Genomic DNA, 144,179 nt, shown 5'->3' on the forward strand with positions numbered 1-144,179 from the left:
GCGCAAAGCGGCAGGACCAATGAGACAATGAGACATCAGAGAAAATCACAAAATATTTGTAGATAAAATAAAGTTGCTGTGATGCTAAATGAACCCAGGTCTAAATCCAGGCCTCAGCATTATTACATTTGTTTGGGTTTACTTGGATAAGCAGGAACAGCAACCAACATGCTGCAACTTCTAATGGTGTTTTTACACCAGTGCTTTATTAATTTAGATTAAATTGTTAGTTTGTGAATTTTTTGTGGACTTAAACAAATGCAGGGAGACCTTGGGGGGAGGTGGTCTTAGACCAGTACCAAGCAAACTCTGCAGCGGTTCATTTGTGGTTAGAATGTGATCTGACCTTGACCTGACCAAACTCTCAGGTGTACTCTGCAGGTGTGCCAGGTGTATAACCTGGTATATTGCCCAAGATAATTACTACAGCTCTGAACAAACTCTGAACAATCTCTGTTGTTGCTCTATGTTAAAATGAACAGAAATATGCACTAATCCAAAACATCCGACCTTCATCCTGCTTTTCCTTTCTTGCTCTTGCCTTAGACAGGTCTAACCAATAGGAGAAGAGAGCATTCCCACACATTTTGATGTGTGTGTATTTTTCTCAGTGTAAAAACAATCCCAATCCATACCAATGGAAAAATGCTCACGTCTTAAATATGACGTTCAGTTCCTCTCATATCGGCTTCCTCTGTCAGATTTCTGCTACTCTTCAGCCTCATGTACCTGAGGGGAATGAAAAGAATCTATCCTTTGACAAGACCATGTCCCGCACAGTGTCTGTTCCCTGTACCCCTCTGTCCCCCTGCCAGCTTTGTTGCTTTTTAACAAGAAAGAGCTTTTTGTCATGCTAATCCCTCCCCTTCACTGTCTGTCTGAAAATCGCAGCTATTTTCTGACGCTAGTATGTGGCCCGCGATGGATTTCAGCCCCTCTCACGCTGACAGACTCTCTGCTGCCTGTAGAAAGTGAGCTGCGTGTGAATTATGGCTGGGTTGCGCTGAGGGGAAATCTATCCATAGGCGAGGAGCGGGCTATAGCAGAGCTGGAGAGGGTTTTAATAGTGGAATTATGCATGGAGAGAGCTTCATTCTCTGGTGCTGGCTTTCATCTTGGCCTTTAATCTCATTTCTAGGCAGCAGCTGCTGTTCAGGTTGAGCTCTCGCTCTGCCAAGAGCATGGAAACTCCACTCAGACGTATTGAAGCATAAGTTCCAGAGAGTTGTTCTGTGCTGCTTCGCAGAAAGAAGAGAGACACCAAGTTCTTCTCGGTTTCAGCTGGTTTAAATTCTGTATATTGTGTGGGATGGTGGGTTAAAGGGATGTCAGTAGGGATGCTTTGATATGGGGTATTCCTTTACAATATTGATACTGATACCTATCTTTACAGCTGCTAATCGATACCAAGTCTACTTCTACCAAAAGTGTTTTTTTTCTGTGACATTACTCAAAGAGCTGATGGTAGGACCATTGTTTTGGTACCTAATACATTTTGACAGGTACATACAAGACATTTTTCTGCTTTTCATAAAACAAGCATGGTTTTAGTGTTTTCTATTGCCAACACAAATACAATATTAGTTTTGGCTAGTGCCAGTGTTCTTACTGATACAAGTTTAGTTTTAGACTAACACTAGAGTTGTCACAGCACAAAAATGTTGATATCAACATTCCTGAACAAAAAGGGGTGGTTTCCTGGATGGCAATATAATGTTTTTTTAGGACTAAGGGTGCTTCGCACTTTGGGCCTTTCAGTTTGGTTAAAACCAAAATAGAAGTATATTTACTGTAACTGTAGATTAACTCTTATTTATGAAGAGATATAAAAGGAATCTGAGGGAAATCTGGTACTCTCATTTCTCTGGGTGGTGTGCATTCTCTTGAAGTGAGTCAGACTCTGGCAGGAAGGTGGAATTGGGCACAACACCTAAATAAAGGAAACTAACCACACTGATACCATGCTGCTCAATGCGTGCTCCTCTACAAACTAAGCATTGTAGTCGAGTATAGGGAGACGCAGCCCACATCAGGATCTAGCAAAGTTCCTTAGTCTGTGTGTCAGTGTGAAACCAAAACTAACACACCGAAATACAGCTCTGGAAAAAAATGAGAAACTCACTAATGAGTGTCTTTGACTTTACCAAATTGAAAACCTCTGGAATATAATCATAAGGAGATGGATGATCACAAGCCATCAAACCACGCTGAACTGCTTGAATTTTTGCACCAGGAGTAAAGGCATAAAGTTATCCAAAAGCAGTGTGTAAGACTGGTGGAGGAGAACATGCCAAAATGCATGAAAACTGTGATTAAAAACAATGATTATTCCACAATTGATTTCTGAACTCATAAAACTTTATATAACACTCATTTTCTGCAAACAAATGCTCTAAGAAAGCTCTAAATGCTGTAAACAGATTTAGACACTGAAATTGTTTCTTATTTTTTTCCAGAACTGTATATGCAGTGATTTTGGTCAAATTAGTTTGTTTTATTTTATTATTGACCGTTTGGTTCTGGTTCCAGTTCTTAATCTTGGTTCTCCATTGTTTTATATGGTAACTCCTCCATCTTGAATTAGTATTGAATTGTTTGCCAAATTGCAGCATGGAAGAATAACTGAAACTGATGCAACTGTGTTTGAATCATTGTGACATTGAATGTTAGCCAGAGTAGCTTTACAGATCACTTGAGGGGGTTCATCTATGGCTTTATTCATAGCTAACCTCCTTTATGTGATCTCTAGGCAATACATCAGCATCAGGTGACAGGAAATGCAAATAGATATATTTGCATACATTTCCTGTCTGTCTCAGCATGTGTGCACAGCTCAGGCTCATGACTATTGTGCAGTTTTTTTTTTTTTGTGTGACAGTACTGGGTGTGTTAACGTTCAGTTGAGTTGTTTTTCTTCCTCTCGCTCTCTATCGATGCCTTTCTTCCACACTGCAGAGCCTGGCATGTTTTTTATTATCCGGCAAATTTTCATGACTTTCCTCTTGAGTTTCCACTTGCAGACAGGCGTTACATCATCACAGGGCCTAGGCCTCTCCCCATGACCTGGGCTTCAAAGCAGGCCTAAACCCAGCACCCCATGCACATAAAGAGTCCTTTGTCTCACCATTAATCTACTCCCTGCACAGGCCAACTGTAACTTCACCCTGCTTATACACACAGACACGCACAGACAACACACACACATACATGAGTACACCTATACATATAGAGTTTTACTATTAACTTTTCTGTATGCATCAATCTTCTTCACAAGCATGTGAGTGTGGATTTGGAACAGGGCCTGATGGTGATTTTAGTATGCATGCTTCTCTGCAGTGGCTGAATGCATGAAATATGATCTGTAGTTGTAGTGGAAGAATGTCCACTGAGAACACACACAGACCATGGTATAATCAGGAATGTGTAGCACTACGGTAATATAGATTATTTAAGCCGTTTTAACATATGAACTCATGTACGCCCTTTCACACATGCAGCGTATAGGCGGAAATGTTTTGTGTCAGACATGATCTCGTTTAGACAATGGGTGTTACCTTTGCCACATTTGTAAAGACATGGCAAGATGCAAAAGGTTGGCGATGCGATGTGTATCACGATATATACATACTTTATTTTTCAGATATAATAGCAAAGTGAAATAAAATAAATTTATGTTTGTCAAAGTTATTTTCTCTTTTAATTTTTCTTTTCAAAAACTCCAGCTATTGACTGAGAATAAGCATCTGTTGAAATTCGTAAACAGCAGAATGCCTGTGTCTGATATATTAAGCTATAAGTCTGTGTACCGAACATAAATATAAATCCTTATAACTGACAGAAATACATATGACTAATAATAATTTATAGTTACTGTGCAGATTTTTGGGAAAACAGGTCGTGACGTTAAGAAATCGGCCCGCAAAACAGCTCACACTGTGAGACAAGCGACCAAAATTTCTGGCATGTCAGAAATCCCTGGTCGCGTCCGACTGCTCATTCGCAGCTCATATGGGCAATTAATCGGCCATCGCTTCCCCTCTCACACTGCACGACAAACGACGCACGATCAAGCTAAAATCCGGCCCGATCATGAAATTCAGTCGCATCTGACCAGATCGGGCTTAAAATCGGGCTAAAATCGCACAGTGTCTGCCTGGCTTAACCGTATCAAAAATGTACGTACCGAACCATGGGGCTTATATAGGTGTAAACCGAACTGTAAATTATCTTTACCGTTACACCCCTAGTAATGTGGTATAAGTTTGATTTGATTAAAAAACCTTGTCAGTTTCTCCTAATGAGGCCGCAATTTTATTGTATCAAATTTTGGTACACATCGTCCAAAGCTAAAACACCCTCCTGTATAGTGTGCACACTAGGGCTGAAACGATTAGTCGATATAATCGACACTGTTGATTATTTTAATTTGTCGACTACAAATTTCATTGTCGACTAATCATTACAAAGTGCTGGGAACAGAAGTGCAGAAACACAGTTCACTCTCCACTAAATAAAAAATAAATATCAGTATTTTTCATGTTTAAACAACATGTAGACATTTAAATGGCTTTTAAATCTCATAATTAGCTGTTTCTATCGTGGAGGTCATGGAGGTCATGGCACAAATAATCACTGACTAATCGACTTATCAAAAAAAAAGTCGACTACCAAAATAATCATTAGTTGCAGCCCTAGTGCACACACCTGCTCTTTTTTTTTAATACTAAATGGTGCCTGATCAGATCAGGTCTATGGAATATTCTATCATTTTTGATGTTCACGTTGGTTGCACATGTTCCTGCAGCGGCTGAAAGTACACATTTTGGTCGGCAGCCCAAAAAGTGCACAGAGCCCAGATAGAGGGTCACTTCACAAAGCACGGCACAGCTGCAAACCCCCTGCCCATAAAACAAGCGACAGCCATTTCTGCGTGCGTGTCCGAGAGCGAGCGGTATGAGGGCATGTATGTCACCCTGTCTCCTGTCAGTCGGGATTCTGGCATGCCTAGAAGCCAGATGCTGCCCCCCTGCTCTGTGCAGTGTGTGTCGCTGTGCAGTCTCCACAGCTGCTGAACAGAGCGGCGTTGTGCGCTAGCCCGGGCAGCCGCACTGGAAACCTTAAACTGGTGGGAAGAAGGAAGTGAGGGCTGGCACGAGGCCTGAGCTCCCAAAGCCCTGAGAGGCGGTCAGGAGCACACTGGACCAGCGCTAGACCCCCAGATACAACAGAGCCAGTCATAGACCCTCACTGCTGCAGAGCGGCTATGCTGAAAGAGGAGTCCACTGAAGCATGCGCACACGCACACACACACACACACACACACACACACACACACATCATATATATATATGCAAGTAGCACAGCAGTATTCATAGAGAAGTGGACAGGGGGTGTTTATTAGCATATATCATCAGCAGTCCACTGTGTGAGCAGACAGGCATGTCCTGGACATGCCCTGAACCCTCACTAGCTGCAGAGTGTGAGTGCAGGGTGCAGGTTGAGTAGAGGACGAGAGAAAGAAGGATAGAGTGGAGTGAGCTTTAGTAGAATTATCCATAGCTTTTTATTACTACTTTTGAGCAAGGCCTGTACACTGAAATTCCAAAAGTCATGGGATAGCAGTATCCCTTTTTACCTCAGGGGATGACCTCGAACTTGAACTTTTTCATATTTTGTCACATTGCAACCACAAACATAAATATTTTTCATTGGAATTAAATGTGAAAGACCAACACAAAGTGGTATACAATTGTGAAGTGAAAAGAAAATTTTGCTGCAATTACAGCTGCAAGTATTTTAGGGTTTGTCTTCACCAGCTTTGCACATCTAGTGACTGAAATTTGTGCCCATTCTTCTTTGCAAAACAGCTTAAGCTCAGTCAGATTAGATGAAAAGTGTTTGTGAACTGCAGTTTTCAGATCTTACAATAAGTTCTCGATTGTTTTGTTTTAAAACATTCCATTGTAGCCCTGGCTTTATGTTTAGGGTCATTGTCTTGCTGGAAGGTGAACCTCTGCCACAGTCTCAGGTCTTCTGCAGACTTCAACAGGTTTTCTTCCAAGATTGCCCTATATTGGGCTCCATCCATCTTCCCATCAACTCTGACCAGTTTTCCTGTCTCTGCTGAAGAGAAGAGCATGCCCCAGAGCATGATGCTGCCACCACCAGGTTTGACAGTGTGGATGGTGTGTTCAGGGTGATGTGCAGTGTTCATTCTCCGCCACACATAGCGCTCTGCATTTTGGTCAAAATGTTCAATTTTGGTCTCATCTGACCAAAGTGGACAACCCAGTGTGCGGTAATGATCGTGACCTTCGGCTTCTGGCTACAAGTGTCTGTGCAATAATCACATCCATGTTCAATCCCCCAGGTCAGAGCAGTGCCCTTTAATTTTAGTGAAAGTCATGGCACATGATCATTAATTCCTGTCTAATGACCTTTGCTATGTCAGTGTGTATATATTACACACACAAAAAAAGTTATTGACTATTAACAGTAGTGTAATAATGTTTATTCTGTGTAGAACCATTAGCAAATAGTTGTACACCATAGCCTATAGAACTATTTAACCAGACAAAGAACCAATTAAAGAGGCAATAAACCCCCTGATTTTTTGCTGACTTCACCCATTTGGACGGGGCACTGGGTGATGTATGGGTTTAGAGGCAGAGCAGGAGGGACAGCTCATTGGTTGAGCTGCAGCAGCAGCAGTTTGCCTATGATGAGACGCAGATGGTTGGACGTCACAAAGGGGGCGGAATTATTGATAGACTGATTTGCATATTGTGATGTGTCTGCATACCAAATTGCACATACCAAAGTGTGGGGCACTCAGAGGCAGAAATTACCATAATAAAAGTAAGAAATGTTTATAAAAGTTTTAAGCAAGACTGATATGTTTCATTACTTCAGCTATTAATGGAAAAATATGGTTTAGGGTTAATTACTTTTTAAGCTTCTGGTAAGTTTTTTTATTTATTTATTTAAAGTTAAAACTATACTGTGACTGTGACTATATGCTGTACTGTACACTAAGATGGCACTCTCATGCACGTGTAAATGGTATGTCCAAACTTCTGAATGGTACTGTACGTCACTCACACTGAAAGCATGTTTGTGTATGAAGAAGTTCTGTGCACTGTCAAACTACCAGTTATATGGCAAACAACTTTTGCAAGTAGTGGCCTGTTCTTCTAACTGCGACTACAATGAGACAGTCACTTATAAGGATGACATGTACTGGACTGAACAAATATCAGGTGTTTGCAGACAATGCATTTCACAGTGACAGGTAAGCCATTCTAAATGACTTTGACAACCCCCTGTACTTACATGCGTACTTACAGGTTGTCTTGTGTAAAATGGCCTCTACAAAATGGGCAGAACATAGAAACCTACTAGACATTTCACTAAAAAAGTGAGATGGACAGTAACAATGAATATCAGAGAAATGAGTTTTCTATTTTTCCATTAAAACACACCATAAAATAAGTATAGTCTTATGTCATAAATCCACTTCACCTGTATCTGTCTCTAGCCTAGGTTGCACCTTGGTTGTCAAATGGTTTTAATGAGGTTTGTCCATAAATTTTAACAAGTACCACTTGTAACGAGGAAACGGCCTGACCCTTAAAGCCTCTGCAGTCTGGAACCTGTGTTTATTTAGCCATACGTCGCGGGGCTGCATGGTGTGAGTGAATAGGGGAAGCGAGTAAGGCCTTCAGTTTCTTAGGGTTGCAACGAGGCCAACATGTACAGGTCACCGCACTAGGTCACAGTGCTTGCAAAAACAAAAAACACTCCAGTTACAACATAAATGTTTTGTTCCCATTGACTTGTATATTACTGTGGCTAAATTCTGCTTTAGTGCACGCACCACAACCCAAACCACCAGTACCCAGCTGTCAGTAACTAATAAGAAATCATTAGGCTCTTTTATTTGATCGCTGAAAGATGTATTTGGGAGGGAAATGCATCTGTCACCATCGTTCATCAGAAGTTTTTCTTCATAAACGCTGTTGAAATGTCCTTACAGTTTCAGATTTTTCATGTTATTCTGTCTAGTTTGTGCATTTGGTCCCCACAAAGAGAGCTAAACATAGTACACACACAAGTCATACACACAGGAAGAGGGTTAAACAGCTCTCGCAGTCAGAGGAAGTCCACAGGGAGTAAGACGAAGCGGTTGGAAGGCGAATGCGGGAAAACAGATCTGGGATTGAGAAAATATGAACAGGGAGGTGGTGGTATATATATCAGAAATTAAAAGGGTCCTCACGCTAAAATCCACTTTTTTTTTGTCTTTGGGAAATACAATAGGGCTCTCTCAGTGGTATATATGAGTTCTGCACATGAAACTATTTTGAAACTAAACCCTGGGGTGGATTTTTACTTGGACCTGGACTACCCACCTCTGACAGTGTTTTTGCATAGGTTTAGATAGGATCTCCGGTGGATTTCGGGTTTAACAGAGACTCTTAGACTAGGTCTTGGTTGAACTGCATTTCGCTGAGCATTACACATGTTGTGAAGTAACATATGACATTGCAAACGTTTTCCTAACTGTTGTCCGTCTCGCTGCGTTGCAGTGCTGTTAGCCAATCAGTGGCAATATGTTTGCATATATAAATATTCATGAGCAAGAGCTGAAATCCTGTCGTTCCTCTCCCCTCTCCTCCACCAGACTAAAGCAGTATTATACCAGATCAGATTTATTCTAAAGACCAGCTACACATTTTAAAATAAAAATGCGGTTATATGCAAACAAGAGGGTCATATAATACAGAAATAAATGCATGCAGAATTATAGATGATACTGAATTATACATATGACAATTTAGAAATTTTACTGTAATGTAGTAAAGTATATGCCAGTTTTCGACCACATCCCTGTTCAACCACATTATTATAACCAGCTTGAGACTTTTGCTTCTGGCATGGTTGAATCATCATATTGAAAGTAGCCGTTAGAAGGAGGGGAAAGGTGGGGCCATGAAGGGACACACATGGTCAGCAGCAAGACTCAAATAAGCTGTGACATTCATGCAGTGATTGGTGTTAACCGATCTACTCAGCGCAACTTCTGCTAGGAAAACCTTCCTCTCATTAAAAAAAAACAACCTCCATTGGATTGAACTGTTGAAGTGGATTCATGCTTTTTTACCATTTGTGTGCCTCAGCAAAAATCAAGGCTCATCAGACCAGGATATGTCTTCAATTGTCTTGTTTTAATGAGCTTGTGTCCACTGCCATCTCAGCTTTTTGTTCATGGAAGGCAAAACATGGCCTTGACATAACTGACATGGTTTTCTCTGCAGTTGCAGTCCATCCACCTAAAGGTTGGAGGTGTTCGGCATTCTGAGGTCCTTGCTATGGTAGCCTTTCTGTCAACTTGAACCAGTGTGAACATTCTTACTTGAGTTCTTTCCTCAATAAAGCATTTCTGTCTGTAAAACTGATACTGACTGAATGGCACCATTTTGATGCCACACGACTGGCTGATTGGATCACATTGTATATGTGTGTTGTTGTAGTCAGCTGATGCTGTGAACGAACTCAAGTAGCGAGTGTGTACAGACACATCTAGGCTTGTCTTAAGGCGTTTGTTGAGAAACAGAACCAGCAGCTCTGAGGATAGGACAAGACTCTCTGCATGTTTGTCATGATTTGTAACAGCCAAGGCCGAAAGAAAAGTGTGTCAACACGTCTCGCTGATGAATTAGTGCGCTGTCGGGTTAGGGTTTCATAGGTGTGGGTGTGTTACAGCCGTAGACAATGTGTGTGTAACGCGCAGCGTGTGGGAAAATGTGTCTCAGCTCGTGGTGAGTTAGTACTGGCTTTGCACGGGCTGTTGAGAAAAGCTATTAATGTATGACGTGTGTCGGAGAACGCGTGGGCGTACGAGTTGTTTAGTGGCAGCTCTTTCCTCTGGGCCTGCAGGGCTTGGAGCTCTGTCTGTTCCTCTAGTAAAAAGGGCTTTTGATTGGGTGTGTTTCTCCAATGGAGCTCTGTGCTGCTTCCAGCCAGCTTCCAGCTGTTCCAGCTGTTGAGGAGCGCTGCGGGGCCTGAGCCTGGGCCTGTTCCATTCCATGTACTTTTACTACTGCACTGCAGGCGCTGATTCGCACCTTCATGAAAGAGCAGTGTGTGTCTCTGCATATCCATGTGCATGTGGGGGTTGGGGTATGTCAGAAAGAATGTGAAACAGAAAGAAAAAAAAAAATCCCTTTTTTAAAATTAACCAGTGATCTAATTGTGAAAGTCATATTAGAATTTTTATTTTATTCACACTACACTAAATCTATGCATTTATAGATTGAACTTTGTAATCCAAATAGTCAAACAAGCAATAGTCAAATAGCATAACCATAGATTAGTCCTACACTAAAGCCCTATCCGGACGGGATTAGTTTCTCAGAGGGACATCTGTGAAAATTATTTCTCACTTCTACTTAGTGATAAAACTCTTGCATCCGGACTGCAATTAAAAAAAACAGGAGGACCAGTGAGTTTTTTTTTTTTTTTTTTTTTTTTTTTTTTTTTTTTTTGCTTTCTCGGTCACATGACATCATGTTCAGTAGCTCCGCCATTTCCACTCGCTGATGTGCTTACATGGATCTCTATGGAAACGCTCGCCCAAAGTGGACAGATTATTTATTAAACAGGCTATTTTATTAAACGTGAGGTGATGAAACTCAGATATGTGTGTCCAGATGAGACTAAAATTACAGGAAAACCTACTAGACATTTAGAGTTCAGCGAAAAACAGTAGGCAATTTAGCCTGTAATTTTTTTCCTCAGAGGACGTCTGAGAAAAACACATACATGGTCGTTCCAGACAGTAAAAAAATCACAGAGGACCCCCCTCCATTAAAGAGAAAAAGACCACAGGACCCCCTGAGAAACTAATCCTGTCTGGATAGGGCTTTAGAGAGCTACAAACCTGAATTGTAGTAAAGACACAGTGCAATATAATAGGAAACATTTTAAATATGCTGTAAAATGCATGTATTAAGTACATCTGATGTATAAATAATAGGTATGTTTGTTTGCCTCAGAATTAAACTCCTTTTATATACTTTGAGCAAATGCTCAGCTCGAGCTTAGCCATTGTCATACAGTTCCAAAATGTTTCATTATGTTCACTTGAACTTCATGATTTTATTGCTCTTTATTATATCATTAACATTGTTAATTATTATAGTTACAGTGTGTTTTATACCACATTTCACAGCAGGCATTCTACATACCAGAGCTTTGGATTAGTTTGGCTGTTGAGTTTCAAAGGGATGCCAAAACTGATGACCCCACCCTACATGATTATTATTGTACTGTCCAAGAAATTCATACTGGTATGTCTTTTTTTTTTTTTTTTTTTTTTTTTTTACAGTGTAGAGCAACAGCTGGCTGTTTAGAGCAGCTATCCTCTCTGCATCCTTTAATACTCTCCATATTTTGGCTGGGATATGAGTGGAATGTCCTGTGGGACCGCTGTATGGGCATGTCTAGCCGGGCGCTTATCACACTGTACGCACCACAGCAGGGTGCAGAGGGTTTGGTGTGTGTGTGTGTGTGTGTGTGTGTGAGATCCAGGATGGATTGTGGGTGCTTTGCTGTGTAAACCCACGGGGCTGCAGCTCAGGTGATCACTGCCGTTAAAACGCTCCGCTGGGGTATCTGCCAAACTCACAGCTGTAGTTTGTGGAGGGGTAAGAGCAGAACATTAAATCTTTCAAAGAGGTGTGTGTGTGTGTGTTTGTGTGGGCAAGAGAGAAAGCGAGAAGAGTAGCAGCATTTCTGCCATATTCAGTGGAAAACAAGGCTTCAGTTTGCTATTTCTTGTTTCTCTGCAGCGATGCAAGATTCTGATTGAGGAAAGATGTTTGGGTGTAGCCTACATAAATACAAATTCCTTACTGGAACATGTCCTGCTACACAGTTTAGATTTACAGAAAGATCTGCAGTTTCTCAGCATGTGTGTCTGTGTGTGTGTGTGTGTGTGTGTGTGAGTGTGAGCATGCATCTTTACACACATTCAAGAAATATTGCAGGCATCTAATTTTTCATGTTTCTTCCAAAATCAAGAGAATTAATTGAAAGTCTGTTTGGTCTTTGCTGTGGTAATGTCACTAATCTTCCAGGAAAGCATTGCACAATGTCTTGGAATTATATTTTCTATGGGGATTTGATTTTATTTAGCCACAAAAGCACTGGATCATTCATAAACATAAACAGTTCACTGTTCTGCTTGCACTGCTTGTATAATTATCTATGAGGATCTAACTGTCCTCATAATCTGAAAACATGCATGAATGAAGTAATCTTTCCGAAAACTGTGTAAGTGGCTTTTGAGAAGAGAATTGTCATGGGATAGCACTAGCACTTTGTACATTTAGCATCACGTGTTGTAAGGGGTTATCTCACAACTTAGAGTGAGGTTGAGCACTGGTCAGTGTGCTCACGCCAAGGTGACATGAATTATCGTGCACCCTATTTTTAAAATCCTTTAATTTTTCTAAAATTCGTCGGTCTTATGTATGTATGAGTTCTACCAGTCAGATGTTAAGGAGCAGTAAAGCCACTCAACGGAAGTACAGCGTTAAAAGAGTGAGTTTTCAGAGAACTTTTCTGAAGAAGTTTTCTTTTTTGAAGAAGTTTCTCCAAAACTAAGGCTGGGTGCAGCAGCATTAGCATTAGCTGCTAACCGCACTGCTAGATCTTTTGTCGTTCAGAAGCGAGTGTATTACACTGCATTCTTTGGGACGTGGGACGAACCACTAGCTGATAGCACCCTGGGTTACCGGAGGACACAGAGTTCCTCAGTCTAGCGCGATCAGGTGGCATTTATGTCCTGCTAGAGCTGCAGTTAGCAGCTAATGCTAATTCTGCTGCACCCAGCCTTAGTGCTGGAGAAACTTCACTGAAAACTCACCCTTAGACAAAATATTGGAAATCAAAGCTTACTGAACATAAACAATAGTGCTTTACTCAACCACAGCTTTCTCTCTGGAGAGAAAGCTGTGTAGATTAATATCCATCATGCGTCCGACTTTAAAAGAAAAGGGTTTCTTTAAGAATTACGGTTTTGTTTACTTAGGTGCTTCCCTCAGCTTCCCCATTAGAAGGCAGAAACATGGCGACACCCTTGCTCACTTCACTGTAAGCATCTTACTTACAAGAGTCGCTTAATATGCCTTATAATCAAGTGCGCCTTATAGTCCGAAAAATACAAGGCCTGATAGTGGGAACCAAATGGGTGGAAAAATCCATGTATCATTACTCAATCCACAGTGTCACATGTTCTGAGAGCACCTCATCGAAGGCATTGCTGCCTACAGTGGACAGCACTAAGTAGTGAGTAATAATGAAGCATGGCTATTATGCAAGCTGTGTTTGCTTACTCAGTAACTGCAGAGGTTCACCTGCTGTTAGAGCTGCAAAGCCAAATGAAGACCAACTCCTTATTATTGCCAGTAGATGCCATAAACGCTCCTGTAGGTGTAATATGTAGGTGTCCCAATAGACTTGTTCATATTGTGTACAGTGTGTGGCTTTAAATATAGGTGAGAAGTCCTGATATGTTTGTCAAGGCTGTAAATTCTGCAGGCTCTAGTGTGTTGTGTGTTTTTCACTCTTTGGCCTCCTTATCTTCATGTGCTTGGGGGTGAACTCCCAGGCTCTCTTCAACACAATTGTGTGTGTGTGTGTGCATGTGTGTGTTTGTGTGGCAGCTGCCTTTGTGCGTCTGCATTTGCTGCACTACTCATTATCTTGTGGAGGAATGTGGTTTTAGTGTAAAATCGGGGTATATAGTGTGTTAAACTGATCTATTATGTGCATGGGGGTGGAAGGCTGGTTCTACAGGCCCAGGCTGGTTGTCAGTGTTCCCTTTGGTTTATTGTTTGAGGTGAAAATGTCACGCCTCCCTGCTTTGGTCGTGCTCTGCCCTAAGATTTTGGACAATAAACTGTATGGCAAAGCTGTGTGTGTGTGTGTGTGTTTGCAAAGTTTTGCTCAGTGGCTTTACATAGCCTTTGCTGTGACTCTTTTAGCAGTTTCAGTGAAGGCAGCAGTGCTGTATAGAGGTGGTACAATATATTGTTAGCGTGATATATTGTTTAGTTTTGACCATATTGTACCATATTAATACCTGCCTTAGATTTCACACTATAAGACGCACCTTAAAACCTTTATTTTTGCCAAAAATTGTCAGTGTTCCTTTTAATCCAGTGTGCCTTATGCATAAATTCTTCCAGTCAGGTTGTAAGGAGCAGTAAAACCTCTCCGTTAAAGTACAGCATTATTTATACAGGAGTTTCAGTTTAGCTCTCCATAACTGAGACCCGAGACTGGAGCCATATTAGCATTAGCCGCTAACCGTGATAAACCCTAGCCCTTTTGCGTGAGGTGAGTATTATCGGCCTGTAGCCTGCTGCTAACCCTGGCTAGCACTGCTGGAGTAGTATTAGCATTACCCGCTAATCATGCTAAGAACTAGCTCTTTCACTATTCAGAGGTGAGTATAATCGACCTGTAGCCTGCTGCTAACACAGGCTAACACTACTGGAGCAGCATTAGCATTACTTGATAACCATGCTAAGAGCTAGCTCTTTCGCCATTCAGAGTTGAGTATTATCGGTCTGTAGCCACCGAGTGACAGAAACCTGCTGAATCAGAAAGAAAACGTGGCAAAACCTCAATACTTACTAATTTTGCATAATGCACCTAATAATCCAAAATAGACCAGAAAATATACGTTTATTAATAGTGCGCCTTATAATCCGGTGCGCCATAAAGTGCAAAAATATGCTAATGCTAATATGCTCAAATATGCTAATAGTGCCAGCTCAGTAGCTAAATGCTTACTCGAAGAGGTGTCCACAAACATGTACATATTATGTATATTTTCAGACATACAACTAAGGTGTGTTTGTGTGTTTTCACTCACTCTCTCACATTATCTGTCTCTCTCTCTTGTGCTCTCTCTCATTCACTCTGTCATTCACCAACTGTCTCTCGCACATTCCAGTGTCTCTTACTCTCACTTTTCACACAATTTGCCATTCTTAACCCCTTCTTACAACAACAGCAACAACAACAGTAGCAGAGAAATAGAAGAGAAAAGTTACTAAATCTCTTTCTCTCTGTCTTTCTTTTTTTCTGTTTCTCAGACCCCCAGTGCGTGGCTGGATGAAAGCGAGGAGAAGAGGCGGAGCTGTCACCAGCGCTCGGCATCCTGGGGCAGCACTGACCAGCTTAAAGAGGTCAGGATGCTGCTCTCCTTCCCCTGCTCCCTGTCTCTCTCTCTCTGTCTCTCTCTTTCTCTCTCTCTCCAGGCTGGGGTTTCCTCTCAGCGTTTGGGGTGAACACAGCGTCCTGGGGGGGGGGGGGAGGCCGTATCTCACCATTAGAATACTGGGGGTCTTCAGTGAACCGCAACCAGCCCAGTGTCACCTCACATTATAACCCCCAGTCTTCCTCTGTGTGTGTGTGTGTGTGTGTGTGTGTGCTCCCTGCTCTTCTCCTGTCACACCCTCTAGCAGCTTTATAAACTGCTCTGTCCATTCAGCCCCCCAGTCTTTCAGCCCCTTTCAGCCCTGACACTGACTCCCCTTAACACTGGGGCAACATCGGGAGCTCTATACAGAAACACTTCTATAGAGACTCCAACTACATCAACTACACACGAGTTTGCTCATCACTCTGAGACAGTAACTGTTACACTACAGATAATCCGATTATATCTGTCCAGTATCATTTATTTAACTTTAATTCTGAATATATGGAGATATTTGGAGTGCATTATTATTAGTATCATGACATTCTGGATCATTGACTTTGTTACATTTGTTACATTGTTACAAATCTAATAAAATTCTTGTAATTTTTTAATATCTCAGTTAGGGGTGTGCCATATTATATCGCATGCACTAATAAAATTTAGTTTTCATTTTGTTGCAGTAGTGTATCCTTGAAATAATTTTTTATTCATTTTTTTTTGTTTTTATTTTCAGTGTCATTATCGCAAAAAAAAAAACAAAAAAACATGAAATATCGTGATATTATTTTAGGGCCATATCGCCAAACCCCTGTCCTGAAAAATCTGTACTGTATTTAAAGATTCCTGATTCACAAATAGCACAGTTTGGACAAAAGTGTTGGTACACCTGTTCATCTCATGACCTTGCCATGAGCACACTAATTTAAGGTAACAAGGTAATGCCTTCACTACTTATAATACTGGACTAAGCATGTCCAAGCTGTTTCCTGAGGTAAACTTTAATGCAGTTTACAATTTACACACTTGTCCCATGACTTTTGGCATGCCAGTTTGTTACAGAGTACATTCTGTTCAGTTTTAGATTTCTGAGTTCAGTTGAAACAGCTATTTATTTCCTTTTTTTCTTTTCTTTTTTAATCCGCTCTGGATTGACCATTGGAATATTTGGCTGGGCTATGACCTTGTTCTTCATCTTTTTTAGTATCATTGCCTGTGTGTGTGTGTGTGTGTGTGTGTGTGTGTGTGTGTGTGTGTGTGTGTGTGTTTGTGTGTGTGTGTTAATGAGTTAATCATTCTGCTCCCAGTCACCGGGTCAGATGTGTGCTCTCACACACTGTAGTGAAATCGGATGAAGGCCAGGTCTCTCTCTCTTTCTTTCTTTTTCTCTCTCTCTCTCTCTTTCTCTCTCTCCCTCTTTCCCTTTCTCTCTCTCTCTCTCTCTGTCTCTCTCTCTCTCACTCACTCATGCACACACACAACAAGCTAATCTCATCCCAATAGAGTAGGGCAAATAAATAACCCAACTGTATGAACCTTTTGGCACCATGCCTAAGTCCAGGCATAGGCTAGAGAGCTATGAAGCTTCCCATGATAGATAGAGCTCTATCCAGTCCTTTTGGGATGAGTTGGGGAGATTGAGATGAAGTGGGGATCATCCAACATTCTGATCTTATTAAATCTCTCGTCTCTGAATGCAATAAAATCTTCACATCAATGATCCAATTTCTAGTAGAAAGATGACTGCTTTCAGAAGATACCGTAATTAAGCAGGTGTCCCAATGCCTTTTTCCATATAGTGCATGTAAGAAGAACTTGTAGAGCTCATACTAATACTAACCTCAGTATTTAGATTTTTTTTTGCTTATTTAGTTAAAGTAACAGTGCACACACACAGAGAAAGAGAAAGAGAGAGAGAGAGCCCACACAGCCTTATTGAGGCCTGCTGCTCTGGGAATGTGTCTTTGAGCGTTAGTGATTCTGCAGACTGCAGGCCATTGTGCTGCATCTGAAGGAGAGATTACACTAACGTGTCATTAGCTCCTCCACTCCCTGACATTACTCATTTATTGATTAAAGCAGCCGGCCCGCTTCGTTTTCAGCCGCACATCTGATCCCTTCCACCCGCACACTGTCCTACTCAATCCTGGGCTGCTGAGAGTGTGTGTGTGTGTCTGGGTCTGTATGTAGAAAAAAGTGTGTGTGTGTGTGTGTGTGTGTGTATATATGTGTGAGAGAGGAAGAGTATGGGCAGAACAGAAGAGATGCATGTGTGTTTGTTGTTGTTACAGGGTGAGACGGTGAGATTATCTGAGTGTGTGAAGTGTAGCATGGCGATGGTGCCGGGGGGTAATCACTGAAGAATGTAGGGAGCATAGCTGCTGTGTGGGGTCTCATTCCTTCCTCTCCCTGCTCTCTTTACTTTACTACAGAGTACTGAAGTTTGTGTTTGTGTGTTTCTGTGTGTGTGTGTGTGTTTATGAAGACACTCAAACTGTTTGTGCTGTTTTTACCTCCATATATGTCTGCATAAGTGATTGAGAACAGAGAGACACTGTTCCAGTGTCACCTTTTAACCCTAAGGCCAACCGGCATGCTCACAATCGCTCTCTCTCTCTCTCTCTTCTGTATATTTCTTGCTCTTCTTTGTCTCTCTCTCTTTTTTATCTCTCTTTTCTTTATCTCTCTCTTGCTCCCCATTTTCTCTCTCTATCTTTTAACCTCCTATCTTGCTTTCTCTTCTCTCTCTCGCTCACTTTCACTTTTCTGTATTTCTCTTACTCTTTCTCATTCTCTTCTTCCCCACTTTCTCCCATCTATTAACCTCTTATCTTTCTTTCTCTTTTCTCTTTCTCTCTCTCTTCTTCTTCTTTTTCTTCTTTTTCTATCCTCTGTATATCTCTCTCAGATCGCCAAGTTGAGGCAGCAGCTCCAGCGCAGTAAACACATCAGCCGGCACCATCGTGATAAGGAACGCAAATCCCCCTTCAACGGTAACCATGTCTCCATCAACCAATCACAGGTGAGCTCTCTTTTTTTTCTTTTCTTCTCTCTCTCTCTCTCTCTCTCTCTCTTTCTCTCTCGTTGTGTCTCTCATTGTTTGCTCCTGCTGAGTTATTTGAGGAAATACTGCTGTGTTGCACGTTGCTACAGAGACCCAGGAAACACTCTTTCTTTCTTTCTTTCTTTCTTTCTTTCATTACTGCACTGTGTGGAAACTTTTCGACATATTTCTGTTATCAGTGGCATTGCTTACAACAATGAGTTGCCCCAGTCCTAGACACATGCCCCTATTGTGTCCCTATTGTATGAAAAAACAATGGTTTTGAGTGTGTAGCACAGTCATAAGTACTGTGCATGTAGTATGTAGTACTTTTCATTCTTGCTTGCCTCTCTCTCCCTCTCTCCATCTCTCCATATATTCCTCTTTGTCTTGTCAGAAGCAAAAGCAGCTGCAGACCCCCATTTGTTTAGAAGATGAATCATAAATCAGTCCAATGTTATGAAGTTTTCTCAAAGTACCTCATAAGTACAAACAGGGCTCGTAGCGTGGCTGTGCTGAGGCCTTGATGGATGATGTTCTGTGGGATATGGTGACACTGTTGATAAACTAGAGCTTAGATAAGGTTGGGGTCCCATCCTTGGCAGAATCATTAAAAAAAAAGCTGTATTCTTGATTAACTGGCAGAATACATTATCACCATGTTAATTACTGCACTGCTTATTGTAATAGACACCACACACACACAGATACACACACCACCATCATGGGCACAAAGAAACTCTGAAGTATTGGTGAGAGTGAATGAAGTGAGCGTGTGACAGCAGTGTGTGTGTGTGTGTGTGAGTGTGTGAGGTTTGGTCTGAAAGTGTGTATGTGGGTGTGTATGTTGGAGCTTAATCGGCAAGGCCAGGTGCAGGCCTGAAGACTCTTTGACTGTGAAAGGCCTCTCTTCATGAGGAGGGAATTGGTGAATAAATTACTGCGACCGCATTTGTTTCTCTCCCTCTCTCCTCTCTTTTTCCCTCTCTCTCTCGTGCTCTCTCTCTCTCTCTCGTTTGCCTCTCTTTGTTTTCTCTCTGTCTGCTTTGTGTTTGCTCATGAAATAATCTTGCATGTGGCGAATGTCCTGCCCGTCTGCTCTGTACTGTACCCGATCTGCCATCCAGTCAATTAAAGGCCACTCTCCGACCAGCCGCCCCCTCACTTTGGGTGTGTGTGTGTGTGTGTGTGTGTGTGAGAGGGGCTTGTTGTGTGGCTGCTTTTTTTTATGTCCAAGTGCCTGTGGCAGACCCGAGCACCATCTGTCGCTGTACTGTATTGAGCAGCTTGAATGGTGTTGAATGGTCTTTACTGTACCCACAGCAGGCCCTACTGATCTCAAACCCTCCGGATTGTCCTCACAGACATGAATACACATAAGCATTCAGCATTCAGTAAGCATTCAGTTCTTTCTGCTCAAGCACAAAGAACAGAAGTGTGGACTGTAGGTCCACAACACAGCTTCTAATTAATGAATTTGGCTACTTTAAGGTGCACAGCTCCTATTGTTTCTCTTGAAAGTCATTGCCAGTAAAATTAGGTGTTCTTGAGCAGCCTCTCATAAGCCTATGGTCATTATATCAAATGAAACTCAAATGAAAGCAGAGATAAAGGAAAGTGTTCCTAGGTTAGGTTGAAATCAAATACCTTAACATGCTAAATTTCAGGGAATATGGGACTGGGATTGTGTCCCATGACTTTTGCCATGTCCCAGAGCTTCATTAGGTCCATAGTCTAGAGCAGGGGTTGGCAGTTAAGTTTGATAGTAAGTAAGTATATAGTAAGTAAGATATTTTCCAAGCCATTACGTGGCAGGCAAAAAAAAATCAGTTTTGGAAAATGAAGTGTAATGGGATTAAGACAGCTACAGACTACTAGAGCCAAGAGGGTTGTTGAAACCAATTGCAGAACAGTTGATTTCTCAGGTAGAATGCAAGAAGAATGAAAAAAATAAATAAATAAACGCACTGCTCCTCCACAGAATCAAACCCGTGTCGTCAGGGATGCAGTCCAATACACTATTGCTGCACCGGCTAGTGAATTGGGACAAGGCTGGAAAAAACGCCTTTATAAGGAGATAGGGAGCTCAAGAACGGGCGGACAAACGAGAACGGGCGGAAACTAAAGTCACGCCAAGCGTGACAGAGAGACTGGAGAGGAATGTAAACAAAAGCTCACCAGAGAAGCATTAAATTTTTTTCATTATCGTTATTTATAGTTCAAACAACCTCACGGGACAGATGTGCCTATTGTCGACCCCTGATCTAGACATAGAGACCCTAATAAAACAAAAGGTGCGACATTACAGTTTGTAAATTTATATGTATTAAGAAAAGTGTCTTGAATTAGATCAATACTGCACAAAAAGTCTCATCCTGTCCCATCCCATCCATCTATTTCTTCTTGAACCCAGTGATGTTAGTGGGCTTCTTTGCACAAACTAATCTTTTGCGTTTTTTCCAAAACATTTATGGTTGGTTGTGGCCTGGACTTTGACTTGGCTATTTCAAAATATTAAAGTATTTCTGTCATAAATAATGACTAGCACTTCTAAAACAAGGGCAGCAATTGAAGCTACTGCCGCCCTCATGCTTAGCAGTCGGCATGCTTTTTTTTTTTTTTTTTTGCAATTACAAAACACAATGCTTATTTCTGTCCGAAATAATAATATATTTTGGATTCATCTGTCCTTATCTGTGTGGTCTTAAAGCTCACCTTCCGCGAAAATCCGATTTTTCTTGTTTTTTGTGGAATACAGTAGGTCTCTCCGAGTTGAATGTGTACACCTGCACATTAAACTGTTTTGCAGCCCCCATTGTCTGCAGGAGCTAAGCAAAGAAATCCCCCCTCCCCCCCTCCGAAAAACGGGTGAATTTTGAATTATCTTTCTGCCTACGTAGGCAGAAACTCACAGACCAGCCCACCTTGGCTCGAGAAACTCCCAGAGGCGGAGCTGAAGCGACGCAACATTACCGCTCATCAGTTAGGAGGTGGGAGGCAGTGAGCGGCAGAGCGGTGGAGGGGCGTCGCAGTGCTCCTAGCCAATCAGAGGAGAGATATTTGCATGCTGTTTGCATGTATGAATACTCATGAGCAAAGCTGGAATCCGGTCATTTTGGACACACCCCTAAAACAGTCCATTAAAAAAGAGCTATACAGAGACACCTGAGCACTTTTTTTTTACAAAAACGGCTCACATGTCATTCATTCATACTAGAGACCACAACTAGACATTTTAAAATGAAAGAAAAAACGACGGAAGGTGACCTTTAAGCAAACGTCAAATGAATTTTGGATCCTCCCTGCCACAGCATTTTTGTCATGAACTCTGACGTTTCTCAACGTACGAGAGGCCAGTAGGCCCTCAGATGTTATTGTGGGGTTCTTTGTGACTTCCTGTAATATTATTAGCATCAGCCTCGGAGTGAGTTTTGCTGGATGTCCACTCCTTTAGAGAATAACAGTGGTGGTGGTGAACTTCCTCCATTTGTATATTATCTTATATTATCAGGCTTTCAGTGAACGAATAGAGACCAGAATCTTTAGAAATGGATTTGTAGTCAGCCTGCTAAATTATGCTAACACTATTTTTTTGTAGTCATGGTGAACTTTCATAAACTTGTGGGGGTTTAGACCAAGCTTTGATAGTGAACACCCAAGTTCATGTTACTGAAACTCACACTGTCCTCCCTGAGTAACCTCTTTAAATCAGCTTGTACACATAGAGTTTCAGATACCGTTTCTCACAATGATCTACTTAATAGTAGATCATTATAATTACATTTAATCATTATTATTGTATTATATGATCCTTATTTTATTGGATTACTTTTATCATGTTTAAAGGCTTGGATGAAGAAATTAATACATTTTACATCAATTTCATATATTAGTAGTAAACAAACTTTGTAGAGGTACTATACAAATAGAACTGACTCATCAAACCACTGTGCACACCCTAGATCTAATGAGCTCTCTCTCTCAGTCTCCTGTTTTGAGAAAAGCCTCCAGCAAGTTGTTTTTTTAGTTCGATCCTTCAAGGCTTCCTAAAGTTTTCATAGTGTTGTTGCCTGAGTGTGAGATAACACATGGAGAAGGTAGCCTGCAGTTTCTAGAAGCATGTGTGGTGTGGAATAATTTTAAGCTCTTGATTTGACACACACACACATTCACACACACACACTTACTCTTACTTGACTTTTTGCTATTAGTATTACCCTGTCCTGCATGTGTGTGCTGCATTGATATAATGAATAGTTGTGTGCTTGTGGCTCAGACTCTGGATTGGTGTTGTTCTGATCAGAGCAGGAATAGTGAAAGAGTGGGAGTTTTACTGCACTTTTTATTTCTGCTGTTGAGGTTTATTTGCTTGGGGGAGTTTTCCCAATCTGAGGCTGCTCTCTGCTTCACATTACGACTAATGGGAAGCAGGTGAGAGAAAGACAGAGAGAGAGAGAGAGAGAGAGAGAGAGAGAGAGGCCTACTAATCATAACAGGCTTGAGTTTATTTGGAGCTGTGTGTGTGTGTGTGTGTGTGTGTGTGTGTGTGTGTGTGTGTGTGTGTGTGTGTGTGTGTGTGTGTGTGTAATTATGTGCTTGTTTGTTTGTACCTATGAAAGACAGGTGCTGGGGAGTGTTCCTACTTCCTCTTTTTGGCAACACATGAGTAGACTGAACTGTTTTGCGTGTTTGTGGATCACACCTGTACCAGTCAGAGGGGCGCCTACTTTATTTCTCTCTCTCTTTTTCTCTCTCTCTCTCTCTCTCTCTCTCGCTCTTTTGCTCAGTCTCTCCTTCTTCATTTTTCTCCAAGTTGAAGATTTATTACTCATATTAACATCACCACGTTGAAAACAACATATTTTCCAAACCCCGATAGATGAATAAATAGGATGGGATATGGAATAAGGTGGCTAGATAAGTGAGAGATAGATAGAGGGATGGATAGTTAGATGAATCAGATGGATGGGATAGATGCATTAATTGGATGGGATGAGATGGATGCACTGGGTTGGGATGAAATTGGATGGGGATGGATATATAGGATGTAGTAAGGGAACATGTTAAATTGATCAAATTGATGAGTTGTTCAGTCTAAGATATACTCTTTTTTTTATTCGTCAGATTTTGGTTGTGTTGTGCTCTAAATTCTGGTTGTTCTTTGGGACAAGTATTTAGGTACATCCAGACATAGTGGGAATTATGACAATATTTTATCGTACTGTGATTAATTAAGTTTGCTTGGAAAAGCTAACTTGCTGTTATTTGTAATCTTCTTCTTATTATTATTCTTTTTGCCTTTTTTGTAAAGCCCTTTTCTCACAGCTTTCGATGTGGAAATGCAAAATTTTGCAGGCTCGTAGGAACTATTCTAAATTACTCTGTTTGTGCCCTTTTTTGAAGCAATACGTAGTACGTAAAACAAGCGTTTTATGGCCCCTTTTGAGGGGGGATCCCACCTTAACGTGGGGATTTACACCTGAAAAGGGGGAAATTTCCCTCCCCACAGCAACCACCTAGCAATACCACAGCAACCACATAACACCACCATAGCAACCACCCAGCAATACCACAGCAACCACCCAGCAATACCACAGCAACCACCTAGCAACACCACAGCAACCGCATAGTAACACGATAACATCCAACTTGCAACACCACAGCAACTACATATAATTACCACAGCAACCACCTAGCAACACCATAGTGACCATCTACCAACACCACTGCAACCACCTAGTAACACCATAGCAACCACCTAGCAACACCACAGCAACTGTTCACCAACACCGTATCAACCATCCACCAACACCACAGCAACCACCTAGTTTTGGTATTGTGATTCATGATGCATTCTCCTTAGCATGTTGTGAATATCATCAGTCCTTAAAGAAAACTGACCAGATGTATGTTTCATTACAAAAACAAGTAGTTAGTCCTCTTCAATTGGATAAAATTTGTAGCATCTATGAATAAAAATGACTGTATAAAGATTTTATTTTCAAGAATCTGCCGCTTTTTATGCATTTATTCTGTCAATACATAGTTATAGGTATTGTGTATTGTAAATAAGTTTAAATATCATTATATCTTCTTTCCTATTTTACCTACCCTTACTCTTTTTGGATGTTGGACTCTTTTATATGTTAATAGACAAGAAGAACTCAACATACTTCAGCACTACATATATACTAGCGTACTTCACTCAATCGTATGCGGCACAATGGACCGGATCACACCGGATCAGTTGGGATGCAATTCCATACAGTCCAATCATATGCCACCCCACCTTCCTGTGTTTCCTATGGGAAGAGTTGTTAAGACAAACTGATGTAGAGACACAGCCTGAAAGAATACACAGCGTGACCCCTGCGAGCGGAGTGTGTGTGTGTGTGTGTGTGGGGCTGTTTTTACTCGTGGTGGGGGTAGGGTGATTGTAGAAGGTGGTGCTTGCCCCATTATATCCTCTGAGAGCCGCTAAAGATGAAGTGTCAGTCAAGAAAATGGCATTCTTTCAGGAGGTGAAAGGAGTGCGGCGCGAAAGAGGGAGAGAAAAGAATGAAAGTATAAAAGTTGCGTGGCCGGGGCTTTATTGGTGATCCAGCAGCCTCTCCTTGAACTCTGGGGGAGTGAAGAGAGCATGTGGTTGTGTGAATGGCCCTGCTATGAGTGAGTGTGTGTGTGTGTGTGTGTGTTTGTCAGGCTCAGTTAGCCTCAAACTGCACTGTTAGCTAACTAGCTAGCCTGCCAGTCTGGTCTGTGGTAGGTGTATGTGTGTGTGTGTGTGTGTGTGTGTGTGTGTGTGTGTGTGTGTGTGTGTGTGTGTATTTCTCTGTATTAAAACACAAACAGCTCTAGCTGTGTGTTCTCATTCAGGCTTGTTAAAGGCCCACACTTTTTACCTTTCTTTTTTTTTTGAGACTTTGAGCTGCATTGTATTTGACACACACACACACACACACTCTCTCTCTCTCTCTCTCTCTCTCTCTTTAATAAGCCCTATGTTACTCTTCCTTTCAGCTGCTCTATCAGAAAATCAATGATTGACCATTGCGGCCTAGTCTTAGACTTCACTGCCACCTAAGTGTGTGTGTGATTCAAGAGTTTGCAGAGCAGTAATGATTTCCGTCTCCCCGGCGCCCACTAGTGTATGAAATGAGAAGGCACCACCAGGCAGGCCATCCTCATGCTGTTCTTGGCCTGCTGAGGGGAAATGATGAAGCGTTCTGCTCTGTTCCGCTCCAGTTTGATCAGATTTCAGAGTGGTGCCCCCTTCTGTGGTCAGCCTGTGGTTTCACATGTGCTTTTCTTGGACCGCTCTGTTCACGGGGGAGAGACGGTCATTTGATGGGTGCTGATTTGTTTCAGCATTTTATTCAGACGCTGAACCACAACAGAGGAAACTGACTTGAAATTAGTTCAGAAGGTGTCCTGGGAATGCGTGCACGTTTTTTTATGTAGTCGAACTCATGAACGTGTTTCTGGTCTCTAGAAACACAGAGAGGAAGAGAGAGAGAGAGAGTGTGTGTGTAAGAGAGTGTGTGTGGTCATTCCTTTGTGTGTGTGTGTGTGTTTTTTTTTTTTTTTTTTTGAGGCAGTCTGCAGACCTTTCAGTGCAGCGCTGGTCAATAGCCACGGCCTCGTGAATCTTCCGCTTTTATAAACGCTGCAGTGGTCAAATAAGGCCGAGTGTGAAATGTGTCCATGGCAGCTATCTGAGGCAGTGAAGGACAGAAAGGGATTCTTCTGTCTGACCTCCTCTTTTAAAGGCAGGTTGTAGTAACCAGGAAAGAAAGGCCACTTACTCACTGCCAGTAAACCTCTCACAAAGCCACGAGAGAGAGAGAGAGAGAGAGAGAGAGAGAGCCTGGAGACAGGCGAATATTTACTGGTTACCAGTTACATGTTGCTGCAACCGTATGTTGACTCAGACCAATAACAGACAGTTGATGTTTATTGCTCTTCTCTGTTGTCAGTCTGTGATGTACAGTTTAGGTCGCATAGTTAAGGGCATTTCTGAACTTTTGCCATTTGCTGCTGTTGAGCATCTCTATTTTTTGGCATAATTTTTACATAATTTTCAATCTGGCAGTTGTTTTTTTTACATTGTGTAAAAATCTATTAATGAATGAGTGAAGAGATATGCTCCAAAATTGGATTGTCAATTGATTTCCATTAAAAAGTGGCCATTCTGGGTGTGTTTGTGTGACAGAGTTAATATGCAGGTGCCATATAGAATGAGAAGTTTAGTAGTTGTATATTTTTTAGATGTAAGTATATATAAATAAACCCTTTAGAGAACCTTGAAACTAGTTACTAGTGTCGTATCCCATGACTTTTGCCAGGTTGCACTCTCTGCCACTAACCTGCAGGATGTACTTGTGAGGTCTTCATTGAATGTATATGTTGCCAGATACAATTCTAGCCAGACACCACCGCTCACAATCATTATACATCACGTGTCTTCTGTAAATAGAGAGGTATTTTTTATTATTTTTATCGTTTTGTTCCAGAAGTGGGATCAGAAATGGTTTTATTACAGTTTTAAGTGTTTAATTCATTATGGCCTTAACCCTGGAGTTATTATTCATAAATTAATTCTAATGCAGAAACAATTTGAAATTATTTGGTTTAGCATATCTTGTTGGGTGAAGAGCTGAAGCGAAATAAGCTAGTTTTATCTTAAGCACTAACCAAGCACACAATCATATTGTAAATGTGGTCACGTGTATGCAAATTCACTAACTGTCCTGTGACGCATCCAGGATGTTCAGTATATGACATTCAGGGACTTCTTAAACTAAAGTGAAGGACAGAGGGCTGTAAAATAAACTTTTTTCCACAACTTTCAACTGGTCTGTGATATACGTCACTGTGAGCACTTATGAGATAAATAAACCTTTAAGCCTATAGTACTATGGCCACTTTATATAAATGCACTTTTTTCTAGTTATAGTCTAAATAAATATAAATTATTATTAATAACAGTTAAAGGTAGCAAATATTTATTAAAAATGTTGAATTCTGTGCGCTGGTGCGAACATATATTAGTTTCTTCCTCTTTTCAAAAGACGCCCAGCCATTGAATGAATGAATTCCGTTCCACCACCAGATCACCTGATTACTTAATGACTTCATAAACTATTTATTAGCTAAACCAAATACAATTAGGACTAGCTAAAATATTCAGCTTATTCAAGAGTGTGTTTAAATGGGTAATATAACACACTGACAAACATAACATCACAATTTATCACACTACATAATAATCTCTATTCATTCCAGCATTAGTGTTTTTTTAATAGGAATTTAATGCTTTCTGCACAGATAAACAGCTTTAAATCTTTTTTTATGTGGCTCAAGCCCTCTGCATATTACTTAATACATGTAATAATACTCTCTTTAATAATACTTGTAAATATACAGCTCTGGGAAAAATTAAGAGACCACTTCAGTTTCTGAATCAGTTTCTCTGATTGTGCTGTTTATAGACATATGTTTGAGTAAAATGAACATTGCTGTTTTATTCTATAAACTACAGACAACATTTCTCCCAAATTTAGAATAAAATATTGTGATTTAGAGCATTTATTTGAAGAAAATGAGAAATGGCTAAAATAACAAAAAGATGCAGAGCTTTCAGATCTCAAGTAATGCAAATTCATAAAGTTTTAAGAGTTCAGAAATCAATATTTGGTGGAATAACTCTGTTTTTTAATCACAGTTTTCATGCATCTTGGCATGTTCTCCTCCACCAGTCTTACACACTGCTTTTGGATAACTTTATGCCTTTACTCCTGGTGCAAAAAATCAAGCAGTTCAGCTTAGTTTGATGGCCAAAGGTTTTCAATTTGGTCAAATCAAAGAAACTCATCATTTTTAAGTGTTCTCTTATTTTTTTTTCCCTGAGCTGTATGTTCTATACCAATAGCCATTTAGAAATCTTTATATTTGAGACTGTGGTTCTCATTTGTATAGCTCACTCCTCCAGCTTAAGCCTCGGAAACTGCAGAAAGCCAGAGCCGCAGGGGCAGAACTGCTATTTACATCAGCAAAAAGGGGCATTATGCCTGAGTGCTCGCTCCCCCTCAGCCTCTGACCTCTCGCAACATACAAACATGAGACAGAAGCCCCTGTCTGCCATTGTCTGCTGCCTTCATGTAGGAGCCTGGACTCTTCCCCCATGCGGTTCGCCCTGCACCTCCTTGGATGGGACAGGAGCTGACAGTGCGGCGTCTGCGGGACGAGGCTATTGGGTGTCCCGTGCGCTTTTTCTTTAGCCTCTCCTGAAGCGCTGACCTTCCTGTCCCTTGGCTGCAGGCTGGCCAGATCAGATCAATGGCACTGATAGTGTGAGAGTGACCCGGCGGCCCGCGATCACTTTGTCTCATCGGCCTGCGCTGGTGGAGGCACTGAAGCACCCACATCTAGACCGGTGCTGGATGTCCCAGCAAGCCACTGGAAATCTGACACGTAAACAAATATTTACCTCCTAGCAACTGGTTGCTAGGAAATGGACATCATCACTTAACCAGCTTATTGTTTTCAGGTGACCTCAGAGGTCGGGGCTTGTTGTTTTTGGGCCTGTATGAGTGATCAGGTTTAACAGCAGAGATGTTATAGAGTTAATAAAATTTTATGTCTGATATATACAGTAGTACTGTGCAAAAGTTTAAGCCTCCTTTGAAAAGCTTCTTGTATGTATTACATAGTAAAATACACACTTGTATTAGAATAAATACAAATATCAATGAAATATTAAAAGTAGTGGTTTTCCCTTACTGTGTTAAATAAAATAATATCCCCACAGCTTACCTCATGGGAATCTTGTATTATTTATAGTTATCATCCAACAACCAATTTGGTAAGTTAAGTTAAGTTTTATTTTATAAACTACTGACAACATTTCTCCCCAATTCAAAATACAAATATTGTCATTTAGAGCATTTATTTGCAGAAAATGAGAAATGGCTGAAATAAAAAAAGATGCTTTCAGATCTCAAATAATGCAAAGAAAACAAGTTCATATTTATAAAGTTTTAGGAGTCCCAGAAATCAATATTTGGTGGAATAACCCTGTTTTTTAATCACAGTTTTCATGCATCTTGGCATGTTCTCCTCCACCAGTCTTACACACTGCTTTTGGATAAGTTTAAGCCACTTCTGGTGCACAAATTCAAGCAGTTCAGCTCGGTTTGATGGCTGGTGATCATCCGCCTTCCTCTTGGTTATATTTTAGAGGTTTTCAATTTGGTAAAATCAAGGGAACTTTTTTTTTTTTTTAAAGTGGTCTCTTATTTTTTTCCAGTGCTGTTTATATTTGTTTCTGCAGCGTAAGGAATTACAACCTTGCAATCTGGGGGTTTACAAAGGAACTGAAAGTAGGCTTTTTTCTGAGTTTAAATGATGTATGATGCTTAATAACTGCCACACACACACACTCGCTCAACTCCTCCTGAGGTCCTGGAGGGGTGAGGCAGCGGCGGGCTTGGCGTGGTGCGGCGCTCGGAGTTTAAAGAGAGAGGGGCTTCTGGCTGTATAGAGATGTTAATGAGGGTGCCGGGTGCTGGCTGATGTGGCATGCTTAAAGAGACTGTCACGGCGGGGCCACACAGAACAGCCACATCCTCCTAATGCCCTCACATTGTTCCCCTCTCCACTCGGGCTGGGGTGGGAGAGGGGGAGGGAGACAGAGAGAAAGCAAGAGAGAGAGAAAAAGGAAAAAGGAGAAAGATGGAGATTTTGGATTTAAAAAGCCTTTTATTCAAAGACTGTTTAGGAAATGGGTCGACGAGACAGGAAAAGAGAAAAGAGCAGCAGTGCTATCGATCAGTATAAGGGAGAGAAGGAATTGGTGATAAGAGATAGAAATAGAGAGCGAGAGAGATAGATATAGACAGAGAGAGAGAGGGAGGGGGCTGAGAGAGTGAGGCAGGCAGCAGGGAGACAGTAAAGCTGCTACTGAGCACAAGCTGAGTGTTACACAGAGAAGAGCAGAAGGAGAGAGAGAGAGGGGGAGAGGAAGAACACAAGCTGGAGGAAGAAGGATGACTGGAAGTGGGCTCTCGGGAAAGGTGAAGCTACTTTTTATTCTGTGACACTTTTCCTCTTCGTTCTGATCCAGGTCTGATCACTTCAGGCCAGCTCGTTAGTGCTGGGGGTCCCATGCTGGATTTGGTAGCAGTAGTGTATAGTTTGTGTACATGTGTATGTGTGTACTTGTGTACATTTACCGGTACTTGTTTTGTTGTATGTTTTATATATGTACACGCTTGTCTTTACATGTGTATGTGTTTGTGTGTGTGTGCATGTGAAAGAGAGAGAGAGCGATACTAGGTTGTGGTCTTATCTCTATATGTGTCTCAGTATAGTCAGGCGGTCTTGCGGCTCGGCGAATCAGAAGCCAGAATCAGAAATCTGCCAGGGAGACTGCGTTACATAACTCACAGATCTGCAGAGAACACAACACACAGCACTGTCACACTAGCCTGCAGTCTATCTGTGTGTGTGTATATGTGTGAATGTGTGTGTTTTTGCGTGTATGCAGAATTATTGTGCTAATGCATATGCCACTGTTATCATATTATGATGATGATTTATTATTATTAATAATTATTATTAAGCTTGTACTGATGTGTCTGCTTCATGTACATATACAGTATATCTAATTCATGATCTTCTCAGCATGTCTCTTATCACTTCTGTGTGAGCTTTGGAGAATACCGCTCCGCTCATTTCCTGGCATGTTATCACTCTACAGACACACACACACACACACACACACACACACACACACACTCATAAACACTCTCTCTCACATATACATCCACCCACCACCATTCACAGCCACACAAACACACATCTCGTGAGCTGTGTTCATATTTCTTGTTTATATGTCTCCTCTCCCACCCGTACACTGTATAATGGCCTTGCTCTTTCTTTTCTCCCTCAGGCTCCGATCCCAAAAAGCGTCCTGATCCCCATCCCCATCTCCAAATCCTCCGTCTCACGCTTCCGCAACAGTGTCGAGGGCCTGAACCAGGAGATCGAGCGCATAATCATCCGAGACTCAGGAGAGAAAGAAGAACAGCTTATTGTGAGTAGCAGGCACTGCTCAAGTGTCTCATTAGAGGAACTCGTTTCTTACAAGACGACCAGCTAAGATCTGAACTTTTAGGTCCAGATACTCATCAAATTATTGTCAAGAATTATTTACAGGTGCATCTCAAAAAATATATATTATATAATTATATTATATTATATATGTGTAAGGGACGTGTATGGGACATATATATATATATCTATATAATACAGCTTTGGAAAGAAAATAAGAGACAACTTAAAAATGATGAGTTTCTTTGATTTTACCAAATTGAAAACCTCTGGAATATAATCAAGAGGAAAATGAATGATTACAAGCCATCAAACCAAACTGTACTGCTTAAATGTCTGCACCAGTAGTGGCATAAAGTTATCCAAAAGCAATGTGTAAGACTGGTGGAGGAGAACATGCCAATGAAAACTGTGATTAAAAAAAACAGTTTTTTTTCCACCAAATATTGATTTCTGAACTCTTAAAACTTTATGAATATGAACTATGCATTATTTGAGGTCTGAAAGGTTTGCATCTTTTTTGTTATTTCAGCCATTTCTCATTTTCTGCAAATGAATGCTCTAAAAATGCAATATTTTTATTTGAAATTTGGGAGAACTGTTGTTCGTAGTTTTTAGAATAAAAGACAAGGTTCATTTTACTCAAACTTATACCTATAAATAGCAAAATCAGAGAAACTGATTCATAAACTTTTTGATTTTAACTGAATTACTGAAATAAAGAAACTTTTTAATGATAATGTCATTAAAAAATGTTAATCAGTGGTTCTCAACTTTTTAGATCACAACTTCCAGGTACCACCTACAGTTAATTTGTGAGGAACACAGGTCCTATGTACACACACACACGTGCCACTACACATTATGAATGCCATGCATGTCACCTCTTGCCAGTGTCTCATTACCAATTATGAGGTGCTTGCATGCTTTTGCAGTCTGCAAGCTAGCATGGGGGGATGTTTTTTGTTCATTTTTCTGGTCAGTGTAGTGCATATAGTTTGCTTACTGAGCCATTTCGGGAAAACTTGAGAGCCTGATATATACATTTTCAGTTATTTTTCCTAATGCAGAAATCGTTTATTGTTTAATACTTTGGTTTCTATGGTGCAGAATTTTATTAAGAATTGACAGTTCAGGGGAACAGTGGAGGTCTGAGAAGATCAGATCTGAAAGACCAAAAAACTCAGTGTCACTTCTAGCACACAAAAAATAATCGTTACCTATAACTTCATCACAAAAGTCTGCATTTGAAGTCTGTACTGATGGCTCAGACAAGCAGTGAGACTGGATCTGTATTAGCATTAGCCGCTAACTGCAGCGCTAGCTCTTTTGTCGTTTAGATGTGGATATTATCGGTCTGTAGCCTGCTGCTAACCCAGACTAGCACTTCTGGAGCAGCATTAGCATTGACTGCTAATGTGCTAAGGGTTAGCTCTTTCGGCATTCAGAGGCAAGTATATTGGACTTTAGTCTGCGTGTTTACTGTGTTAAAACAAGCTATGTGGGAAGAACCGTTAGCTAATATCACCCTGGCTTACTGAAACACTCAGGGTTCCTCAGTGTAGCTGAGTGCTAATGCAGCTGCACCCAGCCTTAGTGAAAATATGAAAAACTAAAATTACTGTAAATAAACAGAAGCACTTTACTCATCCAAATAAACAGTTTTCAGGAGAGAAATTTGTGTACATTAACATCCAGCACACACACATATATATAAAAAAAATCCCTGTTCCATACTAGTGACGCTTAATGGATCTTATAATCCGGTGTGCCTTATGTAAAAATATAGAGCAGAAAATAGACGTTCATTATTAGTGTGCTTTATAGTGCGAAAAATATGGTATTTAAAAATTTACTGACATCACAAACTGTACTGTACTGTTTATACAATATGATGTAGGTAATAAAAATTAAGTAAAGTTCTTGTTTTTTAAACATTTGATTTCAAGAAGTTTTATTCATATTTCAAGTGAACTGAACCAAACCTGTGTTTCAGAGTTGATCAATGTTTTTTTTACCTCCTGCTGACTCTTGTTCTCTTTGCAGCCTCAGGATGCCCCCGACGGGCACCGCGCACCCCCTCCTCTGTGCCCCCGCAGTGCCAGCTCCCGCAGCATCGACACACAGACGCCCTCCGGCATCATGGCTGGCAGTAACCATAGTAACAGCAGCAGCCGTTCCCAGTCTGTCTCACCCGCCTTCCTGACCGTGCCCAGTGAGCCCTGCAGCGAGAGCCCCTCGCCTAACGAGGAACCACTCAGCGACTGCCGGGACAAAGGTACTGTAAACAATCAGGATTCTTACTTACTTTTCCTGTAGTGTTTATTTCAGTATACATGAGAGCTGATCAGCTCCAGTCCTGAGAGGCTGCAGTTCAGCAGAGTTTGGAGATTTTCCTGCTTCAGTGCTGCGTAGGTTTAGAACAACACTTTAGAACTTGTGCTTACAGTCAGCAAGCATGAGCTTCTCTAAACAGCTTTATAAAGACATAAAAACAAATGGTCAATGATCACAAGCAAAAGAAAGGTTATAAGAAGGTGGCCAAGTGTTTTTTTTTTGTTTTCAAAGTGCAGAATTAAAAGAAAGTCTTCTTTAAGAGAACTGCTCATGTGCTATGAGGCAAATAAAAAATCCCATATAACTGCCAAGCATCTGCAGGAACGATTAGCTGAGTTGGGAGTTATGTTGCAGCATTCAGCTGTGTAGCACTACTTCCATAAACTAATCATAATGAAAGAATTACAGAATGGAAGCTTTTACTTTTGAGTTCTTCACAAAAGGGAGCATTTGAAATATGTTTAATCTAGAAAAGCTAGATGAATTTTTAAAACTAATATAGTTGCCGGATAAAGGCAAAAGGAACTTTTTTCATCCTCAACTACATTTAATTAAAGATACATTGCCAACTGTAAAGCAGGGAAACAGATGTATTATGCTTTAGGGTTGTATTGCTGCTGATATTAGTGGAACTGTTGCACAAATGGATAAAATAATAAATGTCAAATAATCTGTTAAATCTACCAAAAATAACAATGGGCTATAATAAGAGACAAAGTACAAAGTAAAGCTGTTGGAATGGTGTTTACTGTTTGTACCCTTTACTAAATTGACAAAATATAAACAAAATATATTATTTAGCAAAATGTGACCAAAGATTTAAAACTGTATCTAGGGTCAAATCAGAGACAGCTGAGTGAAAGTGATGGGTGCTATGGTTGCTCAGTGGTTAGAGCAATGGCTTTTGGGTTTGATACCCGGGTTTGATAAGCTGCTACTGTTGTCTTTAACCCTTACTGCCCACTGCTCATACTGTATGTGTGTGTATGTGTGTGTATGTGTGTGTATGTGTATGTGTGTGTGTGTGTGTGTGTGTGTATGTGTGTGTATGTGTGTAATTTGTGTGTAATTTGTGTGTGTGTGTGTGTGTGTGTGTGTTAAAGGTTGAGGCAACATTCTATCTGTGTCTCCAAATTTCTTAATTTGCCTTATAAAATTTTAATTTAAGGATACAGTCAGCTACTCTATGTCCATAAATATAAAATGTTAAGTTCATAAGATGGCTAATTGTGCTAATGCTCCAACATCAGATATTTTTGCAACTTATAGTGGGTACATAAAGTATTCAGATCCCTTAAATTTTTTCACTCGTTGTTTTATTTCAGCCGTTGGCTAAAATAAAAAAGGTCATTTTATTTCTCATTAACGTATATTCAGCACCCCATCTCGACAGAAAAAAACAGAAATGCAGAATGTTTTGCAAATTTGTTGAGAAAGAAAAACTAAAATATCACACGGTCGTAAGTATTCAGACCCTTTGCTGAGAACTCTGGTGTAAAATGGACTTTGGGTGTAGTAAAACATGATAAAAAGTACTTTTGTTGAATAGCTTACCTCCGCTCTCCTATAGCTTTTTGAGATCCAGAAATGTTGTTCTTTTTGCCCAGCACTCTGTGCAACAGCCGTATCTGGGTATATTTTGTCCCGATAAATCACTTTTTACACTGTTACCCAGGCTCAAAGTAACTCCACACCTCATTGGTAGAATCTGGGAGCCCTGACATTTAAATTGAGGCATTATTACCTTCAAAAGTGCACCAGAAGCTTATTTAAAAAATATATATATATTTACAACTATTTACAGGGCTTCTTTGTAGCTCTGGGCGCCGCCATCACTGTGTACTGATAATGACAGACATATATACATAGACTCTACATAGCCTGCTTCTTGGAGTAGCAGGAGTTTAACTCCTTTAACTCGCATGCTGCCCATTTCTTCTGCTCCTTCTTCAGATGGTTCTACTTTGTCACTGGAGTCCAGCTGTGTTTAATTAAACTGTATAGTAATTTCTGTTTGTACATTTCTTTTTTTTCTGTCAGGGTGGGGTGCTGAGTGTACGTTTAATGAAAAATAAAATGAACTTTTTTTTATTTTAGCAAATGGCTGCAATGAAATAAAGACTGAAAATTTAAAACTTTCCTTACCCACTGTATGTTGGGAAATCTTATGTACAATAATACACATAGTAACAGTAAAACAGTAATTAACAAGGACTGGAGACAGATGTGTCTAACAGGGAAATCTGCTAACTGTGCTGGACTCTGGCCCTCCAGGACCAAAATTAGTATAGCCTAGTACTAATTCTACATTACTAGAAGCTATGCAGTCTTTTTACACTGAAACTAGCAGTAACATGTGTTCTGTTGACAGATTTGGCTCCTGGCTCTCCTCTGCCCAAATATGCCTCCTCACCCAAACCCAACAACAGCTACATGTTCAAACGGGAGCCTCCTGAGGGCTGTGAGAGAGTCAAGGTCTTCACTGAGGAAACACAGTGAGTACACTGCTGCTGCTTCTGCTGATATATCCTTGGTTTCTTTCATTCCTTTCATGTTTTATTTCTCTGCAGCTCTTTCTATCCCTCACTTCACTCTTTATCTCTCTCTTCTCTCTCTTTCCCACAGTTGTTTTGGTTGTTTCTGGCTTTATTAGGCCTTGAAGTTATTAAGCATGTACATTTTTGACCCTGGCCTTACAATTTACCCACTCTGCTATCTGTACCTCCCTCTCAGGGCCAGGCCTCCGCAAGAGATCCCACAGTTCCTCTGCCCAGACAGGAACAAGGTGAACTTCGTCCCCAAAAGCGGCTCAGCCTTCTGCCTGGTCAGCATCCTCAAGCCCCTGCTTCCTGCGTCGGAGCTTAACCTGAAAAACCAGGGCAGTCTGGGGCCCGTTCCAAACGAGCCTGAGCAGAAAGTATCCCGGGGGACCAGCACCCTATCCCAGCAACCTTCATCCTCATCCTCCTCCTCCTCCCTGTCCTGCCTCTCGCCACACCTAGAGGACCCAGAGAGCTAGATATGCAAACACAAACAGGCCCAGCCCACCTCCCACCCTTCCCCCAAGAGGCCGAATCTGAGCACAGCACAGCACAGCAAACAATGTTACGAATCAAACCTGCAAAAAAAAAAACAATAAAATAATAATAAAAGCAGGTAGGCACAAAAAACACAATAAAGAGAGAGAGAGAGAAAGAAAGAGAGAAGCAGAATAAAATAAAATAAAAAATTAATAAAGTAAGGCCTTTATTTTGGTAATGTCAGTTTCTATTTAACGAGATGATGAGATGACGAGATGACGAGATACTGAAATCGCTATGCTATTTGCTATGCAGCTTTTTAGGTTTGTACTTGTAATACTTAAAGACCAGGAGGACTTATTTTCTGAGGGTTTTGATAAGAGAAGAATAGATCTATTTTTATTGTACTGCTACCTTTGATAGATTTAAACAATTGATTGATTGACTGACTGAGAGTGGAGACGTGTGGATGAATCCCGTATGCTGTAGTTAAGCAAGGACACAAATCCTCCCACCCACCTACCCACATATACTCACACACATGCGCGCACACACATAGAGAGAGAGCATCTGCTCAGACTTAGCTTTCTCTGAGCTCAAGGCCTGAGAGACTGTGAGAGACTGTATTGTGTTTATAGCTTGCCGTGTATCTCTTTTGGAGAACTGGATTTTTATTATTCTTCCTAGAGTTGGAACAGCGCATCATTGGATACGAAATGATGTCTTCTGAACATTTCAATTAGACAAGACCAAGAGACCTGGTATGCTGGGTTGATGAAGGCTCTGTCATAGTAGTGACCGTTTGACTGGACTGCTTCCTTATCTTCCCGCCTGCGTGCACATGGTGTGGTCTGAACACCGTGAGGAGGAGGAGGAGAAGAGAAGAGCAGGAGAGACTGATCTTCTTTTTTTTTTTTCTTTTTTTTTTATGTGTGTGTGTGTGGTGGGGACAGACTGATTGACCTCCACTGGCCTTTACACACACCCTTCCTCCCTCCCTCTCTCTTTTTCTCTCCATGGCCAGTGAGAGGAATGGGGAAAGTGAGGAGAAATGGGAGGGAAAAAAGCAAGACTTTGAGAGAGAGAACGCGAGAAAAAAAAAAGACGAGTGCTCTGCAAACGAGATGCCTTTGTTTGCTTGGCCGTAAAATGCGTTTGAAATGCATTTGGGTCCAAATGCTGAACTTCAAACACATCAGGGAACAAAGAGAGAGTGAGAGAGAGAGAAAGAGAGAGAGAGAGAGGTGAATGAAGAGATGCTGACAGCCAGGATGAATTGAGTGTGTGTGTCTGTCTGTGTGTGTGATTGCTCTCTTTTCTCGCCGACTGATAAGGCTAAGACTTGAATGGAGGGCACTGTGACACTGAGAGAGAAAAAACGGATGAATTCGGAACTTCAAGCGAAGTGTTTAACGAAACATAAATGAGTCAGTTTTACAGATTAACTCTAGTCATCATTTCTAATCTAATGACGATTATGCTGCATTCCATTTACCACAGAACTTAAAAATGGGAAGGTTATAGCATTCCACTTAAACATTCCAATAATTGTACACTAATGTAAATCAGCTAGCAAAAGATTTGTTGCAGTTTACCACAAACTGGTTTGACAATCCTTTTTTTGGAGTTTTATGGCAAATACAAACTAAATATGTCCCAGGTTAGCATTGTTAGCAATGCTGTTTAAACAACATGTCCATAGATAGAAGTTGGACAGTGCTGTTCATATGACTGATTTAATTAGATACAGCTCTGAAAGAAAATAAGAGACCACTTAAAAATTGTTATTATTATTTGATTTTACCAAATTGAAAACCTCTGGAATATAATCAAGAGGAAGATGGATGATCACAAGCCATCAAACCAAGCTGAACTGCTTGCATTTTTGCACCAGGTGTGGAAAAATGTTATCCAAAAGCAGTGTGTAAGACTGGTGGAGAAAAACATGCCAAGATGCAAGGAATCTGTGTTATTATTCCACCAAATATTGATTTCTGAACTCTTAAAACTTTATAAATATAAAACCTATTTTCTTTGCATTATTTGAGATCTGAAAGCTATGCATCTTTGTTGTTATTTCAGCCATTTCTCATTTTCTGCAAATCTCTAAATAACAATATTTTTATTTGGAATTTGTGAGAAATGTTGTCTGTAGTTTATAGAATAAAACAACGTTTATTTTACTCAAGCATATATCTATACATTGTGAAATCAGAGAAACTGATTCAGAAACTTGAGTGGTCTCTTATTTTTTTCCTAACGCTGTAGACAGACACGATAATACATTTTTAATACTAACTCTGGATTGGTGAGACTCTTAATTTTCTGAGTGGAAAATCCTTGAAGGAGCATTCCAGTTGAAATGTCCTTTTTGGATCTCAGAAATCCCGACCGAGTCAGAGTTGAAATGGAATGCAGCAATAGCCTGTGCCGCACTGGATTGGTCAGCTTCAACCAGCATTTCTGTTTAACACAAAGAATGTGGTTCATTCCTTTTATTCATTACGTTTACCTTTCGAGTGCATCATACTTTTTCATGGTGTTAGAAAGGTAACCATAGAACACAGTTCTGTCTAAGTGCATGCATTCTAGAAAATATCAGTGGCATTTGTTTGTTTTACCTGGTCTCTCTGGAGGCGAAGAGTCGCAATCATTCCCCGTTACCGGACTCATCTTCAATCTCTCTTTTCCTCAGTGTCACAGAGCTGACAGTAGTAATAATAATAATAATAATTAACACTCCTTGCCAAGTGGTTGAAGTTCTTCATTAATGTTCTCTTATATGCTGTAGTCTATTTTTGTATTGATCGTGGTGTTTTACAGGTTTTGTTGTTTCTTTTTGTTTGGAAACTGTTGTAATAATGGACTTTTGGCTCACAGGTGATATTAGAAGAGGCCGTTGTGATCACTCTACTACAGACCTGTCCAAAGAAAATGGCTGCTATGGTGCACACTCACAGTCAGTGGTGCTTTGAAGCCAAGAGGAGAGCGAGAATGAACAAAAAAAAAAAAGAAAGAGAGAGAGAAAGAGAGAGATAATGATAAAAGGTAAAACAGAAGCTAGTTGACTGTTCTTCTTCAAAACATGAAGACCAAAGCCCAGGACTGTCTGCTTAACTGTGCTTCCTTCACACTAGTGGCTTGGTTTAGCTGGAGCTCAGAGGTTTGGCTTGAGCTCCTGATAGTTCTGTTGGGTTCCTGTTTTTGGGCCCCCCCATTGTAAGTTGTTACTTTGTGCTTTAAGAGAAAAACATGAAAATCACAAACTTGAAGAAAAAAAGAAAAAAAAATTGTCGCACTTTTTTTGCCAGTGTTGCAGATCAGTTAGGCCCTGTAGGCCTTCCAGCTTTTTTTTTTTTTTTTTTCCCAACAACCATCCCTAACTGAAACAAGCTCTTAAAAAAGTCTGAAATCTACATTCTCACACACCTAGTGATTACCGCTGTAGGTCTATTTACTCAGGAATAGAAAGCTCCCCTAAGAAGTTCTCCTCTACTAGATCTGAACGCTACTCTTATATATATATATAAAAAAAAAAAGACTTTGTGCTATCAACTACATTTTGTATCTCCTTAGTAATATGTACCTATATTTAAGTAGAGAGTACTTTCAGTGTAGGCCAATTTTAATACGTTTTGATAAGGATGGAGGCCTTAATTATCTCTTTCTTATTTAGTGTGCTCTACTTTAGTGTATGAGAAAGAGACCGAGCTCCGGCAGGTTTGAGAAGCAGCTTTGCTAGCAGTGCGAAGTTAGGCCACATTGACCTACTCTATACTCATCAGTTCAGTATCAGTTAAAACATGGAGATCATGAAATAAACGCAATAAAGCACAGTGTAGACATGTCTTCTAGAGTCATCCTTATATTGCACATCTAGATCTGCTCCAACACAGCTTCAACACTGTTGTAGGCCTTTGATCTTTTACACTTTATAAGATATGTCTTCTCTTTCTGTTTATTTGTTTGTTTGTTTGTTTTTTCATACAGTTCATGTACTCTCTCTGGTGTTCGTATGGCTGTATGTAACTGAAAAAATAAAGTTGCAACAAATAAGATCTCAGAGGTGTGGTGTCCTGCTGGGTGAGGTGACCTCAGGGTTTGCAGGTCCTGCCTTTCCTCCTGTGATCACATGTCAGAAGTGCTAATGCCAAAGTCCAAAGAAAATACATGAATGTTGAAGAGAACCTTTTAACCCCGAGGATCATTAGAGATGTAGCTCTTTCCCTGCTGAGATCAGAAATCTGGAGTAATGAAAACATTTTTCTCCTCTGCTCTTTCTGCTCTGGGCTTCAGAAAGATAAACACAACTCTCCAAACGCCTCTGAGGAGAACTCACTCCTGCCACCCAGCGGAGGAACTCCACCAGAGACAACACATCGCCGTGGGGTGAAGCTCAGCTTAAAGAAAACGTTCAGTATTTTGTTTAGTTTCTGTGGTGTTTTAAGATAATGTTGATATAAGATATGAAAGATAAGAAGATTAAAAAAAATCCTTCTTTAAGCTTCAGAAAGGTTATGCCTCGGACTACTGCGGACATGAAGCTGTGTTTTTAATATGGAAAAGTTACTGTATTTTAGTAATTCAGTTTAAAATGTACTCATGAACTCATATATTATATAGATGTATTACACACAGAGGGATCAATTTTAAGTGTTTATTTCTTTCATTGTTGATGATTTATTGATTATGACTTCTAATGGAAACCCAAAAATCAGTCTCTCAGGAAATCTGAATATTATATAAGACCAATTGGTACTTTTGGCAGTGTGCCAAGTCCTGCTGGAAAATGAAACCCACATCTCTATAAACGTTATCAGTAGAGGAAAGCATGAAGTGCTGTTAGATCTTCCAGGAAAACACTGTACTGACTTTGGACTTGATATAACACAGTGGATCAACACCAGCAGATGACATGGCTCTCCAAACCATTGAGTTCATATTAATTTGAATAGTTTTAAAGTCAGAATAAAGAAAACACAGCTTGAGGTTCAGGATGTCACATCGACCTACCTAATATTCATTCCAGGATTTAAAAAAAAAACAACAACACTGCACTGACCTGTGGGATATTCATTTTAAAAACTTGTGTTTATATAGATTTTTAACAATAAATGTCACAAAGCAGCTTTACAGGTGGTGGTGGAAACAGTGGCAAGAAAAAACTCCCTCACACAAAGAGGAAGTAACCAAGACTACTCCGGTAAAACAAATAACTCACTGTACAAAAATAAAAAAGTACAAAGAATATGAGACGCTTAACTTATCAATTTTAGCCAGAAGCTGCTGGTCAGGATCATTATCATCCACTGGGGGTGGTAATTTAACCTTCTGTGACATATTCCAGGTACACGTGACACTGTGGATTTAGGAAGGTTAAATGTCTTCAGGACAACGTATGTCTTTAGAAAGGGGGGAGGTGATGCATAGATTAATTATTATTGTCCATTTTTTAATTCCTCTGTAATGGGGAGCTGAAATTAGCTTTGATTAGCTTTTATTTTATTTTTCCATTCCGCCTTAAATGCTGCAGCCCCTGCCGTCTGTAGCACCATTTAAGGTGGAACGGAAAAGTTAGCTAGCTAGCTACTGAGACTACTAGCTACTAACTACTAGCAATCTTTTTATGCTTGTTATGACAAATTCTATTATTCATCACTATTAACAAGGACAATACGTACATTTGTGGGGTTTTTTTGGTCGCTTGTTCCACCATCTTACCAGTGATTAAGCAGGTTTTTATAATGTGAGATTCAAAGTTTGAACGCTAGGTGTCAGAAAACGGGCCAAAGAGTCTAAAAGTTGCGAGAGTGCTCAGTTTTAGCGCAGAACAATGGGCCAAAGAGTCTAAAAGCTGCGAGAGTGCTCAGTTTTAGCACAGAAAACGGGACAAAGAGTTTAAAAGTGGCGAGAGTGCTCAGTTGTAGCGGGAAAAACGTGCCAAAGAGTCTAAAAGCGGCGAGAGTGCTCAGTTTTAGCGCAGAAAATGGGCTAAAGAGTCTAAAAGCTGCGTGAGTGTGCAGTTTTAGAGCAGAAAACGGGCCAAAGAGTCTAAAAGCTGTGAGAGTGCTCAGTTTTAGTGCAGAAAATGGACCAAAGAGTCTAAAAGCTGCGTGAGTGCTCAGTTTTAGCGCAGAAAATGGACCAAAGAGTCTAAAAGCTGCGAGAGTGCTCGGTTTTAGTACAGAAAATGGACCAAAGAGTCTAAAAGCGGAGAGAGTGCTCAGTTTTAGCGCAGAAAATGGACCAAAGAGTCTAAAAGCTGCGAGAGTGCTCAGTTTTAGCGCAGGAAACGGTCCAAAGAGTCTAAAAGCGGCAAGAGTGCTCAGTTTTAGTACAGAAAACGGGCCAAAGAGTCTAAAAGCGGCGAGAGTGCTCAGTTTTAGCGCAGGAAACGGTCCAAAGAGTCTAAAAGCTGCGAGAGTGCTCGGTTTTAGCACAGAAAACAGGCCAAAGAGTTTAATAGCTGCCAGAGTATAATATTAAGAGACATTATAAAATGAAACATCAATTTGAAAAATCTTAGTTTACACAACACTGTCAAAGATAGATAAAGATAGAAAATGGTGTGTAAATGATAGTAATCAAGAAAATGTATCATTATAAGTGGTATATTTTATTATTCGTTTCATTTCAAATCTGTGGCCCGTGACTGCACATATATTTCTTCTTCTGGCCCCCATCAAAAAACGTTTGGACACCCCTGCCCCATGGTATCTAAGGTAATAGTTCACCATTAGTTTACATACAGCTGTCTTATGACTTGGACAAGAACTGATATGTCAGTGTAAATATAATTTCCCCATTCTAGGACCTAGTATCTAGGAAGTTAATAATCAGCAAGTCCTTGTCCTGCCCAGCGGTAAAACCGGCCTCAAGCATTAACTGTGTAGTGTCAGAGTAAAATATGCTGAGTCAGTTGGGTTTTACCATAATTAAAATGATCCGTTTCACAGTGCGTGCTGACCTCAGTCGTGTACTGCTTTGTCTACAGTATTACAGGGTTCATATCATGCCGCCATCATTGGCTGCGGTTGCTGTTGTTGAAGCGAGCTCCTGTGCATGCGTGAGGGTGTCAGATGGGTTAGAGTGTGGGTATGGCTGAGAGATGTTTGAAACTGTGCAGTCATGCAAGCTTTCCAGCCAATGTCCAGTAGTCGACCCAACCCCCTCTTTTGTGAGAGCTTTTGTGAATGTAGGGACAAAAATGTTCACACGGAGGACAGTGCAGAGGCCTTGTCCAAACAGGGGCTTTTTCCCCAGTGACTCCCTAACCCCATGCCCCCACCACCAGCCAGAAGCCCTGTACAGGATGGCTGGAAACGAGCAGGCATCACTCAGACAGGCCATTCAGACATGTTACCACCACCACCACTGATGCTAATTACTGTACAATATGGAGGATCTAGCAATCTTCCTTCCATTACAACACACACCAACACTGATTACTAATGAAGTGATACCTGTAATTATCTGATAAACTGAACTATCTAGAACTTACAAATGAACTCTATGACTGGGTGAACTGGAGGAGGGGCTTCAAGCAGATGGACTAAACTCCTGGTCACATGTTGACCAGACTCTATTCATGCATGCATCCCAGGCGCAGGATGTCTGGTCTGCCTATAAGAAGAATCCCGGGGCGGGGGTTGGAGGGGAGGCCGTTTAAGGCCAGGTCACGTAATTGGAGCTGGCATGTGTTTAGCACAGCAAGGGGTTGAACTGAATGGGCTAAGATGCCGCTTGTTTTTTGATATACATTGTTTGGTCAAGAGCTGCTTTTGTAACTATGCCTGTCCTACTTCTCCAACAGATCCAAGGCCATTCCAATGGAATTAAGGAAATAATGGGGGGTTTTGCATATGTGCATGGAGTTGCATGCAAGTTAGGGCAGCCAAATGAACCAAATAACACTATTTTGCTATTCATTATTCTGCAAACACTACCTATACATCAAGCTATTTTGGATGTTCAGTTTAATATATTATTTGAAAATAGAGGCTGTCCTTCACAATGTGTGAGATTTTCATGATAACTGGACTCAACAGACTCTAAATGACATTCTCAAAAATGACTTTTTACATTACCTAATACTGAAAGTGAATATGTTTTTATCTATTTTGGAGATGCTTGGTTTCTCATTTACTGGGTAAAAACTGGAAGAACTCCAATAGTAACTGCAATATGTATAAAAACGTTTGGACAGATTACCTTGCAGTTGTTTGTACAAGCAACACTGCACAATAGAATAGTGCTCCACCAATTCAGGGGCACCCTATAACCCTCCTGCTGTCCTCCCTTGTCATATGGTGGTTTGCTTTGCCTTTCTTGTCAGCATATAAACAGTTGTATCTGAACAGGGGTGTCCAATGTTAATCGGCAAACATATGATCGATTGTTTTAAGACTTACTAATTGATCAACAATTAGAATTAGTCTTTGCTGCTGGTTGCTTAGAATGAAAGTAACTACACTAAGTATATGTGGATAAGATTTAACACCCATGTATCTGTGAGTTTTCAGGTCTTTATCTATAAGTTTTTAGTATTAGGTCTATCCAAAGTCTTTAAACCTGAACCTTGATAGTTTCTAGTCTTAAATTTTGTCATGCTTGGTGGAATATAACTTTTTAAGACCAATCAGTTACAATAACTTAATTCATAATCCAAATTTGAAGACTTGGTTCTTGGTTTGATTATTGTCTTCATTTTTGAATACAAGGCTTTTTAATGTTACGGTTTTTAAGGCTTGTTAAGGTTCTGTTCTAAAGATGGACATTATTTACTATATTCTGAAACTAAAGTGTTAAGGGGCCCCTTAAATATTAAGAAACAGCCAGGGCCAGATCATTTACACACTTGTAAAGCACCTCGATTGATGCACACACACCCTCTCACACACTGTTTCCTCTGGTCTATCCCTCTTCCCCTCTCTAACTGACCCTGTGCCGTTTTACATCAAAGGTGAGGTTGTGTGAGTTTGCCCGTCTCCCTCTCGGAAAGTTCCTCTCTCAGGCCTTGAAGCTATTCTTTCTCTAATCTCTCTGCCTGTGGGTCAGACCGGGACAGGCCTCACTCCCAGCCTGGGATTACAGGCCCAGATTCCTCACTTTTTCTCTTCGCCCTGAGCGTGCAACCCTCATTGTTACAGGCTCAGCTCAGACAGTGCTGTTAGTTTAGACATGACAAAGGATCAGCTGGTTCAACACAGTCATCCACAGAAGCACTTCTCCAGGTCCAGCGCTTCCACCAATCTTTTCCTGTTTTTGCTGGTGGAATGCTGAGACAGAGCTTTCCTGACCGAAGAATAAACAGTGTGGGTGCATGAAGGTTTAGGAATCATTATCTCTCACTGTAAATCCTCAAACTGACCATCAGCTGCATGTCAGAGGCAAGGACAACCCCTCCCCCCTCAAAAAAAAATGTATAACCAAATACATCTGCATTTAATACCAAAGACAAGTTTTTTTTTGTTTAAAATATATTTCTTGTATGAATGACACACATAGTAACTGTAGCTCCTTGGGACATGTCTCCCCATAGTGGTGAAAAAGTGCACAGTCCATTATCACTAAAATAACTTAATCCTGATTAGTCTAACATCTTTTACTGGTTATACACCATTAGAATATATGTCTGGAGTGTGTACATTAAAAAATAAAAATATGTAACACTTTGAAACACAAGAAGTGAATTTTTGTACCAGTAGTGGCATAAAGTTATCCAAAACGGTGTGTAAGACTGGTGGAGGTGAACACGCTAAGATGCATGAAAACTGGGGCTATTCCACCAAATATTGATTTTTGAACTCATAAAACTATGAAATATGATTTTTTTTCTTTGCATTATTTTGTTTTTTATTGCATTATTAAATTACAATATTTTTTTTGGAATTTGGGAGAAATGTTGTCTATAGTTTATAAAATAAAACAACAATGTTCATTTTACTCAAACATATACCTATAAATAGCAAAATCAGAGAAACTGAAGTGGTCTCTTATTTTTTTCCAGAGCTGTATATGCTGGAGTGAAACTGATGGAGTTATATTGCAGTGTGGGCTGCTGGGATATGTAGTTTTAGTGATATGCGCACATAAGGGGTATAAATAACAGTTACCAGTGTTTTATTATTAATGTATTTTTTTATTACATATATTTATGAATATAACTGAGAAAATGTCAATTAACAACACATTAAGAATAAAGAATAATAATTATTATATTATTATTCTAAAATTAAATAAATAAAATCTCAGTTCCCAGAGCTCTGGCTCTTTAAGGTACGGCGGCCGCTGAGGTCCATAAAGCTGGTGTGACTCCGCGTTTGCTGGTTTGAGGGGAGCTGGGGCTGGATGAAGACGAGGTTGAGCAGACTCGCTCTGGATCTCAGCAGCTCTGTTTATACCGACCGCGGCCGGGCTGCAGCTGCGCGCTGGACGCCTGCAGGCGGGTATCTCACTGTGATTTAAAGCCCGGTTTAGAGGCGTGCGTGCTAGCGGTTAGCCCTCTCTGCAGAGGCAGCGCAGCGCTGAGGCAGAGAACAGCGTAATCTCTCCTTTAATAACTGCAGTCTTTCATTTAACCTTATTTTACAGCGTTTATCTGCTGCTGACTGACTTTACTAATGTAGCGCATTCAGCCGAACACCCCCGTCCACTAACATTAACACTGAGATCACTGTGATTCTAGCTGAGAGACTACTGAACACAGCCTGTTTACCACATTGTTCATTATGGGTAATTAACTGCAGGCTGGATTATCAAATACAACCCATATTTATTTCAGTATATTTATTATCAGCTTTTCTTTACACAACAACGTTAAATTTATTTAGCTCTGTGAATTCACCGATATGCACCATGAATAACACTATAAACACTGGATTTGAATTAAAAACGTGTAAAAACAAACATTATCATTAAAATATTTTTTATTCTGAACAGTCTAATATGATTTTATTAGTTATACACCATTTCTCCCAAATTCCAAACAAAGTTATTGTCATATAGAGTACGTATTTGCAGAAAATGAGAAATGCTCAAATTAACAAACAAAAAAAAGATGCAGAGCTTTCAAACCTTAAATAATGCAAAATAAATGTTCATATTTATAAAGTTTTAGGAGTTCAGAGATCAATATTTGGTGGAATAACCCTGTTTTTTAATCACAGTTGGCATGTTCTCCTCCACCCGTCTTACACACTGCTTTTGGATAACTTTACGCCACTCCTGGTGCAAAAATTAAAAGTTCAGCTTGGTATGATGGCTTGTGAACATCTTCCTCTTGATTATATTCTAGATGTTTCAATATATATACACACACACACACACACACACACCATACCATATTGTTAGTTTCTTGTCATTTTAACAGCTATAGCTTGGCTGTTTATTAGCGAGCTAACTCCCTTATCCTTTAATGTAGCTTTTTCATTAAATACCTTTATTCTTAAAAACCTAAGAATGAATATGGTCTTGTCTGAACATCCTGTCAATGTATCTTTAGTTCTGTAATCCTAATCCACAAAATCCTCTTTGTTTTAGACTGGAGTTCATGTCTGCTATAGCTACACAACATGAAAGAGAAGGAGAGGAGGAATGTGGGACATGCCTGTGAATTTCTACAAGCTGGCTTCTGTGCAGCAGAGAACAGCAGTGTGAACAAAAGCATGAAACCCTCGGCGAATGGATCAGAATCGGTGAGAACATTTTATCAACAGAATATAATCAGATTGATTATATTTAGTTTACAATATTCAGTCTGATCTGGGATATGGTGTCAGTACAGGTTTAGACTAGACTGTTTTAGATCCTTGTTTTTTAGAGATATTTACACATTAATAAAATGAGTGTGTCTGTGTTCTGTGTTACAGAAACTGGGTATAAACACAGATATGCACCTTAAAGAGGATTCATTTACAACCACAGTCTCTGAGAACTCTACATCCTATCAGAATTTATCCACACTGCAGACAGGCAGTGTTGTCATTTTTGATCCAGATGGGCGACCACTTCAGTGTGAGTGCATGGTGAGAACATATTTCAGGCAATGTGGGATTTATAATACACTAGTGATAGTATTGTATTGTATTTGTGTGTTTAGTGGTTCATTTTAATTGGCAATAAATTTAACAGTAATCTCATATGTGCTAATTTTTGTATGTTAGTTTTCTTCCACACCCTTTAATCCTTTGAGGCACCTTAACCCTCCATTTCTATCATTTCTCTATATTTTCTGAAATTTAAAAGTGTTAAAATCCAGCACAAAGGAAGTGACATTTTATAGCTTATTATTTTATGTGTGTGTTATTTCTTATTAATTCATATGATATAGTTAGCACCACTAAGTATACAGTGGATACTCAAAGAAACCACTTTAGAAATGACTTTTGACCTGGCACCTAAAAGATTGCATGCAAAATCTGCTTTTTTTAATGGTTTGTAATTGGTCTATATCAGTTCATCTTACATTTTAAAAGAAATTTTCTAAGCATGCCTAAAACAATATCAACTATGGGCTTATTAGTTTTGCTAACGCTAACTTTACTGACAATCTACATAAATATTATTATAGATATTATAGATTATTATAGATTTTGTTAAAATTGTGTCCTTATATAAGTTACAGAATACAAAAACATAAATGGTGTTAAATGTTGTCTCCAGGTGATTGGCCAGTCAGAAAATGGACAGTTATATGTTATCCCATCCAATCAACTTGGAGGAACACGAGTGTTGCTGCCTAATGGACAAATGCTGAATGCAGCAGTTTCAGGTAAACCAAATATAAGTTTGGTTTATTACATATTCACAAATCTAAGCTAGAAATTAATGGAATGGTACGACTGTCTGCTTTTTGCACAGCAGGTTCCAATCAAGAAAATAAGCCCACCCTCAGTGCAGCTACCAGTGACTGCAGTGCCAACACTTCAACCACTGTAACTTCCTCAAATGCCACATCTGTCAAGGCTGAGACAGAAATGTGAGTTAATATAATATTTAACATGTATGTAAGCTTTTATGATTTCATTACGTAACAGTAACTAGCACGTATACATGGTGTTACACTAAGGCTGTCCTTCTTTCTCTAATTTATGTTATTAAACTTATTGATCAGTTCTCTAGATGAGTATGTGCCTTCACCAAAGTGTCTGCCTACAAGTGCTCCAAATTGGGCGAAGAGGCTTCGTAGCTGTGAGGTACATTATCACAATAAACTCAAAGACAAAACAATTTTTTTTAATTGTTTATCATTATGGATTATTTTGGTTAAAGGTTCAGTTGATTTATTATAATGCTTAAAGTGCTTGATATCAGTCTTGGTTAATGAAGCTTGTTTTGTGTGGAGAAGAAAATTGGGGACTCGTACCGTGGTTACTGTAACACAGAAGCTGAGCTGGAGGCTGTGTTGCTTCTGCATAAGCAGCAGACTCACTCTGTGTTTGGCACCCGCCAGTCTCCCTCACCAGCCAAGCCTGCCAGCCGCCTTATGTGGAAGTCTCAGTACGTGCCATATGATGGCATACCATTTGTAAATGCTGGTAGGTGGCCTTTACTGCCCATAGTATTATTTTCTATTAAAAGATTATTTATTTAGTGAATATATCTAATATTTTTGCCAATTTTTATGTATACAGCTCTGGAAAAAAATAAGGGACTGTTTTAAAATGATGAGTTTCTTTGATTTGACCAAATTAAAAACTTCTGTTATAAAATCAAGAGGAAGGTGGATAATCAAAAGCCATCAAACCAAGCTGAACTGCTGGAATTTTAGCACCAGGAGTGACATAAAGTTATCCAAAAGCAGCGTGCAAGACTGGTGGAGGAGAATGTGCCAATGCATAAAACTGTGATTAAAAAACAGAGTTTTTCCACCAAATACCGATTTCTAATCTCTAAAATTTCTAAAATTTTATGAATATGAGTTTTTTGTTTGCTTTGCATATGAAAGCTCTGCATCTTTTTGTCATTTCAGCCATTTCTCGTTTTCTGCAATTAAATGCTCTAAATTACAATATTTTTATTTGGAATTTTGGGAGGAATGTTGTCGGTAGTTTATAGAATAAAACAATAATGTTTATTTTACTCAAACATATACCTATAAATAGCAAAATCAGAGAAACTTATTCAGAAACTGAAGTCTCTTAATTTTTGTCCAGAGCTGTATATATATATATTGTGTGACCACTGTATATATAAGTATATAATTATGTATAGGTGATCTTACAGTGTGGGTGTCTGTTTTTTAAACATCCCTTTTTTCTTGATTATTAGGAAGTAGGGCTATTGTGATGGAGTGTCAGTTTGGACCACGGAGGAAAGGTGTCCAGCTCAAAAAAGGAACTGGACAAGAAACCAGCCAAAACCCCAGTTATAAAGCTACCTGTCCTGCAAGGTACATTTAGTATAATTGGTTTGGATTGGATATAATTATGATGATCATTGACGTGGCATTTTTTTGGATGTTACTTTGTCTAGGTTTACCTTAAACTAAACATTTCTTTCTGCAGAATATATATCAAGAAAGTACGAAAATTTCCTGACTATAAGGTTCCTGTAGACCCAAAGGTAGACAAGAAGTTAGTACGGCAGGAGCAGGAGAAAGCCTTCTGCAACCTAAAGAAGAAACTGTGGGACACTGGGGGTGTCATCAGGTATAAAATGGTCTCTGAATTTAATTCTGTTACTATAATATACTGTTTTTTTGTGCTTCACAATCACAGTAGTTTTTTTTTCTTTTTTTTTTCAACCAAACAGGTATTATATTCAGCTTCCCACCCAGAAGGCCCACCTTTATCATGATATAGACATAGCACTTCTCCCCCCACCCCCTGAGCAGCCTGGCTTTCCAAAGGAGGAGAATGAAGAGGAGAATGATGAAGATGAGGAAGTTCAGAAAGATGGAGAGGAAGTTGTAGAGGAGGAAGATGTCAGTTTGGTTCCATCACGACTGCACCCTCTAGTGGCAGAGAAGATTAATGAGCTGGTGGCACGAGGATGTAACCAAGTCTACTCTATTCGCAAGCAGCTCAGGTATGATTTTGGCTGAGCTTTAGTAGCTGGAACTCACTGGAACTGATTAAAAAAAGAACATTGGCAATGTATAGTAAATACAATTAACCTCCTAAAAGACTCGAAATCTTTCATGACATGCATTTTTTATTTCTCTTTGCTATTTGGGCTAATTGGCATCTGATTAGTGTAGAAACAAAGAATTATCTTTTTACATGGTGTAGTTTCTGAGAAAAATTATGTCCACATATGAGGACTTCAGTTTTCTATTTCGATAGAACACAATGAAGTCGCATTTAGTAATGATGTGCAAAACATTAATTTTGTGCCTGAACAAAATGTTGTGCCTTTCTTTTATTATTGCTTCACATACACTGCATACACATGGTGAACCCGGCACACGTATCCGGCTTATGTAAAGCAATGGCAATCCACTTAACCACTGGCCTTACAAATGGTTAAATCATGACATAAAGTTGCTTCTGATATTCTAAAATTATCAACCCAAAGCTCAGCTAAATAATGGAGTTGCACAACAGTCTGGGGTGTTTGTGCTCCCAGTGTGGTAAATGTTTTTGGGCTGACGTGAAGATTTAAGCACTTAATAGGTGGGAACTCCTCGTTTTGTTTGGCTGTTTATAACTGGCTGTAACACAGCCATTTATTGTTGTTTTACTATGTATAACTGCACTACCTCCATTACACACTAAACAGACTCTACTTTTATTTTTATTGTATTTTTCATCAGTATGATTTATACCTGATTCTTTTGTGGTAACTTCCGTGTACCATGTTTACCTGCTGCTACTGGATGTCCAGAATTTTCCTCTGTAATCATCCAATAAAGCATCCATCCATCCATCATAGATTTGGCTGAAAGAAGAATTAGTTTTTTTTTTTAATTCCTAATTTTATACAGCCTACAGCATTTAAAGTAAAAGCATAACTGTAATGAAGTTTTCTGCCAACATTTCCAATATGCCAATATAATTACACCAAACATTTGTGAAATTTTTGAAAGGAAATATGACTTGAGTTTGAAATTGTATCATACAGAACTTTCCCCTTGAAAGAACAAACAACACTGGCGAAACTCTGTTTTGGCAGTTTTCTACATCATCACACTGCCACTACTGACCTGCACTGTTCCTCACAAGCAGGCCAGCTAAGTAACCACATGCTGTTTTGCTGAAATTTAGAGCCTTTTATCAGTGTAACCTATTAAGGGACTGAATTGTTCTGACCAGGCAACTGTTTCATTCCTCATGAGTGTCTACTTCTTTAAAGATAGATTTTTTTTGCTCATTCCGGTTCTTAAGTGAACCTGAACTGAGGCTGAAAATTTGCAGCCTGCAGTTTGTAACTAATAAACTGGCACCTTAGCCTAAAGCAAAGAAACCAGTAAACACAAATATCTGCTTTTGTTCACTCTTTCTATAGGAAGTTTGTAGAACGTGAGATGTTTAAGGCAGACAGTGTGCCAGAGAGACACAATCTGTGCTACTTCCCCACTGTCAATGACATCAAGAACCACATGCATGAAGCTCAGAAATACCTGCATCTGACAGATGTAGTACTGGTCTCTCCAGGATCTGAGGTGTGGGATTTTATATGATATTTATTATAATTTATTAGATTAGATAAGATTAGATTATTATGTATCTTAATAAACAACAAGTGCAAGAAAACTGTAGAGTGATTTTAATTTGACTCTCTTTGTCCCAAACAGTGGAAGCCAGAGGGTGAGAACCTCCTTACAGAGACTGTGACCTTGACACTGACCCCTGCCTCTATTGATGGTAAAATATACATACACAGTCTGTGGCTTATCCAAGTTTGTGGCGCTGATATACCTTAAAAACACTCTAAGTATATATTTTAGAGTACATTTTTTAGAGAGGTAAAAATGTCAATTTGCTTTATTGACACTGTCCACTTGATCAGACATGGACTGTAAAAGTGAGTTAAGGAGGGACGATCACAAACATCTACCATATTTTTTGCACAATAAGGTTCACTTAAAATCTTTTAATTTTACTAAAAATCGCCAGTGTGCATTATAATCCAGTGCTCCTTATGTATGAATTTTATCAGTCAGGTTGTAAGGAGCAGTTAAGCCACTCCCTTGAAGAACAGCATTATACAGGAGTTTCAGTTAAGCTCTTCAGCACTGAGGCTGGAGCAGTATTAGCATTAGCTGCTAACTGTGCTAAACGCTAGCTCTTTAGCCATTTAGAGGTGAGTATTATCAGATTGTAGTCTGCACGTTTACCGTGTTAAAACAAGCTAAATGCGTCGAACTGCTAGTTTATATCGCCCTGGCTTACCAGAACACACTCAGGGTTCCTCAGTGTGGCATCGTCTGCTGGTTGTTAGCTGCGAAAGCTAATGTTAAACAAATGAAAGCGGTTTACTCACCCAAATAAACTGTTTTTAGGAGAGAAATCTGTGTAGATTAACATTCAGCGCTCGTTTAAACTTTAAAATAATTTTTTTTAAATCCTGATCTTTGAAGAAACAATAAATGAGCAGGTGTCCTGATACTTTTGTACATAGATTGTACATTTGAATAGTGATTTGTGGAGTAATTGTTGTTATATTGTTGTTTAGAAGACTCTAAGAAAGAAGATCTTTTAGAAGAGAGTGATACTCTTTGTTCTGAGGCCGTTCACTTCTTCAGCTCTCTGACCTCACTTCAGCCAAAGATCTTTGCACAACTGCAGGTATGTATGGTGTGTATATATATATATATATATATATATATATATATATATATATATATATATATATATATATATATATATATATTACATATGTAAAGCTGCGTTTTTTCCCCCTTATGTTCTGCAGTAGCTCTGCATTGCCTACAGATGTGTCAGACACAGCTCTAGCTGATCTGATTAGATAAATAGCTTCATTAATCTTCATATCAAGTGCTTAATGAAAAAACAAATGAGCCTGATTAACAAAAAATACAGATGAATAATAATGTACTACTGTGCATGCTAATGCTCATCTGTGAACTATAAATCACATCTGTGCAGTTATGATACAATTGTCATATAATTTGTCTGAGCATATGCTGAATATTAATTCAAAAACATTGTTGTAACTGGTTCTAAATTAAACAGTATGTACTGTTATTATTGTATTTTTTAATCTGGGTTGATTTTCTTGTGTCAGTGTGTGCAGTTGCAGTCAGCCACGTGTCCAGCAGAGGGCTCTCCTGCACAGCAGTCTGTTTCAGCAGTAGAGCCCGCTGACCCCTCCAACCCTCTGAACCCACAGACTCTGTTCCTGAACCCGTCTTCCTTCCTGCAGTCTAGCTCTGCAGCTGGAGAGGTTGCAGCTGTGCCTGGGCCTCCGGGCTTGCTGGGTATGGGTCAGCTGGTTAACATCTCCACCATGGATGCCGGGGGGACTGAGGAAGGGGTCACGCAAATCCTACTAGAAGACGGCCAGACCATTCCAGTGCACATTGTGGATCCATTCAGCATAGGTGAGCCGTGGAGATACTGCAGATATAGCTATATATTGTTTCTGTCATGCAAACTGTGTTGCAATGTAAAGAAGAACTACCTATCATTGCTGTCCAATGAAAAACATCTTCAAAACAGCAACTTTACAGTAGAAAGATAAAACCTTCCTAACTTTAAATGAAATTCAATTTATAAAGAGTGTATTTCAGGTAATTTTGGAGAATTTATTTTGGTCCATTCATCAAGAAATTGCATGTAATACAGTAAACTAATTTTTTTATTGGACAGTGTCGATATATACAGCTTTGGACAAAAATAAAAGACTACTTAATGATAATCTTAAACTAACAATTGAAAGACATTTTTCCTTGATTTTACCAAATTAAAAAAACCTCTAGACTATAACCAAGCAATGTTTGTACCAGGAGTAGCATAAAGTAATCCAAAAGCAGTGTGTAAAACTAGTGGAGGAGAACATGACAAGATGCATGACAATTGTGATTTAAACCAGGGTTATTTGACCAAATATTGGTTTCTGAATTATTAAAACCTTTGTTTTCTCTGCATTATTTAAGGTTTGAAAGCTCTGTACCCTTTTCATTATTTTGACCATTTCTCATGTTCTGCAAATAAATGCTCTAGATGACAATATTTTTATTTGGAATTTGGGAGAAATGTTGTTCGTAGTTTATAGGAAAAAAACAACATTGCTCATTTTAATCAAAAACATATACCTAGAAATGCACGTTGTCTCTTAAATGTTTCCAGAGCTGTATAATTCCAGAGTACATATAATATATATATATATATTACCAAATGTTATATATAATATATTTATTTCATAGTGAAATTTATGTTGATGTGCAGAATACATAAGCAATTAAGAGTCATAACACAATAATGTTCTGCATGTTTAAACAATGAGGTCCTCATAAGAAAAAAGCATTTTCATTAGCTCCTTAAACCCACAGTGCTGTTCTTGTGTTTTTTCCCCGTAGCTCATCCTGCTTCAGTGGAGGTTGAGGATGGCATTGAAGTGAAATCGACAGACATTTCAACAGAGCAATCCAGAGACCAAGGCTAGAACCACTATTTAACCAATGAAGTCTTGTATCCTGATATTTTCACAGTGAAACTGATCAATGTGGACTGATTTACTGTGAACTGTGTTACTGACTGAACATGGCAACCTATGCAACCCATGTTTCCATGTTTGTTTTTTTGTTATAAATAAATTATGTATTAATTTATTGAGAGTGCAGATGTGCAATAAATGCAGAGAAGGATGAATGAGATGAAAGTCATTTGTGCCCTTTTGTGTCCTTGCTTTATATGTTTTATATGCCAGAAGTCATGGGATAGCAAACTTTACATTGAACATTAAGTGTTACCTCAGAAGATGGCTTGAAAATATGAGGTGTTATCTTGTGAGTGAAGCTGGTCAGTGTGCTCATGGTAAGATGACCTAAAGTATCAGAGTTTGAATGAGGCGTTCTAGGTGAATGAACCAACAATTTTAGGAAAATATGTGTGCATTAAACATTCCTGTAGGTATTTTAGATGAATTTAGAAGATTTAGATATAAAAAATGTTAGGGCTTTTCACATAAAGTGCATAGGCTCCATTGGTTACCAAAAAATATTCCGATTACTCATGAACTGTTTGAATACTCTGTTTAAAAAAATCTTATGTGAAGATAAAAGCTTCATAAGATCATTTGACTTCCCTTAACTAATTATACTGTTTATTTAAGTTGGTCTCCAAAATGATAATTTTACAGTAGAAGAAAAGTTAGTGTGAAATGATTTTCAATTCTATTGGATAATTTATCATTACCCCTGGATATATTATGTGTTATAATTCTAAGTAAAACATACTTCACCTATTAATTACTATTTGTTTGCGTACCATATTTTTTGCACTGTAAGGCGCACTTATAATCTTTTAATTTTCAAAAAAATCGTCAGTGTGCCTTATTTATGAATTTTATTTAGTCAGGTATTAAGGAGCACTTTGCTGAAGTGCAGCATTATACAGGAATTTCAGTGAAGTTTCTTCAGCACTGAGACTGCAGCAGTATTAGCATTAGCCGCTAACCGTGCCAAGTGCAAGCTCTTTGCTGTTCCGAGGTGAGTATCGGACTGCAGTCTGGCTCACTGGAACACTCTGTTGGGTGGCATTTACTAGCGCTAACCACGGTTAGCCACTAATGCTAATGCACTTTACTCACCCAAATAAAGGGTTTCTATTAGAGAAATCTGTGTAAATTAACATCCAGTGCTCATTTGACTTAAAATATATATATTTTTTAAGAATTATAATTTTGTTTACTAAGCTTAGCTTTACTTTACTTACCCAAACCACCTGCGGTGAGACCTGCTGAATTAAAAGGAAAATGACACCCCTGTTCCTTAATAGTGTTGCATATTGTGCCTTATAATTCAGTAAGGCTTATAGTGCGAAAAATAATTTGCTTGTTGAAGTCTGGACAGCTGTAATTTTCTCTGTATGATTTTTTGGCCAGAATAAACTATATATATTTTTTGTTATTATTACAAAACATTACAATTATCCAAATGAAACAATGTGCTTCTTCAGCCAACTGTTTAATCCAACCTAAACATAATTACACCAGAGTATCCGGCTTCACAGCTCCTAATAGTCCAGCTGTAAACATTCAGTGTAAATATGACAACTTGACAAATAGTTTTCGATCAGTACCTAATACCAACACGAAACAGCTTACAGCAGGGACAGAATCTGTGTTTTTGTTTTTGGTTTTAACTCTTGCTAAAGCTAGGTAGCACTGGAAATACAGGAAGCTACAGCACCTCTTCCACCAGCTCCTCCGGAGCTTCCACTAATCCCAGCAGCTTCATCAGACTGAAGTAAGAGAAAACCCAGGGCCGAGAGATGTCCTGCGTCTGCTCCAGACCCTCAGTCTCCACAAACAGACTTCTGCTGAAGTTGAGTTGTTGCTCCAGTGCTGCTCTCTGCCTGTGAGAGAGAAGAATGCAGCACATCTCGAGAGATCTCTTTTTAGCTGATGTAAATCACCTTGTCTAAATCTTACACTGAATAAATATTTCAAAATGTTACAGTTTCATTTAATAATTGAGTTTGCATTAATGAGGGAAACAAATTGATGCTCTGAGTTACTCATTCTCTTTTTTAAATGATTATCAATCTAGGATTATAGAGCTTGGTGTGATTTTAAACAGTGCGCTTAGTCAGCAGCTACAAGTATTAGTAGTAGTATTTTACCATTTTATGACAATTGTATTTTATGCTGTAACACAATGAAAGCATTCAGTTGAAGGGTATTTACTTTAAAAAGTAAATTAATACACAATTTGTTTCTAATTTAAAAAAGCAAAAATAAATATCCATAATAAGAAACATATCACAGCAAACTAAAGTAAAAATACCAAGAAATTCTCATCTTTGTTTTTTTTTTTTCATAATACAAGTCAATGTTATGAGAGTGATCAAGCTGGAATGTGAACAAACCTGTTAAATATATTACATTACATTATATTACATATAATACATTACAAAACATAGTATTTAGCTATTTTATGTCACTTTCCCAACACAGGCAAATAATTATATTTAAGGGTTGCCTTGTTTATTTTTTTTAAAAAGTATATTTAAATTCATTAATTAATTAAAGTAAATGACATTTTTAAACTTGGGTGACTGAATTCTCATTGTTGCAACACAGAAATATTTGAAGATAAATGTCTAAATAATGTTTTTCCAAAGTTTATTTTTCAAATCCGTAAAGTAATATACTAAATTGACAAAGTATATATACAGCTCTGGGATTTTTTTGTGTTTATTAAATAATATAAATATTTTAAATAATATAAATCTAAAATTGATTTGCAGAATGTTTACATATAGTTTGTAGCAGTTTTGTGAGAATTGCCCAAGTGATAAACATACAGAAAACAGATTTCCAAAAAGAAAAAAATTATTTAGACTAAGTATATAAAGAACTCCTTATATATATATATACATATATAGCTACTGCTAAATCTAATCTTCTGGTTAGTGCAGCTGCTCTGACTGAGAGACCTGACTGCAGGTAGTGCTTAAAATGTAGCATTACAGAGCTGTAGAGAGTTCAGGTAGAGAGTGTGAAATTAAAATGTGAAATACCTTTCAAACAGTTCAGCCAGTAGTCTTGCCTCCTCCTCAGCCTGCCGTGCTGCTTCCTCCTCCTCTCTCCTCCTCTTCTCTGCTATCCTCCTCTTCTCCTCCTCATCCTCCTTCTTCCTGCGTAAGTACTCTATCCTCTCACTTTCATCCATCCCCTGCAGTTTGATCCTCTCCCTCTCTCTCTCAGCCTCCTCCTCCTGCTGCTGACGCTTTAACTCGGCTACATTCAGCAGAGAAATCAGAACAGACATTCATCATGTTAAGAATCTTAATATAATTTAATGTTCTGCTACATGTTTTTAAATGTGTTTAGTGGTGCTAAATATACAGCTCTGGAAAAAATTGAGACCACTTCAGTTTCTGAATCAGTTTCTCTTATTTTGCTATTTATAGATATATGTTTGAGTAAAATGAACATTGTTGTTTTATTCTATAAACTAAAAAAAACAACATTACATTCACATTTATTTTCAGAAAATGAGAAATGGCTGAAATAACAAAAATGATGCAGAGCTTTCAGAACTCAAATAATGCAAAGAAAACAAGTTCATATTCATAAAGAGTTCAGAAATCAATATTTGGTGGAATAACCCTGGTTTGTAATCACAGTTTTCATGCATATTGGCATGTTCTCCTCCACCAGTCTTACACACTGCTTTTGGATAACTTTATGCCACTCCTGGTGCAAAAATTCAAGCAGTTCAGCTTGGCCTGATGGCTTGTAATCATCCATCTTTCTCTTGATTATATTCCTGAGGTTTTTAATTTGGTAAAATCAAAAGAAACTCATCATTTTTAAGTGGTCTCTTAATTTTTCCAGAGCTATAGAGGTCTCTTTTTGAGTGAGACTGTGTGATAATAAGCATGTGATTCTGGATGTGTTGTAAAGTGAGCATAGATGCTCTTCTTTACCACCAGAGGTCACTATAACCCATGCACTGAGCCTCTGTGGGAAATACTGGTGTCACCATTATAAAAGTTATGTCAGATTCACACTACATGATTTCAAGTCATCAGATTGTTGTATCATTGACATGAGTGATAAAGTATTTCTTGCCACTGTAGCCAAAGGCTTGCTTAGAAGTGACTCAGGCGATTTTCCACTGAAAGTAAACTATAGTACAGGACCTGGCTTGAAATTGAGTGAACATCACTTGTTTACCCTTGGAAAAAGTTGTGTATTTAAATATAACAATAGTGAACTATATGCTGAATAATTAAAGTATACTTTTTGTACTTCAGTGTACTTTGAAAAAGTATACTTTATTTGGCTGTGCTAATCTTGTACTGGTGATGTACTTAGTAAAATATATGCTTAAGTATTATTTTATGAAACTGTGCTTTTTATGATGAAACTATACCTTAACTAAATAAGTCTATAAGAGTTGATATTTCTGCAATAAAACTCTACTTCAATTATTTTGTGTTGACAAATAAAAATGTGATAATAAACTTATGAGTTAAATTTATTGAAAAGTTAGTTAGTGAAGTTTGTCTAGTGTAGGTAAAAGAACAGCTGATGCTTGTAGCAATGAGATATATTGACTTTGTTTTTTCTAGTTTATATACACTCCTCAAAATTAATGTGATGTTAAAACTATATATTTAATCACACTTTTAATATGTTCAGTTGGACAGCTCACACAAATATACTTAAATTACATTAAGTAGTGGTGAAAATAACATACTACTAGTATAATGAGTATATATTTAGTACAAATTTATATCATTTTAATTACAAATAAGTAGTATTTCAGTATAATTTAAGTATATATTTTTTCACACGGGTAATTTTTGTAGAAAAGTATTAAGCTGTGAAGTAGAAGAACTGGGCTTTTTGGATGGCTGGACCTCCAATACCTTGAAGTTGTGTTTGTGATCCATAACAAATGTCTACCAACATTTAAGCAGACATACATAAAATAAAGGAGCAGCAAAATTTACTTTAGGTAACTTTTGTTTTCATAAAGAATAATTTTTAAATGAGATTTTGGAAACTAAATTTAAGAATCAAATTTTTTGAAATAAAGGTTTCTTTTTTCTATTTAAAAAAAAATGTTTTTTTTTTTAGATTCAATACATTTATCATCATGTAAAGTACAGTTTGTAGCACCTTTATATTTGAGTATTTTTCAGTGTTTTTTCAGATTTACAGAAAGCTATGTACCTGCTCTCCTCTTCTCCACTTCCTGCCTCTCTTTCTGAAGTCTCTCTAGAAGCCTCCTCTTCTCCTCCTGCCTCCTCCTCTCTCGCTCCATTTCAGCACGCTCCCTTTTCTGTCGCTCCACCTCTCTCTCCTCCTGCCTCCGTCTATCCTCCTCTTCTTTGAGCTTCCTCAACCTGTAAAATCAATCACATACAGGTGCATCTTTAAAAAATAGAATATCATTGGAAAGTTACTTTATTTCAGTAATTCAGTTCAAAATGTGAAACCCACATATTATATAGATGTATTACACACAGAGTGATATATTTTAAGTGTTTATTTCTTTTATTGTTGATGATTTGGGTTTTCATTACCTGTAACCCATGAAGTCAGTATCTTAGACAATAAGAATATTATATAAGACCATATGGTACTTTTGGCAGTGTGGGCAGTGTGCCAAGTCCTGCTAGAAAATGAAATCCACATCTCTGTAAAAGTTATCAGCAGAGGGAAACATGAAGTGCTGTAAGATTTTGTGGGAAAACACTGTACTGACTTTAGACTTGATATAACACAGTGGATCAACACCAGCAGATGACATGTCTCTCCAAATCATCACTGATCATCAGTAAATTTTACATTTAAATTTTATTTGGAAATTAAGGGACCAGAGTCTGGAGGAAGAGTAGAGAGACACACAGTCCAAACTGCTTGAGGTCTAGTGTGAAGTTTCAATCAATCAGTGATGGTTTTGAGAGACATGTCATATGTTTTATATCACACTGCCCACAATGATAAAAAGTACCAATTTGTCTTATATAATATTCATTTTTTCTAACACTGACTTTTGTGTTTTCAGTAGCTATAAGCCATTTGGTCTTCAACCAGCCAAAACGGGCACATGTCACTCCGCTGCTCATTGAGCTCCACTGGCTACCGGTTGCTGCTCGCATCAAATTCAAAGCTCTTACAATCGCCTACAAGGTGATGACAGTACAGGCTCCTTCCTACCTGCACTCGCTCCTGAAGGCTTACGCTACCTCCCGGCCACTGCTCTCCTCCAATGAACGTCGCCTCGCTTTGCCAAACACTCACACAAAGCAATCCAGACTGTTCTCATACAGAGTTCCCCAATGGTGGAACAAACTACCTCCCACTACCAGATCAGGAGAATCTCTCACTATCTTTAAGAAACTCCTGAAGACAGAGCTCTTCAAAGAGCACTTACTCTCTTAACACCTCTAACAAACTAACTAATTCTAACCTCATCTCCTTCTTCCTCTTCTCTACTCCTTAAGGCCCTATCTATAGATGTTTTATTTTTAACTTCTATAATTTTTGTATTTAACCTCTTCTATTATTTGCACTTCAATATTGTAAGTCGCTTTGGACAAAAGCGTCTGCCAAATGTAAATGTAATGTAATGTAATGTAATAACCATCAACTATAAAATAAATAAACGATTAAATTAGATCACTCTGTGTGTAATACATCTATATAATACATGAGTTTCACACGAAATTCTATTTTTCTGAGATGCACCTGTAAAAGCATATTTTATAGTCCGCACTTTAATTATGTTTCTGATGGGACCCCTTTAGTCTGGACTTTAGTTTTACCTGGCCTGTTCTGCTCTCTGCCTCTGCTCCTCCTCCAGCTCCAGCTTCATCTTCTCCTCCCTCTCCTCTCGCTTCTCCTCCCTCCTCTGCTCCTCTTCTTTCTCCTTCCTCTTTCTCTCCGTCTCCAGCCGGCGGCGTTCAGCCTTTTCAGCCTTCGCTGCGGCTTGGATCTCCCTCAGGACTGCAGCTTCATCAGGGCTTTTGGACTGAGGAGATTATACAGTGGGTGTATACATTACATCCCATTAGCTGGGTCATATTCAAAATGCATTCATTCTAACTGATTGCAGTAATAAGTGTCCTGAATTGTTAAAATTGGTGAGAGTTTGGTGAAACTTACAGTTGTTTCATTACTCCAAATGTATTTAATCAGCAACTAAAAAGATTTGTAGTGTCTGATTTTTTTTTAAGTTCTGCACTGTGGCCACAAGTCTATTTTAGTTAAATGTTATTTACTTTTAAAGGTAGTATTTGTTTCAATCATATTTACGGACGATGAGAATGGGTGATAGAGATGCTGAGCCATGCCGGCAGGCGGCTAACAGTTTTGTGGCAATAGTAACAGTGCATTGGCAGTGCTAACAGCATAGTAGCAATGCTTAAGGTGCGGGGTCATGCTAACAGGGAAGAGGCTATGCTAATGGTGCAGAAGCTTTGCTAATGGTACAGTGGCAACAGAGCACTTAATCAGTAAGCAAAATTGCCTTTTCCAGGCCAGACCACTAGGTGGTTTAGGAATAATAAATAAGCAAAAAGATTGTAGATTTGTATTCCCGCTAACCACAAAAAACAAGTGTTTTTGAGATTCCTTAAGGAATTGATGTGGCCAAAAGCTGTCCATACACTACACAACTTTGAAAAGACTCTGAAAAGACTCCCTCTCACACCTAAAGACAAGTCACAGACTTTTAATTCACAGACTAAGATTTTGCAAAGGCTGGGGGTCACTATTTACAAGACTGCAACTAGATTCTTCTGAGATTATTTCCCATCAAATAAAAAAAGACATTGCAGAATGTGGACACGACCCTGGTTGAGTGAACAGAAATATTCCTGCGCTTGCCTTGCAGCTTCCCGTAGCTCTCCTATTGGTTGTTAACATTGTTCACGTCACTATTTGCGTGAGTCGAGTCTCAAGACGTGCCATAATATTAAACACGGTTGATTTTATCAGAGCACCAGGATGCAAAAAAGACTGAATAAAACTTACAATCGTAACCACCTTACGCTGAGCGACTGAGATGATGCAACCATAACTCAACTGCAGCTGGATTCTAGCAAGACTCTCATGATTTTATCCGGACTGGCATAAGGCAACATGATTTTGCTGAAGATTACCCATGCAGTTAGCACAATGCTAACTGGTGATCATAAGCTTTCATTACTTGTCAGCAACACTAGGCTTATATTTTCAGTGCAAAACACAAAAAGCTAATTTTGCAGTGGATTCTGAAGCTTAGTTTGTTAAAAGTGATTTTTTGAGAGGTGCACTACTTGTATATGGAGCACGATACAGATCCCTGTTCAAAAAATACTCACATGACCATTTGACCCAGGCTTGGCAGGGTTTGATGGAGAGTGGTGTGCAGACTGGGAGGGCATCTGGGTAAGAGAGAGCGGTGCTGGAGTACAGGTTTTAATTTTTGTTGCTTTATTGGTTCTCCAAGGTCTCTCTCTGGCTGAGTACATGGCAGTAGAACTGTGCGTTCTGGTGGACGCTGCCGTGGGGCTGTGTGTTCTGTAGGAATATGATGAAGAGCTGTGTGTTCTGGTGGAGGTTGCAGCAGGACTGTGTGTTCTGTAGGAATACGCTGCAGGGCTATAAGTTCTGCTGGGGGCTGCAGAACCATGAGTTCTATTGGAGGCTGCTGCAGAGCTGTGAGGTCTGCTGGAGGCCAGAGTAGAGCCGTGAGATCTGCTGGAGGCTGCAGCAGAACTGAGAGTCCTGAGGGAACCTGCAGCTGTACGATCATCTCTGTACACTGAGGCCTGATCAATGTCTGCAGCAGGTCCATGAGTACTGCAGCAGCGGTCAAGCTCAGCTTGGTGTTCTGGATCGTTCTCCTCTCTGCTGGGCGCTGTTCTCTCAGGTCTCCCAGGTATATCTGCTTCTCTTTCAACCTTTCTTGGTTTACCTGAGGCCAAATAGAAACAAATTATCTGAATGATCTAAATATTGGAAGTTAAAATATTTAATATATATATAGAGAAACACTTTTTGTGTTATGAGTATAAAACTGCTTAAGTGAGTCAAGCTGACATCTGCTGAACTGTACATATCTACAGGGGCTGGACAATGAAACTGAAACACCTGGTTTTAGACCACAATAATTTATTGTGACAGACAGTTCTGGTGGAAACAGGAGAGTTGAGGTGCGCATTGAATTCTGCCGTGATTTGATCAGCCGTGGTTTTATGTTTTTTTGATACAATCCAGGTTAGCACCCGAACATCCCTTTCAGACAGCTTCCTCTTGCGTCCACAGTTAATCCTGTTGGATGTGGTTCGTCCTTCTTGGTGGTGTGCTGACCTTACCCTTGATACCGTGGCTCTTGATACATCATAAAGACTTGCTGTCTTGGTCACAGATGCGCCAGCAAGACGTGCACCAACAATTTGACCTCTTTTGAACTCTGGTATGTCACCCATAATTGTGTGCATTGCAATATTTAGAGCAGAACTGTGCTCTTACCCTGCTAATTGAACCTTCACACTCTGCTCTTACTGGTGCAATGTGCAATTAATGAAGATTGGCCACCAGGCTGCTCTAATTTAGCCATGAAACCTCCCACACTAAAATGACAGGTGTTTCAGTTTTTATTGTCCAACCCCTATAGGCTGGTATTAGCTAAACTTTTTTGTACATGAACGTTATCAGCATCAACATGCCAAAAGTATAATGGTAAGTGGAAAAGTAGTATGTAAATTAATCATGAAGTCTTACATCAGGGGAGGGTTTGGAAACAGCCACACCTACACTATATAAGTTGTGAGGTGTTATCTTGTGAGTAAGAATAAACAGAGTGAAGCATTAGATGATAGTGAGTATTAGATGAATGGGACATTTAGTTTCTTAAGTTGTGCGGAACATGTCATTGAAGGCAGTACCACCCAAAGTGGACAGCACCATAGATGGTAATGATCATGACCGGCAGCGTCTGGCTTGAACAGAAAGCACATAACGTGTTTCATGATAAATTTACCAATAGAAATGGAATTTATTAAAAGTTTAAATCTTTTTTTCTTTACTTCTCCTGTGATGTAATTTTTTATAGTAAATTACAGAGAAGCACTGTTATGGGAAATATGAGATGATATTCCATGCTTTTTCATTTTTTTCCTTGCTGATATTAATACATGTATAATATATAGAAATTGATACAATAGATGCATCTGTATCAGTATACAGTGTTGATATGTTGTTTGGGCTACTTAAATATAGACCAATACAGATGATTTCAAATCATAATCATAATGCCTTGGGATTTTAAGATGACACCTGCCCTAAGAAAAAAATCGTTCTGTAGTGCTAAAACTTACCAACAACAAATGCTGCTTGACCTTTGGTTTTCTTTTTTTTCTTTATTGTATTGTTTGGTTGACTTCTATACTCCTTTGATTGACTTCTAGACTCCTTTGGTTGACTTTTGGGATCTCTTGCTTGACTCCTGGACTCCTTCGATCGTCTTCTGGACTCCTTCGATCGACTTCTGGACTCCTTCGATCGACTTCTGGACTCAGGGGTTTGACTTCTGGACTCAGGTGTTTGACTTCTGGACTCAGGTGTTTGACTTCTGGACTCAGGTGTTTGACTTCTGTAGTCTTTTGGTTGACTTCTGGAGTCTCTTGACTTTTTAGGTTGAGTTGAGGTCTTCTTTGGTTGGGTAGAGGTCTTCTTTGGTTGACTTGTGGTCTCCTCTGGTTTCTTAGTCGTTTTCTTTTTCTTCTGTAGAGACATAATACAACACGAAGAGACAGGAAAATGGACACTGACATTGAGACTTAATGAATCGCCATTGGTAGGATAATCAATCTATCTAGTATCATAACTTACTGGTGTTGGTCCAGGGCTTGGGTCTGCAGTATAAATAGTGTCTTCTGACTCTCTGTCTTCATTTGTTTGTCCAGTCTTCTTCTCTACATGCTGATCAAGCTTTCCTTCTTTCTTCTTTACTTTCCTTATTTGGGTGCTTTCTGCATCATCTCCTCCACCTGCTTTCCTGGACTGGGTCTTACTGTCAAAACTAAGAAGAAAAGACTATAAAACACTTAGCCAGAGTCACATGGGGGAAGGTTCAGTGGGGCGTCATGGCTGAAATACTGCACAGCGAGACGGAGGGAGGGAGGCAGGGAGAGAGATTTAGTGATAGAGCGCTGTGATGGAAAGGGAAGCTCTAATCTCGCAGCTTTCTCGCAGCTTTTGGGAGGTGGGGGGTCGGTGGGGGGCTGAGAGGGGCTGCGGCAGAAACCCGAGCTGCAATCAAAGAGTGATGGAGAGCGAGGCGGACGCAAAGGCGAGACGGGTGAGAGAGGAATGCAAACAGTAATTAGACGGGATATTAATGAGCCCCGAACCCCGCGGAGTCAGGTCGTTTGACCTTAGCCTGACCTCTGACCTTGTGCCGGCACCAAGTGTGTGTGTGTATACTCAAAACACAGGCGCTGAGCGGACATGGGGGAAGTGTTATTTGATGTAGTGGTGTGAAGTAGAAAGTAAAAGAGAAGCAAAAGAAGAAAATGCAGAGTGAAAACTGCACTCAGAGAGAGAGAGAGAGAGAAAGATGCTGCTTCTTTCAGGGAACTGAAATGAAATCATCAACAGTTCTGCTGTTGCTCTGGTATTAATACTATTTCATCATAGTGTCCAAAATATGATGTGCAGCCAGGCTGCTTGTGTTTGTGTTTTTTTGCAGTGGTCTTGAAAGGAGAATTATTGGTACCATAAACTAGTATTTATCAAGGCAGTATTCATAAACTTCACTTACGAAACTTATATGATGTCTTTTTTTACTTTCATCCTTTTTTCTGTGACAACAATGATAACTTAGGCTACGTTCATATTACAAGCCACATTGTCCAAATCTGATTTTAAGTTGAATTTACTTAAAAATTTTGAGAAAACCGGTTGCCTTAAAAAAGTTAAGTGATGGATAATGAAAACTTAAGTTAGCATAACTTAGAACAGCAAGTTATTACACCTTAAGGGGAAGTTAATTTAACTTTTTTATTTTTGTTATACTGTAAGACCGGATAAGTTGATTTTACTCAACTATTTTTAGGCAGCCGGTTTGCTCAATTTTTTTAAGTAATGGGGAATGAAAACTTGAGTTAGCATAAATTAAAACATCAAGTTATTATCCGTAAAGGGGAACTTTATTTATTTCTAAGATAGCCGAGGGGGAATCACTACACACTGATGGTGAGTGTTAGTCAGAAACTGTTGGACACACCCAGTATGCAAAAAGAAGCTGCCAATGGCAACAGACTAAACTCAGTTATTATAAGTTGGTTCAACTCAAAGATCTCAGTTTGAATGTTAATGTGCCCACAAATGTTCAACTAACACAAAATAGTTGAGTATTGTTTAGAAATATCCAATATCCAATTCAAACAACTTATGGGTTTACAGTGTAGAATGTATTTGGAATGTATATCTTGACGGTTCAGATTCACATTTGTAAGTGATCTGTATCTGTGTTAAATGTGAAGGAATCTGTCCCTGAAACGCCTCACATGCGCTCATTGATCTGTGTATAAGCGTCACCTTTTTCACCAACAACAAAAAACAGCATATTTGAGAGACTATTCATAGCTTTATAAAGGTGGAATAGATGCATTAGCAATTAGCAGCTCATATGTGGAGCATCTTTTGGTGGAGTGGAGAAACAGCAAACAGCTGGTCTGAAGTTCATGCTCAGGTCGAGGAGGTGAAAAAAGGCCAGGTGGTTTGCTTTTGCTGTTTTTTTGCAGGTATAGCTGCAGAGCTGCACCAAGAGACAGAGTGTGGGTACGAGAGAGAAACACATGCGTGAATGCAAAAAGACTCATGAATTCCGGTTTGACTGTTCACATTTATGTCACATGTTCGTGGATCGGATACGTATCCAATTTAGGACCACATATGAGTATGAGTTTTGTGACTTTTCAGCCTGGTAATGTGAACGAAGGCCTTTATAAACGCTTAAAGGCTCATTCCGATAAAAATACTATATAATATGATAAATGCTGCTTTTGTTGGCATAACACCTATGCCAAGTGGTTCATTTTGGTCAACATTTTGGCATATCAAGTTGTCACAACAGACTTTGTAGGTTAGTAAAGCTAACATTGTAGTAATAACAGTGTAGTTTTAAACACCTGGAACCTGGTAACAAGGGGGCGGAGCTACAAATGAACAGGTAAGCACACAGAAGACGGGTGGAGTCACGGGATACACACAGGGCACGTGCAGGTGAAGGTAAATGACCACAGGGACAGACCAGATGAACACAAAAATAGGACGAGTCCGTTACAGAACAATGTCAGTTACTGTGTAACTGTTGTAGTATTATACAGTGCTGTTCAGAGGTTTTACTCACTTAAGCACATTATTTTAAAAGCATTTTTAAATCCTAGCAATAGGAGAGATTTTACTGCTCAAATTCTAGATTACATGTAAATTGGATGTGTTTTACTAAGTAAATAAACACTTACTGCACAGAAAATGAACTTTTTTTATTAATCATACCTATATGTGTATGGTCTTATACATTTTATTAATCAATTGTTCTAGTTATAAATTTCAAATTTTGAAGTAAAAGGTCATTTTGGAGCATTTCTATTGCTTGATTTCTCATAAATGTTTAAATTACAGCAAAAATATGCAAGTCAATTAGCATAACATGATAATACCAATATTTCTTTACTTGGCATAGGTTTTATGTAAACTTGACAGTGCAGGTAAACTAAACATTTATAACACTTTTGGGATAATAATCCTTTATAAGTAATTATATGGTTTAAGTCATTAAATTCTTCTGTGATTTCAGTATGTTTCTTTAATGAATCCTGCACTTTGATAAAGTGTTACTGACAGCACTGTACAGCAGCATAAACAGTACTGTGAGATGCATCATTTCAGGATTTATAATCAACAGCAGCAGCTTTACTTACTCAGTCTCTATTTTTCTGTTTGTCTGGGTTTGGAGCTCTGCTTCCTGCACAGCTGTGGAGATGGAGAGGGCTTTTTTCTGAGGACTGCTGGCAGACGTGGAGTTTGGTATTGATGACCCAGGTGTGTCTCCACCCTCGGGCTGGAGAGCCTGTGTCCTTCCGCTGCTCTTTAGTTCAGCGTTTTCCCCTGCGGACAAAACCACATATCTTTTTGTCATATGTGAGCGTGGTTTAGCTATCAGCCATATGTACCGAAACTTAGCTAGGTCCCTCACAGTACACATAACTATGCGTGTGCAAGTGCATTTGTTTGATACACTATATGAGCAAAAGTATTGGGACACTTGTACATTTATTGTTTCGTCCTAAATCTAAGGGTTTTTGTCCTGCTTTTGTTGAGAAATGCTAAATTGACAAAAAGATTTGGGGCATCTTCTTATTGATTGTTTCTTATGTAATTAAGGGATTTTATTGGAGTAACTGTCTCTGCTGTCCAAGGAAGGCTTTCTACTAGATTTTGGAGCATTGCTGTGAGGATTTGATTGCATTCAGCAGCAGTAGAGTAGAGATTAGATTTGGTTTTATACCTATTTAATGTCCTCTTTAGGTTGGCTTTCCAGACATAGATTAAGCCTAGTTCTTATTTTCTTATTTTTATTTCAGTGGATAATCTCTATTCAGAATTCTGTGTAGCCAGGGGTCTGAGTGGTCCGGCTGACTAAGGTTTTGTAACTATGATTGGAAGATCGCCGGTTCGAATCCCGTTAATGTAGCTTGCCGTCAGCTGCCGGAGCCCTGAGAGAGCACAATTGGCCTTGCTCTCTCTGGGTGGGTAGATGGCACTCTCTCCTCACATCACTCCAAAGGGTGATGACGATCAACACAAGGCGTCTGTGAGCTGATGTATCGGAACCGAGTCGCTGCGCTTTCCTCTGAGTGCAATGTGATGCTACTTGGAAATACTACTACAGTTCAAATAGAGATGGGGGCTGACTTCACATGTTTCAGAGGAGACATGTGCTGGCCTTCACCCTCCTGATGTTGGGGCATCACTAGTAATAGGAGGAGTCCTAATGAGTGTGTTGGGTAATTGAAAATGTAAAAAAAAAGTATTCGGTGTAGCCCAGGACTACGCTTACCCCCATCTGGGAAACCAATCCTGTCTAAATGTTTAAAAACACCTTGTGCCAATGTTACTTCTAAAATCAAGGGAATTAATAAGTCTCAGGGAAGGATTTACACTAGATGTTGGACATTGCTCTGAAAGTTTGATTGTATTCTGTCACAATAGGGAGTGAGGTGAGGTGAAATTAATGATAATGCAACACCAGTTCATCCTAATAGATGTCAAAGTTAAAACATTTTGGAGCATTTGGACCATTTCTCATACGTTTTGGACACAAAGTAAAGAACATCTGCTAAGTTCAGATCACTGGAACACTGGAGAACAGCAACAATGAATTTTAGTTTTTCTGTGTGCAGCAACATAATGTATTAAATCTTAGCCCCAGAACCAACACCCAATACCACCAAATATATCATTTGGCATATATTTAACCTTCTTACAATAATACTTATTTAATTATATTTATAATTATAATGCTTATAATAAACTTTATTTATATAGCACATTTTATACATAGAAGTGCTGCTTCAACAAGAAGACAAAGTAAAAAAACATAAACATTTATTATATTTACTGTACTGTATTTCTAAACAATGTGCAACATTGTTAAACTTGTCTGCCACCACTAGATGACAGTATACTGGCCTCATAAGTGGACACCAGGCCCTTGTAGAGCCAAATTAAATGTTGTGGTCTAGACAACCCAAAATGTAATGTTCACACATGTGGAGGTTAATAGCAATGTGTAATTTTACGCTTCTCACAAAGTTTAAACTCAGCATGAATACTTCATATTTCATATATCATATTTTAGATCAGTACCTGCACACAGGTGAGTACAGGTGAACAGTCTACTGCTTACCTTTGCTATGAGCAGGTCGGGTTTCTATGGAACGCTTCAGCTTTCCTGGTCTTTGTTCAGATGCACAGGCCTTCGCAGGAAAGAAAGATTAGATTTGATATGATTACATTAGATCTTACCAGACCAGGTGTGGAGGTTTGAGAAACGTCACATACAGCTGAGACGGAGCATGAACGCTCACCCGTACCTCAACCATTCTTTTTCCGTCAGCGTCAAAACGCTCTGCATTCTCCACTGCTCCGGTATGTTCAGCAGTAGGTCTCTCCTTGAAAAGTGTACACACAGGCATGCAGCGTGAAAACCATATCAGCAGTGTGAATTCTATAAGAGCATGTGCAAATTATAACCTATTGTTCTTGGTTCAGCTGGACGGCGTTTCTACCATCCCCATGCAGGTTCATACATCATCAAATCTGTCTGGCAACAGTACAGTAGATTCTGCTAAGAGGTAATCCTCGGTGTGTTTAGAGACTATGTTTCATCTGTCTTTATTTCTCAGGGCTCCTCCAGGCTCTGTGAAATAATGAGACATCACCCTCTGAGCAGATGTTCTGCAGTAAAGTAGCTGGTCCTTCAGGTGCAGCTGGAATGGTTTATTTAGGCTCGTACCTCTTGGTTGGAGTTCGCTTGCTGTCTGCGGCCTGGAGCCTCCAGTTCACCTTTGTTCATTCTGTCTGTAAGAGGAAGAAAATCGACTTATCGCAATTTGTTGTTGTTTTTACTGTATGTAATGTTACATAGTACTGAGAGTTCAGGGGAAGTGTGGCAGTCAGCGCATCTAGAAATCTAGAAGATGATGTATGCTGATTTACTTCTGCATTAAATCAATGCAGAGTCTACAGCATAGCCTGCATAAGTGGTCTACATTGTTGTGAGAGTTTATATGTGTCTGTTGGTGATTGCATCAGTCTGAAAGCAACAGCAAATATGGAAATGCAAAGGTGCTCAGTGGACCAGGGGACGAGTCACAGTTTGTGAGGTTTGCTTTGCTGCAACATGTAATTACATTTCTGGGAAGATATGCATCAGGCCATATTTGCAGAGATTCAATGCAGAAGTACAGCTCTGAAAAAAATTAAGAGACTGCTTCAGTTTCTGAATCAGTTTCTCTGATTTTGCTATTTATAGATATATGTTTGAGTAAAATGAACTTTGTTGTTTTATTCTATAAACTACGGACAACATTTCACCCAAATTCCACATAAAAATAGTCATTTAGAGCATTTATTTGCAGAAAATGAGAAATGGCTGAAATAACAAAAAAAGATGCAGAGCTTTCAGACCTTAAATAATGCAAAAAAAAAAAAAAACAAGTTCATATTCATAAAGTTTTAAGAGTTCAGAAATCAATGGTTTAATCACAGTTTTCATGTGTCTTGTTATGTTCTCCTCCACTAGTCTTACACACTGCTTTTGGATAACATTATGCCACTTCTGGTGCAAAAATTCAAGCAGTTCAGTTTGGTTTGTAAGTAATTCATCATTGTTTTTTATAAATTGGTCCTAATACTAAATATCTTGGTCATGAAACTAAATATCTACAATTGCCAAGGATCTGCAGAAAAGTTTATTTGAGATTAGAATTGTGGTGCACTTTTCCACTGTGCAGTGTTGTTTGCAGGACTGAGTGAACATAGCAGATACAGTCTTTTCAAGTTAGTTTTGAGTCACTTTCATTTGTTTTTCTTGACTGAATATGTAGCCAAGTTTTTAATTTGCGGCATGAATATGAAAGGTCATATCAGATTCATGCAAATTTTTGCTTCTATGTATGTACAAAAACTCACTTGGGGTCAGTCCTGACACTGTCAGTCTGCCTGCTCTGGACTCTAAAGGACACAGAGACTCCCAGAGATTTCCCAGCATTCTCGCACTCGGTACTACAACGACTCATCGGATCACGTGACACTATACTATAAATACCCCTCAGTTTGCTTATATCATTGCTGAGTATTGAATCTAGGTTCCTTAGCTCTATGATGCGTTTATCTTTGTTTATTTGCTTTTTCTGTTTTGACCCATTTTTGTCTACGAATTACCTTTTTGCCTTGCCCAATTTATTGGTTGTTTTTCTGTTGCTTGTATTTTTGACTACTCTCTTGCCTATTCCTCATTCTACTTGATTTACTGTGTTGTTCATGTATCCTGCCTCATTGTTATTGACTCTACCTGCCCGAGACTCTCCGTATATGCCTGCCCCCTTTGTTAATAAACTGTTAAAACTGTTTAAACTGTATCAGTGTGTGTCTTTCCTGGTCCTGGCCTGTGTGATACTTGGGGAACATGCATTTAATTACATCTGACCAACTGTGAAGCATGGGGGTGGACGTCTCATGCTTTTGGGTTGTGCTGTTGCAAGTGGCATAACAGTATTGCACAGGTAATGAAAAAAATTTTTTAAATAAATAAGTATGGATTCTACAGCAGGATAATAATAATGAGAAATATTTCCCAAAGCCCTTCTGGGTGGCAAGAGGAGACTCAAAGTCCCCTGATAGTAGAAAATTGTGACTGTGCATGCAAGATGCAATTATTTAGAAATAGAAGAGTGGAAAAAAATGCTATAATTATTATATTATTATTATAGTTGTTTTAAAACCTGTAAAGGGTGTGTTGTATTTTTATAAAACAGTCTTATTCCGTTGCTGGATATTATTTTTTTGCTTTTCACTCTTTAAGTTACACTTGAAGAGAAACAGGCATTTTTTCCCATAGCAATGCCATGATGTTTTCATCATTCCAACACAGACCTGTTTTGTTCCCTCTAAACTGTCTCTAACTTCAGAAAACATAAACCCAGCTCTTCCGTGACCCTGAGTGACCTCTGAGGGTCACACTTTACTGAACCCAAAACACTGCACATTCCTGCAGCACTGCTGATGGATGCACATGCACTCAAGTGAGCCATGTGGCCAAGTAAGTACACTTACCCCCCCCTTTACACTATAGGTGTAAAGGTATAGATATAAAGCCACCCCATCATTAAGCTGTGGAGAAGCGGAACAGTGTTCCAGTCAATACTTTTTGGATAACTTATGGGGTTAACAATGAGGTGGGGTAGTGATCATAAAACATCCTCACCTCTTTTAAAGCTCCTTTCACTGAGTGCAATCAAATTCTGACAGCTAGTAGAAAGTCTTCTTTGCACAGTAGAGACAATTATTATTAACAAAAGCAAGAAAAAAATGTAATACAGAACAATTTCAAAAACATTGAGTGAGCAGGTGTCCTAATACTTTTGTTGTACGCAATAATATCACCAACATTTTTGAATATCATGAATGATATTATATCCATAAATATTGTGCCATATCACCCACCCCTAATTATCACATCAGGGTAGTACTTTTTCGCTTTTTTATCAAAAGAAAAAAATCACACTGTTCTTATTTTCCATTATAAATGTACTAGAGACAGATTATATCTGTCCAGTATTATTTATTTTACTTTAATCCTGGATAAATTGAGGTATTTGGAGTGCATTATTATTAGTATCATGACATCCTGGATCATTGCCTTCTGTTACAAATCTGATAAAATTTTTGTATTTTTTTCTCAGTTAGTTTCTCAGATTATTTCAATTAGGGCTGTATGAAATAGTATGCAATAGTAAAATGTTATTTTCATTTTGTTGCAGCCGTGTATTCTTGAAATATTTTTTATTCAGTGTTTTGTCATGTCGCCAAGAGTATCGTTATAACGAAAATACCACAAAATATTGTGATATTATTTTAGGGCCATATCGCTCACCCCTACCCAGGACATCTGTTCGAAAAAAAAAAAAAAAAAAAAAAAAACACTGGTGTAGACAATGTCTTCACACCAAGAGTAGAGATAAAGCTCTGGAAAAAAATAAGAGATCACTTAAAAATGATGAGTTTCTTTGACTTTACCAAATTGAAAACCTCTGGAATATAATGAAGAGGAAGATGGATGATCACAAGCCATCACACCAAACTGCTTGAATTTTTGCACCATGAGTGGCGTAAATCCAAAAGCAGTGTGTAAGACTGGTGGAGGAAAATATGCCAAGACGCAAGAAAACTGTGATTAAAAACCAGGGTTATTCCACCAAATATTGATTTCAGAACTTGTAAAACTTTATGAATATGAACTTGTTTTCTTTGCATTATTTGAGGTCTGAAAGCCCGCCACCTTTTTTTTTGTTTGTTATTTCAGACATCTCTCATTTTCTGCAAATAAATGCTCTAAATAACAATATTTATATTTGGTATTTGGGAGAAATGTTGTCCATAGTTTATAAAATATAACAACAAAGTTAATTTTATTTAAATTTAAACCTATAAATAACAAAATTAGAGAAACTGATTCAGAAAGTGAAGTGGTCCCAATTGTTTCTATATTATGTATTATGTCTTGGCTCCACTAGAGGGAACCCTTAGATTAGACCTGTCCACAGCACAGGTACCCATGTATACCATTATTACTATAGCATAGGAACTTTATAGCAGTGGTTAAGCTGTCTGTAAGCATTTTTTTTCACAACAGTTTAACAAGTACTTTTCCATAAAGCCATGGTCGTAGTAGTGAAGTAGAGCTGTAGTGAGCAGAGGTAGATGATGTACTGCACAGTTCACACCAGAAACGACTGCCTTGCCTCTGTCCTGCTATAGCGAACTAACTATATTTGTTCATTCACTCACACACACTCACACACAGGCACACACACATTCACGTGCAGGCACACACTCTTTCAAATGTTCAGATGTTTGTTTTATGTACTCTTGGCCTTGAGCCCTGAGACGCAGTGAGCATGCTCAGTGTTTGCCTATAGGATCTGTGGTATTTGCTTTACGCCTGTGGGTAGTAGATCAGACCCAGTAGAGCACAGCAGACTGCAGCCTACAGCCCTGCACTCACACACACACACACACACACAGGGGCCAGTTCCCCCAGCACCACCACACCAGCGAGGCCGCGTTTATTTTTCGACGAGTCTGTCTGTTTTAATGGGTTCCAGGACTGCTTTGAAGTCAGGGAGAGGGGGAAAAGGGTGTGTTAAGCAGATAGAGTAAAAAAAAAAAAAAAGAGAGAGAGAGAGAGAGAGAGAGAGCATTCTCACTGACAGTCAGTGTTGTGATTTTATATTGATTGAGGTTCTTTTATACATAATTTTAACAATCCTTCACTGCAATCAGTTTTTCTCTTCCATCCATCCACATCTAGGGGGGTTAGCTACTATAGTGCCATTGGCCGTAACGTTTTTTTTAATAGTCTTACCCTAAAATTTGCCCTATATATATATTAAATTATGTCAATAATTTCCCTCCGTACTGTATTCCTGTTCTCCTGCTCCTCATTTATTATTATATATCTACTAGAGACAGATTATATCTTATATTATATTATTTTACTTCAATCCTGGATTTATGGATATCTAACAGTGTTCTCTGGAATGATAGTGTTCCAATCAATACTTTTGGGATGTCTTTTGGAGTTGAGAGTGAGGTGGGGTGGTGACCATCCAACATCTCAACCTCTTCTAAAGCTCCTGTTACTAAATCCAATCAAATCCTGACAGCTAGAAAAAACCCAAATCAAAAAAAAATTCACACTGTTCTCATTTCCCATTATATATCTACTAGAGACAGATTATATCTGTTCAGTATCATTTATTTTACTTTAATCCTGCATATATGGAGATATTTGGAGTGCATTATTATTAGTATCATGACATTCTGGATCACTGACTTCTGTTACAAATCAGATTTTTAAAAGAATTGTATTTTTTTATATCTTAGTAAGGGGTGTGCTATATCCTATCGTAAGCAATAATACAATTTAATTATTAATTTAAATAAGAGTAAAGATACAGCTCTGGAAAAAATAAGAGACCAATTAAAAATTATGATTTTCACCAAATTAAAAAACCTCTGGAATATAATCAAGAGGAAGATGGATGATCACAAGCCATTAAACCAAGCTGCTGAACTGCTTGAATTTGTGCATCAGGAGTGACAGAAAGTTATCCATAAAGCAGTGTGTACGACTGGTGGAGGAGAAAACATGACAAGATGCTTGTAAACTGTGATTAAAAGTTTAAAAGAGTTATTCCACTCTTACATTTCACTGACAGCTTCCTTTTCTCTTTCTCTCTCATCCTCTATTTTGCGTTCTCTCACTTTTTGTCTTTATCTCTTACTCTGTACCTCACTTTCTCATATTCCCCCTCCCTCATTTTCTCTCTCTCTCTCTCTCTCTCTCTCTCTCTCTCTCTCTCTCTCTCTATCTCTCTGAAAGCCCCTCCACCCCTACCGGACCCCTCTCCAAGCATCCAGGGCAAATGGAATGTAGGCCACAACATATCGCTTTAACCTGAAGTGGCACTTTTATTTCACACCTTTTCTCCCCAATCAGACTCAAGCTAATAGTACAGTGCAAATGCAGGTCCCTATTACCATTCACACTCCAGAGTGATTTAAAAGCTCAACCCAGGTGAGAAATGGGAAAGATGAGAAAAAAAAACATAAAAAAGTTATGTCACTGAAGTAACTCTCTATATAGGCTTTTATTTATGCAGGCTTCTATTCACGTTTAAATGTGTAACTCCTAAAAGAGGTCTTAAAACTACTATATAATATTTCTAATTACCACACTTACCACAAACATTTATCTGGAAAATACATACAGTTACTTTTTATACAGTTCCGGGAAAAAAGACCACTTAAAATTGATGAGTTTCTTTAATTTTACCAAAATGAAAACCTCTAGAATATAATCAAGAGGAAGATGGATGATCACAAGCCATCAAACCAAGCTGAACTGCTTGAATTTTTGCACCAGGAGTGGCATAAAGTTATCCAAAAGCAGTGTGTAAAACTGGTGGAGAAGAACATGACAGAATGCATGAAAACTGTGATTAAAAACCTGGGTTATTCCACCAAATATTGATTTCTGATCTCTTAAAAATATGAATATGACTTTATTTTATTTGCATTATTTGAGGACTGAAAGCTCTGTGTCTTTTTTGTTATTTCATCCATTTCTTATTATCTGCAAATAAATGCCAATATTTTTTATTTGGAATTTGGCAGAAATGTTGTTCATAGTTTATAGAATAATACAACAATAGTAATTATACTCAAATATATATATATATATATATATATATATATATATATATATATATATATATATATATATATATATATATATATATAGCAAAATCAGATTTATATGTATATTAAGTATGTAGTTTTGGTGATATTTTGTGACCATTTGCATAAAATTGGTACTTATGGAAATTATAAAATTATTGCAATATTTAATAATATCAGATTAGCAGACCAAGGGTAATCGTGAACTAGAACAAATGTTTTATACTAATTTTAGCTTCAGGCCCAAATGTTAACAACTGTTTGCTTAGCCTGACTAAATTTATAACTGTAGACCTGCTTCATGCTCATCAAGCCAGACTGCAGAATCCCTTTTCTTGTCTTGGCATACAGTGCCTATAAAAATGAATCACCACTTGGATGTTTTTCCCTTTTTTAGGTCAGGGGATAGATAAAAAAATTCCAAGTCACTGAGTAGGCCTTGGAGTTCAGTTAAATCCATCGTTAAGAACTGGATGGAATATGGGGTATGTGTAAATCTGCCTAAAGCAGTGCTCCTCCAAACTGAGTGACCATGCAAGATAAAGACATTTGAGGGAATCCACCAAACCTACAATATATTACAACTATTGTCCTTAACTATAGTTTGTCCAAAAGCAAGAGGGAGATTCTAAGATTCAATGAAAGAAGGATCTTTTGTCTGAAAAGACTAAAATTGAGCTTTTTGGCCATGAGATTAGATGCTACATTGGCAGACACCAAACACTGCATATCATCATAAACACACCCGTCCATCACTCAGTCTATGAGGACAACCTGCTTAAGACACATGGCATATTTCTTCTAATTCTTAATGATGGATTTAACTGAATTCCTTGTGTGTTTATAGTCAGGTATACTGATTAACCAGATTAACCAGTGACTGGATCTTCCACAATACTGGACTTTTTTTTTACTACAGTCGGTTGAAACACATTTACTGCAGCTTTGAAATTGCCTGGACCTGTGCTAAATTAGTTTTAGTCACATTTCTTACTTTGTAGAAATCTTGGCAATTTTATTTTGACAGAATTGTTTTGGCCCGCAAGCATGAAACATCTGGTCTGTGAGGTTGTTTGAACTAAAATGAACAATAATGAAAATAAATAAATAAATAAAATACTTCTCTGGCGAGCTTTTGTTTACAAGCCTCTCCGTCTTTCTGTCGCGCTCGGCATGACTTTAGTTCTCATTTAGTTCCCTATCTCCTTATAATGGCGTTTTTCCCAGCTGTGTTGGAATTCACTAGCCGGGGCAGCGATAGTGTATTGGACCGCAACCCTGAGGACACCAAAACAGATTTTTGGCTTGGAACATTTCTGGCCCACAATCAAACTTAATTGCTGACCCCTGTCCTAGGGGATGTTTGATGCACACACTTTTTTATAGACACTGTACTTTCCTTTTCATTTCCTGAATGATTTTGTTCTTTATCATATTGTTCTGTGAAAAAACCTTAACTGTTCTTAAACCTGCTTAAACCTTTAAAAAGTTTTCACATTTACAAAAAAGGTTAAAAAATATTGAGGGAACCTAAACAAGCACTTTTATGGCATCACTCCAAATAACCCCTTTGGTTCCTTTTGACACCTTTATTTTTAATAGTGTGAGCTGTTTATTATGTGCCTCAAGTCTGGGAGTCCCTGCGCTCCGGATCGCAATGTGTCGACTCGGCTATGCCGTTCCCTATTTTTGGTCACAAACTTGTTAGCAAGTAGTCAGAGTCGAGACAGGCAGTCGTAAAACATCCCCTACTAATTCCACGGACACACACGTTGACTTTAGAGCCTAGTCCAGCACTCAGAACTGTCTGCAGCACTGGTCTTTCTGAATGGGTAAATTAGCAACCATGGCGATCTATGAGTATCTGTGAGTGTCTGAACTTGCTGAAATGTGAAACTCGGGTGCGCCTGGCTACATTTATTTGGCTGCTTTTTGTGGCAGGGAATTTCTTGGCACGAGTTTGTTTCACTAGAGCATGGTTGATTAGAACTTGTGTTTGAGGTTTTCATTCTCTCTCATCGAAGTTCAAGTGGAAATAACACACATTGCCGAGAGGGTATGGGGGTATTATGTAGTTTCAGTGGAAAACATACCACGCCGGATTATTAGGCAGCATTTCGCCGTAGTATTCCACATAAGCCCTTGAGCTTGGCCGATTTTCCCCAAAGCGCACGGCCGATGTTCGACATTTGCCTTAAGAATTTTTATTTAGAAAGTCTCTGTTTCGGAGGAGGCCCAGCTTTGGGGAGGGAAGGGGAGACGTGGTGAAGGATAGAGCGTGGGTAGATAGAGGGGACGGGGGGTTGGTGAGAAGGGAGAGAGGGGGTTGGGTGGGTAAGGGAGACTTTAGGTTGGGTGGGGGGTTTGGGTTTCTGACCAGTGACAGGATAAAGGAAACAGAACAGCTCCAGAGGTCGGCTTGAGAAAACACAGCCTCTGTCAGTCACACAGACTCCAGAGCTGGGATTAGGCTCTGGCCTGGGGGGGGATCGAGTTTCTCCGGCCGGGATACCTCACTCCTGCAAAACACTACCAGATGTGGAGCAGCAAAGACTGAGGGGGGAGGGGATAGTGTGTGTGTGTGTGTGTGTATATATATATATATATATATGTGAGTGTAATACGTTTTTAGTTTTACCTGTATTACCTTTTTCATGTTTTCATATGAGCGTACTATAGCACACTTTACTGGTCTGGGGCAGCTGGGGTAAGGTGAAATCGGAGAGAAATACAGTGTTCTTGATTGGCCATAGACTGTATATTCAGATTACACACACACACACACGATATACTACACAAATCTGCATGAAATTAGCTAATGCGTTGATACTGTACCATCAGCCCAACTCAATAGCAACTCATCTAACACTCTGCAGATACTGTATCATTCTATTCAAACACAGTCATGCTGTCTGGTGAAATTTTACTATTACAAATCATTACCCATTACAAAGTTCACAGTGTTTTATCTAGGTGATCACTGACCTGTATATGTACTCTGCTGCTCCTTCAGCAGGATCGCCCAAGGCTGTTCCCCAACTCCCTCGGAAGTCATAACCCTGAGAACTTCAGATAGAGACACATTCACACCATGCGGGTTGTTTCCTTCCTTTCTTTGTTGCCTGCCTGCACTGTTTTCTGTCTTTTGTTTGGTCTGGTTGACCTCTTCACCTTCTCAGCATCAGTGTGCTTGACCTAACTTTCCTCTAAATTACCGTGACTGGCCCTTATGCTACATTCTCTGCAGAATCTACCTCTAAACCAATCAAAACCACATTTTAACAATATCTGTCTTCTTAGACTTTTATATAATTTAGTTTTAAACTGTTTGAAAGTATAATGCCACTTTTAAACACTCTTAAACGTGTCTTGTCTTTGTGCAAAACATCAAAAAAGCCAGGTAGAGAGTTAATTACCATGTTCTCTAGTAGCCTCATCCAGAACTGGGTGGTCCTCAGTGTCAGTTAGGGCATCCCAGAGAGACAAGCGTATGATTTCCCCGGCAGGACCCATTATTAAGGTTCCACAGTGCTCTCCCTTCTCACACTCTGAACTCACATGCAATGGAAGAAGGCAGGAGAAGAATCAGGTCATGATGAACTCAAGGAAAAGATTACAATGCTTTCCCAATCCCTCAACATTACCTCTTCTCTTCTGTGTGTGTGTGTGTGTTGTGGAATCAGTCGCTATGTATTTAATCACTTAACTGTATTTGGACTCAGTGACTGTGTTCTAATGCTCTAAAGAAGTTTGGCTCTCCTTGGCTGCTCGCCTTCATGGGTAACTTCATCTGGTTTGATTAAACGTTGAGGCGAAGGCTGCATCATATTACAGCTCATCTAATCCCTAATGCGAGTGGTGTTGACCACATATTTCGGAGGAAGAGAAAAGACGCAGCTCGGCTGGATATCTCACTGTGTTACAGCAGGATATTATGACATGGTTTTGTGCTGCATTACCTCTCAGTTCCAGAGGAAGGCTTCCTCGGATGATGCCAGATCGAGGCTCGGTCTGGTCTGCAGTCTCGCCAGGGTCTTGTCTGTAGAGAGCCATAGAGCTCTGTTTGCCAGGACCCTTACGACCTATAAAGGGGGGTAGTGGGCCTGGAATGGTCTGATTCTCTGGAATTGAAATAATCATAACACCATAAGAAGTGACTTTTAACTTCTTAAAACACCAAGAGAGACAGTTTCTTTCTATGTTCAGCACAGCTCCAGGGATTCCAGAGTAAGCTATTTTTCTGACACAAGGTTGCCCAACAGCTAAGGGTGCATCCCAACTCCATACTAATTATTAATACTAATAAGTACTGTATGTAGTATAGATCAGTGGTGTGCAGGGAGGCCCTTCTAACCCTTCAGAGAAGAGGTGACCAGGTGGTCCATATAAATCATTACATAATATTTAATCAGTAAATATATATTATCGTTATTTTAAACTATAAGCATATATTTTATAAATTAACTAAAATAATTCAAAGCATTAGTCTGTGTTTTTCAGTTGCTATGGGACTCTTATCTGACTGACAGCGGTTTTAACCAATCAAAGCTTTTTTTTTTTTAAATAATGGCTTCTGCCCCCTTGTGTCTGCGTGACCCTTCTGCTGATTTTGAAAAGTGTGTAGTAATTAGTATATTAGCAAAGTCGCAGGACAATCTAACCAATCAGATTCATGATTTTCACTCCGGGGGGCGGGGCCATAGCTGTCTAACCCCTTCTCAGCGCTATGCTGAAGGGGCTACGTGTTGGTTAGTGTAAAATGGAGCTCATGCTGGATTAGTTCAATAGTTAGCTAACTATTATATAATTGCGGCTGCAAATGAGACAAATATTGTGTCGTATCATATTAAAAAGCCTTTCTAAAGGCTGCCCTTCAATGTGAAACTAATTCACAATGATAGGCCGTCTGACTGGTGAGTCTTTGTGTGTACTTAATGTTTTGGCTGACCTGGGGTCTTGTAGGTATACAAATGAGTGATATTTGTTGACGAGCTGTACTTTTAGGAAAATGAAGCATTGATTTGTCGTTTGTAGCTGTATTTTGGGCTGTTATTGTGCATTAAGCTCCAGTCAGATAATGTAGTTCTAATATAAATCTATGTGTTGGTCGGTGGGTGGAGGCGGGTGTTGCAGAAGGGGTATCCACTATATTAACTGCACACCACTGGTATAGATAAATGTGGTAACTTAGTTCAGTACGCTCAAAAATCAACAATATATACTCTGTACTGGATGGGCTTGAGGGGAGTAACCATAAAAACAGGGTTGGCTGTTTACTGAAAATCCCACTTTTGTGGTAGTGTAATTTGGTAGAAGGCTTGTTTTGGGAAGCTTCACTCCTCCACGCAGTGAGACAGCTGATTTCAGCCTGGTCTGGGGGTGCAGCAGGCCTTGAATCCATCTATCTTCACCCCAATTTCTCTACACTGCTTTTTGAGAGTAGGTTGAGAGCAAAATGACACAGATTTTTTGTAAACTCTGTCTGTTTTTCTTTCCTTCTTTTGGTCTCTATGCCAATCTGCTTTTCTCTGCCCTTTTCTCAGAGTTTTTTGGCCTCGGCGGTCTGGCCCCACAACCTTGCAGGGGACGAGGGGGAACTTCAGCTAGTGCTCTGTTATTTATCATATCACCCCCAGAGATCTCCCCAGCACCCTGCTGTCAGCTAGCCCCGCTGCTCCCCCGTCGCCTGCCTGCCCCACCGCCCACCCTGCTCCAAAGGCTCTATTTAGCAGCAGCCAGGCCCAGGCTGAGCCGTACATGGAGATCACTGTGATCACTCCTCAGAGAGAGGCCGTGCTTTTCTTTCACTGCCGCTGCTGCTGCTGCTGCAATAGTGTAGCTACAGTAAAGGAGCCTCTTCAGGCCTGTAGGGTTTAGCTTGTTTTGATTCCATGTGGGGACGCTGTACGTGAACTAATAAGGAGCAGAGGGGTTGTCAGCACAGCTATGTATGAAAAATGAGCCGATCACAAGACCTGATATTAAGTAGCTTGTGAAAAAAAGGAGAATGATGTATTTGCTTGTGAATCACTGCTTTCCTTTCCATTTGAAAAAAAAAAGTCAGCATTCCTTTTTTAGAAATTAATTTGACCATAACCAGTAAAGCCAGTAAATTCTCTTCCCTTCCCAAGAGTTTGATTTTATGAGCCACTGAGCCAGCACCTTCAAGGATTTTAATGTTATTTTATTTCTGGAAACTTTTCTCATTTTTACGTTCCAGTTCATCAGTGTATGATACTGTCATCACATGCACTATAATTAAAAAAATGATAATTTTATTAAAAATATATATTTTCTCCCCAATTTACAATGCCAATTACCCAACCCACTCATTAGGACTCCCCCTATCACTAGTGATGCCCCAACACACCAGGAGGGTGAAAACTAACACATGCTTCCTCTGATACATGTGAAGTCAGCCACTGCTTCTTTTCGAGCTGCTGCTGATGTAGCATTGCAGAGTAGCATCACAGCGCACTCGGAGGAAAGCGCAGCGACTAGCATAGTTTCCTCTAATCTTGCTGTTCTAGAATGTTGTCTTTCAGTCACACCAGAATGTTCTTCTACTCAAACTATTCTACAACGTTTTTCTTCTATTCTAGAGTTCTAGATCTTCCAGTCAAACACTAGAATGTGGTCATCTACTGTACTTAGACTGTCCTATAATGTTTTCATGCATTTACAAAGCTCTAGAACCTTCAGTCAAACACTAGATTTTTGTCTTTAACTCACAGTGTCCTGTTTTTATTATTAGGAAGGCTTTAGTGCATCCACTTGCATAGAATTGTATCTTCCACTTAAACTGTCTTAGAATCACAATATTTTATAATATTGTCCTCTATTTACCCAGTTTTACTACATTTTCTTTCACTCATTTTTCTAGAGTATTCTCATTCTTTCTACACATTCTAAAAGTTCTAATTTTTTTTTTTCTAGAATATTTTCCCCTGTTCTTACTGTGCTGGAATGTTATATTCTAGTCAGACTTGAAAATCGTCTTCTACCCAAACTATATACGTTTCTAGAACTTCCAGTCACACAATACAAAGGTGTTTTCTACTCAGATTATCCTAGAATGTTTTCCTCTACTTGAAAGATTTTAAAACGTTCTTAATGTTTTAAAATGTTCCTCTATTTTAACTATTCTAGAATGTTTTATTCTATCAGATGTTGCATGAATGCTTTGGTTTATTCACATTGAAATTTATTTCAGAAGGTTCTAGTTTAATTTATCTCTCAACACCTATGTAGGAGTATTATAAACTTATGATGCAGGTGATACAAAGGCATGAATAGTGAAATATTCAGCAGCTCATCTCTCCATACCTTTGTCCTCCACAGGTTCAAACCAAATGAGGTTATAGTGCTCTGCAGGATGAAGGAGGCAGCCATGTTCAGGAGGCTCTTTCTGTCCACCTCTCATTAACGACTCGCCCTTCTGCTCCACACCTCCAGACAGGACATCCTTCTTCTCAGGAAGACCATCCTCTCGTTCTTTCTCATCCTCAGGAAGACCATGATGACCATCTGAACAACAGCAGCAGAAGGCAAAACTCTTAAGACAGACCTGGGAGGCTGTGCTATTGAGGTTAATGGATGATAGAAATCACATTATCATATGATTTACAGACTCTGAAGTATATATACACTAAAATAAATGATGAGTAGAATTTCTACATTTGCTTGTTTTTAAGTAAATTTAATTTTATGTAAATTTGAGTAACTTCAAGACTTAAATGGTACATAGAGTAAATAAGTGATCATTTCTTTTAGTAGACTTTACCTAATTTATTTTTTACTAAATCAATCCTTTCTTTTTATGATACATATAATTCCTAAATATTATATAATACATATTATTGTAATTCTAAATATTTTTAGTTAAAACACACACATTTTTAGTGTATTAAAAAGAATGTATTACATGCCATCCATGTGTTGAGACAGTGTAATATGTGTGTTTTAACTAAAAATATAAAAAAATTCAGTAATTATAATATATTATGTATCATAAATTATTTGAGTAATATTGTACAAATGAAATAATTGTAATTAGGTAATATTGTATGTAATTAAGTAAAGTTTACTAAAAGAAAGGATTAATTCAGTAAAAATAAATGAAGTAAAGTTTACTAAAAGAAAGGATTTATTCAGCTAAAAATAAATTAAATCAAATTCAATAAAAGAAAGGGTGATTCAGCAAAAATACATTAATTAAAGTTTACTAAAATAAAGGATTTATTCAGCTAAAAATAAATTAAGTCAAATTTACTAAAAGAAAGGATTGATTCAGCAAAAATAAATGAAGTAAAGTTTACTAAAAGAAAGGATTGACTGAAGTTCCGTTCTCTTATTTACTCTATGTAACATTGAAGTCTTGAAACCGAGTTGAAGTTACTTAAATTTATCTGAAATTAAATTTACCTAAAAAAAGCAAATGCAGAAAGTTGCTAAACATTTTTTAAAGTAAATTTAATTCATCATTTTTTCCAGTGTAGAAATGATGGGTAAGGTAAGATGGAGGAACTGGATGGAGATGCTGGAGAACAAAAACACTGAACATCTTTACTTACATTTACATTTACATTTTCGGTATTTAGCAGACGCCCTTATCCAGAGCGACTTACAACAGTGCTTCAAAGTTACTTAAGTTATCCAAAGCTAGTTTGTAGACTAGGATCAAGAGATACATAGAACTTAATCATGTTTAGAACCCTAGGAACCTCTTTTTTTTTTTTTTTTTTTTTTTTAGTTTAGGAACTCTTTGAAAAGATGTGTCTTCAGTCGACGTTTGAAGACGGCGAGTGACTCTGCTGTTCTGACATCCAGTGGAAGTTCATTCCACCACCTTGGTGCCAGCACAGAGAAGAGTCTGGATGTTTGTTTTCTGTGTGTTTTGAGTGATGGAGGTTCGAGCCGAGCCGTGCTGGAAGCTCTAAGAGCTCTTGGTGCAGATCTGGCTTTGACCATCGCCATCAAGTATGAAGGAGCTGGTCCGTTTTTTGCCTTGTAGGCCAGCATCAGGGTTACTTACTAACAGTAAAAATTAAACATTGCAAACATTCATTTTAGTGCCCTTTGCCATGCAGAGGTAGAATTTTGAGGAACATCTTAAAAGACATCAGACAGTAATCTGATGAGTTGAGTCAGGTGTGTAGAAACATAGAAGAGAAAAAGGCGCACAGACCAGAACATAGTTTTGATTGATAGTAGTAGTAAATAGAGGGGAACATACCATACGACTTTTGGGGGAACGTCTCATCTTGATTCATTTGTGAAGGTAGAAGCAAAAGCACGTTCCTTAGGACGCATCTTTCTGGTGGTTTGGGAGCAGTTGTCTCTGTCTTCCTGTCAGTGTGATGAATATCTGGCAGCTGTGGTACTGAATCCTTGTGGTTGTCTCTAGTGTTGCCCCCAGAATTTACCTAAAAGACCATCTTCACATGAGTGATTTTCACTTTAACAACTACAACTAGTTTACATATAAATATATACAGCTCTATAAAAAATAAAGAGTCCACTTAAGTTTCTATGATTTTGCTATTTACAGGTATATGTTTGAGTAAAATGAACATTGTTGTTTTATTCTATAAACTATGGACAACATTTCTTCCAAATTCCAAATAAAAATATTGTAAATTTGGAGCATTTACTTGCAGAAAATGAGAAATGGCTGAAAAAACAAAAAGATGCAGAGCTTTCAGACCTTAAATAATACAAAGAAAACTGTCAAGTTCATATTCATGAAGTTTTAAGAGTTCAGAAATCAATATTTGGTAGATTAACCCTGTTTTTTAATCACAGTTTTTATGCATCTTGGCATGTTCTCTTCCACCAGTCTTACACACTGCTTTTGGATAACTTTATGCCACATCTGGTGCAAAAATTCAAGCAGTTCAGTTGGTTTGATGTCTTCTTGGTTTGTAATCATGCATCTTCCTCTTGATTACATTCCTGAGGTTTTCCATTTGGTAAAATCAAAGAAACTCATAATTTTTAGGTGGTCTTATATTTTTTTCCAGAGCTGTATATTGTACAGAAAACATTTAAACCGGAAACAGTTCACCACAATATGTGTAATATTCGTGATACCCAGTCAAACCAGTTTCTACAGGGTAAAACAGAAATTTCTGCCTTTTTTTTTTGAGGGACCACTGACTTACTTCATGCTCCTTGCTGTCTGAGTCTGAGGGAAGAGTCTGGTTAATGGGAGGTAGATGGAAGGTGTTGAAGCTGGGCTTTGGATGTGTGTTCGTTTTCCTCAAGTGTGCATCAGTGGCTTTCTGTTTCACTAAAAAATAAAAGGGAAAATATAAGTCTAAATGGTTCTAAATGGCATTTACTAGTAACTTTAGGAGGTATACTTTTGCCATTACATACATTTGGTTCACTCTCCGGTTCCACAGTTAGAGATTATACCACCCCTAGACAATTCCAATTTATATGTTGATCTGTTTTTTTAATCTGATTTTATTTCCATGTATTTATTGATGAATTTTAGTATTTTCTTAAATAATGTTACTTTTACAGCTCTGGAAAAAACTAAGAGACCACTTCAGTTTATGAATTAGTTTCTCTGATTTTGCTATTTATAGGTATATGTTTGAGTAAAATGAACATTGTTGTTTTATTATATAAACTACAGATTTCTCCCTAATCGTCATTTAGAGCATTTATTTGCAGAAAATGAGAAATAGCTGAAATAACAAAAATAATCACAGTTTTCATGCTTCTTGGCATGTTCTCCTCCATCAGTCTTACACACTGCTTTTGGGTAACTTTATGCCTTTACTCCTGGTGCAAAAATTCAAGCAGGTCAGCTTGGTTTGATGGCTTGTGATCATCAATCTTCCTCTTGATTATATTCTAGTGGTTTTCAACTTGGTGAAATCAAAGAAACTCATCATTTTTAAGTGGTCTCTTATTTTTTTTTCCAGAGCTGTATACTGATTTTTGTTTTTACTTTTAACAGAATTTTACATTTGTCTGTGGTCGGTTTTTAAGCATAATTCATTGCCAGATTTTCAGACAATTTTAGAAAATTGAATAATTGTAAAATAACTGATATTTTCCAGGTAATAAATGCAAGTTAAATTTCTTTTGTATGCAAAGTTTTTATCATCCCATAGTCTTGCATTTGTGTTCATTTTTTGACTAGAAAACCAGAGGAAAAACACTTTTGGCTGGATATTTGTGCTTGGTGTTATATTCAGCAACTTTAAACCTGAATGGTGTGTATGTTTTTTTTACTGCAAAGCAAAGTTTTTTTACTCCAAACAGCAACTCTACAGAAGAAGGAACAAAAAAACTTTCAGCTTTCAGTGGACGTCAATGTAAAATATTTTAAGTGTTTTTAGACTGTATCTCTTGGTCCATTCATTATAAAATATGGACGCAATGCAAAAAATAAGGACCCGATTCATATTATGCCAAAAACGTAAAACAGGAATGTATATATATATAAAATGTCCAACATGACACATAAAATGGAGGTGTATAATATTATTGTAACCTGGTATATAGGTGTATATACTGTATATAAATTTAATTTTCTGTAAATGGTAAAACTCCTTCTCTCGCACGTCGTTTGAGAAAGTCCTTCCTCACATCAAGTCAAAGCAAGTCTTTGTAGAGTTTGCTGAAGGAGAATTTTAGATGGCGCTCATTGTTGGCTATTTGTCGGGTAGACAAAACTTACCAGGGCTTCGCTGGCAGGCTGCCTCCACGTGTCTTGTGAAGTTGCTGACACTAGAAAGGTGACTGCATCCCAACGAGGGGTTGATATTCGCTGGTTTTGAAGAGGAGCTTTCTTTCTCGCCGCCTGTTTCTATTGCACTTTGTTTCCATTGACCACTTTCGTCCTTTGGGTAGCCAGTCAAATGCTCTGTAACCTGGTGAGAGCGAGTGAAAGTAAGAGAGATAAAAGCTATTGAGGAAAAGGTTAGGTTCTTTGAAGTTGTGGTCAAATTGCGTACAGAGGGAAAATTTTAACAGCAGTCAATGACACTGTGTGGTACTTTTTGAAAAGTTTCAATTGATCAACCTCAAATAGATGCTATACGTGTCATTCCTATTCTGTTAGTTCCACATTCAAAAGCCAAATGCCTCCCACAAAAAACAGTGTGATGCTCCTTTGAAAGAGACTTTTAAAAAGAGTGTAAACTAATGCTGTTTAAGGTCAGATGATTCGTTCTAAACGGACCTTTCTGAGCCTCTCATCTGAAGATGATGATGATGATGGTGAAAGAATGGAAAATTTTTCTAGCAGTAATTACGTCGGAATTACATACAGAAAAAAAACAAAAAACTGAGGAATCTGAGGTCACATTCTGAGCGTGCCAGATCACAGAGTCAGATCACAGGAGACAAGTCTAAAGCTTGCAGACAGTGATACAGTCAGGTGCAGCTCTATTATATCACTTCTGCTGGATTCATTCAAACCCAATTTATTCTAATCTACATTGTCACTTTGTGTATTAAATTTGTCTAAATGGGATTAAATGAAGTGGAATGTGGGATTGGCTAAGGATGCAGCGTTATTTCACTGACCGTCTGCTCTACAGTCCATCCTCTCAGCTCTTCCCGAGCTCTGCTTTCTGCTTCAGTTATTGGGCTCATCTGAACTCTCTGTCTCTTCACTGCTGTTCTGAAAGTCGTCTTTATCTCCTTGTTTGTCGTCTGGTCCTCCGGGCCTTTTGTCTTAGAAGTCACAGTGCCACCTGTACACCAGTTTTAAATACATATTCAATGGAACCCATGTCATCTACACTGTATGCCTGGATAGGTTGAATTTACTTTAAAACAATGAAAAGTAATGGGTAGTGAAAACTTTTTTTTATTTTTGTTATACTGTAAGACCGGATAAGTTAACTTAACTTAACTTTTTTAAGGCAGCCGGTTTGCTCAAATTTTTTAGTTGAATTTACTTAAAAAATTGAGGAAATCGGTTGCCTTAAAAAGGTTAAGTAATGAGGAATGAAAACTTGGGTTAGCATAAATTAAAACATTAAGTTATTACAACTTAAGGGGAAGTTGATTTTTTTCTAAGGTAGCGCAGGGGGAATCACTACACACTGATGTTTAGTGTCAGAAACTGTTGGACCCACCCAGTATGCAAATAGATTGTGACAGAAGCCAATGAAAAAGAAGCTGCCAATGACAACAGACTAATCTCAATTATTATAAGTTGGTCCAACTCAAAGATCTCAGTTTGAATGTATATATATTTTTAGTTGAGTATTGTTTAGAAATATCCAATTTTATATACAAAAGACTTAAATCATTTAAGTTTAAACAACGTATGGCTTTACAGTGTAACATTTAGAGGTATACTGGCAATAAAATATACGGCATAATAAATACTATGTAATATGTACTGTAACCCTCTACCACAATGATACTGTATATTTCTGTAATACAGATCTAAAAATAAATAAATAAGAGACCACTTAAAAATGATGATTTTTTTTTTTTTTTTTTACTTTACCAAATTGAAATCCTCTGGAATAAAATCAAGAGGAGGAAGATGGATGATCACAAGCCATCAAAGCAAGCTGAACTGCTTGAATTTGTTTTTGCACCAGGAGTGGCATGAAGTTATCCAAAAGCAGTGTGTAAGACTGGTGGAGGAGAACATGATGCCAAGATGCATGAAAACTGTGATTAAAAACAAGGGTTATTGCATCAAATATTGATTTCTGATCTCTTAAAACTTTATAAATATGAACTTGTTCTTAATCTTTGCATTATTTGAGGTCTGAAAGCTCTGCATCTTTTTTGTTATTTCAGCCATTTCTCATTTTCTGCAAATAAATGCTCTAAATGAAAAGATTTTAGTTGGAATTTGGGTGAAATGTTGTCTGTAGTTTATAGAATAAAACAACAATGTTCATTTTACTTAAACATAAACCTATAAATAGCAAAATCAGAGAAGCTGATTCAGAAACTGAAGTGGTCTCTTATTTTTTTTTCCAGAGCTGTAAATGGAGATAGTTTGGAATGGATGGATGGAAGAACAAACATGATATAGCAGAACTGCACACACTCTTCTTTGACCAGTCCTTTACAGTTCTAAGAAGTTCTAAGAAGTCCAGCTTTCCTAAGGTGTACTGCCGCTGCTGAAAGGGCACAAAATGAGCTATAATGTGGCTGCACTGCTTTCCCCCCGGTCATGAATGGAAGCCATTCATAGGGGAATGTTTGGTACACGTATTTTAAAGATGTAATTATCTCCCATTTGAATGGGAGCTACTGTAATAAGATGATGGCCCAAACTAAATAATTCCTGACTTGCTCTTTGTATTTGGCGGTGTTGCAATGTGGTGTATCTCATTTACCTAAACAAAGACTATCTTTGAAAGCGGGCAACCTTTATCTGATCCCGAGCGGTACTTGTGTACTGAGGTTGCTAAGCATAATCATACCTGGTGCCAGATGAGGCCTGTCCTCACTGTGTCTGGGTGCCAGGCTGTGGGTAATGGGTGGCAGAGGGCCGGAGGGAGGCTTCTGTGGTTGGGGGAAGCAGAGGAATCGAGGCCGATATCTCTCCTGCCCTGGTCTGGTGTTCACCGAGTTACCCTGACCTGAACAGACAGCGGCATCATCCCTGCCTGCAGAGAGTTAAGATTTATTTATTTATTTATTGGGTGAAGACTTAAAGTAAATGTGAGTAAAAAGTAAAAAATTAAAAAAGAAAATTAATTCTATTCAAACCCAAAAATGACCTTTACATTTTCTGATGACCATGGAATAAAATATTTTACACACTGAAAAAAATGATGAGTAAAATGAGCCTGACTAACTGGCTCATAACATGCCAGATATGTCAGCATTAATAAGTTTGGGGATAGTGTTTCCCCTCAACCCAACCCTGATGCCACTTGTGTCTCTTTTTTCTTTTTTTCTTTCCCTGTTAAATAAACTATTAAATAAATAAATAAAATTCTGCGTTTGCTTTTTTTTAAGTTAATTTAATTTCAGATAAATTTCAGATAAATAAAGTAACTTCAACTCGGTTTCAAGACTTTCAAGACAATGTGTGTTTAACAAAAAATATTTGCATTTCAGAAATTACAATATATTATGTGTCATAAATAATTTGAGTAATATTGTAAAAATTAAGTAACTGTAATTAGGTAATATTGTATGCAGAAATTAAGGAAAGGTTAATAAAAGAAAGGATTGTCAAGTTCATTTATTTACTCCAAAAGCAGTGCGCAAGACTGGTGGAGGAGAACATGCCGAGATGCATGTTTAAAACTTTGATTAAAAACCAGGGTTATTCCACCAAATATTATTATCTGAACTCTTACAATTCTGCAATTAAATGCTCTAAATGCCAATATTTTTATTTGGAATTTAGGAGAAATGTTGTCTGTAGTTTATAGAATAAAACAACAATGTTCATTTTACTCAAACATATACCTATAAATAGCAAAATCAGGAATGACCTTTACCTGTAAGCTGGTTCACATGGTCCTGCTCCTCTGCAGGCGTGTGTTGTGAATAGAAGCGCAGAGTGGCACATCTGAGAACTGGCAGCAGAGGCTGGGTAACACTGGTGTGGCATCCCACCTTGGCTTGAGGCTGCAAGGTAAATAAAATGCAGACATTTACACATTTGATATTGTCTTTTTAAGTCTTCTTTGAGTCCCGGAAGAACAAAAAAACGCTGCTTAAAATGATGTGCCTTTTGAAGCTGTGACACTTCAATGTTTTTGTGCTTATATTCTATTATTTACTCTGCCTTTGTAGGTGTGATCTGTGTTCCCTTTAGATTTGCTCCTGTTTGTGTTAAATATCTGTAGAGGAAATGCAGCAAGTTCATTTGGCTACACCTCTCTAAAATACTTTCAGAAGTATAGAGTAAGTATTAAAATGTTTTAATCCCCCGAGTCGAACATTTAACAACTTTAAAGTGAGACCAGGTGTCAGCATATTAAATAGTTCAGCATGGAGAGACGTTTTGAAAGCTTTTACTGTAGGAAATCCACAGTGTGAGAGAGGAAAAGACAGGGAGAAATTAATTATCTACTGTTTTTCGCTGAACTAGGTGGTCATCTGTTAATTTTATACCCGTCCGGATGGACATCTCTGAGTTTAGTCTCCTCGCATTTAATAAAATAGCTATTTGCGCACTGCCACGCACCGTACTTACACTTTGGGCGCGCGTTTCCACAGAGATCCATGTAAACACAACAGTGAGTGGAAATGGAGGAGCTACTGAACACTGATGTCATGTGACCGAGAAAGCCAAAAAACTCACTAGTGCTCCTGTTTTTTCTATTGCAGTCCAGATCAGTTTTATCACTGATTAAAAGTGTGGAAATTTTCACATACGTCCCCCTGAGAAACTAATCCTGTCCACTAAAAATGTATGAGTTTCTTTGATTTTACCAAATTGAAAATCTCTTGAATATAATCAAGAGGAAGATGGATGCCATCAATCACAAGCCATTAAACCAAGCTGAACTGCTCGATTTTTTTGCACCAGGAGTGGCATAAAGTTATCCAAAAGCAGTGTGTAAGACTGGTGGAGGAGAAAATGCCAAGATGCATGAAAACTGTGATTAAAACCAGGGATATTCCAGCAAATATTGATTTCTGAACTCATAAAACTTTATGAAGTTCATTTGGCTACACCTCTCTAAAATACTTTCAGAAGTATAGAGTAAGTATTAAAATGTTTTGATCCCCCGAGTCGAACATTTAACTTTACAGTGAGACCAGGTGTCAGCATGTTAAATAGTTCAGCATGGAGAGACGTTTTGAAAACTTTTACTGTAGGAAATCCACAGAGTGAGAGAGAGGAAAAGAGAGGGAGAAATGTAGCAATGGTGGGGATTTTTGGCATTGACCTACATAGGCAGTCCTCTGTTTATATAACGTTTGTGTTGAGTTTTGTTTAACTTGCAGACAGAATTTGTCCTAGATTATCTCTGGCGATGTAAGTGATTATTCGCTCTCTGTCTGTGTACCATCATCTGTCTGCGAAAGTATGAATACCATTTACATGAATGCAGATGTGCAGCGATAAGGACTGCGGCCGCGGTCATTTGGAGTTCCTGGCAACCCAGGGCACACCTGTGCTGTTTACATTCAGCCGTAGTGAGAACGTGACAGATGGGGCGCTCTGCACACAGGCCACCCACACCGCGTGCCCATCTCCAGGCTGGGACGCGTCCCAATCCCTAAACACACTGATTACCACATTCAGCTCTCATCACCTGCATCCTTCCCTGATTTGGCACAGAACCGCATCTGCTCTGCTCAGGTTTTACTCTGCAGCTGCTTCTGCTGCTTGCAGGGATTTCTCTGTGCTACCAATGCGAGGGTGGTTTTCTCCAATAAGGCTTAACCTTAAACAGCAGCCTTATTATAGAGTTATTCATCTGCACTGAAAAAAAATGATGAGTAAAATTTACTCAAAAAGAGTTTTGCAATTTTTTGCATTTGCTTTTTTTTTTTAGGTAAATTTAATTTCAGATAAATTTAAGTAACTTTAACTCAGTTTCAAGACTTACAGTAAATAAGGGAACTGAACTTCAGTCAATCCTTTTTTTTTAGTAAATCTGCATACAATATTACCTAATTACAATTACTTAATTAACAATATTACAATATTACTCAAATAATTTATATTAATAAATGTATAAATGTATAATAATTTGATACATAATATATTATAATTCCTGAAATTTTAATATTATTATAGTTAAAACACACACATATTACACTGTCTCAGCACATGGATGGCATGTAATACATTCTTTATATAAGAATACTAAAAAAAAATATTACATGCCATCCATGTGTTAAGACAGTGAGACTTGGTCTGTTTACAAAATAAATCTTTGAGATTATGTAAATATTTGAATGCGTGTTTTAACAAAAAATATTTAAATTTCAGGAATTATAATATATTATGTATCTTAAATTATTGGAGTATTATTGTATAAATGAAGTAATTGTAATTATGTAATATTGTATGCACATATTAAGTAAAGTTTACTAAAAGAAAGGATTGACTGAAGTTCAGTTCTCTTATTTACTCTATGTAACATGAAACTGAGTCCTGAAACTGAGTTGAAGTTACTTAATTTTACCTGAAATTAAATTTACCTAAAAAAAAAAAGCAAATGCAGAAAGAATTTTTTTAAATTAAATTTTACTCATCATTTTTTTCAGTGTGTTTAGAGTTATAGAGTAATTACTCTGAAATGAATATGTCAGTTACATATCTGGTAATTGTAAAAGTAATTGGAATAAAAGTTCTTTAGCTCAGGGGCATCTTTGAACTCTGAATTTTTATGAATTTGCAGTAGCAATAGCAACAGGTATGACAGGGTAGCTTTGATGTACTATTTTCCATTCAAAACTGAAAACGTACCAAAAAAGGTGTGTTTACAATGAGGTAAAACAACAGGATAGCATTATGTCATTATGGTTTCTGGTCTCATTAAAGTGTAAAGAACTGACTCTGCTCTTGTCAGCCATAGAATTAACACCACCTGCCTAATACTGAATAGGTCACACTTTTACTGTCAGAAAAGATCTGACCATTTAAGACATGAACTCCACAAGACCTCTGAGGTTAGAAGCAAATTCTTTAAGTCCTGTAAGTTGTGATGTACCTTTTATATATACGGATGAAATTAGTTTCTCAGGGGGTCCTGGGGTAATTTTTTTTTCTTTTATGTTGGGTCCTCTGTGATTTTATTCCCGTCCAGAACGACCATGTATGTGTTTTTTTTAGACGTCTTCTAAAAAAAAAAATACAGGCTAAATTATCTACTGTTTTTCACTGAACTCCGTGGTCCTACAGTAACTTTAGTCTTGTCTAGATGCACGTCTCTGAGTTTCGTCTGCTCGCGTTTAATAAAATAGCTATTTGTCCACTACCACGCACCGTAATTACACTTTAGGTGCCCTTTTCCACAGGGATCCACATAAACACAACAGCGAGGAAATGTGGAAATGGAGGAGCTACTGAACACTGATGTCTTGTAACAGAGCAAGCTGAAAAGCTCACTAGTCCTCCTGTTTTTTCAGTTGCAGTCCAGATGCAAGAGTTTTATCACTGAGTACAACTGTGAAAAAAAATTCACAAACGTCACCCTGAAAAACTAATCCCGTCCGGATAGGCCTTATGTTCCCCACATCCCTGTCACTGGTTCACTGGATTTCCTTTCTTTAATCACTTTTGACAGGTACTGACCACTGCATACCAGAAAAAAAAAAAAAACAAAAGCTCACATTGCTAATGCTAAAGTGCTAATACTAAAATACCAACACTTTTGTTCTTGGGACACATGATTTATATTATATGGATAATATAATATGAATATTATTGAGCTTGGACGTACAGCTCTGGAAAAAATAAGAGACCATTTGAAAATGATAAGTTTCTTTGATTTTACTAAATTGAAAACCTCTGGAATGTAAACAAGAGGAAGATGGATGCCATCAATCACAAGCCATCAAACCAAGCTAAACCGCTTGATTTTTTGCACCAGGAGTGGCATAAAGTTATCCAAAAGCAGTGTGTAAGACTGGTGGAGGAGAACATGCCAAGATGCATGAAAACTGTGATTAAAAACCAGGATAAAATTTTATGAATATGAACTTGTTTTCTTTGCATTATTTGAGGTCTAAACGCTCTGCATCCTTTTTGTTATTTCAGCCATTTCTCATTTTCTGCAAATAAATGCTTTAAATGTCAATATTTTTATTTGGAATTTGGGAGAAATGTTCATTTAACTCAATTCAGAAACTGAAGTGGACTCTTATTTTTCTGTATATGCAAATGGGGCCATTATTTGTGTGTGTGTGTGTGTGTGTACAGAGAGGGAGCCATGTTACCATAAATTACAGCAGACTGCTTGGTTGTGGTGAAGAAGGGATTAATGCCAAATCAAGATTTCATCAGCTACCGGTGAAGGCTGGTAAACTTCCACTTAAAGCTCTACAGAACTCTGGATATACTGGCAAGACTGATGAATTTAGTTGACACAGTACCTTAAGCAAGGGTTTCAGGGACTCTTTCCAATGTATATATTTTGAGTTTGGGCAGTGGTGATGTATGTTTGGGTTTTGGGGTGCTCTGGATAAATGGTGCTCTTTATGAGCTGTGTACCTCTGACCTGGTGTTTCATTGCTGCAGCACTTTTACACACTTTATAATAGCGAAAGCATACACAGCACGTGGTGTGATCTGTAGAGTGTGGGAGGTTCGATATTGGCTTTATTTTGATGATATTGTTGCCTTTTTTAATCAGGTAAATAAATATAACAAACAATCAATAATAAACTAGATTTGCCAGAGTTACTTTAGTAGAGACTGTATGAAGCTTGGTGGGTCTATTTTTTTTTTTTTTGAGGTTCTGGGTTTTGCTTGTGGAACAGTACAAATAGGCACAGCACTGTGAAGGTTTAAGAACTTAAAGTTTAAAGTTTAATATTAAAAAAAAGACATGAACTATTTAGGGCTGCAACGATTAGTCAATATAATCGACAATTTCGATTATTTAAATTTGTCGACTACAAATTTCATTGTCAATTTATTGTTTATTTGTAACACTACTGCATTACACAAAGTGCTAGGAACATAAGCTCAGTGGGAGATGGGGTAATTGCTCACTTGCACAGTTTACACTCAACTTAGTCCGTCTCCAAAAGTGCCCAAACACAACAGATTACATACAGGGGTTGAACAACTGAAACTGAAACACCTGTCATTTTAGTGTGGGAGGTTTCATGGCTAAATTGGACCAGCCTGGTGGCCAATCTTCATTAATTGCACATTGCACCAGTAAGAGGAGAGTGTGAAGGTTCAATTAGCAGGTTAAAAGCACAGTTTTGCTCAAAATATTGCAATGCACACAACATTATGGGTGACATAGCAGAGTTCAAAAGAGGACAAGTTGTTGGTGCACGTCTTACTGGTGCATCTGTGACCAAGACAGCAAGTCTTTGTGATGTATCAAGAGCCAGGGTATGTATCCAGGGTAATATCAGCATACCACCAAGAAGGACCAAACACATCTAACAGGATTAACTGTGGACGCTGTAAGAGGAAGCTGTTTGAAAGGGATGTTCGGGTGCTAACCCGGATTGTATTCAAAAAACATAAAACCGTGGCTGCCCAAATCACGGCAGAATTCAATGTGCACCTCAACTCTCCTGTTTCCACCAGAACTGTCCGTCAGGACAATAAATTATTGTGGTCTAAAACCAGGTGTTTCAGTTTCATTGTCCAACCCCTGTATTTACTCACTAAATATAAGTACACTTCATGTTTAAACTAAAATCTTGTCATCTAAATGCCTTTTAAATCTCATTTTTAGCTGTTTCTATTGTTTTAGAGATTGAAGGACATTGCAGATATAATCGATGACTGAGCGACTAATCGAAAAAAATAATCAGCAGATTAGTCGACTAGCAAAATAATCATTAGTTGCAGCCCTAGAACTAGTCCTGCCAAAGCTTTTATTATCACAAACTGAACATTTTGGTTCTGAATAGGTGTTCTGACATGTTTTCATCATGTCTAGATTCAGATAAGGATTTCATATCGGAAACAACATCCAAATGCGAAAAATGCGAAAGAATAGCCCCTACACTTCCTCTCTGCACCTGCATCTGTATGTGTGTGTGTATTTGTTTGCATTTGTTTTCCCGCATGACTGGGTGCGGTATCTGCCTAATCCTGCCTCCACACAGACAACTCTCCAACTCAACAAGAGGGGAAGGATTAATGTGCGTATAATGAGGCGACAGCCAAGGCCTGCGCCGTATTTGCAGATTGTCCTGGAGAGGAATGGGGTAGATTATGGCCTGTCTGCTTATATAAAGCCCCTTAGGACAACTTTATTAAGATTTGCAGCTCATATCCTGCAGAGGTCAATCGGGATAATATACATAAATTGGCTGTTTGATTGGCTTGGAATGTGAGGAAATTGGAGACACCTTGAGCGCTGAGTGTGTTTGCAGCATATAAGCTGCAGGCTTATCAGCCCAGCCCAGGTGGTGTAGCAGCTCGGCGCGTTGCCGCGACGCGAGAGTAAGGGAAGAGACGTAAAATTAATATACACCACCTCGCCGCTCTGCCTTCAGGACGGGGTTAGCTCTCGAGACCCAAATAGAGTTGTGGTTCTCCTACCAGGCCTGGTAAACTAATACCGCTGTGAAGGCTGTCACCCTGACCTGAACCTGCGTCTAAACTCGGTTAGGTAGTAAAAGGCTGGGAGATTTACTGTGGCCTGCCCACTCTCTCTCTCTCTTTCTCTAGTTTATGTCCCACTTCTCCTTCAGCCGGCCGTCGAGTGTCTACCTCAGCCAGGTCTGCACAATGGATCATTTGTAGCAATCTGGACTTCATAACTGGAGAAATCTGACAGAGAGCGACCTGTTTTAACACCTTGGACTCTGCAGTATGCACATATCTTCCATTTCCTGAAAAAAAAAAACACTAAAAAATACAATAGTGGAATTATAGTAAAATTATTCACCCGCTTGCACTTCATCCAAATCATTTTTGCATGAGTCTGTCATGGGAAACATTATACACTGAAAAAAAATGATGAGTAAAATTAAATGCTTTATTTAAGTAAATGTAATTTGAGATACATTTAAGTAACTTCAACTCAGTTTCAAGACTTAAAAGTTACATAGAGTAAATAAGTAAACTGAACTTCAGTTAATCCTTTCTTTTAGTAAACTTTACTTCATTTATTTTTGCTGAATCAATCCTTTCTTTAAGTAACCTTTACTTAATTTCTGCCTACAATATTACCTAATTATAATTACTTTATTTATACAATATTAACAATTAATTTATACAATATTACTCAAATAATTTATGATACATAATATATTATAATTCCTGACATTTCTATATTTTTAGTTAAAACACACATTCAAACATTTACATAATCTCAAAGATTTATTTTGTAAACAGGATGGCATGTAATACATTCTTTTTAGTATACTACAAAAAAGAGAAAGTATTAAATGCCATCCATGTGTTGAGACAGTGTAATATATGTGTTTCAACTAAAAATATTAAAAAATATAAAAAAAAATCAGGACATATATATGATACATATATTATAAAGAATAAATTAAGTAAAGTTTACTAAAAGAAAGGATTGACTGAAGTTCAGTTTCCTTATTTACTCCATGTAATATTTAAGTCTTGAAACTGATTTGAAGTTACTTAAATTTATCTGAAATTAAATTTCCTTCAAAAAAAAAGCAAAAGCAGAAGGTTGCGAAACGTAAATTTGACTTTTTTTAGTGTATGAACTCATCTACTGTATTCTTAATGCCTTCTTTTTTTTGCAGCTGTTGCAGTGAGGAGAGCAGCACAGCTACACATGTAGCACAAGCTGATATACATTTTATTTTGAGTTCTTACCTTTGGGAACAATCAATAAAAAGAGAGACAAGTATAAACGATTATTTGTAGCATTATGTAGCACAAAAGTGCTCAGGTGGGTTTTTTTAATGTCTCTGTTATTCTGCCTCAGAATGAGACCAAGGGATGAGAAAATAAAACGTTTCACAATATTATTATGATTATGTCTTGCCATACTGTACTGATTGTCCAAATAATTTTTGCATGAATTTTCATGAGAAAACTTTATATGAACTCATATATGAACTCAATGGCCTCTTTTTTTGCAGCTGTTTCAGCGAGGAGAGCAGCACAGCTACACATGTAGCACAAATTGATGTAAATTTAGTTTCGAGTGCTTACCTTTGGGAACAATTCAACCAAGAGAGACTAGTATAAAATATTAATTGTAGCATTAACTTATGATTCTGGTAAAAGCACAGTTAAAGCACAGATAAAGGAGAACTCCAGTGTAAAACAAGTACCCCTCGCTGCAGAACCACAAGTCCAGGGGGTGGGGCTGGATCTGATCCAAGGGGTGGAGCCTGACCTCCTGACCACCCATATCTTCTTTTCATTGGTTTTAAGTCATTGCATTTCAATTCGTCGTTAAACTTAACACGTGTCGCTTACGTTTCCCGACCAGGACTTATTTTATCTTATCAAATAAATCCTGGAACCCAACCTTAAGACTTTTACCGTTTATAGATCAAAATGTTATTTGCTACGTAGCACATTTAAATCACACAATACAGATTTAAAAGAAGGAACATGTCTGTGATTACAAACATAATAAAATGCTGTACATTTCCTATATAAATATTAACTATTTCATTTTTTATCTTTAATAAAAAGGGCCTAAAGACAAAATAAAAAATAAATAATTAAAATAAAGGATGCCAATGAGTGTCTTATCTACCAGCTACCATGTTCATTTATTATTACAGATATTAATACACAATCAAAACGTCGAACAAACAGAAGCAATCAGATTTTCAATTAAGTAAAATCACCCAACGAAACTAATTCACGTTCGTGATTGTTTACTTGACTCCGAAAGGCGAGTGAGTAAAACCGGATGGGGAAGAGTCCGATCTGCTTCAGACCAATGAAAACACGACATAGGAAGAGTTGGATCAGATCCAGCCCCACCCCCTGGACTTGTGGTTCTGCAGCGAGGGGTATCTCGTGTAAAATGGACTTTTGGTGTAGTGAAAATGACCTTGTCACCTTGGTGGCTCACAGGAACTATGTAGCAAAGAACAGCATTTTTTTTAGTACTGTAATAAGAACCTTGTTATTATTATTATTACAAGATAATGCTTTCCTAATAAAGTTTCCTTTCTGCGCTGTGTGTTGCTAGATAGGTAAAGAGATAACGGGCAACTGGTTGGCTGGGTTAGCTGTTAGCTTAGCATGGATACCTGCCTCAGCTTTAGTATCATAGCTTCAAAGCTTGAAAGGCTTCTGCTAGTGGCTGGAGTGCTGTGAAAGTGCTAGGTTTTTGAAACTTATATGAGTTTAAAGAGCTACTAAACCCTAAACCATATTTTTACATTAATAAGCTGAAATTTAAACATTTCCTAACCTTTAAAAAAGGCTTTTATTGTGGTCATTTCTGTAGCGCTCTCATAGGTTCAACTGTGCTATAGGCGAAGATGATGTGTTCGGGTACAAAAATCAAAAATATTGTCCACCTTATGATGTCCATCCATCTGCGTCTCACCGATATCAGAGGTATGCTATCCTGCGCTGCCTCTAAACCCATACATCATCCAGTGCCCCTCCCAAACTACTCCTCCCATTTTTTAGCCTTTTTCAAATTTGAGCAAAATCAGGGTGTTTAGTGCCCCTTAGAATGAGGACATAAAAGTGCTTGAGGTTCCATGCACCAAAAGATCTTTATTCACCTGTAAACTACATCAAGTATCCATGTTATGTCTGCTTTTTTGTTAGCTGTAATCCCCAATGCTGTGCTACTTCATGCAAATGAAAATCTATAGACTGTATCTAGAGACTGAATATCTGTATTTTTCTTTATTTTACTTTATTCATCCTACAGTGGCCAATATTGGTTCTCTTTGGTTCGTCATTTATCCGTTACCATGTTCTGATTGTACTCTACCTGTTTTTTGCCATATGCTAAGATGGCTTCAGTGAGGTCTTGAAGAGTGTGCAGCTGAATCTCTGCTTCCTCTCTGGAACTTCTCAAGGCTCTCCCTTTTCTGTTGAGCTTGCTTGTTTGGCAGGATGACAGCGCAAGGTCTTCCGAGTAAAGAATGAGCAGACCTCTCCTTGTGCTGTAGGTTTTAGGGGGTGTGGGCTCCGCTCCACCAAGCAGTCGTCCACTGCTGGATAAGCGAAGCAGAGGAGGCTGGGATCTCCAGTTAAAGTAGTCCTGGTGGAGAATAAATTACATAAAATGGACTCTGTTTAACACAAATACTACTTTTAAGTTCACTAAGTAAAACAAGGTAAGTAGAAATAGTGGTGAAGCAGTGGCTCTCTATCTGATACACACACTCTATTTGAGATGTACAATGTAGGATGTAGTAATGTAGTACAATGGGAAAATGAATATGACATTAATGTGCAGAATGTTAGCTTTAATTGTATATTAATAAAGTGTATTTGTATTAAAATTGAGCAAGAGTCTATAATGAAAAACCCATGTAACATGTTGGAGGCAGGATGCAAATGCAAGTTGAGTTAAAAAAACTAAGACTATAAAACAATGTATTAATAAGAAGACTAATAAACAAATAAAGAAGTAACATAAGCAAGCAAAGAAACTTAAAGTAAAGAAAACAAACCATATACTAAACTTACACTAAACTGCAGAACTGAGAAATGTATATATATACTAGGACAGTGTCAAAATACAGAGGATAAAGCTCACATAGAGACAGAGGATCAAACACAAAAAGCACAACAGTGAACAAAGGAACAAATGAGGTATTTATACACAGATGCAGACAAGGGACATCTGGGGAAGTAACAAGGGGGTGGGGTTACAAATGAGACAGGCTTAAAGAGCACATGGCTGGGAACACAAGACAGGAAAACAAGAGGACAGGAGCACATGAGGCCAAAGAGGGGAAAAAAAGAAAGTCATAGGCTAAGATGTGACAACCCCACCCCTTTTTAGAGGGCTATGTGCAGTAGAATATAGTAATAAAAAGATACATTCTTAGTTTGGTCTGTATACTAGATGATGGGTAGTTTTTTTCTGTTCTAATAATTTTAATGCAGTTTTGTAATGAAGCCTGTAGTTTCAGTTTATTGTTCATTATGGGAAACTCATCCTCAGTGAAGTTCACTCCAGGCGAAATCTTTATCTCATCAAGACATTCAGACCTGCCAGTGGTTTGCATCCTGTGATTACCCTTTGAGGTCATGCTGGTGTATTCTTTTCTCCCGCAGAGCACGTCTGATCAGATCCTTCATGAATAAAAAAATCTTCATTTAGTCTTTACCTAACTACCAAGCTCACCTGTCCATTCTTACTTTTTAACAAAGCATCAAACAGGATTTATCGTGATTTTTTTTTAAAGATTTTTCTTCATGGTCTTGAGAAACAAGAGTAACAGACTCTTGTTGTACCTGCATTCTAAAACAGGTGGGCTGCATTTCTTAGCTGTTCCAAAGTAAAGGACACTAAGCTATAAAGCCTACGCAAATTCTAGGACGCAGCTGATGTATCCTTTCCAAACTTTTATTCAAATACACTGTACAATGCAAAGGAGAAATGAAAACAGAACCACAACACAGTGTATGTTTTAAAAATAGTTTTTTAGCATTAAAAAGCACAATGCAATGGGCTCTATTCCCTTTCACAGCCTTTGTAGACTGTTCCATTTGTGTGACCAATACACTACCATAAAAGAGTTTTCAAAGGACAATCCTACCAGGACCTGGCCTACCTTGCCTGCAGCCTAAGCATTAGAATGCAGATTATGTTCCATATCTAGACCATCAACTCTACAACTACATTATTTGATTGCTCACATGACCATGAACAAATCATGCACAATCAACAGAAAACTGGTTTAATTCATATATTTATCCTATTGATTATTCCCCCTTTTTTCATGCTTTGACATAATCTAAATCTGGCAGCTGTCCTATACATTTTAGCAACATTTTATGAATAAACCAACAGAAATGCAAAAAAAATATGGGAAATGTATTTATTTTTTGCAATGAATTCTACTGGTTATTGAGTCTTTTTCTCAGTCTTCTGTAAAATAGTTTTTGTGTGACTGCCACACTATATAAATGTAAATAAAGCTCTGAAAAAAATGAGACCACTTAAAAATGACGAGTTTCTTTGATTTTACTAAATTGAAAACCTCTGGAATATAATCAAGAGGAAGAGGGATGATCACAAGCCATCAAACCAAACTGAACTGCTTGAATGTTCGCACCAGGAGTGGCAAGAAGTTATCCAAAAGCAGTGTGTAAGACTGGTGGAGGTGAACATGCCAAGTTGTATAAAAACTGTGATTAAAATCAGGGTTATTTCACCAAATATTGATTTCTAAACTCCTAAACCTTTATGAATTTGAACTTGTTTTGCATCTTTTTTGTTATTTCAGCCATTTTTCATTTTCTGCAAATAAATGCTCTAAATTACACTATTTTTATTTGGAGAAATGTTTTACATGGTTTATAGAAGTGGTCTCTTAATTTTTGTCCAGAGCTGTATATTTTTTTTATTAAAGCTGATGTTCTGCACCCCAAAAATCACTTTTTTGGCTGATCTAATGTACTAAAAACAGATTTAGTTCTAAAGCACACTTAGGTATGTTATTCGATCAAAACCCTAAATGCTACAATGTGTTAAATAGGACACTTTAAATTTAAGAAGATTGGTGATGAGAGGTACCTCAGGTTCAAAAAAGATTTCCAGTCTCCTGTATGGACCTCCATCATGTGTCTGGACCTCTTGGCTGTATCCACGACTTAAGAGTGACAGAGCAAGGTCTTTCATGGTGATACTGATGATGAACACCTGTAAAGGTGGGAAATAGAATAAGTCCAAATGATCATCAAAACTGTTCATAAATCACTTTCAAAGAAGGGTATTAAAGAGGATTAAAAATAAAGAAATAATGGACTGCAATAATAAACATATACTCCAACATAAAGCTGCTACTCAGCTGTATATCCCACATCACTGGTGATGCCGCAACACAAGGAGGGTAAAGACTAGCTCATGCCTCCTCCAATGCATGTGATGTCAGCCATCGTTTCTTTTCAAAATGTTGCTGATGTAGAATGTGCTGCTCCGAGTAGCATCACAGCATGCACGGAGGGCAGCGCAGCGCAGGTTCCGATACATCAGCTCACAGACGCCTTGTACTGATCAACATCACCCTTTTGGAGTAATGTGGAGAGAGAGCGTCATCTACCCTCTCAGGGCTCCGGCAGCTAATGGCAAGGGATTCGAACCAGCGATTTCCTGATCATAGTGGCAGTGCTTTAGAACACTGGACCAATCAGCGCACCTACAGAAGTATTTTTAAACCCAAGTATCTTTACTCCTTCCTGAGTAATGAATATACAGGGGTTGGACAATGAAACTGAAACACCTGTCATTTTAGTGTGGGAGGTTTCATGGCTAAATTGGACCAGACTGGTGGCCAATCTTCATTAATTGCACATTGCACCAGTAAGAGCAGAGTGTGAAGGTTTAATTAGCAGGGTATAAGCACAGTTTTGCTCAAAATATTGAGTTCAAAAGAGGACAAATTGTTGGTGTACGTCTTGCTGGCGCATCTGTGACCAAGACAGCAAGTCTTTGAGATGTATCAAGAGCCACGGTATCCAGGGTAATGTCAGTATACCACCAAGAAGGACCAACCACATCCAACAGGATTAACTGTGGATGCAAGAGGAAGCTGTCTGAAAACATAAAACCACGGCTGCCCAAATCACGGCAGAATTCAATGTGCACCTCAACTCTTCTGTGTCCACCAGAACTGTCCGTCTGGACAATAAATTATTGTGGTCTAAAAGCAGGTGTTTCAGTTCATTTTCCAACCCCTGTAAATGAATAAGTGAACAGTAAGAATATTTCCAAACTCACTCCCATATAAGAGAAATGCATTTCCCCCACTAACTGCTATGTTGCCTTACCTGCATTTATGTTGTTGTACTCTTCTCCCACGCAACCGGCTCCTCATGGTTTACGGAACACATTCTGAGGGCTGGTTTGTGTCATTGAATGGGACTCGCCACTTTTGCTCTGCAGCACAGTCACATCTGACTCCTAAAGCTTCTGTTTGCTGGGCCTCACTGTTGCTAGGCTCTCCACAGCTCCTCAGAACAGGACTGTTTTCATGTTGCCTTGGATGCAACTAAGAGGTTACCCCCTCCTGGTCAAGCCAGCTATTCCGGCTACCTTGGTTGCACCCATCTTAACAGTTAAACAAAGAGAAAAAAACTTCCATATACTCACAAAGGCAGTCTGTGCAGAGATTCAGTTGGATTCGGATGGCTCACTAATTTACTGATGGCTTGTTTTCTTTTCCTGTAAATTTAGATGGTCCTGATGGCACAACAACCACTCATTTTGGGTTTCTGGTTGTGGTTTTGTCATTTTCTGGGGAACAGCTTCCTCTCCAAAAACTGCTGCTCCTTCAGACAGATTCAGCCTAGTTTATGCCTGCAACCAGGGTTGCCAGGTTAATCCAATAAAATTATCCAGCCTAAAGTCAGTCTAAAATTTCCACCCTTCAGAAGCTAAAACTAGCTCAAAATATATGTCTGTCACACATTTAAAGCCTGACTATTTTTTTTTTCTATAAGGGATTTATTCAGTGTTGCTATTTACCTTAAAGTCATTAATAATTCTGTAACATAATAAAATGGTTTTAATAACAGTTTTACATCCCAATCAAGAACATTTAATAGTAACATAATCATAATAAAAAAATAGACTTTTACTTACTAATTTCAAAAAAGCCCAATTTGGCGGGAAAACCGCAACCCTGGCAACTCTGCCTGTAACAGTGAAGAGGAGGCAGTGAAGGGCCTTCTGAGTTTAGAGAGCCTCACCAATACACGATTTTTGTCAATTTGTGTATCATTAAATCAATCAAGCAAACACACACACAACACTGTTGTGTTTAGATGCACAGATTACTGCATAATGTGTTAATAACTGGATTTCCTAATACTGCTGATCAATTGTCAGTTTAAATGAAATTCCCAGATGTTAAACATGTGTTATTACATGCTTACAAATATTCTCCTTGTTTCAATGTATGTTTTGGGTTAACATACATAAAGGTACCTTTGTGATAAATGGCCAGAATGTTCGACTTTTCCTTGAGTCTCCTTAAGGCTTAGGGATTTATTTAGGAAAAAAGTGTGCAGACAAGCTTAAAATCTAATTAATTTTAACAAGGTTATTGACGCCCTTTAAAAGAGGGTTATTTAAATGTTATTAAATATAGAAAATGATTGTATACTGATCCCTGACAAATGAAATAAAACAGTTTAAATGCTTATATGGCTCTTTACAATGATTAAAAACCTGTTTAATCTTTTGAAAATGGTTTTGAATGGCAGCAATAAGGGTCAGAGGACCTTTTGTATATGTTTGTAATGTGTGGATAACTGTTGATTAATAGACATTATAGTAGTTTGACCAATTTAGATTGAGTGCATATATATATATATATATATATATATATATATATATATATATATATACATATATATATATATATATATATATATATATATATATATATATATATATGTATATATATGTATATATATATATATATATATATATATATATATATATATATATATATATATATATATAATTATTATAGTTGTACTGATCAATTTAGTATTGTAATGATATTGAACATATCCAGCCTGTTCATTTAATGCTTGAATTAGGAATCATATGTAAGGCGTTGTTCATTTAGTATAAGCAATACAGAGAATATGTACAATACTAATTAGTGCCTGCTGTTTCCTGTCAATTTAAACCTCCTCATCAATGGAGGCCAATTATAAATAGTAAGTGACGCTTTCCCGACACCGTCATAGAATATTAATGCACTGGTTTCTTGACAAGATGTTGAGAAGTGAAGAAAAATCTCACAGTTTACTGCAGAGAGAAAGTCTCTACTCCCTGCTGAGGATGCCTGCGAGCCACAACACTGCTGTTAACTCCTGCATTTCCTCTTGCCTTGTATAACCACAGTGATTCACTTTACAGCAATATGAGATCATACTTTCTCAGAAACTAAGCAGAACTATTGCCAGGTTGCCTGCTGAGATGGCAAGGGGGATGTGGTAGGCTACATGTTTGGGGTTAGCAAATGGTCACCTCAGTCTGACCACACCTTTACTGGCTTAAGTGCCCTTGTTTGCTGAACTTGCTGGACAAAATGTTTGCTAAGGTGTAGAATTTAGAAAACACATCTGGGTTAAAGGTGGGGGGAGAGTGAGACCACCACAGAATGATCTGAAAAAAAGATTTTATGCTAAAATTTGTTATGGCTTTTGGATTTTAGGTAGTGTGCAGAAAAAACAATTAATAGTGTGTTTCTGGTCCTAAATACGTTCTAAAATCAGTTTTATAAGTGTGAGTGTTAGGTTTTCTCCTTCAAAATAGGCCAGGAACAGAAGATATATAGTGGCTATCATGGAAAAACCTCATACCTTATTTTTTACAGTTTTTTCTTGTTTGTTTAGAGTGCATCAAAATTTTATAATGAATAAACTAATGGAAATAGTCCAAAATGACCAAGGAGCTTTCCTGTAAAATAACCATTTTAAAGGTGGCTTTGATCTGACAGTGACAATATTTTTTATACTTCAAGGTTTTTTTATGTGTCTGAGATGATGTAAAGTAAATCCTTGTAAATTGTTTCACCTTGAAGCTCTGGAGGACAAGAAAAACCTCTTTTAAAGACCAGAACTATACACCTATAGGTGGCGCCAGATCACTGTTATACAGATTTCTCTAAAGAACGGTGAAGAAGTGAGGACCAGGCTTCAGCACAGTTTGGTGATATCCCTGCTTTAACATTTGAACTAAATCCAATGCCAATTAACAGATCAGTTGTATCAACTGTGGTTAGGCAGGAAGGTGACCTAAATAAGCAAGAATCAAGGCCTCCAGAAGGGAATACTAGAACACTATTGCTCTACTGGACTGATTTCCTCTCCAGTAAGATACTGGTGTAGACATATGGATTTTAACTGACTGTTAAAATATATGTCTGGTTTAAAAATGCATTGTTTGGTAGATATATGCGTAGGGAAAAGAATATTTAACAACTTGTATCCATGTCTCATTCTGAGTTTTATATTCTTTACTTTTTAAGATTCTATTTATGACAGTATGACTTAATATGACCCAGTTCAATAAATCTAATATTGAAGAAATGTGCTACTGACTTATTTAATAAAAGAGTACCACCTTAAATGAACCCCTCATTTAGGTTACCATTGACTATGCTATGAACAATGGTGCTATATGGTGCACTAATATTTCTGGAAAAAAAAGAATATTAATTAAGCCAATAATTAAAAATCTAATCATTTTATTCAGTGAAACTGTACATGTACAAATGTCCTCTTACCAATTTTCATTTTTTAAAAATCAAGTAGAAAAAAGAACAAGATTATCTTCATAAATACATATATTCTTTAAGAAAAGGTGATTATTTACATGTTGTGGAGTTGAAAAAAAGGAGCTTGCATAATTTCACAGCTGTACACATGCATATAGCCCACAAGCCCATTTGTGCCACAGAACTATGCAGGATTGTCTGTGCCTGTGAAAGTTATACAAGCCCATATAAAAACAACAAAAAAGGAAGAGATACATTTATAAGGCAAACATGTTCAACTTTCATTGACGGAGCGGTGATTCAACAGTAATGAGCATAACACATACTGTGCCAGTCGGGTGGAGGCCTATGCGTCCTACAGATCTGCACAGATCACATCTGTGAATTATACTGTTACATAGAGCTATAGTCATATCTTGTCCATAGGTTTGGGATCATCTTGGCACATGTTCAGTGTCCATAGAATGCATGTGTGTTAGTTTGGCTCGTATTTGCGTTAGGAGTTCAGTTCCTTGCTCAGGCTTTTAAGGAGAATGCATCTCAGAAAAACTGTGAGTCTAGCCCTGTTATTTCAGCTCTGAACCTGTAGTCCATCTGCACTGCAGAATTCTGTTTTCTTGCTCTATCACAGCTGAAATGGCTCAAAAAGGACTTAAAAGTTATTATGCTTGTGACAATAGGAAACTATAAATGGTTCCCAAGTGTATATGTTTTCCTCCTCAACTATTAGCTGATGAATTAGATGATTTAGGGCCGTAGCGTTCAACCCAGTCCTCAGGGAGCCCTAGATGTCCATAATTTTGTTCCCTGTGGACTGGCTTGTAGCCTTGGAGCTAGCTAGCTCTAGAAGGCCAGAGGTTAGCTCCATTCGGACTTAAAACAGCAACAAGGATGTGTGATGTGGGCCAGCTAGAGCAAGAAAACATGAACCTGTCCAGTGCAAAGTGGGATTTACTACTGGATGTGGCTCTCGGATCACTGTCCTCATCCTTTTCTACGTATTTGTCCATCTCATACTGTCGTCTCGCCTTGGTTACTGTTACTGAGCCTCTTGTAAAACCTGCGCCAAGACTGAAGCGTCTTGCCGGACCAAATCCAGAAGCCCGATGTGATGCCCACGATCATGGTCATCAGGTACTTGATCATGAAGACGGTGAAGTCTGGCGTGACCGGCGCAAAGTCCCCGGCCGGACAGGGCACGGCGAAGCGCTTGCACGTGTGCATGTGCCACGTGCGCTCCCACTGCGGGCGGAACGCCTGCTCGTAGAAGTAGCAGGCGATGACCACCGTGGCGGGCACCGTGTAGAGCACGCTGAAGACGCCGATGCGCACCATGAGCTTCTCCAGCTTCTCCGTCTTGGTGCCATCGTGCTTCATGATGGTGCGGATGCGGAAGAGCGAGACGAATCCCGCCAACAGGAACGACGTGCCCAGGAAGAGGTATACGAAGAGAGGGGCGAGCACGAAGCCGCGCAGCGCGTCCACGCTGTGCACACCCACGTAGCACACGCCCGCCAGAACGTCGCCGTCCACCTGGCCAAGCGCGAGGATGGTGATGGTCTTGACGGCGGGCACGGCCCAGGCGGCCAGGTGGAAGTACTGCGCGTTGGCCTCAATGGCCTCGTGGCCCCACTTCATGCCAGCCGAGAGGAACCACGTGAGGGACAGAACGACCCACCAGATGGAGCTGGCCATGCCAAAGAAGTAGAGGATCATGAAGAGGATGGTGCAGCCCTCCTTCTTAGTGCCCTGCGCCACCGTGCGGTAGCCGTCGTCGCTGAAGCGGTCGATGCAGACTACACGGTCCTCCAGGAAGAAGCCGGCCGCGTACGCCACAGCTACCATGAAGTAGCAGCCCGAGAGAAAGATGATGGGCCGCTCGGGGTAGCGGAACCGCCGCATGTCCACCAAGTAGGTCAGCACGGTGAAGAGGGTGCTGGCGCAGCACAGCACCGACCAGATTCCCACCCAGAGGCGGCCAAACTTCACCTCCTCCTCCCTGAAGTACATCAGACCGTTGGGCTTGGTGGGCTCGCAGGGGGCTCCGCAGTCCTTCTCACCCATGAAGTGGTAGTTCAGGTAGCTGGGCACCCTCAGCTGTAGGGGGCACGTGAAATGAGGGCTTGACTTGCCCCCAGAGCCTATACCACCAGCGCCACCGGCACCAGGGGGCAGCGTGAGCGGCTCTCGCCCGTAGCCCGTCGGCTCGGACGTCGCCCCGGCTCCGCCGCCGGCTGCCTCGGATGTGTTCTGGCCCACGCAGATCTCTCCGGCTCCGTGCACGGGGAAGTTCTCGCAGCGCAGGCGCTCCGGCCACTGGAAGCCGAACTTGTTCATGAGCGCCTCGCAGCCGTGGCGTGCCCGCTCACACAGCGAGCGGCACGGGGGGATGGCCTGCTCCAGCACCGTGCATACAGGCGCGTACATGGAGCACAGGAAGAACTTGAGGTCCGCCGAGCACTGCACCTTCACCAGCGGGTAGAACTGGTGCACCTCCAGTCCGGCGTCCTCCTGGTTCGTGTGGCCCAGCAGGTTGGGCATGATGGTCTGGTTGTAGGCGATGTCCGTGCACAGGGGGATGGAGATGGGCTGGCAGAAGCCGTGCTCCGGCACCGAGATGCCCTTCTCGCCGTGGTACTGAGCGCCGCTCGGCTGGGAGCTCAGCAGGCACGACGCGAGGAGAACCAGCAGCAGGCAGCGGAGAGTCCGATTTATAGGGGCCGGCATTGTGAAGGGAGCCGCGGGTAGGCTTGGCTGGGGTGTTAAAAAGGCTTAAACTTTACTTTTGTTCCGACAAAAATGATTTTTGAAGAGAAATATGTTCAAAACAAACCAAACAGAGGAGGAAAACTAAATATATACTGTGTGGCTTTACACCTCAACAACTCATTTGTGTTTTCCAATGCAAAAAAACTCTCAAAGTTCACAGCAGCCTCTTTAAAATGTCTTAAGTTTTGTGTTCATTCAGCCAAAATGATTTTTGATGGAAAATGAGGAAGAAAAGAAAACAAAGGTCACTCGTGTTTTCCAAGAAAAAAAACCCTCAAAGTTCAAGCAGGTTTCCTCTATGCAGTCCGAAAAAGCCAAAAGCTTCGACAAAAAAGCAGGCAGTGTTTTATAGTCCTTTAAAAGTCGACGACGATTTCCACTCTTCCTCTCTCTTAATAAACTTAGCTAGGTCTCCGTCGAATTCAGAAAGCCCCCGCTTTAAGCGCACAAGTCCGCCAGGGTCTGATTTCAAAGCCAGGCTCGCTATTCCACAGACTAGCAAACCCAGCAGCTCGACCCCAACTTTTCCATGAACCTCGCTGGTCACAGGGGTCCTCCAGTAATTTGCAGGCAGATATCGACCTCAAACGCGGTGTTTCAGCTCGTCCAGGCTCGCGGTGTTTTCTCAGCAGTGTTATCTGGTCCTGCTCCTCGTCTTTCTGCAGTCCTCAGCCTCTCTCTTTCTCTCTCTGGATGGTTTGAGCTCCAGCACAGCGCTCCCACTGTAATGTGTGGCGCCTGTTTCCAGACGCCCCTCATTCACCTCCCCCTAGCCCTCACCGTGGGGCGCCTTGAAACCGAGGTTTTCTCTCCCCCAACCAATCACGGCCTTTGTTTTCCTTCCCTCCCGGCTCCTGATTGGTCACAGACAGTAATTGCAGCGGGGTCTCAACTATCAGAAACTTTCCCCTCTGAATTTGTTGAAGTAACGAGTGCTGAGCTCGGTATGTTCTATACATGCTACGTGGAGGTACACACACACTGTACAAAATCGATAATTAACCCTTTAACAGTCCAGGATTTTTATCAATTGTCTGCCTGACATTACACAACTAAATTTTGAGGATTTCTTTTTTTCTATTCAAGCATTACATAAAAAAATATTTCATGTTTGAAAAGGAACATAATTTTAATTATAATAGAAAATATAAAAAATATTTAAGTAAATTTGTTAATGTCAAAATGAATAAAATCACACAATTGTCTCTTTCCTGAACATAATTTTAAAATCAATATTTTCCTAAATACAAATGAAACAGTTTATGTCCTCCAAAATTTTAATTTCATTATGCTTGTCTAGTTTGTACGTCTTTTTTTAAACCTTCAAATTTTGGAGATAAAACCTTTTACTGAGCTGGAAGTAAAAAGTGAACCGGCAGTTTCTCCAAGTGTTCTGTAGGAGACTTTAAAGCTCTCAAATTTTCCAGAAGTTTTTTACTGCAGAAAAAAATAGTTATGTATCACCTACACCTGTAGCCTGTATACAGGACAAGGTACTTTAAGGGGTTAAATATTGATTGGGTTTAAAGATGTGTAAGAGTGTGAACTCCTCTTTGTCAACTGCCTTCTTTCTTATCTCATTCCTTTGATGAATACTGATCAGTGGTCATCAGAGGGTGAATTGAGACAGCAAATAAGATTAAATTGACCTAATTAAATTGCCCTAGATAAAGTGTTGATTAAATTAACATTTGCAAAAAAAGAAGATAATCTAAAATAAAAACAAAAAGCTAAAAAAAGTAAAACTGTAGGTCTCTAAGAAAAAAATAAAAGAAAAACAATTCATTTGTACATGAAACACATTCATTGTGGTTTGAAATAAAATGCTCAGTTTCAGAGAAACTCATGTGAGAATGGTTCACAGTGTCTGTAACGGAAAACCAAATATGAGAAGAGTGCAAGAACGCACCACAGGAAGATATTTGAAATGGTTATGAACATGCAGCCCAACGCCTTGTTTTATGAGTTCTGAGAAGATTTTGGCCTAATCCATATTTTTAAAACACGGGTCATGGTGAAAAGTGAGACAGAAAAGTCCTCAAACAAAACATGATTTTAATACTTACCACTATATCATCTTTCATAAATAACAACTGCTTGTTCGGAGAAATAAATAAAAACAGCTGTATTTGTGTTGGTAGACAAACAGTACTGTGCAGAGGTATGCATCAATCAGAACAATATTAAGCTATGTATCTCTGCCTGCTTGTCTAATGTATATATATATATATATATATATATATATATATATATATATATATATATATATATATATACACACATATGGTATTCATTTTTTTATTTCTGCAGCCCTTTCAATCTGTGTCATCTAAGCAACATGGAGGAGACGACTGTACAAATTGAGCAACCTGGCTATACTGTCCATTATTCTTTAAAATAATCGTTCACTAATTATAATTAAGTTAAAATGTTCAGTTAATCATGATATTGATATTTCATGATCTTATGTGCCTGAAACTTTTGCACAGTTCTGTATGTGCATCGATGTATTCTAGGTTCCTATAACCACCTGTGTGCAGAAATCTGATTTATTACACCAACTAATTTGGATTCTTCTTTTTTGTTGTATTGTTATCCTGATTCAGTTTCATCTCTAAATCTAATATTAGTCAACAGTCTAAAGACCTGATGTCTGAAGTGTTAGTTTCAGCACTTGCACACAAAAGACACACCCGTTCACACTTCTCACACCCACTAATCAGACAGCCTGGACTGATTCTGACACAAGCAAATGTGTTTAGTTCTTTAGTCTGCCTTGATTTGTATATCAATACAAATACTATTAGTGGGAGAAACCAGAATACTCCAGCTAATTCAATAATGAATGCAAAGAGGTGAGAGGATTCACCTGTGGTCAGTCAGTGGTGCTTCACTTTAGGGTAAAGTGTTTAAACCATACAATTTTTTTATTGTGATAAAAAAGCACATGATTCTAAATATTTTAAGATTAAAATCCAATTTCATAACTTATAACATTTTAACATTTAGTTCTCGTCAGAACTAGTTAGGCTATATGGAATATAAAATAATTAAAAAGCAAAAAAATGCTCTTTTATCTCAGGCAACTAGTTATATTGTGTAAATAAGGTCAGATAATCACACATTCACACATTGTCATGTGATGCACTCAGGATATTCAGTGTCTGTCACTTAGGAACTGCAGAATGCTTTAAGAAACTTTCTACATATTTTAAAGGGTCTGTAACACACACATTACCATGGGCTCTTATAGGTTAAATAAAGTACTGGAAAGGGTCGCAAACTCCCATGGAGAAGTTCATGGACCCCCGCATACAGGACTTCAGAGCTGCCACAGTGGTGGAGTTTCACAACTCATCACAATTATCAGCGGATCAATTAATAATCACGCTGATTCCAGAAGTGGCCGAAGCTATTGGCTTGTTATTGAATAAGTTATTCCTGATCATGAATAAAAAATCCCTTGCTCTCCTCTGGAGCGAGTTTTAAAAATAGATCTGAGCTGGAGAGCAGAGCGTGAGGTTCCTCAGTATGTAAATGTGAGGGCTGAGGGAGATAAGCCGCTCCGTGGACTTCAACATCAATCACAGAGAAGCCAGCGCTGCTGCCTCTCCTCCGATCGGAGCCGCATGCCATTCTCATTCCCATTCTCTCACCGTAGCACTTCTGGCCCGTGTTTGATGATTGTGTTGCTCGCACACTCTCTCTCTCTTTTTCTCTCTCTCTTCGTCACAGACTTCTTCACTGTCAGTGTAGATCATTATTTTCTACCACAGGTCACTTATCACACAAAATCAATTATGTTCCAAATCCATATCAAAAGCCTGATCACTTAGAAAGACTTTTAGAGAAGTTCGAAGGCCCAAAAGATTGGCAGGCAGACATGGATATTCAGCTTGTTCTCTGAATCAGCCTGAATCCAGAGTCTTTGCACAAGGAATAATGCATTACACAGAAAGATGACTGCTTCTCGGATGGCATACCAATACAAAACTACAATTTTTGTCCACGATGATGAAGCCAACAATGCTCTAATGATTGTTTTTGGTGCGATGGACAATGCTGAGCATGAATAAAGTGACCCGTTGTGTAATTCGTAATGTTGTTTTTTTTTTTCCACAGCATGAGTTCTGTATGAAAAAGATCCCATATTCCCATATTCCCTTATTTCGTGCTGCGCCTCGGCTCAGAATTGGGAGCTTCATAGCACTGTGGTTGATTAGTCTAGTTGGGGCAGTGCAGGCGAGTTGTATTTGAGTTCATTAATATTTGCATTCTCCCACTGGACCCTATTAGCTTTCACACTCGGCTTCACCTCATATCTTCCCCATTCCTCTGCTGAGGAGTGAGAGTGAAAGAGAAACAAAGAGAGAAAGGGGGGAAAAAAGAAGAAAAGGGGGGAAAAGCGTGGTGGAATAAAACCAAGATCTATTGCATTTGCTAAGGAAAAAAGCCCTTTGGCCATGCAGTCTCAGAGCTTTCGGTTTATTTGTTTATTTTTCATCACACAGAAATCACTCACTTGGTGTGAGAGTGTTTTTTTTTTGTTTGCTCGCATAATTGAAGCCGACTATTAATCACACGGAAAAATCAAGCACGGTTGAAATTTGGCATGTGCAATGTCAATATTTACTGTCCTTCTGCTTCAAGTCTCTTTTGGCCTGACTGCGTGTGTTGCTGCTTTCACTAATATTGTGATGGATGGGCGGAGAGCCGACACATGAGTTCAGTGGAAATGACATCCATCCAACAGCCATTGCTCATATGTTACTTAGCTATGCAATGTCTAGGCTTAGACAGCAGCAGCGAATGAGGTTATAAAAGGTTATAGAGAAACAATGATGAAAAAAAAAGATATTTAAGATGTCACTGGGTTATTAGGCTCATTGCAACTGACCTAGAGAATGTAAATGTAAAGAAAACAGGCAGAGAATGGATTCATAGTAAGCTAGAGGCTCATAATGTCTGAAAATGCAATGAGTCACTAATCTTAACTGGTTTAGGGTCTCTACACTAATTGAAGTTATGCAGTTTTTCATTACTTTGCCTGATTTCCCCAGAGGCCCACTCAGACATGCCTACTAATAATGACAGGACCCATGGGACAGGACTGTCACCAAACCCTGGCCAATAGAACACAGCAGAGTGTGTGATTACACACACGGGCAGGCATTTCTTTGATGATCTTACCAGAGAATTAACCAAGAACATTGGAGCAGCATTCAACAAACCAGAAAAAAACGCTCTGGCAGCTTCAGGCCGTTTATGGAATATTCCTTCCCTTTAGTAGCATGTTTAAGATTTGAGAGGGAGAGGCTGGAGCTGGGGGTTAACAAACTTTGCAGATCTTGCGTGTATTTCATTTTTAGTGGCCGTCCTACAGATTCATTGATGTCCAACCCATCAAAGTGTCCAGCAGACTCATCTCATAGCCAGGCCTCCCCTTGGGTAATTTAGTGCATTCTGGACAGGAGGAAATATCATTATACCACTCAGCATTCACTTTCCCAGGCATGTTTTTATCATACACATTCCTCCCTCTTTGTTTTACGCACCGATCCCTATTGCTTAGCGTTTTGGGTCAGGTTTGACATCGAAGCTGTCACGAAAGCTTTTACTGAGGAAGCGAGATAAGCCGCAGTAATGACTCAGGAGCCGTTGTCACCAGATCATTCTTTTTTCTTCTTCTTCTTTTTTTTTACGTTTGTTTTAAATATTTGCTTTATTTGCCTTTTCTTGTCACTTTCCTCTTTTGAATTACACTTTCATACCATTAAATAACTGTGTAGCCCATCACTGGGCTGCAACAGAATGCTCTTTATATGTTTAATGTCTCTCTCTGTCTCTCTCTCTCTCTCTCTGTCTCTCTGTCTCTCTCTCTCTCTTTCTCTCTCTCTCTCTCTCTCTCTGGAGGAAGAGCCTGCAGCAGTTGTTCGGCTCTTCCAGTAGCAGCTCAGTAAATTTGTGGCTGAGAGGCTGTTTAGTTTTGGTCAGACTTTTGGTTTCCCATAGTCTGGCAGAGGCGCAGTATTCCATGAGCTCGAGGCGCATAACTCAGTACAAAATACACAAACAAGCCAAGCGAAAATGTTTAAGGATGGTCTGCAAGTGCTTCGAATCACGTCGCCCTGGGCAAAGTGTATATCACTGCGGTCAATTAGCTGCTGCTCTCGCATGTGGAGCTGTAGCTCACAGAGTTCACTGTATTTTAATGGGTTTACAAGTAGAGCTCAGGCTTATCAGATTGTGTTTTTTGTTTGGCATCTCTCAAAGAACAATTTAAAGTGTAGTCCTGTGAAATAAAACTTACACAGCAAAGAAAAATATTTAAAACCGTTTTGTTCTTTATAAAGAAGTGTTGTCTTGTCGGTTAAAACTCTATTTACATTATTACAATTATTCTACATTAAGATTCTTGCCCAAAGACCTAGGTAGTGGTGTGTGGATCAAACTGTGCTCTGCCACAGGTTTCCACTTCATGTAACACTGTGATAAAAACAAATAACCATAAATTCAGTAAGTGGATAAAGGTGCTTCAGATGGATCTGTAAGTTACTCTATAAAAGAACTGTGTTTGGTTTAATTAAAACATGAAGCTGTTATGTGTGCAAGTGTTATTTTTATTCATTTTCCCTTCAAAAGTTGGTTAACACAAGGCTTCTGTTTAGCATTACACACAGTAATGTTTTAAAATCACATAATTATAAAAGTTGAATATTTCTTTTTGCCTCATCACTAGTGCTAAATTGCAACTTATTTTTAAATGTGTGGCAGGCCTTTAATGTAATGTATTAATGAATGTAAATGAAATAAACAAATACAATTTGAAATTAGAAGTTGAGCAAACAAAACATGAAACATGCTGTGTTTCTATTGCATTCAATCAAATAGTTAAAAGTTAAAATAAATGTAAGAAAAACACGTTTTAACAAGTTAACCCCTCAACAGACCGGCATTTTTGTCTATTTTATGCCCTGATATTACATGCCTACATCTTGAGGATTTCTATTTATGTATTAGATAAACAGGTTTCATGAAAATGAATTTGGGCTTGAGACCTCTTACTGATCTAAAATTATTAAATGGAATAGACCACATCTCCTAGTGTCTTGAAGGAGTCTCCAGGACTTATTATAACTTATTTTACTGAAAAGAAAAAGGGTTTTAAATTACCTTCACTTGTAGCCTATATAAGGTCTGTTAAGGGGTTAAATCAGATTTGGTGCATTGGTGAAGCTCTATTCTCTCAAGTTAAGTTTTCTACTTTTTTAACAGATAGATGTTTACTGCCCAGATAAATAGCTTTATGCATTGGGTTTTATTTTCTCTGCTTTTTGAACAGTACAGTACTTCATATCGATGTCTATGTGAGGGTGTGTAAAGAGGATATCACGGACATCACTGTGGTCAATTAGCTGCTGTTCTGCTGCATGTAGTTTTTGCTGGCAACTCCCCATGTGGTTCAGCAGATTTACCCCAGAGGAAATGACACGCCTGCAGCACCTCCTGCCAGACACACACAGTCTGGGTGGTGCTGGGATATTGACCGATCTCTCAACACGTTCGTGCTGGCAAGAAAAGTTGGCTCTTATCTCCTCTCCAGTGTGCGTGTATGGTTTTGGGGTTTTTGTATGAGTGAGATTCGGAGCAGTGATTGACTGTCTGTGAGTTTGTGTGTGAGAGTCAGGGTGTCTGTGAGAGAATGGGTGTTTCCATGTCTGTCTGTCTGTCTAGACCTGAAGGATCCAGGATTTCTGGACACTGGAAATGTGATTTGTACGCATATAGTGTTCAGTGTAGAGTAGTGGGCAACACCTCTGCTTTCCACATGGCAGACTAGGGGTTTTATTTCCTGGCAAGACAAGCTCACCACTCTGTGCCAACTGGTCAGTCAGGACTCTTAATGCTGAATTCATCCACTGTACCTGTGTAGCATGATTTAAATGTACGTTGCTTTTTATAAGAGTATTAAATAAATGTTTGGATAAATACTACAGTATGTGGATTAGATAAATAACACAATATTTTGCTCAAAGATTGATATACGATGTTCAGTTTTTTTTTTTTTCAAAATTACAAGATGACAGTATTAAAGGAACTGTACAGTTTACATTTACATTATTTTTTTTGTCGTTTTTTTTTGGTACATTTCAAGTTTAAATGTGAACAAAAAGTCGAAGTGGACACTGTTACAAATAAGGAACCCTTTATTTTAAATGTCAGCGTGTTTGCATGATTCCCGTCAATAACTCACTTAAACACAAAAAAGAAACCTGGCCAGTTTGTAATATGATAAAGGGTCTATATACAGCTCTGGAAAAAAAATAAGAGACCGCTTTAAATTTCTGGAAAAGCTCTGGAATATAATCAAGAGAAAGATGGATGATCACAAGCCATCAAACCAAGCTGAACTGCTAGAATTTTTGCACCAGGAGTGCCATAAAGTTATTCAAAAGCAGTGTGTAAGACTGGTGGAGGAGAACATGAAAGCTGCATGAAACTGTGATTATAAACCATGGTTATTCCACCAAATATTGATTTCTCTAAAATTGTATTAATAAGAACTTGTTTTCTCTGCATTTCTTGAGAATCTTCTTTTTTGTTATTTCAGTTATTTCTCATTTTCTGCAAATGAATGCTCTAAATGACAATATTTTAATTTGGAATTTGGGAGAAATTTTGTCTGTAGTTTATAGAATAAAACCACTATGTTCATTTTACTCAAATATATACCTATGAATAGAAAAATCTGAAAAACTGATTCAGAAACTGAAGTGGTCTCTTCATTTTTTTCATTTCAAACAGTTTCAAAACTTAGTATTTACATTTGACACTATAAAACTGAAGCTTGAAGCTTTTAATACAGACAGTTTCCAAACTAACTAATTTACATGTCTCCACCCATTTAGCCTGCTACAGTTTAGCCCCACCCATGCTGCAGTTCTGCAGTTCCGCAGTTCCCAGGAGTGTTTTAGCTCAAAACTCATTAATCTTCAGTGACAGGTTTGAAAAATAAAACCACAGAAACATTGTAAGCATTCCCTTAAGGAACAATATGAAATACTAAAAAGTTGGATACATGCCCATTAGGTTAAAAACCTGCACATTTGTTTTTTAAACAGGAATTCCCAAACCTGCGACAGGCAGTGTTCATATAGTGTATGTATGTCCCAACTTGAGATCAGTGAGTTGATAAGAGAGGGTCTTATGCGCTGGGAGGGGTTTTGCAGCAGTGGAATGGAGGCAGGCTGCTGGAGGGAATGAATGATGATAATTGAGAGCGGGAGAGCAACAGGAAATGTGAGTTTCTCAGGCCTCTGCAGCACCCGAGGAGAGGCTTCAGGCCACACATTACTGAGAATCAGAAATGACTGGAGACCCATTCACTGCTGATAACAGGCCACAGTGTATTGCACACAGGGTTAACAGAGATGTGATTAAGAAGAATGACCCTACACGACACCCTGTGCCATTAAACCGTCATCCTAACTGACGTATAAAGCCGAATATTGTTCTCGGTGTTTAGGAAAATTGTTATAAGAAAGGAAAAGTATTTGTGGAGTCTGTTGGCTCACATTCAGTTAATCTACACTTTAAATGCCCTCCAGCAGTAATGAATTCCATTCCAGGTTAATTATCTACTGCAATCTAAAGGTTTAAGGCTTATCTCAACCTTTGAAATGTATTCTAGTTACTTTCTAATACTTGAAATCTGTCCAAGTTAAAAGCCACTTAATCCTCATAGTAAAACTAAAGTGTTCCATTGTTCTGTACATTCTTTCAAATTTAGTCATGTGCAAGTTTTACTTTTAAAATTCCCAAATAGATTTTAAAGTTATGTTATGCTTTAACTAGGGATGCAATGTTGTGGAAATTCAGGGTCCGATATAGATATTACATACATCTCTGGAAAAAAAGAGACCACTTAAAATCATGTTTGTTCCTTGATTTTACTAAATTGAAAACCTCTGGAATATAATCAAGAGAAATATAGATGATCACAAGCCATTAAACCAAGCTGAACTGCTTGAATTTTTGCACCAGGTGTAAAGGCATAAAGTTATCCAAAAGCAGTGTGTAAGACTGGTGGAGGAGAACATGCCAAGAAGCATGAAAACTGTGACCATCATATATTGATTTCTGAACTCTTAAAACTTTATGAATATGAACCAGTTTTCTTTGCATTATTTGAGGTCTGAAAGCTCTGCATCTTTTTCTTTATTTTAGCCATTTTTCATTTTTGCAAATAAATGCTCTTAAAAACAACATTTTTATTTAGAATTTGGGAGAAAGATGTTTGTAGTTCATAGAATAAAACAATAATGTTCATTTTACTCAAACGTATACCTATAAATAGCAAAATCAGAGAAACTGATTCAAAAACTAAAGTATTACAATAAAAAAAATAATAATAAAAAATAGCACGGCTAGTGTTGACCAATTATAGTAGCCCGGCCAGGGTCACATGGTCTTATTTTAGGCATACAGGAAATACATCAGCAGGTATTGGTTTGAAATATTGGCCATAAAGGCTGAAGCTGATGATTAAAGTAAGGATTTATCGGGCAACACTGATTTCATTATTCCGATATCATACATTGTGCATGCTTAGTTATTACACATATACTGTTACCACATAGCTTCAGAATCTTAAATTGATTTCATTTCTGCCTCACACCAACTCATATATAAATGATGGGTTTCTACATGGACATGGATGCCTGGTGGTATGTTTATATTGGGCTAACACTGAGAAAATCATTAATTATTAACGGTTTCTAGTTTTTGATCATTTATACATATAGAGGTTAGTATAGTGTATAGTATGGTATAGTGTGTAACAAACATGTCTTTTCCATAGCAGACTAGGGATTGATTCCCTTTCTCTATAAGCACATCACACCACAATACACCATCTAATCCATCTAATGCTACAGTCCATCTAATGCTATTTTCCTCTACCCGTGTAACATGATTTAAATATAAGTCTGTGCAGACAAGAATATCAGTGTAAATAAATGTCAATAAATTATCTTTAAAAAATAGTTGAAATGCACAAAAAAATGGTGCATGGTTAGTATGCGACTGTGGTTGCACATAGAAAAAATATTGTTGTAGACATGCAAAATCCTTGTATTTACAAAATGCCAACTACAGAAGTAGAATAAATATACCAGAAGGCCATTTAAATTATATATATATATTTTTTATTAATTGTTATTTCTTTCAATGCGACTAATATTGGCTAACAGCCAAATATACTAAAAAAATATACTAAAAGCCAACTGTTACTTTTGTGCAAAAACCTTGTGGCTCTATTTCTGCAGTTTTAATTTTTTAACATTATAAAAAAATCTAGCGGTTGTTCTTTATTTTGTATAAACATTTCAGGATGAATGGATCAATAGAAATGCACTAAATATACTTACAATTTCAAAGGAATCCATTTTCACATAAACCTGCTTTTTTGAGTGACAGTGATGAAATATTAATATAATTTCCATATTTTTAAAAATACTTTAATTTTCCCAAAAATCGTCAATCCACCTCATAATCCGGAGCGCCTTGTTTATGAATTCTATCAGTCAGGTTGTAAAGAGCAGTAAAGCCACTCATCTGAAGTACAGCATTATACAGGAGTTTCAGTTTAGCCTAAGGTACTGAGGCTGGAGCAGTTTTAGCATTAGCCACTTACCGTACTAAGCACTAGCTCTTTTGCTGTACAGAGATCTGCCTGTGGCTTGCTGCTAACCCCGGCTAACACTGCTGGAGCAGTATTAGCATTAGCCGCTAAGCACTAACTCTTTTGACGCTCAGAGGTGAATATTATCAGCCTGAAGCCTGCTGCTAACCCTGGCTAGCACTGCTGAAGCAGCATTAGCCTCTAAGCACTAGCTTAGAGTCTAAGCACTAGCTTAGACTGTAGCCTGCGCGTTATCATGTTAAAACAAGCTACATGGGATGAACCGCTAGCTAATATCGCCCTGGTGGTGCACCTTATAGTGCAAAAAATATGGTAATTACACTCCAAAGCTCAGACATTATCAGGTTACGTAGGATGCTTGAACTGTTCACACATGCAGCCCTTAAACATTCTTTACTACTCTGCACATACCTATTTCTGAATCATCTACAAAATACACTCCCTCAATATTTTTCTCATGAAAACTGACATAAACGCTGTTTAGCACAAAATCATCCAAACACAATCCAGAGTAAATCCTTCAGCTACAGTCTCAACATAATTTGCCTGCTGTAATCTAGGAGTCACTGCATTTCTCAGTAGTGTTTTGGCTTCTGGTCACACATGATCCTCCAGGTAATTACAGGTATTATACTAGGTCTTGTGCAGGTGATCTGCTGGGCCAAATTTACTGGCATTTGTCTCTGTCTCTGTCTTCTGTTCACAATGAACCTGTTCCTGTTTAATTACAGCTAAATACCCAGATGAAAGTGAATGTGTGTGAATAGAGCTTAAGACTCTATATAAGTGTCTTATTTTGTTCGTGACTGGATGATACTGAAACTGTTAGAAGCTAAAAACTGGTCTTTCTGGTTTTAACTATGTACCAAGATTAGGAATGAACACAAATTTAGACCTACAGGGGTTGGACAATGAAACTGAAACACCTGGCATTTTAGTGTGGGAGGTTTCATGGCTAAATTGGACCAGCCTGATGGCCAATCTTCATTAATTGCACATTGCACCAGTAAGAGCAGAGTGTGAAGATTCAATTAGCAGGGTAAGAGCACAGTTCTGCTCAAAATATTGCAATGCACACAACATTATGGGTGACATACCAGACTTTTGCACGTCTTGCTGCCACTTCTGTGACCAAGACAGCAAGTCTTTGTGATGTATCAAGAGCCACGGTATCCAGGGTAATGTCAGCATATCACCAAGAAGGACCAACCACATCCAACAGGATTAACTGTGGATGCAAGAGGAAGCTGTCTGAAAGGAATGTTCGGGTGTTAACCCGGATTGTATCCAAAAATATATATAAAACCACCAAAACCACCAAAGGTTATTATAAAGTGTTACCTGCTTATCCCTGTAGATACAGTATATTTGTAAGTGTCTATTGTAAGCTATTTTAAGTGCGCAGGCACAAGTTGTGAAAACACATTGTACACGAGGTGTAAGATAGCAATGAGCATGGCGCCGGACCTTGTGCAGAGTGTAAGACAGGACCCTAGATGTTTAACTTATATTTTTCTACTAAGATGGGTACAAAAATAACTGTTAACAGCTTTATTCCACACTAATTTTATAAATACACCTATACAGTCTGACTGTGTGAACAAGCCAAGCTCCCAGCCAAGTTTTTTCTTCACGTTATAATTAACGTTTGTATGGTTTGTATGATTTAATTTCATTTTTATTCTCACTTTCCTTTTCCTCTTCTAGTGTGTGTTTTTACATACATACACCCAGACGCATACCCCTCTCCCCACGCTCACACACAACTTCAGTTCTGCTTTCAGTCCGCCCTAAAACCTTCCACTGATGGAGGATGTTCCTGTGCCATTTGTCAAACTCAAGTGGCCAGCTGTCTGAGAGCATGCATCATTCTGATAATCCTCTAATTCAGCCGAGGCCCTTTCCACAGTGGAAGAAGCCCCGGCAGTGTAAACACGCTATACGGCTAACTTAAACACAGCCGTCTGCCAGCGTGCGCTTTAGGTGCAACAGTTTAGAGAAACAAAGATCATCAAAGACTAGATTTAAAGCAGTGCATGCACATACTCTCTCCTTTACACACACACACGCACACACACACACACGAATACATGCACACATACTTTTGTTCTCTCTCTATACAAATACATATACATATGCATGTCCAAATATTTGTGAACACCCCTTCTAATGAATGCATTTAACTACTTTAAGTTACATCCATTGCAAGCACAGATGTGCAAATGCACATAAAATAAAACCGTCTGGTACAGATAAACATGAACCAATTGGCATCATACCTAATGCCAGGAGTTAGACAGGGAGGCAAAAACAAAAAAAAGAATTGATCTGTGTAAAGTCATGACATAGTGTTTTCTCAAGTGAGAGATGGTTTGGGAACACCCAAACATGTGTAAGTAGTGTTCTCCTTGAGCCCGACCCACCCCATAAACTGAGCTTTTTAAAAATATTTTGAAGCTGTTTGAATGAGCGAAATCTATTTAGAAGGATAGATTGCAATTATCATTGCAACACTGAAGAAGCATAGACCAATTATTAAAAAAAAAAGGTTTATTAAAAACAGCCACACACAGCGCTGCAAGTCAACTGCGTAATGCAGACAAATTGAGGAGGTTGGGTTTGGGAAGAGAACCTAAGCTCTACCTCTAAATTTGAGCAGGCATTTACTAATCCTCGTTTCACAGTGTCACTTTTAAACTGGGAATACAGCACAGGGGGCATTACCACCCACAGTGGACAGTGCAATGGGTGGCATTGATTGTGTCCGGTTGTATCTGGCTAGGATTGTCCACGCAAACAGACAAGTGACTACAGCAGATTATATTCATATCCCTGTTCAGTGCAGAAGGCCCCACACACACATCCTGCAGTGTAATTAAAACAGTATTCAGTAAGTCGGGGAGCTACTGGTTATGATCTGTCGGTAATAAAATCATTCTATACAAGGTACTTTCCACTTACTGTTGTGGACATAAAACCTTTCACTTCCATAAAGATTTTCCTCCACCTTCCTTTATGACCTAAGCACTGTGGTCCGGCCTGCCGTAACGGTCCTCAGAGATCCTGCTGACTAAACTGAGAGAGAAGAGGAAAAGAGGACATGGATGAATAAGGTGTGTGTTTGCGGAGGCTGTAGGTTTGAATGTGGAGGGTTTAGATATCCAGAGAGGAAGAGAGAGAGAGAGAGAGAGAGAGAGAGAGAGAGCGAGAGAGAAAGAGGGAGTATGTAAGTGGAAACATAAAGAAAGAACAGATAGAAAAGAGAGAAAAAACTAAGTCATGAGAAAAAGAAATTAAGAATTGGATCAATAGTGTGAAAGTGAAAGAAAATATGTCGGGGAACCAACAGAATGAGAAATGTAGAGAAAAAACATGAAAAAAAAAGAGGACGAGAAAAAAGAAAAGACAGAAAATGAGAGAATATGAAAGAATAACAGAAAGAGAAATAAGAGAAAAAGGAAAGTAAGAAAGTAAGAATTTGAGATTAGATGTATTAAGAGTAAAGAGAGCTAAAAAACTATAAAAATATGAAGAGAGAAAGAATGAGGGAGATTAGAAAGAGAAAGAACCTAAGAAAAAAAGAGATTGGAAAGATGAGATATGAATTGAGGGAGATGTGTGTTGGGGAATAGAACATAAAAAAGAGAGAAAGACTATAAGGAGAATAAAGAGTGAGAGAGATAGAAGAGAGAGAGAGATGGAGAGTGTGAGAGTAAATCGAGAGAGAAAAAAGATGGTAAAAGAGGGAAATTGTGAAAAAGACTATAAGAGGAATAATGAATGATAGAATAAGATGGAGAATGTGAGAGATGAAAAATAAAGAGAAGGGGAGAGATAGACCATCTTGAGAAATTTGAAAGAAAAAGAGAGAGAGAGATGAAAAAGATAAAAAGACTGATGGGTAATAGTGAAAGATGGAAAATGAAAAAAAAAATGTGAGAGAGCAACAGAGAGAGAGAGAGAGAGAAAACAAAGTTGAAAGAGAGAGAGAGAGAAAGAGAAAGTGAGAAATGGATTAGGAGTTTGAAAGGAAGAAGGTGTGAAAATATGAGAGAGAGAAATCGAGGTAAAGAGAGAGAAAGAAAGACTAGAAAGGGGAATAGTGAGATAGAAGAGGTGAAAAATTAAGTGGGGGAAAGATTGACAGTGTTACTTGAAATCAAGAGAGACAGAAAGAACAATGTATTAAGAAGGGAAAGAGAGAGTGAGTAAAAGAGCAAAAAGGAGAGGTAGAGGTAGAGAGAGAGAGAGAGACTGTCTCTTTGCCAGCTGGCTCTGCTCTGTCAATGGTTTACAGAGGCTCTACAGTGCAGGCCGGCACTATGTTACCTTCCCCAGCCTGGAAAAAACATGGCGGGCCGCGGCGGGTGGGGTGGGGTTTTTTTTTCGGGCGATGAAAGAATGATTTATGCAGCATAAACACTCGATCCGCTGGCAAATGAGCGGGGCGGCTGTTCTGGCTGTTCTTGCTGTTCTGGCTGCCCGGCCCCGTACTGTAGAGAGGCTGGGCTGGCAGTCTTGTGTTTATCAGTAGAGAGAAAAAAAGCAGCAGCAGGGCACCTCTGGGAGCTCCGCGTTGTTTGAAAACGGCATTCTGATGTAGCATTAATAAACACTGTGACTCTGAGACGGCGGGGAGTACACACACACACACACACACACACACACACACACACCTACACTAACAAATACAATTCTTTTTAGAAGGAGCGAGTGTGTTTATGCGCTGCTTTTTACTTGTTTTTTTTTTTTCATTTCTTAAACTAAAAAGGTGCGTATGGAGCCCACGCTTTTCCTCAAGTTCATAACTACATGCAATATTAAGAACAAGGGCTATAGAATACAATTATATACCGTTCAGATCTAAAACTATCTACCCTGCAAAAGCTGGATTTGAGCTGCATTTTTCAACAGACAACAAACTTTCTGTTGCCTGAGAGCAAAAGTCGTGGTCTTTTCTTTTCATTTTTCTCCACCTGATCTGCTCCCGGGAAGCCAAGGAAGCGTACTTCACAATCATTGTGGGACCTGAGATGAAACAATGAAGGGCCTGTGCTGTAGAAATATTGAGGGTGTATTTCGTTCTTTCCCCTCCGACAGCTGGAGAGTTGGGGTTGAATCCGAGGTCTCGGGGAAACAGCTGCACAGAACCGATGGACGCAATATTTATTCAAATATGGCTGAGAGGGGTCAGCTTAGAGCTCCTGCAGTGTCCTCCTCTTAATCTCTTTAGCTGTGTCCTTCTGACTCCCTCTGTGTTCCTGGCTATAAACAGTACCAGCCAAGTGTTTGAACACACATACTTTTTTATATATAATTTTATTTCAAATTTCAAATTTTCTCCCCATTTTACATAGCCAATTACCCAACCCACTCATTAGAACTCCCCCATCACAAGTGATGCCCCAACACAGCAGGAGGGTGAAGACTAACTTGCTTCCTTCGATACATGTGAAGTCAGCCACCGCTTCTTTTCCAGCTGCTGCTGATGCAGCATTGCAGAGCAGCATCACAGCTCACTCGGAGGAAAGCGCAGCGACTCGGTTCTGATACATCAGCTCACAGACGCCTTGTGCTGCAGACATCACCCTAGGAGTGATGTGGGGAGAGAGCGCCATCTACCCACCCGGAGGGAGCAGGGCCAATTTTGCTCCCTCTGGGCGCCGGCAGCTTGATGACAAAGCATGAGCAGGGCACCTCTGGGAGCTCCGCGTTGTTTGAAAATGGCATTCTGAAGTAGCATTACTAAACACTGAGCATGAGCAGGGATTCGAAGGGATTCTGAGACCTCCCGCTCATAGGGGCAGTGCTTTAGACCGCTGGACCTCTCGGCGCTTGAACACACATACTTATATGAAGATTGTCCATATATTTACTGAAGTCTGTATTTTAGTATAGTAAACCTAAAGACAATGACTTAAAATTAAATTGTCTATAACTGTACACAGTATTTCTACAGTATATCTATCATCTATTCATTATATTATTCAGAGGAGCCCCTGTTGTGCTTGACGTATCTTTTTGTACTGGAATTATCATACCGAGTTTTATGAGGAAGCTATAGACTGTATAGACAAAGGTATTGGGACACTCGTATATCTCGTATATCTCATTTATTTTTTCATTATTGTCATTATCATTAAGCGTATGTGAAGAGTTCACCACAGGACACTCTAAAACTCAGCTCACTGCTGTCACTAAATCATTTTAACCATTTAATATCTAATCACCTTCAGACATTAATATCTAATAATATATAATAAACCTTAATATCTATCCACCTTTACCTGTTTTACTTAAAATTATTTATTCTTAACTTTTACTTTTTATTTTAGTTCTTTTCTTAGTTCTTTGTTTCCTTTTTATTTATTTCCTTGTTTTATTATTATTATTTTTTTTATAGTTTTGTATTATTGCTTTTTAACCTATTTTATGTTATTTTATTATTATTACTATTATTAGTTTTATTATTATTGCTTTCATTTATTTATTTATTTATTTATTAGTTAATTTATTTATTTCTATTTTTATTGTATTATGTGAATGTTAGTTTTAGCTTAATTTTAACTATTTTGTGTTGTATTAATCTTATCTTCTTTTGATCTTAATTTCTTATCAATTAAACCAAGTTTTATTCTAATTCTATTTTTATTTTTTATCTAATTTTATATTTTATTTACTGTTATTTTAAAATAATTAAATTTAGTTATTATTTTCTTTGTCATGTCAATCCCTGTTTTTGTAAATGCTTGGCTACACTGAAAATGAGGGTTGCCCTAAATGTACTTCAGTTAAAATAAAGGTTGATTGATTGATTGATTAATTGATTGATTTATCCTGCTTTTATTGAATCCTGCTTTCTTTCTGCTGTCCAGAAAGTCTTTCCCCTTTATTTTGAAGCATTGCTGTGAGAATGTTATTGTATCCACTGACAAGAATGTTAGCGAGGTCAGCTGGATGTTGGATGATCACCACCACACCTCTTTCCCAACTCCTGTACTCATCCCAAAGAACTGGGAGAGGAGCAACATCATTCCAGAGAACAACAGTTGTTCCATTCTTGCTCATACCTGTTTCATGTTTATCTGCTAGAGTAATTTTGGAGCATTTTTGGAGTGGCATAAAGTTATCCAAAAGCAGTGTGTAAGACTGGTGGAGGAGAACATGCCAAGATGCATGAAAACTGTGATTAAAAACCAGAGTTATTCCACCAAATCTTGATTTCTGAACTTTTTAAACTATATGAATATGAATGTTGTTTTCTTTGCATTATTTGAGGTCTGAAAGCTCTGCACCTTTTTTGTAATTTTAGCCATTTCTCATTTTCTGAAGAAAAAAAAAAAAGCTCTAAATTACAACATTTTTGTTTGGAATTTTGGAGAAACAACAATGTTCATTTTACTCAAACATATACCTATAAATAGCAAAATCAGAGAAACTGATTCAGAAACTGAAGTGGTCTCTTAATTCTTTTTCCAGAGCTATAGCTCCACTTTATCCCCCACCTGGTTTATGTTTATCTGCTATAGAGTTATTCTATTGGCAATACTTATAAGAATTAATATTCTAATATTTTACAAGCATTAGACAACCTGAGTGTGTGCATTTGACATCTCTATCAGCTCTATTTGATTATATCAAACCTATTTCAAATCTATATTCATACATATATACAAACATTTAAACATTACACTTTAGACCAGGGCTTATTGGGTCCAGTTCTTGAGTACCAGAAGTGATCACCAGTTTGACACCAGCACTTTAAACTTTACACAAGAGGTACTTCAAGGGTTGATTCTTTCTGGGCTGTGACAATCCTTCAAACTTCTTCACACAGTGGGGAAAAACTTTTGTATATGGCTCTATATAAGTCAGTTTAAAGCATGACCCCTGCTTTAGATCAAAATGGCTTGAAGCTTATAAAGAACATACATCCAGTCAGGTGTATTCAGGTTGTGTCAGGCTCTGAGCTGTGATTCCCTGTGAGATGCTGATAATGATGAACTCCGGCGAGGAGAAAAAGCTGTAATTTTCTGCAGCTCTGCCTGCGCGGAGTGATGAGCGGTCAGTGTCGGTATTGATCGGCCTGTTGTAACGGCTCCCCTGTTTCGGAGCTGTGGGACGGGTAGCTCTCGGCGCTTGAGGAAGAGCAGTCAGCTCCTGCCTGGCAGGTTAGGCTTTTAGCCTGACGGAAAATCAATGGGCTCAAACAAACCATAGAGGAGTCTGCTCCCCCCCCACCTCCTCCCCCGGCCCCCTCACACCCCATCTTTACTGCCTCACCTTGTCAGAGTGTTGTCTTGGAAGAGGAGAAGAATAGGAGGGGAAAGAAAAGGAAAAGTTGTAGAGGGAAGAATAGCAGTTTGACGAGCTGTGGGTCAGGCTCTTGTCTGGGAGTGTGTGTGTGTATGAGCGCACAGTTGTATTAGTTGTTCTTTTTTACATTTTGAGGTCCAAAGAATAATAATAGCACGCAAAATAACAAATTTACAAACAAAGGCAAAAATGGCTGATTTTTTATGTGTATGGTCATTGTCTGGCCGAACGTGTATACCCAACATTGCAATATACAATATAGAGTATTGGGAGATCTGTTAATTGATTTGTCATTGTTTATTGGAAGTCATGGATAATAATGTTGTTTATCCCACTTTTTTGAGTATTTAATTGAATTAACACCTTACTTAATCCCTAACTCATTCCAGAATTGTAGGATGGATCTCCATCATAGAGGTGTGGCGAGTTTTCGTGCCACGAGATCTCGCAAGATTTAAACATTTGGGTTTTAAAATAATTTTGGGTGACTAACAGCAGCACTGCACACACACACACACACACACACACACACACACACACACACACACACACCTCTGTATTATCTGACTTCCGTGTTCCGTTCATTGCATGGTCCTCAGAGTTTCATGTTCCCGCCCAAACGTTCCTGCCTTTGCATATAAACAATAAAGATTCAGTTACAGGTTGCCAGATCTGTATAGAACCCTCAGGAGGGATTGTCAGTTGAATATAGAGTATACTAAGTGGATCCCTACAATATTTCTAAGGTCTGCAGGGACTCAAGTGAAAGAAATTGTTGGGTTTAAGTAAAAAAAAAAAAAACATTGCACACTGTTCAGACTTTTACTGCATCATACATAATTCATAATCAGAGCACAAAATAATTAAATCCATTACAAAAATCATTACTTAAAAATGTTTTGTAAGTCAAAATTCGACTTTGAAATTTAATATACAGCTCTGGAAAAAAATGAAGAGACCACTTCAGTTTCTGAATCAGTTTATCTGATTTTGCAATTCATAGGTAAAAGTTTGAGTAAAATGAACATTGTCATTTTATTCTATAAACTACAGAGAACATTTCTCCCAAATTCCAAATAAAAATATTCTCATTTAGAGCATTTATTTGCAGAAAATCAGAAATGGCTGAAATAACAAAAACGATGCAGAGCTTTCAGACCTCAAATAATGCAAAGAAAACAAGTTCATATTCATAAAGTTTTAAGAGATCAGAAATCAATATTTGATGGAATCACCCGGGTTTTCAATCACAGTATTTTTCATGCATCTTGGCATTTTCTCCTCCACCAGTCTTGCATGCTGCTTTTGGATAACTTTATGCCACTCCTGGTGAAAATTCAAGCAGTTCAGCTTGGTTTTGATGGCTTGTGGTCATCCATCTTCCTCTTGATTATATTCCAGAGGTTTTCAATGTGGTGAAATCAAAGAAAATCATAGTTTTGAAGTGGTCTCTTATTTATTCCAGAGCTGTATACTGGATGGAATTGAGACATATATGGATGTGTATAATATGGTTCTCTCTTAACATACTGTACCTTTCTTCATGATCTGTTCATACAGCTTATGATGTAGCTGGGGGTCTATTGATATTTAATAATGTAGAAAAATGAATGCAGATGTTTTTCTCATTTAAATTTTGTGCCGATTATGTTTTTTTACATATAATACGATACGATATCTGACCCTTTTACTCTAATATTGTATAAAAACAAGTATATGTGTGTGTGTGTGTTTTACTGGAAAGGAGAACATGTAGATTTACATAACCCTGAGCAGCAGAGCGGTGCTGTATTGATCTGCCTCGCGCAGTGGGCCCGTAGAGTTTGGAGCACACTGCACGCGGGATATTAGCTCATCCAGACAAAAGACAGCAGTGAGGTTAGAGCATGGATGAAAGACCAGCAGGCCTGCGTGTGTGTGGAGGCAGAGAGCAGGGGGCATACACACACACACAGACACACACACACACATGTAGACACACACACTTTCTGCTGTATTCAACCCTCTCCACACGGGCACTGTTTAACATGACTTAAGCCGGCTAGGGAAACTTTTCATGTGTCCTGTGTGTGTGTGTGTGTGTGTGTGTTCCTCTGTGTATGTGTGTGTGTGCATGTGTGTGTAGCTGTATGAATTCTTCATATGTGAGACATTGAGAAAAGAGTGTGTGTGTGTGTGTGTGAGAGTGTGTGGTTGCTCTCTTTGAGGAGGAGGGTAAGATATGTTCTCCTGCTTGGAGTCATGCCTGTGTTAATCAGTCCCAAAGGAGCTTGGCTGCTGCTAAAGCCCCTCTGGCTATACCATGCAGAAGACACACGTGCTCAGTGTGTGTGTGTGCATGTGTGTTTATATGTGTGTGTGTGTGCATGTGTGTGTATATGTGTGTGTGTGTATGAAAGTTTTTTTTAAAGGTATCCTCAGGCTTGATCTACTAACAGATTCTAATAATAGAGGCCAGAACTAAAGGCAGTTGTAAAAAAGCACTTGAAAAACACAAAAAAAAAGACTACCTTTATAAAGGGGTTATAAAGCGTTCATAAAGGACATTAATTAATGGTTATTAATTAGGCTGCAAATACTTTAAAACTTATTAATAAGCAGTTCATAAATAAATAACAACATAGATAGAAATGACAACATTGAGTTTAAAAAATTGGCAAAGTAGTGATTCCACACTCGTTTCTACTGTCAAACCTCAAACACAAAACTTTGTGTTTTCCATCAATCACCATTAAACATATTAATATATTTGTAAGTATCTTTAACTATTCACTATAAATTAAATTACTCAGTTGAATTAAATGACCAAGCCAACAACGGGTCACTGTTGCCTTTTCAATTAAAATGTGTTGTAATTGCTTATAAATGGTTTTAAGGCATTTAAAACCAATTTACTCAACAATACATAATAGTTTAATTTATAAACCATTTATAAACCCTTTATAAGGTTAGTCTTATTTTAAAGTGGTACTGATAATCCTTAGAAATACAATTATTCCTGTTCATTCATAAATATTTCATTAAAAATGTCTAAAAGATAGTAGAAAATCAGCTTATCTGATGTGTCTTTTAAAATCAGGAGCTTTCAAATATTTATTTTCCTTGTTTTGCTGCAGTAAGTGACTCTACTATTCAGAAAAGACTTTACACTAAAACTTGGAACATTACTGATAGGATTTGATTGCATTTAGTCTTTCAGCCAAAGGCATTCATAAGGTCAGGTACTAGTGTTAAATTATGTGTTCAGAATCATAAGCTCATCTCATCTTATCTATTTATTGAGTCTCTTTGATCTGAGGAAGTCTCTTTAATGTCCAACACAGAGCACCTCCAAACAAAAAATGTATAGTTTCTGTGGTGTCCAGGTTAAGGTACTTCCAAACCACAATGTAGAGTTGCTTCAATGGCCAAAACACAAAAACCTACGAAGTGCGATATACAGTCACTTAAATGGCTAGCACAGGAAACCTTCAAGCCTACACAATGTAGAGTCTCTCTACTGAAAGCTGGCACTAGAAACATCTCGCTTTTGGGAAATTGTGCCCTAAATAGTGAATAAACATTTCAAAATGTACTTTAATAATGTATTCAGGGTTCTTGCTCCATTTAAAAGTCAAATTTAATGCTTTTTAAGCATTAAAGACCTCAATAAATATAATTTAAGGCCTAAAAAAGTAGAAAATAATTTATTGTATGGACATTTACAACTTAACCTTTCCCATTTGTTTTTCAATTTTGTTCCATTTTAATACAGAACATGTTAGCATGTTATCTAGCTCTCCGCAAACCCTAGTTTTCTCCCCGATAACGTAGCTAACTTGCACTAACGTTAGTATGTTAGCTAGCTCGCCGCTAATGTTAACTCAGCTAACCTTTGTTCTCCCCCTGGTTACATTAGCTAGCTCTCTGCTAATGTTAGCTAGCTCTACGCTAACTTTAGTTCTCACCTCAGTAACATTAGCTAGCTCTCTGCTAATGTTAGCTAGCTCTACGCTAACTTTAGTTCTCTCCTCAGTAACATTAGCTAGCTCTCTGCTAATGTTAACTTAGCTGATTTTAGTTCTCTCCCTGTTAACCTTAGCCAGGTATCTGCTAATGTTAGCTAGCTCAAGGCTAACTTTAGTTCTCTCCTCAGTAACGTTAACTAGCTCATGCCTATTTTGTTACCTCAGCTAACCTTAGTTCTCCCCCTGGTTACATTAGCTAGCTCTCTGCTAATGTTAGCTAGCTCTACGCTAACTTTAGTTCTCTCCTCAGTAACATTAGCTAGCTCTCTGCTAATGTTAGCTAGCTCTTCGCTAACCATAGTTCTCTCCCCAGTAACTTGCCACTAATGTTAGTATGTGATTTCCCACTGCCATTAAACGCACCATCTAAAAAAATAATTCCTACAGCAAATATACAGTAAATTTAAAACATTTAAGACCATTATTATCAAGATTTTTTAAGACTTTTTAAGGACCCATGCTTTTTTTTTTTGGAAAATGAGAACAAAAAAAACCCTTTAATCCAGAGTAACTTCTGCTATTACTTACTTTATGACCCTCCCATCACCCACACGTCCATTGCAATTCAGTCCATGACAACTGAACTGGATAAATAAATGGGAATCTCAGAAGAGTGGTGGGTTATTGGAGAAAAAAGATGGAGGTAAAGGTGCAGCTCAGTCGAAGGCAGACCCTAGAGAGAGCACGCTTGCCTGGAATTAATGAATTCTTGTCTCAAAAACAGATAAAAGGCTTGTAAAATATATCTCCATTCAGAGACAGACATTCACTCCTTTCATATTCATCTTTTATTTATTCATCTTCTGCTCTTCTCTCCCTGCATTTGCCCACTGACTGCCCCTGCCCACTTTCTCACTGCTCACTACTCATTTCATGGTATTTTCTTTTTTCTGTTGCCGATCCTAAATGTTGTTATAGGCTGCAGTGTGTCACTCAGAGAGAGTTGAATGTTGTCTTGAGGCAGTTGCATCCAGCATATACAGAAAATGTATGAAAACTGCTAATTGTTAGGATTGAAAATGTATTAAACTGAATTAAATATGGGTTTGTGTACTTTTACATTAATGTAGGAAATAAAAGAGATCTTGAACTCATCAGTTTCTTTCCATAGTCATTTTTGAGGGCAGTCCTTTGGTATTTTCACTGATTCTGATTATTTTAGTATGAATCCATGTTTGACATCCAAATGCCTTGGGATTGTTATTTTGTTCATGATTCATGATACATGAAATATGTCAAATAGGACACAGGCAGCTCCATTAACATACAAACACAGCTTGTTGAAACTCTATTGTAAGCTCAATAGAGTAGAACACTATGTGGCTGCAGCAGGAGTCTCCATGCCCAGTGCCAACCATCAGCTCCAGTGGTTTGAAGTCCAAAGTTTCTCTGAAGTAAGGGATCTCTTTTTAATACCAATGAGCTTCTTCCAATAGAAATCTTCTACAATTATCTACAGTTGGTCTGCAGGTCTAGGTTCCGCAACAGTATGTGCTGAAAGAATGAGGTCAGCTGACTACCTGAATATACTGAATATAGACCAGGTTATTCCATCAATGGATTTTTTATTCCCTGATGGCACGGGCATATTCCAAGATGACAATGCCAGGATTCATGGGGCTGGAATTGTGAAAGAGTGATTCAGGGAGCATGAGATCATCATTTTCACACATGGATTCTCCAACACAGAGTCCAGACCTTAACCCCACTGAGAATCTTTAGGATGTGCTGGAGAAAGTGAAGCTTTGTGCAGCGGTCAGACTTTATCATCATCAATGCTGCAAGATCTTGGAGAAAAATGAATGCAACACTTGATAGAAATAAAGCTTATTGAAACAATGCCACAGAGAATGTGTGCCACAATCAAAGCTAAAGGCGGTCCATCCAAATATTAGAGTGTCTTACCTTTTTTTTTGGCCAGGCTGTGTATCTTAAGTGAAGAACATGTGGCTGAATGCAATCAGATACTCAAACAAAAGAGGGATAAAAAAGAGTTTCCACTGTGTATCTACACTGTAAAAAAAAAAGAAGTAAAATTTACGGTAAAATACTGGCAGCTGTGGTTGCCAGAATTTTACCGTAAAAAAAACAGTTGCCAAAAATTATACTGTATTATCTTCTACATGGCAACCGTTTATTTTACGGTAAAATTCTGGCAACCACAGCTGCCAGTATTTCACCGTAAAATAAACAGTTGCAAATGTATAGTTTAATTCTTGTCAACAGTAAATTTCATATTCATAAACCGTTTTGTTTACAGTATATTCTTGTAAAAAAAAAAGTATATTACATTGTAAAAAGCCTATATACTTTCCAGTAGAGGCTGCATTAGATGCATTCAGGGACAAAAGCATAAGTGATGTCAGGGTATTGGGTGGTCACCAACACACCTCTACTGTTTATCCCAAAAGTCTTGAATGGAGCACCATAATTCCAGAGAACAAAGTCCCACCACTCCACAGCACAATACTGGGTGGTTTTCTGCCTCTGAAGTCCAGGAATTCTTATTCTAATGGACAACACTTCTCCACAGGGACTAGACAGGCTGTGTGTATGCATTGCACATCTGTGTCAGCAATAAGTGCAGCGTAAGTTAGGTGATCCCATAATATTTGGGCGTTTATGTGATATGTGATGCCGTATTTCATGTCATTAGTTTATTAAGAATAATGCAGTAAGACAGACCAGTGGACCACAGCTTTACATCTCAGCTCTTTCACCACTTTCACCACCAGTCTGATGTCCTGGTTAAAGCTGCTATACTTTTTTTTTTATGTGTGTGTGTGTGTGTGTGTGTGTGTGTGTTTGATCGCACTGACTCTCTCTCTCTCTCTTTCTCTTCATGCTCACCACTGTAATCCCTGAGATCTGTGACTTTGTGCCTGCCCATGTCTGTCTGTATGTGTGTGTGTGTGTGTGTGTGTGTGAGTTGACTCTCTGGCTCCTTTGGTATGCTCACACAGTCTGAAGACATGCACCCTGGCACCATGGGTCTCCAGTTTCCATGACGACCGTCAAAGATTTGTTGTTTCTTTTTTTTTTTTTTTAAGAAATGGAATGATTTCTGCTCTGCCATCATCTTGGCCTGACGCTACACTTTGCGCTAATCTCTCATTTCTCTTCCTGACTGTCTGCAGTTGCGAAAACTCTTTTTTTCCCCTTACCTCTGCTTTCCCCCAAAAAAGAGATTATTCCAAAAATACTGCAGTCTCTGTGCTGAGTAATATACCGAATTAGATACAACCGCTAACAGCAGTTCTAGCCTACAGAGTAAGGACGTCCTAATCAGGTTATTTTGCCACCTGATCTTAGTTTGTTAGATCCTGTTCACACCTGGAATTAACGTGTGTCCTGGGTGATCCAATCAAAATTGCGCAGTCAAAAGTCAGGATAGATTCAGTTAAAATAGTCCATCATGGAAAATAGCATCATAGCTCTTTAAAACTTTACAGCCAATCACACTAAGTTATCTTGCACAGTTGCAGAGACACAACTTTAAATGTAACAATGTAAATGTTTTGATTGGTTTGAAGTTGCTAAAGTGAGGGGAGGTAACACTAGGGTGACCAAACGTCCGTATTCCCCGGGACCGTATTTCACGTTCTGTCCCGGACTGGAGTTGTAATCTCTCCGGTAGAGTCAGGTGTGAGGAGAGTCTCTGGCCGCGGCTGGCTCGCCGCGTAGGGGGTCTCGGAGCGCGGTTCAGCCACCGCTCTTGGAGGTAGCGGCAAGCGGGCTGGTGTAGGAAGGTAGTCCTCTTCCTCCTCACTGGACGCAGGTGTGAGGAGGTCGGTGTAGTCCCAGAAATAGGACTCCTCACAGCCTGCATCCCTGCCACCCCCGCCCTCCTCGAGGCGAGGACCGAGGCTGATAGCACGCAGCCCCAGCGCCCCCCCAAAATTTTCCCCGCTCCGGAGGGAGCCCTCCCGCGCCTTGCGGGCTTTCTGGGCCTGTTTCCTCCGAGACCTTTTTCCCTTGTGGGTCTCGGTGGGCGCCTCTGAAGCTGGGCTGATGGGCTCCAACCCGAGGAAAGGCGCTGGAAGCGGATCATCTCCCCGGATTTGCTCGGCGAGGAGCCGGAGATATTCAAGGTCCGCCTTTACACAGGTTATTAATCATTGTGTGCTCATTTGAACGGCATTTGACCTTCAGATGTATTCCGCAGATTGGTGTGAAGAACTAACTCTGTTGTTTGCCTCTGTGTTCGTCACACGCTTTGATGTGCTAGAGGAGAACTATTACAGTACATTTTTAAAATCCCACCCTGCTCATCTCTTCCCAGCGCTTTGCTCTGTCTCCTGTCTTCAGTCACTCCGGCGATTCCAGAAGTCTCCGGCCTGGCAGAACACTTCTGACAACTTCCGCACCTCAGATGAAAGAGAAGGAGAGAGAGAGGAGGCAGAGAGAGAGAGAGAGAGAGAGAGTCTGTTTTATCAATAAACTGCCTAGAGTCCTGAACCCCTGTCCTGATAGTAGTCTGTCCACAGAGATGGCCAAAGCGCATTCCAGGCATTCCAGGTTAGATAGCAGGGTGGATATTGTAAATCTGCAGCACACGGACGCTGGCCAGGCTTCTCTTCTTACGGCCTTCTCTTTTCTCCCAGCGTACTGTAGCTCCACAACCCTGCAGACGTTCTGTCTTTCCGGCATGTGTGATCCTCATCAGGAGGACAGCTTTTATCAGAACCCAGCAGTTCTGCCAGAATCCTCAACTGATTCCACAAACACAAGAGCACTAAAGGTCATATTTACACACAATTTATTCAGACCTTTTGCATTTCCAATCCAACAATCAATTATTGATTTGTTTCTCAGATCTTTTTCAGTAGGCTATTTCTTGTATAGGTCAGTTTTGGCAGTCCTTCAACATTTCTACACTAAAAATTCACTTATAGAATTGGTTCCGAAAGGCTTT

General features: G+C 38.8%; 4 protein-coding genes across 9 annotated transcripts in view; 2 read left to right on the forward strand and 2 right to left on the reverse strand.

Moving 5' to 3' along the window:
- fam117bb (family with sequence similarity 117 member Bb) overlaps positions 1–40,295 on the forward strand; it is a 60,567-nt gene extending 20,272 nt beyond the window's left edge. The window contains exons 3-8 of the mRNA XM_007261061.4: positions 15,171–15,263; positions 18,186–18,299; positions 31,273–31,416; positions 33,480–33,711; positions 36,142–36,265; positions 36,504–40,295. Coding sequence (XP_007261123.3) covers positions 15,171–15,263; positions 18,186–18,299; positions 31,273–31,416; positions 33,480–33,711; positions 36,142–36,265; positions 36,504–36,789 — 993 coding nt within the window. The 3' untranslated portion in view covers positions 36,790–40,295. The remainder of the gene's footprint in view (positions 1–15,170; positions 15,264–18,185; positions 18,300–31,272; positions 31,417–33,479; positions 33,712–36,141; positions 36,266–36,503) is intronic.
- A 6,818-nt stretch (positions 40,296–47,113) lies between these two features.
- On the forward strand, positions 47,114–56,582 carry carf (calcium responsive transcription factor). Of its 6 annotated transcripts, XM_049484593.1 has the most exons (15): positions 47,114–47,238; positions 48,332–48,486; positions 48,661–48,816; positions 49,454–49,562; positions 49,652–49,769; positions 49,905–49,986; positions 50,139–50,328; positions 51,062–51,182; positions 51,298–51,441; positions 51,545–51,820; positions 53,240–53,396; positions 53,529–53,598; positions 54,410–54,522; positions 54,983–55,298; positions 56,277–56,582. In XM_049484593.1, the coding sequence occupies exons 2-15, from the start codon at positions 48,364–48,366 to the stop codon at positions 56,360–56,362; spliced, it is 2,061 nt and encodes a 686-aa protein (XP_049340550.1). In that variant the 5' UTR covers positions 47,114–47,238; positions 48,332–48,363; the 3' UTR covers positions 56,363–56,582. The 6 variants fall into 6 exon arrangements, with proteins under 6 accessions (XP_049340550.1, XP_049340549.1, XP_049340551.1 ...); XM_049484592.1 differs by lacking the exon at positions 47,114–47,238 and having other exon boundaries at positions 47,256–48,486; XM_049484594.1 differs by lacking the exon at positions 47,114–47,238 and having other exon boundaries at positions 47,256–48,486; positions 54,413–54,522.
- Positions 56,583–57,868: 1,286 nt separating this feature from the next.
- LOC111194900 (uncharacterized protein KIAA2012) lies at positions 57,869–109,169 on the reverse strand. Its single transcript, XM_022680275.2, has 24 exons — positions 109,002–109,169; positions 107,749–107,874; positions 104,986–105,258; positions 94,921–95,050; positions 93,889–94,074; positions 92,015–92,184; positions 91,164–91,356; positions 89,629–89,756; positions 88,701–88,890; positions 86,792–86,992; positions 83,425–83,586; positions 82,882–83,013; positions 82,451–82,531; positions 72,957–73,021; positions 72,535–72,612; positions 72,348–72,417; positions 70,360–70,546; positions 67,262–67,451; positions 66,748–67,153; positions 64,747–65,342; positions 63,208–63,413; positions 61,610–61,782; positions 59,443–59,662; positions 57,869–58,275 (listed from the first exon to the last, which is right to left on the reverse strand). The coding sequence occupies exons 1-24, from the start codon at positions 109,005–109,007 to the stop codon at positions 58,101–58,103; spliced, it is 4,344 nt and encodes a 1,447-aa protein (XP_022535996.2). The 5' UTR covers positions 109,008–109,169; the 3' UTR covers positions 57,869–58,100.
- Positions 109,170–112,421: 3,252 nt separating this feature from the next.
- fzd7a (frizzled class receptor 7a) lies at positions 112,422–116,000 on the reverse strand. Its single transcript, XM_007261065.4, has one exon. It carries the CDS (start codon positions 115,193–115,195, stop codon positions 113,480–113,482), a length of 1,716 nt encoding a protein of 571 aa, XP_007261127.2. The 5' UTR covers positions 115,196–116,000; the 3' UTR covers positions 112,422–113,479.
- Between the last annotated feature and the right edge of the window lie 28,179 nt (positions 116,001–144,179).

Source organism: Astyanax mexicanus, chromosome 11 (genome assembly GCF_023375975.1).
Source record: "Astyanax mexicanus isolate ESR-SI-001 chromosome 11, AstMex3_surface, whole genome shotgun sequence".
NCBI lineage: Eukaryota > Metazoa > Chordata > Actinopteri > Characiformes > Acestrorhamphidae > Astyanax > Astyanax mexicanus.

Bases quoted from the DNA above. Each gene is read 5' to 3' on its own strand.
- carf (XM_049484593.1), top strand. From the start codon at position 48,364: ATGAAAGAGAAGGAGAGGAGGAATGTGGGACATGCCTGTGAATTTCTA. The intron at 48,487-48,660 runs GTGAGAACATTT...TCTGTGTTACAG, and splicing joins CGGCGAATGGATCAGAATCG to AAACTGGGTATAAACACAGA. The intron at 51,821-53,239 runs GTATGATTTTGG...CTCTTTCTATAG, and splicing joins TCTATTCGCAAGCAGCTCAG to GAAGTTTGTAGAACGTGAGA.
- LOC111194900 (XM_022680275.2), bottom strand. The intron at 83,587-86,791 runs GTATGGAGAGAT...TTTCAATTCCAG, and splicing joins TGAACCTGTGGAGGACAAAG to AGAATCAGACCATTCCAGGC. The intron at 59,663-61,609 runs GTACATAGCTTT...TGCTGAATGTAG, and splicing joins AGTGGAGAAGAGGAGAGCAG to CCGAGTTAAAGCGTCAGCAG.
- fzd7a (XM_007261065.4), bottom strand. From the start codon at position 115,195: ATGCCGGCCCCTATAAATCGGACTCTCCGCTGCCTGCTGCTGGTTCTC.